The sequence below is a fragment of the Lycium ferocissimum genome, chromosome 8 (genome assembly GCF_029784015.1).
Source record: "Lycium ferocissimum isolate CSIRO_LF1 chromosome 8, AGI_CSIRO_Lferr_CH_V1, whole genome shotgun sequence".
Taxonomy (NCBI): Eukaryota; Viridiplantae; Streptophyta; class Magnoliopsida; order Solanales; family Solanaceae; genus Lycium; species Lycium ferocissimum.
Genome location: NC_081349.1, coordinates 2,271,500 through 2,390,189, shown reverse-complemented (window position 1 = coordinate 2,390,189; position 118,690 = coordinate 2,271,500). Strand labels below are relative to the sequence as shown.

At 39.2% G+C, this 118,690-nt stretch overlaps 1 protein-coding gene and 1 long non-coding RNA gene across 5 annotated transcripts; both read left to right on the top strand.

The window, feature by feature from the left end:
- The first annotated feature begins 3,905 nt into the window (after window positions 1–3,905).
- LOC132067126 (mediator of RNA polymerase II transcription subunit 23) lies at window positions 3,906–73,663 on the top strand. 4 transcript variants are annotated; one of them, XM_059460251.1, is made up of 21 exons: window positions 3,909–4,191; window positions 4,667–4,710; window positions 11,742–11,841; window positions 11,963–12,931; window positions 22,567–22,801; window positions 23,408–23,625; window positions 24,141–24,348; window positions 27,476–27,756; window positions 28,033–28,116; window positions 33,304–33,398; window positions 33,678–33,840; window positions 33,927–34,172; window positions 35,370–35,540; window positions 35,683–35,796; window positions 35,910–36,035; window positions 51,364–51,512; window positions 57,979–58,219; window positions 58,312–59,086; window positions 70,513–70,694; window positions 72,882–72,985; window positions 73,115–73,663. In XM_059460251.1, exons 1-21 carry the CDS (start codon window positions 3,988–3,990, stop codon window positions 73,311–73,313), a joined length of 4,908 nt encoding a protein of 1,635 aa, XP_059316234.1. In that variant the 5' UTR covers window positions 3,909–3,987; the 3' UTR covers window positions 73,314–73,663. The 4 variants fall into 4 exon arrangements, 3 of the variants coding, with proteins under 3 accessions (XP_059316235.1, XP_059316234.1, XP_059316236.1); XR_009417051.1 differs by lacking the exons at window positions 72,882–72,985; window positions 73,115–73,663 and adding an exon at window positions 59,346–59,496 and having other exon boundaries at window positions 3,906–4,191; window positions 70,513–70,574; XM_059460252.1 differs by lacking the exon at window positions 70,513–70,694 and having other exon boundaries at window positions 3,907–4,191; window positions 73,115–73,285.
- Window positions 73,664–92,359: 18,696 nt separating this feature from the next.
- On the top strand, window positions 92,360–95,767 carry LOC132067125 (uncharacterized). The gene is made up of 3 exons (XR_009417050.1): window positions 92,360–92,549; window positions 93,075–93,123; window positions 95,537–95,767. It is a non-coding gene; the product is annotated as an uncharacterized LOC132067125 (long non-coding RNA).
- Window positions 95,768–118,690: the final 22,923 nt, after the last annotated feature.

Sequence of the window (118,690 nt, the reverse complement as noted above, 5' to 3'; positions counted from 1 at the left end):
GGTGGGGTTTTTTTTTTTGAGAAAGGATTTTTTACGGAAAAAAAAGGTTTTTTTTCCGCTTGCACGGGAACTAGGACCAAACGGGCCCTATACATTTTTGGGGGACGCTAGTTCCCAATATTCCATTAATCATCATTGGAATTCTCTAAATCATGCTAGTTTCATTAATAACTTAAGGATTAAAAGAGGGTTTTATGGGTTTTTTGTTCTTGACTATAAATTCTTGAATTATTGATTGGGTTAGCTTCATTAAGTATGTAAATGATGATTAGAAACTATTCTTGCATGATTCCTTCCTAATTAATGGCTAATTTATGGAATTGGGAGTTAGGGTTTGTACTCAAAATTGGGGGTTTTGCCTAGAATCCGAATTTGAGTAATTCATGAGTTCTTCTAGCTTATAATTGATGGGAATTGATCACCTAGGACATTAATTTCATATTGAGACCTATAGATTTCTAATTTCATCTTTTTAGTTCATAAACCCCCATAGGTTGGGATTTGGGTCTTGAATAGGAGTAAGGGTTGAATGATGTCTCTTCTTGATTCTAATTTCATAATTTTGATATGATTAGACTTCCATTATCACGAGGCTCAAAGGAAGGGAAAGACAAGGTTTTTCTTGGAGACTTTGTTGTTCGCCTTTTCCAGGTAGGTTACGGTTTACCTTATGGTGAGACTTCGATTAGCGAAGCATATGTTTAGATGATATTGTCGGAGAATGTACAAACCTTCGGGTATGAGTTTTTGGTTGGATATTGCCTTAGATCGTGGGCCTTGTTGAATGATTTGGGGCTAGCCACCCTGTTGCATTGTTGACTTATCTTGTTCTATTTACTTATTGGCTTGTTGCCACGTTGAGACATTAGATATTGGTGATTAGTGATATATCATGATTATGATATTGCGGTACCTTACTTTGATTTGATATTGAGATGAGAATTGTGATTCCATTGTGGCATATTGTGTAGCCTTATTATTGATATTACTTGTGTGCCATGTGTGGTACTGTTTGGGATTGAATTAGTTATTTGATATTACATTGCATTTCATGATACATTGATATTGCCTTGTTATGGTACTAAGGATGGAAAGTGAGAAGGAAATACAGATGCAATCAGACACATTTGATACGAGTCATCTCTGAGCTGTGTGCGGAATGACTGATATGAGGTGTATTGGTTGGATATGGAGTCATCTCTGGGCTATGTCTTGAAGTGACTGGTACATGGACTTCGCGGGCCCCCCCATGGGTTGTGCTGCCGATATGTGATATTCCATCGTCGGAGTACATATGTACGGTGCATATGCATTGCATTCATCATTTATACATTATTGCATTGGATTGTACCTCTTGGTTTTTTGTGATATGGTTGCGATATATTGGTTCGGATTTGTTATACTGAGACTTGGCACAGTTGGGTTTAGATGTTATAACATAGGTGATGACTTGTACCGTGGTTATTGACTGGTATTGACTTGTACCTTGTTGTGTTACGTGTTTATCTTGCTTTGTTGTCTTTATATACGTTAGCTAGTCTTAGTCGGCCTGTTTATAATACCTACGTATTGTTTAGACCGACCTGACACTTGCGTCGCATTCTTTTCATGAATGCGAGTGCACGGTTGGATTCGAACACACCCTCGTGGCTGATAGTTCAAGGTTGCCCGAAGACTCTTCCTACTACTTATGTCTTACTTTTCATTTTGAGACATGATTTGAGACTACTTATGTATTATTATCACTATTCAGACTGGTAGTATTTTGGTTTAGATGCTCTTGTATGACCAGACAGATACTGGGGTTGGATTCTCATTACTTCCGCATTTCTTTATATCATTATTGTGAGACTTAAGTTATTCTTTTTTTTTTTCGCTTTATTATGTTTTATGATTGTTGGGATGAGGGTTCGCTTACCGAGGCGGGAAAGGTAGGTGCCCGCACGACTTAGTGAAAATGGGTCGTGACAGTGGTACATGGACACCATGGGTCCCCTGTAGGTCATGACTATTTGGGCAAACAATACCATTTAACATGTGTGTATGGATGTGATACTAACCCGGGTTGCATTACATTTTACTTACTTATATTCGTGTGATAGAGGTGATACTCGTCTTGGCTGCATTACATTGAATCATTACTCATTCTGGCGATTTCATATTTGATTTTCCTGGTTGTTGAGCTGTTGTGTTTACACGTAATCTCATGGTCTTGTTTGACAAATGAAGGGAGGGTATGTTGAAGTGATCCCACTAGAATGTCTAAGGCTGGAACGTACGGGAGAAATATTATCATCACCTGCATTGCTCGTGCTTACTCTTATTGTTTAATCGATAAATTATTATCGACTGATGTCTATGTTAAATTGTTATCTTTGTTGAGTCTGCCGTCAAACTATGAGTCCGTTAGATCGCTGGAAGAAGGGTAGGGTTTAGTGATTTCGAACGGAATGGGTTAACCTGAGGGGTGTTGCCCTGACTTATTTATTATTGAGGATCAGGTGGTCTAGGAGTCCTTCGAAAGCTGAAACCGATTGTTGCCTGTTAGTCTTTATTTTCTGTTGTTATGTTGATATCGTAAAGTTAAGAGGATACGAGTATGCTTAGGGTAAAGTTGTCATGTGTAGGGGGAGGATTCATAAAGATGTACGATTGTGCTTATCTGTTTATCTTATTAATTTTATATTGTATTGCGTGAACTAATCTTAGTCGGCCTATGATGCTTACCAGTACGTGTGATGTATTGATACTACTTTTGCTACATCCTTATGCGGTGTAGATGTGTTTGAGGTTATTGCTTAAAGGTTTCATAGTTCAGAGTCGCGAACATCTTCCTCATCAGCTTCGCGCATCTCGTTCTTGCGTAAATCGTGTCATTTTATTTTAAGTTTATTCCTCTGTATTGTAGAAGCTCTTGTGCATGTCTAGACTAAGTCCCGGGAAATTGTAAACTCTAATTTTATAAAGAGTGTCATTCCTGTTTTTCTCACTTAATGTTTATGATAATTAAGTATTGAATGGAAAAATGAGTGTTAATTATGGGTTGGTTGGTGAGGGTCCGCCTATTAGGAGGTAATCAGGTAGGTGCCCTCACGATCCATAATTTGGGTCGTGACATTATATATACATGGAGCCTATATGTGCAGGTTTTCTGTGTAAACAACTATACTAATATTAAAACAACTAGAAGGTTATTTAAACAACCTAAAATTGTTTAAATAACTACTAAGTTGTTTATACATAAAACCGACATGTGCAAGTTCTTTGTGTAAAGAACTTTGTAGTTGTTTAAATACCTTACTTTAAACTACCACAGTAGAGAAACATATAGATGAGTTCTACTTATCTAAAATCACTAGAATGGACATAATACCTTTTTCGAAGTAATATCCACACTGAATTAACAAAAAAATTCAAGAACCAAGCAATAAAGATAAATCTACATTTGTTCTAAGAATTTCTCCACTAATTCAAATGCAAATGGAGAAGGTGGGATTGAATTTTGATTGAGAACTGAGATTGAAGAAGCAGAAGAAGAATAACAAGAAGAAGAAAAAGAATGCCCAAGTTGTGGAGAGGAGGAAGAAGAAAAAGCGTACGGGGTTTTGTTTATTTTGGTAAAAAAAAAATGCTTTTATATTTGAGCCTTTGTGTAAATTAAAAGACATAGGGGTATATAAAAACTCCCTAAAAACTCAGCTTTTAAATGAGCTTTATCCTCACTAAGATAGAGTCCGTTTTACCCAATTTTTAGAACTTGAGTCTAAATTTTTTAAATAAATAACTCAAAAATCTTTTAATTCCATCAAGAAGATAAATATGGCTAATATATTAAAAATTTAAAAAATAGAGGGGCAATTTGACATTTTCCCTATTTTTCCTTAAAATTTGGGTCTTTTGAAACTCCTTCAAATAGAAGTCTGAAAAAGTCCATTGCTGTAATTCAATGCCCGGAAGGAAGAAGGGCCTCCACTAGAGAAGAAAAGGATGCTGCGAGTTCCGACTCCAAGCAGTCGTCAAGACACACCAGAAATGGAGCATAACACACAGGCACAGACACAGCCACAGCCACAGCCACAGCCACAGACACAGCCACAGCCTCAATCTCAGCCACTGTTAAGACCCCACAACCACCAGTTTCATCCCTCTCGACCTGCCATCCTTGATCTCTTCAATCTCTACTTAGGACTGGTAACGCTACCCTTTATTTATTTCTTTCTTATTCACCCAATTACTTACCTTCTTCAATTTATCCACTCTATGAAATTCACTGTTTCAAATTTTCTTATTTCATTCAAAGTTCTTTTTTTTTTATATTCGTGGTGTCTGGACCAGCTTGTGCGCACCTCGAGTAATTCCACGTGATACTGACCACCTCCCACTAGCAATAAGTATCAAGTAACTCTGTCAACTAAGGTTTAGATAGAGGAAAGAAATCACTTAATGTTTTTGTCTTTGATTGAATTTAAACCTGATACCCTGTAACCCTCAATCCACTTTATTGACTACTAGGCCACACCCTTGGGTGCTGAAAGTTTACTTCTTTTTTGTTTTTCGTTTGGCAGCAAAGTCCCCCCCAAAGGTCACTGTTTTATCATTATTCTCTTCTTCAAGTTTTTGTTTGGTTGCAAAGTTTTCATTTTGTCTATTGTATGTTCTTTCGCAGAAAAATTCAGGACAAAAATCAGATGATTCTATCAGAGAACCTCCGTAAGTCTACTCTTTTCAATCTAAAATGTATAATTAGTTTCAAGCACTATTTTTGCACTTGAATCACATAATTTGTTTTGTTTATCGAGTTTTAAAAGCTTCACAGCTTAACTATAAATTATCTGTCTCCAAATTATTTTATACAAATGCAAAGGGGGAAATTCTAATTACCAAGCTCTTCAAATGAAAAAAAAAAATGTTAGTTTACTTGATTCAGGTTATATAGTATGCTCATAATTTTAGGAATTGGGGCTCCCTAGACTGCCACAATTGAAAGAACCTTTAAGATAATTTGATAAAAAGCTATGACGTGTTGTTGGTGCTGCATGGCGAACAAAGTGGAGATGTGGATTGCTATTCATTGGATTAAAAGCAGAGGAAATTGTAGCTGGAATTATTGCAAACTAAGATGACTTCATACAGAAGGAGACCTTTCTCAGCCATTTTGTTTTATTGGTTTTTGTTCTCGTGGAATGGTATTTTGGGTATATTGGACTTGGCCCTCCGTATATTGGCGTAAATGCACCAAATTTTTTATTTATTATCTTTGGATCATATTTCGCATTACCAATTCATGAACATGAGCAAAGAGAAATCGGAGGTGGGACTGAAGACATGGCAACATTATGGTTTACCTTACGAAGTTGCACAAGGACTTACTAATTATCAGAATAAGATAGGTTTATTATACCTGCAATCAACATCATTCCTTGCTTCATCTTAAGAAGAGGACAAAAATTAAATTGAGAGTTTTGGTTTTTACACATCTATGTTGCTTGCACGGTTCTCCAGGAAAAAGTAAACAAAACGAGTTCTAAAGATATTATCATATTACAGTTTAGGAGCACTTTTGTAATTTGAAAATTCCAGTAAACTCTTTTTGTTCCTTTTACTTTGGTGGGGGGTGAATGCCATACTGATCTTATTTGGCAACCATTCTGTTCTCATGGCAAGAGAAAGCAACAATCTTTTTATTTTCAGATGGTAAAGCTTAGAACCACCTTTTTTTTATATCTAAATTTTAAAATGCTCCCAGGCACATTCCCCAAGACTTTTCTCTCTCCTACTTCCTAGGAGGGGGAAACTCACTTTTCCGGTGTCTTTCTGCTGGAGAAATCCATTTTATTTCCTTTCCTATTAAGCTATTACCTTCTGTGATAGTTATTTTCTTTTTCTTTTTTGTCTTTCAGCCTGGTTATCTCTCTTCACTAGGATGGGAGAGAACATGATCTACTTTAATGCTGGGTTCAAGTCCTTTGATGTTACCAGATGGTTTTCTGTAGGCATAGTGTGGCATGAATGGGTAGAAAGGAAGTCGGAAGATGATAAGGTCATCCATGAGCAGCAAGATCATGGAATGCATATGTTTCACTCTAAAAGAAGCATCAAGAGACAATAAGTTGGTGGTTAGGAGATGGAAAACCATAGAAGGTGACACAGAACACGTTTGTACAGTAAACATAATGAACATGGGAGATATATGAGCATTATATCATTAAAAGATGGTGGAACACTTATCATCCATGAACTAGCTCTGAATGGAGGTTGGTGTGACTTAGGCTGCATTTGTTTTCATTAAGATTAAGACGTCTGAATCTGAATGCACATCTGAATGATTAAGATGTTACCTCTACATCTGAATATTACATAATTAAGACTGTTTGTTTTTAACATCTGAATGAATATAATTTCATTTTATTTCCAAATTATTACTATCTTCGTCCCAATTTATGTGGTACAGTTTGAATTTCGACAGTCAAATTTCTTAATTTTGACTGCAAATTCGGACACAGAATCTCTAAATTTTTAAAATAAAATTTACATATTTAAAAATTATGTAAGAAGTACTATACGTTACAATGATTAACAATTCAAAATATTTAAAAGACATATAAAATATTTGCAGTCCAAACCAAACTTGGTTTGACTCTTAAAATCCGAAAGACGCAGGAGATAAAGCTCCAGGACCATATGGTTTTTTTATGGCATTTTTCAGTCAATGCTGGGAAATTATCAAAGATGACCTAGTGGCAGGAACACAAAATTTCTATGAGGAAGGAATATTTGAGAGAAGCATAAATGCTCCTTTTGTAGCTTTGATCCCCAAGAAGACAGGAGCTGTGGAACTTAATGACTTTAGACCCATCAGCCTGATAGGAGGGGCATACAAGATCATTGCAAAGTTGTTGGCAGAGAGACTGAAAAAAGTGATACACAAGTTAGTGGACAGACAGCAGATGGCATTCATCAAAGGCAGACAAATTATGGATGCAATCATGATAGCTAATGAGTGTGTAGACTCCAGATAAAGAAGTAAGCAACCAGGTATTCTATGCAAGCTGGATATTCAGAAGGCATATGATCACCAAAACTGGGACTTCTTAATTCATATGTTACAGAGGATGGGCTTTGGAGTTAAATCGATTAGATGGATAAAGCAATGCATAAGTACAGTCAAGTTCTCAGTTTTAATCAACAGATGTCCAAATGGCTTTTTTCGCTTCACAAAGGGGATTGAGGCAGAGGGACCCATTATCCCCTTTCCTCTTCATTCTAGCTATGGAAGGAATGAGCAATTTGATTCACACAGCAAGGGGAAATGGATGGATAAGGGGGTTTCAAGTGGGAAACAGCGCAGGAAACAACCTAGAGATAACTCATTTACAATTTGCACATGACACTCTTGTATTTTGTGAAGAAGTGGAATAACACATCTTGATTTTGAGAGTCATTTTCATCCATTTTGAAGCAGTATCAGGTTTACATATCAATTGGGGAAAGGGCTTTATATATCCAATCAATGAAGTAGCAGAGGTGGAAGTTTTAGCAGGGAAGTTGGAGGAAAAGTGGGGGAATTACCCACAATTTATTTGGGTATGGCCCCGGGGGCAAAAAGCAAATCTAAGGAAATATGGAATGGGGTGATTGAGAAGTGTGAAAAAAAACATCTTTGTTTTTGGGGTTTTTTTTGGGGCGCGGGGGGGGCGACTGACCATTGTGAACAGTGTACTAGATGCACTGCCATCCTATTTGATGTCTGTGTTTCCAGTTCCTGTGAATGTGATAAAAAGGATAGATAAATTGAGAAGGGACTTTTCCTTGCAAGGAAATGAGGACAAGAAGAAGTTTCACCTAGTCAACTGGGAGGAAATGACAATCAGTAAGAAAGAAGGAGGGGTAGGCATCAGAGATTTGGCTAAGCAGCACAAGAGCCTATTGATGAAATGGCTATGGAGGTTTGCAACAAATGAAAACTTACTGTGGAAGGAGGTGATCATTGCAAAATATGGGATGATAAGTGGATGACAGAGGTGGTGAATACTTCATATGGATGCAGTATATGGAGATCCATTAGAAATCTCTGGCCATTGGTTTTGACCAGATCAAACTTTAAAATTGGGAATGGACTGAAGGTGTCCTTTTGGAATGACAGTGTTGTGGTCAAGAATATCTGAAGCAGCTCTATTGAGATCTCTACATCTTAAGCCAAGCTCAACAGGCAACAGTGGCTGAAATGTGGACATGTCAGGGTTGGAATTTACAATTTAGAAGATACTTGAATGACTTGGAAATGCCGAGGATAGCAGACTTCTACAACACAGTTGCTCACTTTAACAACTTAACAGAGGAGAGTGATACTTTGGTATGGGAACTTGACAGCAAAGGGTGCTTCACTGTCAAATCTGCATACAGAGACTTGAACTCAACAAATACTCAGATGGAAGGGTGGCCTTGGAGGATGATTTGGAGAACAAAAGTACCTTACAAGGTAAACTGTTTCTCCTGGCTATTAGCAAAGGAGGCAGTCCTGACTCATGAGAATTTGAACAAGAGAGGCTTCCAACTATGTTCTAGGTGTTACCTATGTGGAAAATGAGGAGAGACAGTCAACCATCTTTTTTGACATTGCAAGTGGACAGACCAGCTTTGACAGATCTTTGTCAAGATGAGGAAAATTAAATGGCTGAAACTAGGTAACATAAAAGAGGTGATGAAGTGTTGGAACAGAGATGGAAATGCAGCAAAGACGGAGGAGAGATGGAAGATTGTCCCAGCAAATGTATGGTGGACTGTTTGGAAGGAGAGCAATCAGAGATGCTTTGATGACAAACAGAGTAGCATGCAGAGATTGAAGTTAAATTGCCTAGGATTATACTACTTTTGGTGTAAACAGGAAATGATAGATCATACAGTAGATATTTATACAGCTTTAGATTGGTTACGATATAATGTAATAGTCAGGGCAATGTAAGTTGTAACACTTTTGGAGGGGGACTACACTTTTGGATGTGGCACACCTGTGGTTATATAGACTGGCTGTTACCATCTAAAAAAAAAAAAAAAAAAAAAAAATTGTTTGTAGCTGATAAAGCCACCTGGTCCAGATGGTTTTACCATGAGCTTTTTCATTAAATGCTGGGGGTGGTGAAGCAGGATATCATGAATGCATTTCATAACTTCTATGAACAGGAAGTCTTTGAAAGAAGCCTCAATGCTACATTCATAGCCCTTATCCCCAAAAAGAAGGGTGCCAAAGAACTAAGGGATCTCAGGCCTATTAGCTTAATAGGCAGCATGTACAAGTTATTCTCTAAAGTGCTGACAGAGAGGTTGAAAGGAGTAATGGCACGGTTGGTTGATTCTCAACAGATGGCCTTTATAAAAGGAAGGCAAATCATAGATGCTGTCCTTGTTGCAAATGAAGCAGTGGACTCAAGACTAAAGCAAATGAAACTTGGAATTCTGTGCAAATTAGATATTGATAAAGCATATGATCATGTAAACTGTAGATACTTCTTGTCTATATTGGAGAGGATGGGTTTTGGGAAGAAATGGATTAATTGGATCACATTTTGCATCTCAACTGTGAGTTTCTCAGCACTTATCAGTGGCTCACCAGCAGGTTTCTTCATAGCACAAAGGGGTCTCAGGCAAGGTGATCCTTTGTCACCTTTTCTGTTTTTGGTAGTTATGGAAGGACTCAACAACATGGTTAAAACTGCAAACTTGAATGGATGGTTAAAAGGTTCTGATGTGGCTAGAACTGGCAGGTGACTCATCTACAATACGCAGATGATACACTCATATTCTGTGATGCTGAAGAAGAGCAACTTAGATTTCTGAGGGTGATTCTAGTATTGTTTGAAGGGTTATCTGGCCTGCATATCAATTGGAGAAAAAGCTTTTTGTAGCCCATTAATGAAGTCACAAACATGGGCTGCAATCTTAGGTGGTGAAGTTGGTTTCCTTCCAACTATCTACCTAGGAATGCCCTTGGGAGCTAGCTCCAATTCCACAGAAATTTGGAATAATGTGATTGAGAAGTGTGAGAAGAAATTGGCCAGGTGGAAGACTCAATATCTGTCATTAGTCCTTGATGCTCTCCCAACATACATGATGTCCTTGTTTCCTATTCCAACAGTGATCATCAATAGGTTGGACATCATTAGGAGGAACTTTTTGTGGCATGGGAATAAAGAAAGGAAAGGATACCACTTGGTTAAATGAAAAAAAGTGGTAGCTGGAAAGAGATATGGGGGATTGGGAATTAAGAACCTGAAGATACAGAGCAGGGCTCTCAGAATGAAATGGCTATGGAAGTTCACTAATGACAATCAGGTATTGTGGAGTAAAGTCAGCAAAATATGAAGAGGAAGACAAGTGGACGACTAAAGAGGTTACTACACCTCATGGAGTGAGCCTGTGGAGGTCCATCAGAAACTTATGGAGTGATTTCAAAACCAATACGAAGATGAGAGTGCTAAATGGGGAAAAAACTATCTTCTGGAAGGATGATTGGCATGAAGTTGGCAAACTGGAAATTCTCTTCCCAGACATATACAATCTTGTGCTTCACTAGCATAGATCTATTGCATAATTGTGGACAATCCAAGGGTGGAACTTTACCTTCAAAAGACATTTGAATGATTGGGAAATAGAAAGAGTGGCTCAATGTTTTTGCACAATTGAACAGTTTAGTGGGCTTCCCAGGTGAAGATGTTTTAAGGTGGCTGGGTAGTAGTAGTGGTTCCTTCAAGGTCAGTACAGCTTACAGAATGATGAATCACCCCAATCAACAAATAATCTGCTGGCCTTGGAAACTCATTTGGAAAACTAAAATACCACACAGAGTAGCTTGTTTTGTGTGGCATTTGGCTAAGGAAGCAGTCATTGCTCAGGATAATTTGATGAAGAGAGGGATCCCATTATGTTCCAGATGCTTCTTTTGTGGAGAAAAAACAGAATCATCTATTTAGACAGAATCAGTTAATCATCTATTTCTACATTGTAAGATTACAGGACAACTCTGGTGAATATTCTTAAAGCAGTAAGGCATATCTTGGACTATGCCTGGTAAGGTTTCAGAAGCACTAAAGAGTTGGGAGGAAGCAGGTTTGAAGGCAAAAGACAGAAGTAGATGGAGAATTGTCCCTGCTTGTATCTGGTGGACAATATGGAAGGAGAGGAACTCTAGATGTTTTGAGAATGTAGAGAATGGCATATAGAAGGTCAAGCTGAATTGTATTTTTTGTTATGTTTTTTGTGTGATCAGATATACTCAAATGATACTGTCTCTATCATTGATGTTTTAGGTTCAATATAGTCATAGGACAGTAGATTTTTGGAGTTCTCTTGTATATATGGTTTCAGTACAACCCGTGTACTGTTTTGCTCATAATTAAATATAGTTACAGTTACCAGTTTCAAAAAAAAAAAAAAAAAAAAAAAACGCTTAGAAGCACGTACTGTCTGATTAGGAGAGATTTGTTACAGCTGTACAATAGCTTTAAAACATTATGTATTTCTGTAAGTAGCTGAAATATTTTTTCCATGTTTATCCTCGAAAGATCAGACCTGTTAGATGCTTTACTTAAATTCTTCACTTCTACTTTCATTTCAAACTTGTGCATATTTGCTTTATGATGCCAAAAGTCTTATGATTGATTGCACTGACTCAAAAAAAAAAAAAAAAAAAAAAAAAAGGAAAAAGAAAAGAGAAGGAAGTCTTATGATTGGTTAGAGATTTACAGGAACAAGACACAGAAGCGAGTAACTGCTCTTAACAGAGAACTTCCTCCACGAAATGAGCAATTTCTCTTAGATTTTGGCCAGCTGCAGAGCCAGTTTACTGTAAGTTTTTCACTTGAAGAACAATCGCTCTGTTAGATCTTTGCTTTCTTTTATCTTCTGTGTTACATCTGATAAATCTAATGGACACATGCTTGTTCTTGTGTCTGACATGTTACTCCAGGACCAGGAACAGTTGCGTGCAGTGGCAGAATCTGTTCTTATTTCTCTGGTTATTCATTGCAGTAGTCACGCACCTCGTGCAGAATTTCTTCTCTTTGCCATATGCTGTTTGTCTAGTATAGGATGCATAAACTGGGATACTTTCTTGCCTTCTCTTCTCTCCTCAGTTTCATCAACTGAGATATCCGCTAGTCAGGGTAATCAACCATCTGGTGCTAATTTAACATCTGGATTGCTGCCGTCTTCCACCACAGTAGCGACTACCTCTAATTTTCAGTCATCAAATCCTGCATCTCCTTTGCCCACTGTCCATTGTATTGGGTCCCCTGCTCAATCAGCAGCTGAACCCTCATCTTCTGCTGCTTTGTCTCCATTGAAGTCTTCTGATGTTAATGGTACTAGCCAGCAGTCTATTGCAAAAGTGAATTTGTTGACAAGGGATAATGCTACAAGCAGTCTGCGTCAGTTATGTTGCAAAATTATTTTAACCGGTCTAGATTCTAATCTTAAGCCAGTAACACATGCCGAAGTTTTCCACCATATGTTGAATTGGTTGATTAATTGGGACCAAAAGTTACATGGTGTTGATGAATTCGACAGTGCGAAATATTGGAAACCAGATAAGGCCCTAATTGAGTGGCTACACAGTTGTTTAGACGTTATTTGGTTGCTGGTTGAGAATGATAAATGCCGCATACCGTTTTATGAACTTCTCCGGAGTGGGTTGCAGTTTTTAGAAAATATACCAGATGATGAAGCTCTGTTTACTCTTATTTTGGAGATCCATCGGAGGCGAGATATGATGGCTATGCATATGCAAATGTTGGATCAACACCTTCACTGCCCTACATTTGGGACCCCTCGACTTCTGCCTCAAGCCACGGGTAATTCGTCCGGTGAAGCAGTAGCTAACATGAGATATTCACCAATTACATATTCTAGTGTGCTTGGGGAACCATTGCATGGAGAGGTATGTATATGTGATCTTATTAGAAACATGTTAAAATGTCATTTAGAAGCATACTGATTAAATATGAAAATAGGAATCTGTTTGCTTGAGAACAAAGGAGAAGGTGAGACATCTTCCAGACTGAAAGAACATTTTAGCATCAAATTTGGCATTCCTCTTAGTCTTCACATTTTAGCATCAAATTTGGCATTCCTCTTAGACTTCTTGACATCAACAATAATATTATATGTTCGATCTGTGATTCAAAATTCATGTATAACTTTTGTTTGTGCCCCACTTTAGTCTAAGGAGGATAGTGCCCCAATAAATGTACTTCAATTATTCTTGACTAAATGGTTTTGGTCCTGTATTATACTTATCCAAAAAGAAGAAAGATCTAGAACATCACTTTCGTGCTTATTTGCTGAAGCTTATTAAAAACACCGACTTGATACACCTCCAACGCCAACGTTTGGTTGAATTAGTCAAGGCCTGTTACTTATCAAACATAAAAAATAAAAACTAATAGAGCTGTTATTTAGGAATGCAGAAGCGTGGCAACATTCATTGTTTTTCAATCAACTACTATAGATTTTAATGGCTTTTGCCAGTAAGAGTTGGGCAGTTTCGAAGATTAGGATATGATTTCTAGTGACTAGTAGTATGTTAGGAATTTTTTTGCTAGTGTTGCTGTTAGAAAATATTGCGGGATTCTGATTCTAAATTGTATCTTTCTTGCTGCTCGGAACATATGGAGAATTATGGTATAGCGGTGTTTCGCCTAAACCAATGGATTGGGGCAGTTATTACTTTAAGTTTGATTTTTTGCTTGTGATGTGTAGACACTTGCTTACAATTCTTAAATTTTGAGTTCAAAGTGCTCTGGTGTCCTAAAATTGGATGTAAGTTGGGTATTGGCGGTAAAAAGCAGGGATAGTCTTGGTTTTGATTGTGGGATCTTGGATTATAGAAATGGCTTTGCTGGTCGTTTGTGGAGGTTAGGCTGGCGTATCTGATCTGTTCTATAGTGATTAGAGCCTATGTCTAATGCCTTTTTATGTGGTCGGCTATGAGTGAGATAGATGTTTCCACATGCTCTGGCCATTTCTGATTCTTAGTTGATTGGGTTGGGTCCTTCCTTATCTAGTTCTCTTTAGTTGATTGGTGTACCTCTTCCAGTAAAATCCATGAATCTTTGGGACTCTTGTACTTCACCACAGTGATCTCTTTACCCTATGGGCAAAAACATTTCCTGGATTCTCCAATGCTTCTTCTTCTCCGGAACCTCCACTGCCTTCTTCCGATGAAAGTTCAAATCTGATTTTGCTCTCCACCCAGATTGGGATATGATAGGTTATTACATTTAAATGGACACCTCCCTCGGCAAGCTTCTACCGTCGTTCGAGACGAGAATTCTAGCCCATTTCATATGATTTTTAAGTTCAGTCTCCTCTTTTGTGGCCACCCAACCCCCACAATTCCTATCTCTTGAAATACTTTCTGCGACCAGAGATGAAGAGGAACTCCAACTGCTTTAATCCAAGTTTCCTTAACCTTGATGGAATTTAAAACACTCCCCACTGTTGGACTCCACCATTCAAGATGAAGAGACAGTTTCTTCCATCTCCATTGACCTTGAAGGATCAGGATCAACTCAGCCATATGTCTATTCGGGAACTCGAACAGGAACATTTAACCATACATCTCATAGATGTTCACGCCGAATGCATTCTTCTGGTTAGAAGTTAGACCATCCCCTTATATCAGCAAGAGTAGGTCTTTCTTTGACATCCTCTCCAAAGTATCTAACTAAACATCTTCTCAGCAGCCCATTATCCTGTGAAACTAGTGGTTCAGCAACCACAATGTTTCCTTCCTTGCTTTTAGCCTCAGCCACATGAAGTGTTCTTGATTGCCATTTACTTTCTTTAACAGCCTTTGCATATGGGTAGTTAGCACTAGTAACTTTGGGGGTGGGGGAGGGGGGTGGGGAGTGCAGCAGCTCTGGTTTTGTGTAGCATTTAATGAACCTCTTTAATCTTAAATGCTAAGGCCTCATTTGTTTGCACTTAATAGAGGTCTGAATCTGAATATTTCAGATCTCAGTCCATTAACTGCATTTGTTTTTGTTAAGTATCTAGCCACGTAATACCTCTTAACAGGTCAGATCCTAAACAGAGTCTGAAAATCATTCAGACCTATGCTTGCTCTTTTATTTTTTAATGTTAAATTTTACTATTAAACTTTTTCTTCTTCTCTAATTTTATCTCCCCGTAGAAACCCAAATCATTCATGCTTAAGGATTTCTAACCCTGCCTCTTAATTCATCTCATCTCTCTTATCTATTGTCAGACTAATGGAAATAATAAACTATAATTCAACCTCTAAAACAAAGGAAGCAAGAAACAATCTCCATTGTTGACCATGCTTCTTCCCAATCATCACTCCTCTACTGGCCTAAGATAATATAATTGAAATTCATTGCTAGAAAAATTACCAATGACATATAACCATATATCAATACATGGAAAACAACCATGAACAAGATCTAGAAAACCCACCCACCACCATCATGATAGTGGTGATCTTTTATTCAGTTATGCGGCAAAAATGGTGGGTCTCTTAGTGAGAGTAGGTGGTTGGATGAATATTGGGAATTGAGAAAATAAACAAAATTAGAAATTGTGTTAATTTCTTCTTTTTTGTCTTTGAACTTTGAGTTTAGAGAAGGATTTTGAAGATAGTTCAAAGCTCTTTTTTTTATTATGTTAATTATTACTCCCCCCTCCCAAATTATGTGTGGGAATCATGTGACTTGCACATAAGAGGGGAATCATGTGACTTGCACATGCAATTCTTAAATGAACTACTTTATTGATAGTTGGTGGCTCAAATAAGAGGGGAATCATGTGACTTGCACATGCAATTCTTAAATGAACTTTCGGTCCTGGGCCTCACACACAAGACCCATATCACGGGTCTCTTCAAAAAAGAAAATTGGGCCTGATTTTGCAGGCGAAATCATCTTGAATGACTAACAAGGCCCAAACCTCTCTATTTCCACTTGGCAACATAACAACTGTTTCATAGAATCCCTGGAACTTGCAGTTTAGAGTTCTACGCATGCAAACCCAAGAGATACATAAGAAATAAACACTTACGTAGAGATGGTGATGAATTCTAGTAAGCTGGTGATCGGGGAGACTTTGAAGAAGACAGTGGGGGCAGAAACTTAAGTCGAGGAAGGGGGTCCCGAAGGGGGGGACAGTGGAAGAGGGGTTGATTGAGTTAGTAAGTCAAAATTGATCAACCCTATCGAGAATTGGGAGGTAGAAGAGTCTAACCACTTCTTATTCTTCAGTAACAAGCTATCATGGATAAAGAAAGAGAGACTTCAATCTGGGCACAACAAAATATGATCAAACTGAGCAAAATTTTCGGGATAGACTTCAAGGGTCATGAATAGGAGGCCCTGGAGTTATTATTGCAAATTGACAGGTGCAGACAAGCTAGAAAATGGAGCCTGATTCTGAATGCAAAAAGTGGTTTAAAGGTGTACAAGAATTAAAAGGTCTTGTAACATTTGATGTAAAGTTCAAGAGCAATGGGAACAGGAATAGGGGGAGGATTATGATCTCTATTGTCTAATGCAATTCAAATTAATTTCACGGAATGTGAGGGGTCTTATCAACAGTAACAAAAAAAGTTTGGTGAAAAGTCTAGTGGTTGACTGGAATACAGACATCATCTGCTTCCAGGAGACTAAACTAGAGGGGGACATCACATAATTGGTGAGGCAGATTTTGGCATGTTTGGGAGCTAGTGGAACAAGAGGAAGTTTTTTTTTTTTTTTTTTTGGGGGGGGGGGGGGGGTGGGGGTGGAGAGGGGGGATAAAGATGATGTGGGATGATAGAGTTTGGAAAGGGGAGGTTCTCGAAATTGCTGCCTATACTCTGACTTGTAAGTTTGAGGCACTGCTCCAGAATTTCTCATGCCATATTACAGAAGTTTATGCTCCTAACTAATTGCTATATGGAAAGGACTGTTTGGGAAAAAATTGGATCTGTGAGGGGTTTGATGGATGGGCCTTGGGCTGTTTGTGGTGACTTTAATGTTGCCAGGTTCATATCAGAAAAGAGAAACTGTATTAGAAGAACAAGAGGTATGAGGGAGTTTTCTGATTTCATTGAAGACATGAATCTCATTGATCTTCAACTGGAGGATGCCACTTTCACTTGGTTTAAAGGGGACAATCAAATAATAGTCTCTAGGATTGACTGGATTTTGATCTCTGAAGAGTGGGATGATTGTTTCAGTAATTTAAAACAAATTCCTCTTCAGAGGCTCTATTTAGATCATATCCCACTAGCTCTACAGGGTGGTTCTTGGAACAGGAACAAGAATTATTTCAAATTTAAAAATTGGTGGCTAGGGTCTAAAGGTTTCGCTTATAGAATTAGAGAGTGGTGGAACTTATTCAACTTCTCTGGAAGGCCTGACTTCATATTGACTCGCAAGTTAAAAGCTCTGAAAACTAAACTTAAGGATTGGAGTAGGAGTGAACTAGGAAATTTGGGCTCTCAAAGGAAGAAACTATTAGAAAAGTTGGCAGTATTTGATGCAGTTTTTGAAGATAGAATCGTAACAGAAGTGGAGACAGTTAGAAAGGCAACAGTTACCATGGAATATGAGCAATTAGTTAAAAAATGAAGAAATTTCCTGGAGGCAAAAATCAAGGTCACTGTGGTTAAAAGAAGTTGATAGGAATACTAAGTTCTTTCACAAGATGGAAAATGCAATAAGAGATACAACAATATTGATGAGTTGCTAATACAGGGTGAATTGACTCAGTTTCCAGCCAAAATTGAAGGAGAAATAGTTGAATTTTACCAAAAGTTATATTTGGAAACTGGACAATGGAGACCTAATTGCCAATTTACAAGCTGCCCAGTATTATCAGAAGAAGAAAAGGAGTCTCTGCAGGGTAGTTTTGAAGAAATAAGTCTTGAGGTGTTTAAAAGACAGAATCCTTTTCTCTCAAGAAAGGGACACCAATTTCAGAAAGATCAAGCAGTCTATTCTTCATAGAGTAACATCTGATCATTCACCTCTGATCTTACAATGTGGAGACTGGGAAGCTTCAAAATCATATTTCAAGTTTGAAAATTGGGGGTTGCAGACAGAAGAATGAAAGAGTGAAAAGCTGGTGCGATTCTTCAATTATGGGGAAAACCTGATTTCATTCTGGTGACAAAATTGAAAGCATTAAAAGGGAAGTTGAAGGAATGGAGCAGGACTGCTCAAGGAAATTTGGGATTACAGAAACAAAATGTGTTGAAGCAATTAGCTGAGCTTGAGGAGTTGCAAGAAAACAGAATAGTGGAAGAAGGTGAGATAGCCTCAAGGATAGCACTTACTATGGAGTTTGAGGACATAGCCAACAAGGAAGAAATTGCATGGAGACAAAGATCCAGAGCACTGTGGCTGAAACAAGGAGATAGAAACACTAGCTTCTTCCATAGAACAGCCAATGCTAACAGGAGATTCAACACAATTGATAAACTGAAAGTAAATGGAGAAGTAACCACTGAACCAACAGAGATACAAGAAGAGATTGTAGCTTATTATGAAAAACTATACACTGAGACAGAAGATTGGAGACCTCAATTAGAAATGAGGAATTGCCCAAGAATTGAAGCAGAAGATAATACAATGGCACCTTTTGAACCACATGAAATACTGGAGAGCATCAAAGCTTGTGCTTTCGTTACCTAGTCTAATGGTTCTTTTTAGAACTTCCTGTGATTACATCCCTGAGTTTATTAAATCTAAACCTTACCATGTAGGTCATACTCCTATTAAACCTGATAAATGGCCCTGACCTAGCAAACCGAGGAGATCTAATCATCCTATCTTCAGCTCATGGATGCCTTAATTTATGTTCCCATATTTTTTATATTTCTTTTACGAATTTTCAGACTTTCTTCAATTTGTTAAGTGTTTTCTGTGCTGAAATTTAACATGACTAGTTTTTTTTTTTTTAATCAGTAAAATAAGAAGTATTATTGATATAAAAAAAAGCATAAAGAGAATGCTGTTACATGTTACATCCAAAAAAAAAAAAATGAGTAAGGACTTCACAAAAAGTGTAGTGAATTAATGAAATCAATCATGGCGTCCAGCTCTAACACATATGCTGACCCCATATTGCACCAAAAACTAGCAAGGATATACAATTAGAGTTTTAGCTTAACTACACCGTCCTTGTCTTTGAAAACTCGTGCATTTCTTTCCTTCCAGAGAACCCGCCAAAATCTGCTGGGATTGAGTTCCATGTCTTCGAATAGGACTTGGTCAACCTATTTTTGACCAAGCTAGGAGAAAATCTCGTGTGGTTCCTGGCATGCACCACTGGATCTTCAAGATATCAAAGAAGAAGCTCGATATGTTGGAAGAGAACTCTCTTCCTCGAGGAATAAATTTACATCTTCTCCCTCATTCTTGCAAAGAGAGTATCAGTTGCATAATAAATATTTTGATTTCCAGCCAAAGAGAAGCATTTAGCTTGTTCTTTCGCATTGTTTTTAGGCCAAGGGTCACAACCCTTCGGAGTTCCAATATATTCAACGGAGCTATTCTAGATAGATTGGCTAGTTGTTTGTAGTAGTCATGGCCTCCCAATTGCCAACTCAAGAACTCTAAGGTGAATTCCTTGTTCGGTAGCTGTTTATATCTTGTTGAAAGTTTGAGAAGCTTTTAGTTGATTACAAAGTATTTTCTCTACACTTAGGGCCTTATTTGATTGATTCAGTGTTTTTTTTTTTTTTTTTTTTTAAATTATATGGATTTAAATAATAATTCTTTGGGTAATCCTTGTTTTGGTACCTCAGGCATCATGTTGTTGCATGTATCTGGAAGTACTTAGATGATAAGGTTTTTTAAAATTAGGGGCCTTATTTTGTTAGTTGCTTTCGTTTGTCTAGCTCAAGTTATTTGCTACTTACCCTTGTTCGAGTTCAGAAGAGTAGCTCGCATCATTTTTCTTTTGTGAAGGTTGCAGTTGTATATATCCAACTTAATCAGTACATAGGTTGTACTGAAAACCATAGCAGAAAGGAAGAAACTGGTCCAAAGTTCTAAAAGTCTAACAAGAACCTAGAATCTCTATTATGGAAGTACATAAATACGGTTGCTTCTAAACAAAAAAGTCTAATGCGACGCGGTTTGATCTTATGGACTTCCTTTGGATCTTGAAAATCGGAATTCCTCTCTTTCCATATTGTGTTTTTGCCGGGACAATCCATCAATCTCGAAGCTCCTATTCTTGCCTCTCCCGGTATAAAGTTGAATAATCATTCCTGCCAACTTCGCTAAGGTTAACATATACCACGGACTGTTATCCACATTCAGAAATAGATGACTAACGTCTCAACCTCTTCAACTCATAGATAGCCGGAACAAAGAGAGTTCTCTTTTAAGGGTTTCTTTAGGACTTCCCAACAACCAAGTGAAACAAGGACTTTGAATGGTATCTTCACTTTCCATATGTGTTTCAATCACGTGTATTCATCGCTTATCTTTGGATTGAAAATTTTAGGTAGATACCTTTAAATATGCCACTGTATTCTCTACAACTTTTTACGTCTTTAAACTCTTCCACTAGTCTTTAGAACACCAGATTGTATCGATTTCTCGAATCATAACTCCAATGTTGATACCATGATGGGTCACGTTCATTCTTTTGTTGTTGCCGCATATGAATGTCAGGAAAGAGTTCCTTTAGGCTGCTAGTACCCAACCATTTGTCCTCCCAGAATGAGGTGTTGTCGACCGATAGTGAGTAAGAGATGAAGTATGTAAAGACTGGCCAATTCCGTATGATGTACGCATATCCTCGGTCATCCATTTGTTGTCTTCACCATCTTTTGTTTTGATGATGCTTCCCCGCAGGGATGATGTTAGTATAAAAGAAGGCATTTATCATATATGATGCGTCGATGCGAGTTTATCGTGACTCTTAGCCTAATGATAAATTTTTGATTTCCACATAGCTTCTTGATGGATGGATTGATCACGACAATATTCAAAGACTTTGATTTGGACTATTCTATCAGGGCCCAACGGAATGCTCGAGTATAGATTCCCTATGCTTGTATAAACGGGCAGCTTATTGGGTCCTGGTTAAATTATATAGATTTGATTGGTTTAGGCCAAAGACTCGCGGCGGCCAAAGTTAACTATTGCTAGCGGGTGTTTGGAGGGTTGGAAATAGACGTTAGAAGTCTAAAGGATATCGGTACCTTTAAGTTGAGTAGGACGATCACCTAGTGTTTTTGGTCTGGAGGTCAATCATGAGCTCTATAGTTTTCATTGGCGTCCAAACCCACGTGGGTTCCGGGTCGATTATCCGTGGAAGAGAGGTTGGTACCAAGTCAGATCAATCATACCGTATTCAATTATCTTTAGGAAGGGATGTTTCAAGTATCTTCCGGGTACACTTTTTTTATACAAGGGAATGGGGATATCGACAATGATGTTACACATCGTATTGGTGCGGGGGGTTGGATGAAATGTAAGGCTCGCCCGCGTTGACAAGAAAGTGCCACCAAAACTTAAAGGCATAGATACACAAAGTGGTAACATATGATGATCGTGCAAGCTTTGTTGGATGACAAATCAAGGTGGGTGCCTGCATATGTTGTTCGTTAGTCTTCGGAGACTCGGAGTTAAAAGTCTAGGTTCGGAAGATGAAAGTCGTTGAAGGACGAGAATGTTGCGGTGGATGTGTGAGGCTTGGCGAGCCTCCAGAAGGGAGAGATAGGATTAGGGAATGAAGATATCGACAATGATGTTACACAAGGTGGGAGTGGAATCGGTAGAGGACAATGCCACCAAAACTTAAAGGCAAGAAGTGGTGGCGAGGACTTTGTTGTGAGATGGTTTGATCAAAAACTCTACGTTCGTGAAGATGAAGAGGCACGGACGAGAATGTTGCGGCGGAGGTGTGAGAGGATTAGGAATGGACGGTTTCGGGACAGGAGGGAGTGGAATCGGTAGAGACAAGAGAAGTGGTTTGGGCATGTGAAGAGGTGATTACGGACGGGCGGAGGTGTGAGAGGTTGGCTATGGCTTGCGAGAGGATATGACCTTAGATGGGGAGTGATTGTGGAGGATGACCTAGATAGGATGTAGGGAGAAGGCTAGTAGGTAGTCTCGCTTATTCCTTCATACTAGTAGTTGTATTTTTGCTCATTCGTTTAGTGTCCTTTGACTTCTGCTTATATTTGTTGGGCCTTGTACTTCGATTATCTCATTTGTCTATGGTAGCTACTGCTTCATTTCTTTCTAGACTATTCTATCATGATCTTCTCATTTTTGTTATTTCTCATTTTCATATTGCTTTGTTATGCCTGTCCTTATCTGACCTCGTTGTCTTGTTTTCTCTTGAGCCGAGGGTCTTTCGGAAACAGCCTCCCTACCATTCAAGGTGGGGGTAAGGTCTGCGTACACTCTACCCTCCCCAAATCCCACATTGTGGGATTCCACTGGGTATGTTGTTGTTGTTGTTGTTGCAAAAGCTGATCTATAATGCCTCTGTTGTTTAGTTAAAGAATCCTTTTGTTGTTTAAATTTACTTGCATTTATTTGGAAACAGGATCTTGCAGCATCCATTCAAAAAGGAAGTCTGGATTGGGAGCGAGCTTTGCGTTGTCTAAAGCATGCTCTTCGGAACACTCCATCACCAGACTGGTGGAGACGTGTGCTTCTCGTGGCTCCCTGTCACAGGCTTCATGCCCAGGCTCCAACTGTGGGTGCTGTTTTTACGTCGGAAATGGTTTGCGAGGCAGTTATTGAAAGAATTGTTGAATTATTGAAGTTGACTAATTCAGGCAATATTCTCAGACTTCAAACTCTGCTTGAGATTGTATTAGGACTTGCCAGTTTGTACATTTCTCAATTTTCCCCTTCTCTTTCTTATAATGTTATTATCAATATTACTATTCACATAGAGTATCTCCTGCATAGTGCTTCCCTTTCATATCCTGGCTATGAGAATTCAATCTTCATTGTCGTGTGAAAGTAAAAATTATGTTAATCTGATAGAAAACAAAACAAAAAAAAGAATGGTTTCTTAGTTGATTCAGAAAGCTCCATCCAAGGGCATGGCATAAAGGAAAATGTCGATGCTTTGAAAGAAAGTAAAAGAAGACACGAGAGTATTTTTCTGAATTGTTGTGCTATATGACCTTAACTTGTCTAACTTGACAATAAAGTGTAATACGGGTGTTTGCTGTGGGTGAGAACCGTGCACCAGGATGTGTGCTTCTTTGAGAAAGGTCGCTTGCATTCTTGGGTCACATAATATGTTTACTCTCAGACAATCTGTCCATTTAATTAGTTTATTGTTGATATTAATGATTTACTCTGTTTGCTAGTAAGTTGCTCTCCCCCTTTGTGATTGACTTAGTTTGATAGCTTTACTGTACTCTCTGCAGAAATTAATTGCTGGCAGGAGTGGCTTATATTCTCAGATATATTCTTTTTTCTCGTGAAAAGTGGATGCGTTGATTTTGTGGAGTTTGTGGACAAGTTAGTATTGCGAATTCAAGAGGGTGATCAACAAATACTTAGGACAAACCATGTTACGTGGTTACTTGCACAAATTATTCGGGTTGAACTAGTGATGAATGCTTTAAATACAGACTCAAGAAAGGTTATCCATCTTGGCTATAAGCTGATTACTTTTTTATAGATAAGAAAAATATATACTGATTGAACTTTAATACAATCATTTTGGCAGTGACCTTGCTGTTTTAGGTGCTAGGTGATTGCATTGCTTTCATGTTTATCTGTCTCGATTTTTGAGAATTATTGGGGAAAGATTCCGGAGGGAGAAGGGCCCTCCACCATTGGGTGGTTCGAGTCACCAAGGGGCAAGTGGGAAAAAGCCACTGTTGGCTCCTTGGAAGGGGAGGGGTGGGGATAGATTTGGGGGTGGTTGAGGTTTGTTAGAAGAAAATTCCCGATTCAGGTGCTGAACCAGAAATGCGTCATTGCCAGTTTTTATTCATGTTTAAAGCTTTTAGTAGCTCAATCTTCTTGTAGCATTTTTACTTTTTATTTTGTTTTTCCTGCTTGTCATGTTGATATAAGTTATAATTAGATTATGCTTTTGATGTTTTAGCCGCTCGTGGAATGTTTTTTGTGATTTTCACAATTTGCTGTTAGGTGGAGACAACCAGAAAGATTCTTTCGTTCCATAAAGAGGAGAAAAGCTCTGATCCCAATAATCCTCAAAGTATCCTACTTGATTTCATTAGCAGTTGTCAGAACTTGCGCATTTGGACACTAAATACAGCAACAAGAGAATATCTGAATAACGAGCAGCTACAAAAGGGAAAGCAAATTGATGAATGGTGGAGACAAGTTAACAAAGGTAGTCATTTCATTAAACTATACGAATTTAAAACAAGTTCCTTCATTTTGCGTAACTGGTAAAGTTGCTGCCATGTGACCAGGAGGTCACAGGTTCGAGCCGTGGAAACATCTTGTAGAAATGCAGGGTTCGTCCCTTCCCCGGACCCCGTTCATAGCGGGAGCTTAGTGTGCCGGGCTACCCTTCCTTCATTTTGCGATATATTTTTGGTTTCACAAATAAGGTGTTGGCCATCGACATATCTATTACCTCCCTCCTCTGTATTGCCTTTTTTTTTGTTTTTTTGTTTTTGTTTTTGTGGTTAAGGTCTTTATTTCCTGTCTATCGGTCATTAGAAATATCATGGTTTGTAACTAACTTTGCAATTCCACTAAAACAACGGAAATGGAAATGCTGTCCAAGTTACCGTTTTCACCAATTAAGGTTTCAGACTTTTGGAGTTAGTCTGGCGGAAATCATGTTGCTGATGGGGTTATGTCTGTACAAAATATTGATAAAGCTGCTGCTGCATATACGGGGATTGGGAACCAGTAGTATCAGCAAAGAGTGATGATGTAATTTAAGTTCAACCATTGAAAGAAGCTATTACAGTTTCTTTGAATCCATAATGGAAGAAAAAGATGTATAAGGCGATATCAATTAGTTGGAATTAAGGCTTAGGCATGTTCGTAACTTGTAAGCTTACATTAGGTCCAATGTTTTTGTAGGAGTGTCCTTAGTCTTATAAAATTTGTATGTCAGTGGAAAGTAGAATAAATAGAGAAATTCTAGTCTTGAAGGACCTAATTGTTGAATATTTGAATGAAATGGGGTCAGTGAGTGAGGATTCATGTAGCCAACCCCAATTAGCTTGGGATTAAGGTGTAGTATTGTTATCTTAACAATGTGATATGCCAAGACCTTTCTAAATTGTATCGGAAATCATACATCAAATGGAGTTGGGGTGATGTCTGGGAAATTTTGATATGCGTGCATGGTTCTAATGCTGGTGTTGGAGGTCTGAGTTGATACTACTTGGCCTAAATTTTCATGAGGGTGGTAACATGATGTACAGAGTCTGGCACCTGCATGGTGTTGGAAGGCTGGAAGGAGAAGTGTTATAAGCTTTGAATGGAAACCCCCGTAAAGGGCGGCAATAACTCTAATGTTCCTAAGGTTGCGAAATCATTGTCGCGCTGTCCACCATCAAACAATGATATGATGATTTCTTAGTCTGGAACTAGACATTTGGAAACTGATCAGAAGTGTTAGACAAATGGTACGTTAACTCACTGCAACACTCATTTGGAGGGAGCTCGCATACTTGTATCCCCTGTTTTCATATGTTGCACTTTCTTGGCGCTTCTTTTGTTATATTTAAAACTATGGAACTCTTTGTGAAAAAATATATATTTTTTTTAAAGAAAGTTATTGAATGTTAAAAAAAAAATCATGGTCGAATAACTGACGTTTGAGACATTCGTCATAGGAAATTTTTAGGCGGTCCTTTTGCTTGATAGTAATACAATGGGTTCTTCCCTAATGTGGTTTGACCTTCCCTAGCCCATGCAGATAGCGGGGGCTTAGTACACCGACTACCTATTATATTAATCAAACTTCCTTTCCAACTGTCCTTTGATGTTTTCTTCGCTTCTATTTATATCTTTGAAAGTGTGAGATCATTCCAGTTGGTGAGGTGAAGAATATTGAGGTCTTAGCACATGTGCTGAATTTCAAGATTAGGGTTCTTTCTCCTACTTATCTTGGTTTACCTCTAGGAGCAGCTAAGAAGGACCGGCAGCTTGGAATCCGGTGATAAAAAGGCTAGGAAATAGGCTTGCAAGTTGGCAAAAGAGATATTTATCTAAAGGGGGGTGGGTTTTTTTTTGGGGGGGGGGGGGGGGGGGGAGTGTTAATTAAGAGTATGCAGTCGAGCATTCCCACATACTTCATGTCTTTGTTACACGCCCAGTAAGTGTTGCAGGGAAGTTAGAAAACTTCAGAGGGATTTTTTATGGGATAGCTCAAGCGCGGAAAGAAAGTTTCACTTGGTAAATTGGGCGATTTTCACTACACCAAAGTGTTGGCTTGGGGATAAAGATCATAGGGTATTTAACAAGGTGCTATTGAGAAAGTGGCTATGGAGGTTTGGGGTAGAGGTGAATGCTTTTTGAAGAAGGGTGATTGCAGAGAGGTATGGGGTTTTGGAAGGGGTGTAGAGGGCTAGAAATGTTTCACTTTCATATGGGCGTGGTTTATGGTGGAATATTTCAAAGGAGTGGGAAGAGTTCAATGGGAATATAGGGTGAGTTTCTGGGAACATAGGTGGTGGGGGAACAACATTTTGAGAATCACATTTCCTAACATATATAGAATTTCTTGACAAAAAAGATGTCAATTCAAGGGTTATGGAGTATACAAGGGGGAGAAGTGCATTACAATTTGAGGTTTAGGAGAAATTTGCAAGACTGGAGTTTGAAGATTTTCAAAACTTGATTGTTATTTGTAGAAAACCATGTCTTCTTGTAAGGGTTTCTATTTTCTTTGCTATACTTCTTGTATACGGGCAAGCTTTTGCCCTTTCTTTAATGAAACTCATTACTTTATAAAAAATAAATAATATAAGCTCAACTATTTATTAAACTCATTGTATAGTCAAGTGACCTCACGTAGAGGAGACTGAGCGTAATTTGTTTCTCGTGCGATGTTGGAGTACCTTTTTTTCTAGGGCAAGCAGCAATGAAGCTGCTGAACCTAAACAGAAGATACTTTAAATATCTAGTGGAGCTCAGGGTAGCTTTAGCTTGGTAATAAATAAGGAATTGAGCAGAATCACCTGGGTTCAATTGGTATGCAGCCGTCTTAATATGTCCAAGTCTCTGTGGAGTGGATGTTGAGCTCTTGTTAAATTTTGTTGCTCAACCTTTTCCTGTCTATGTGAGTCAGACAGGGGTCTTCTCTTCTCTGTTGCGCTTTCATGCAGCCAATTCTATTGAACGCAGATAGGTCGTTATGTTTAAACTTGGTTTGGCTGGAACAGGGTATTCTTCAGTTTCTAGCTACTGAGGATTACTTTGCCTCCCCAAGCCCTTCTCTTTTGAGATTTCTTTTGATTAGCATTATTGGTTTTTGTTTTGCATATGCTCAGGGGAACGCATGATGGATTATATGAATTTGGATGATAGATCAATTGGGATGTTTTGGGTTGTGTCCTACACCATGGCTCAGCCTGCTTGTGAAACTATCATGCACTGGTTAACCTCCGCGGGGGTTACTGAGCTTTTACCTGGACCAAATTTGCAGTCCAATGAGAGATTAATGGTGATGCGTGAAGTTAGCCCGCTGCCAATATCATTGTTATCGGGATTGTCCATAAATTTATGCTTGAAACTGGCTTATCAGATGGAAGAATCAATGTTTTCTGGACAGGTACTTATTATACCTTCTCTATGTATAAAAAGTTCAGTTCTCATGAGCGACACTACGAGATTTTGTGAAAAGATTTGAACGTCTCTCTTGTTCCACTCTTTCTTGCGGTTTTATTTGCTTGGATCCTGTTGTTTTGTAGGATTGTTATACAGCTTTATGATCATACTAACTCCACTCTGACCGGAGCTAGCCAGTAGTTTCCACCCTCCTATTTTCTTTTGATGCTTCATTGCACCAGTTATTAATGCATAATATCATTCTATCATTTCATTGCAGGCCGTGCCTAGTATTGCTCTGGTTGAAACCTACTGTAGGATGATGCTCATTAATCCCCATTCGTTGTTTCGTTCACTCTTAACTGTAACTTCTCTTCTCCTCTTCTAATATTCCTTTTTTGATATATAATTCTCTGGCATGTCACTGCATTTTCTCTGGAATTACATTCATTGCGTCAAGCTTCAGTGCAAAAGAAACCTCCCAAGAATGTCACATGTGGTTGAGTTATGTACCAGATTTGCTGTAATATGATAATCTCTGTATAAGTTACTTTAATCATGGCTCGGTACTATGTTGCGCCCTAACAGGATCTTAAAATGGATGTCAAAGGCAATAAATGTTGAGTTATTCCACCAAATATGGGAACTGGATAGAGTCCTCTTATCTCAAACATCTCTGTCTAGTTTGAGAACAAGAAGTTATGAAGAATCTGCTGCTTCCTCCTCTGAGTGTCTCCACTACAAAATCCTCTGATAAGTAGCATGACCTGTATTTTAGGGCCTTCAACTAGTTGGAAAATTTAAATTCATCAAGGCAGAAAAATAACTATGATTGGATAGGCACAAAGTCAGCGTAGATGGTCTTTTACCATTATGAAAGGAGATAGCTACTCGGTTTGTATCTTCCAGTGATTTTCTTATTTTGGAAATATTATCTGAAAACTTAAGCTTATCTTTCGTTGAAGCACTTTACTGAACGAGATGGTCTTTTACAGTCTATAAGCACCTTACAGTTGGCGCTAGTATAAGACTTGCAGAAAATAAAGATAAGGCTATTTCCGTGATGATAGTTTACAGAAGATCTTAATTGTGTTTGCATCTTCTGACATAACAACCATTCGCTATCTTGTAAATATAAGAATAGCTTATTAGGCTATAATGCCATGAATGGTTTCAGTTTGCATATATTGCAACGTAAATTTTGCATGTGTGGCACTTGCTTATAAAGACAAGTAGCAGAACTTTTGTCCCGCTATGAGATGCCAGCAACTTATTTTTTGTTTGTTTGTTAAGAAGTAACTTATCTGACTTGTTAGTCTCTTTTGTTAATCATTATGATAAAATCCGAACTATTTATTGTTACTGTAAAAAGGTAAAATACTTGATTAATTTCATTGATATGTTTCCCATAAATCTGGGGTTATACAGAAACATATATATTGTATACGAGGAGAAAAAAAATCTGAAATATGATATTCTAGATTACAACAATTATCGTAAAATCGTAGAGGATCAGATCCTGATATGGAGAATATTCCTGGATGCTCTATAATCCAACACTTCCCCTCAAGCCGTTGAATGGATATCTTCCATTCCTAAGATTGCTTTCTAGATGTTGAAACACATTGTTTGGCATTCCTTTTGTTAAAACATCAGCCACTTGATATTTTGTAGATACAAATGGGTACAAATGATTCCGCTATCTAATTTTTCCTTTATGAAGTGTCTATCTACCTCAATATGCTTAGTGTGATCTGCTGTCCAAGATTATGAGCTATACTTATTGCTGATTTATTGTCATAATATAGACTCATAGGTCGATGCCATCTTATCTTCAAATCACCAAAGATTACTTTAATCATAACAGCTCATAAACTCCTGTAGCGATAGATGTAAACTCGGATTCTGCACTTGACCTGGCTACAACATTTTTTTTTTTTTTTTTGTACTTCTGCAAGTCACCAGATTTTCTCCTAAGGAAGTGCAATATCCAGAACTTGACCTTTGATCCGCTAATGAACCAGCATAATTCTGTATAATTTGAGAAGAAGAAAAAGCTTCGTTGGAGTTGAAGAAACCCTTCGGAGGCAAAAGTTCAAGTTTTTTATGGCTCAAAACGGCGGATAAATACAAAATTCTTTCATAAGATCACGAATGCAGATAGAAGGTACGACATGATTGATAAGTTAAAAGTGAATGGGGGATTGGAGGAGGATCAGGAAGTAATGAAGAGGGAAACAATAAGCTACTACAACAATTTGCACAATGAAAATGAGGTCTGCTTATAATTCAGATTGTCGTAGAATTACAGTGGCTGATAAGAAATGCCTACAAAGGCCAGCATAATAGGTCGAGACAACCATTAGAAGTTGCGAAAGTAAAAAGGCTCTATATCCAAATAGGCCCAACATGGCTTTTGCACTGTTGGACAGTGATTAAGGAGGACACTATGGGTGCTGTAAACTTGTTTTTCAGATTGGAAGGTTCTAAAGAAGCTTTAATGCTTCTTTTATTGCTCTTATTCCTAAAAGGTCCGATGCAGAGGAAATTAAAGATTTCAGTTAAATAAGTATAATGGGGAGTTTCGCCCCCACTGTTTAGCTTAAGTGACAAAGCTTTAAAGATTTGTGACTTAGGTCATAGGTTCAAGCCCCGCGTCCATGCAAAATAAGCCTATAGTATTTAAGTGGAGAAGGGTAGAGGAGCGAGCCCATTGTTCCCGATTTCGAAGGCTGCAGTTGGTCCTAAGAATTGACCCTGACGGATTTCTCGGTCACTAAAAACATGTTTGATAAGGGGTTTCTACAAGATCATGAGGGTGTTTGGACTGGCTAAATGCTAGTCAAATCAGCTTAAAAGCTCTTTTTGGTTTGTTTTGTTTTGGTGTTTGACAAATATCAAAAGTGCTTTTAAGCCAAAACAATCCAAACCATGCCAAAAGCTATAAGTTGGAGTTTCCCAACTTCTGATTTTTTAGCTTAAAAGCTAATTGGGTTTGACCAAGTGATTTACTATTATATCCATATTTTTATGATCTCCAAAGTAACCTCTCTCACTAAAAGCCCTAACTTCATTTTCTTTCTTTTTTCTCCATCCCTCGATGAATGCATTTTTTTTTTTTTGTTTGTTTGTTTATTCAAATGTTTATCAATGATTTCTTCCAACGACTGTCAGTCGATCCAATTACTTTTTTGTTGATTTATGTGAAGATTTCTAAAAGAACGAATCAATATTTACTTAAAGAAAATATAGAGCCCGTTTGGATTGGCTTATAGCTTAAAGTTGTTTGCAGCTTATAAGCTGAAAAAAATAAGTTGGGGTAGTCCAACTTATTTTTTTTGGCTTATAAGCTGTTTTCAGCTTATAAGCTGCTTTAGATAAACTAAGTTAAATGGGTCCAATTATTTTTTTGAGCTTATTTTAAGCACAAAATAACTTTAAGCTGGCCAGCCAAACACTCAAAAAAGCTGAAAACAGCTTATAAGCCAACTTATAAGCCAATCCAAACGGGCTCATAAATAGTAAACTTGAATTCTTTCATTACTCATAAAGTCAAAACATCCATTTCCAAAATGAATAGAACAATAAGTACAGGAAAACTCCAGTAAACTCTTAAAATTTGACTTTTGATATAACCTATGAGATTCCTTTTAAAGCTTACTGTAATTTCTATAAATTTTTTGCATTGTATGTAATTTACTTACAAACATTTATGAAATTATTAATTAGTATGTATATGTTCTTTAATTAAATACTTTATATCTATGAAAAATAATTTTATTTAATTTTTTAAACTCATTTCTAATGCCAAAAACTTTAAGGACATTTTAGTAATTTTAACAAAAAAAGTTCTTATAAGCACTTTTTCACCAGACGTATCAACTGCTTCTTTTCGGTTTCGGCTCTTCTATCTAAACGCATAACTACTTAATCATGAATTCAGTTCCAATACTTAACAAATGCTTTTCAGCCCTTGGTGCTTAAAAGCTACTTAAATTCAGCTCTATATCGAAGATGTTGGCAAAAAGAGTTAAGAAAGTAATGAATGTCTTGGTAGCACACTCAGATGGCTTTTATCTAAGGATAAGGAAGACAAGTTACATATGCAATTCTTTTTTTTTTTTTTGTTTTTGAAATTAGTTACATATGCAATTCTTATTGCAAACGAATGCCTTGACAGTAGAAGGAGACAAGGTTAAACTGGGGACTATTTTTGAGGTCGAAGACACTAGCAGGGTCAACGAAAATGCTCTGGAATATGAAGAACCTGAAGCTAAGGTTAGCAGAGAAAGGGTAAAATGGGTGGAAAGTCATTGCTCCTAAAAGTGAGTTCATTGACAATACAGTTAGAAAATAAACTAGTGAAAAGGGAAAGCAAGAAGGCGTGGGAGGATGAAAGGAACTGGGAGAAATGAGAGTGAGAAGGGTGGGTGGATAGAGGGGTCGACAGGGAATAGGGGGACTTTTGTGCACTCGAAGAAAATGTGTCTGGAGCAGCTGGTTTACCATGAAATTAATCACTTACGAAGATCGAGAGCCCACTTTTTGCACGAGGAGGGATTTTCCAATATTTCTAGGAAAAATGGCACAAGCAAAAATGTCTGATGTAGTTCAGGAAGTAGTTGCTCAACTTTTGAGAAGGTAGGTGGATGTCGGGGGTTTTCACAGTTCAACAGAAGGGACTAACATGTCATTGGTGAAGCAGGCAACCTTTTACATATTGAAGGGCAACAACAATGTCATAACGCTGCTGGAACTAGTCAAGAGGAGGAGGAGACTTTGGGAGATACAAGAACAAACAGAGGAAGACTGTAAGTATGGAATCAACTGATAGAGGTACGAGGGAGTTGTGGACGGGATGAGGGAGGCCAATTTTGTAGTGTGGGAAGAAAAAGGAGATTCACAAATATAGACATATGTGTAACTGGTATTATTGCCTAGCCTACATGCAACACCAGCATTACTTGATGCAGGTGCTTTCCTTTTGTATGATAGTTAATTAGCTTCATTATGCAGGCTTACATCAGATATGAAAGGATACTCTGAATCATACCCCTCGGGCTTTGTCCCTTACCTGTAGGCAGCGACTTCCCCGCAGCGAATTCCCTTCACTGTCGCTCTGCAAACTACGTAGTAGTCAATTTTAGTGCCAGAATGTCGACGGTATGGTTGGCTTTCAATTGCTTTCTTGATGAACTCGCATGAAGGGCAGTGATTTAGCTATGAGAGAAAGTTCTAATGATCTTGAGGTAACTCAAAAGTACAGGCATTTTTACGTGTCTGTAGAAGCACTTAAGTTCTGTATTCTGTTGGTCAGCAGGTTGTTGATTTTTTATGGTGAATCAGTGCAACATATTAGTGATCATTTCCTTTTGTCTCTTGCTAATTCGGATGAATTGTGGCTTCCCTGTATGTAGTGCTGCTAGAATTTCTGTCTAAGTGGTTTTATTTTCTTGGTAGGAGAATTGGATAGTCTAACTCGTGTATTTGTTTGCACACTTTTCTACTGGAGTTGATTTCGTTTTGCTCTTGATGCAAACTTCTATTTCAGCATCTGACATCGAGGAATCCCACCACATTGACCAAGCCAGGAAACACGATCTTGGTGTTTGAAATTCTTAACTATCGTTTCCTTTCGCTCTACAGGTGAGTGAAGTTACTCATCTTCGGAATTCTTCAGTTTCTTCTCTATTATCTGTCTTCTCTACTCGTGTTTGTGAATGATGTTCAATTTGGCCTCTACTAAAGAAAAGTACATTCACATTTCTACTTTTAGAGCGAGAACATCTGTGATCCGCTTGATGTCTCTAGTGCTCATAGCATGACCATCTTTTTAAATCTCCTTAATTATTAGGATTCTGTAACTTGATTGTCTAAATAACGGATAATAAGTAAAGTGGTCAATAAACTTCTGCTCTTTCCTAGGTACCAAGGCAAGAGCAAGACATTGATGTATGATGTCACCAAAATGATTTCTACACTGAAGGGGAAACGTGGAGATCACCGCATTTTCAGATTGGCTGAAAATTTATGTATGAATCTGATTTTGTCGTTGAGAGATTTTTTCTTTGTGAAGAGGGAAGGGAAGGTGGGATATTTCCTCCAGCTGAACTTTTGTAGATGCACTGTACCTCAAATTATAACTTTTTCTTAACTATTCAATGCATATTACAGGGTCCAAGTGAGTTTACTGAGACTTTAAATAGGATAGCGATCGTCACTCTTGCAATCATAATTAAAACTCGTGGAATTGGGGAGTTTGAACAGTTACTGTATCTTCAAACAATGCTGGAACAAATTCTTGCAACTAGCCAGCATACCTGGTCTGAGAAAACTTTGCGCTATTTTCCTTCAATTTTACGTGATGCCTTGAGTGGGCGAATGGATAAAAGGGGCTTGGCAATCCAAGCATGGCAGCAGGTACATGAAATAGTTCCTCTTCGTACAAATTATCTGAAGCTGTAAACCTTCTTGTAAGTTATCTCTTAGGTCCATGTCTTTCTGTGCTTTATGAGTTTGCTTAATCTTTAAAGCTTTCCCCATGTCACTTTGATAGATAAGGTCATGACGGATGTTGAGTTCATGACATGGAAGGAAAACTAGAGTCAAGAAAAGTTTGCATTGAAGTAGAAAAAAGAAGAGAAGGGTGCTAAACTGCATCTCGATAGTCTTAAAAACACTAGTAGAAAATATGGCCCAAAAAGACGAAACAACTCTTCATAGCTCCATAATTTGTCTTCTATAAGTCGATATAGAATGAAAAACCTCATTCTTTACATTAGCTAGTTTGCTTATTACTTATTTTGCTTAAGTTTATCAAAATTTATTTCCATCAGAAATTACCTGTGCATCTCATGAAGGTGTCAAATTTAAATGTCAACTGTTTGCTTAAACTTTACATATTTATTTAATGCCCTGAAGAGTCTGTCTGATAATTTTTATCAGGACTTAAGGCTGAACAAATTAACCAATTAGATTTTGGATGTGTGACTATGTAAAATGGAAATCACTTACCACATTAGGTGCCACTTAAAATCTTTCCAGACTGAAAACTGTCCATAACTAAAAACTTAATATGAGCAACCATTTAATCGTTTATTATGGGAATTGAAGTATGGTTGCGTATTAATCATAGAGAATAGCTCAAATTAGCATTTCGTGATATAATTTAGAAATCAGGACTTCTGTTTTCTGCACTCAACATTCAAAGCTTTAAATTGTTTAGTCAACACATGTTTCAGACTTGGCTTGTTTGTATCAGTTATCAAACAGCTCCGAAGCTGTAATCTTAGTGATTGCATCTGTTCCACAGCTGCTTTGTGAGGAGGAATTGCTATTTGATGAGTGATCTCCGGAAGTGAAAAAGAATAAAGAAATGAAAAGAGTATGATGTATTTTGATGAATGATCTCCAGAAGTAAAAAAAGAACAAAGGAAAAGAGTGTGATTTAAGATGATAGGTTTGCATCATTAAACGGTTTGGATTCAGCAAAAAACAAGAGATAAAATGTTCATCAATTGAGGCTTTGCAAACAACTGACAAGATGTTTCCAATTCATGTTTGCTCATGCTATTATTTGGGGAGCTCACAATTGACTTCTAGATGTTCAATTTGCAGGCAGAAACAACTGTTATCAATCAATGCACACAGCTTCTTTCGCCATCAGCTGATCCCACATATGTTGTGACTTATATGAACCACAGTTTTCCTCAGCACCGCCAGTATCTTTGTGCTGGTGCATGGATACTAATGCATGGGCATCCAGAGAATATTAACTGCACAAACCTTGTAAGACTCGACTTCCTTTTCCCTTAAGTTATCAGAAGCTTTTGTGTGCTGATCAACTCATCAAATTCTTTGTCATATGGAGACATCCCCAACCAAAAATTCATCTTTCTCGTGATGACATTCCTGCTAATATTGGATACAGGGACGTGTCTTGAGAGAACTTTCTTCGGAAGAGGTGACTGCAAATATTTATACAATGGTAGATGTCCTGCTTCATCATATTCACTTGGAACTACAGCGTGGACATCCCTTGCAGGTTTAATCATACTCCTTTCTCACTCATTCTCTGGACCTATCAAACCTGCATGGAGTATCAATTCTCCTTGCCCTGCTTTTGCCTAATGTCATCCCACACTTTCTATTCCTCAGGATCTTATGCTAAAAGCCTGTGGAAACCTTTCAGTTTTCATCTGGAACCATGAGCTTCTGCCTCCAGATATCCTACTACTGGCACTTATTGATCGTGATGATGATCCACATGCTTTGCGCATTGTAGTATGTTCTGTATGATCTTCCTCAATTAGTTTTCTCGTCTTTATTCATCTTTGTCAGGTGTGAACTGCGGTGAAAGCATATCATCCTTAATTTTTATATTGATGGTTTAACATTATTTGCTTATTCTATTCTTTTGATGATTTCTCTGCTCTCAATTCTAATGATGTCTTAACGGGAAATAATATTTTACGTCATGGTTTTGCCTTATATTCAAGCATCGGATTGGGTTTCATTCCTTTTTAATATACTTTCATTCTTAAGCTATAGTCTTATGAGGACAAATTGGTAATACTAGCTTGCTTGAAGAAAGCATTATCTTCTCTTTGTCTATGATTTCTTATTATCTTGTCCAGCTGATCAAACTTTAACATGTCTTGCGGAGTTACTAAATTCCAATCAGTTTATTTTTGGGCTACGGAAGCTATCTTCCACAATTAAAAAGTGCAGAGAAGAACTAATGGGTCTGAATGTCAATGAAACAAAAGTATATTCATTTACTAAAAGTAAATAATTTCAGAAGAATTTATTAGTATGAGATGCCAAGCATCCGAGTCAGGAATCTCATTTCTCTGTATCATCCTTGATAATGCATAAAACCAGGCCTGTGTTAAGGTCCCTAATTCTGGATCGAGTCGCTGGACGACTAACTGGAAAGTCAGGCCCAACACGCAGGTCTAAGCCCTTGTTCTTGTTCCTTGACTTGTCTATGATTGCTGAATTTTGCAATTCATTCAGGGAATTGCAGACCTGGGAACTTGTTTGAGAAAGTTCCAACACTCTGTAACTTGATAAAATCCAATCTATTTTATTAATAACGTCAACTCTGTTAAATAGAGGGTTACAGTAGCAAGAGTCCTAACAACTTAGAATAGCAAAAGTCCTATAAAACTGAAATAACAAGAATCCTAACCCACGCAGGGAAGTTTTATTTGACTAACAAATAATTCAGAAAACATTAATCATTATCTGTCCTATTAATTCTCTCGTCTGGAATATTGTTTCCCCACAAACGCATCAATAAAATTACTCCCTTCCTGGAGAAAAAGCTTGTCCTCAAGCTTGAAGTCTGGAAAGGCAGATTTGAAATGATGCACTGTCTCCCAAGTGGAGTCCTCAACAGATAGGCCGCACCACTGAACCTGAATTTCCCAATTACCACAATTCAGACGCGATCGGAGCACAGAGCATGGGGTGGGAACAACACGTGCTTCTTGAACTGGTGGAAGAGTAGGTGGAGTTGCAGGTGCCTCACCCTTGAATGGCTTAAGAAGTGACACATGAAACACATCATGAAGTTTGCAACCTGCAGGTAGATCAAGTTGATAAGCAACAGATCCAATGCGCTTCAAGACCGCAAAAGGACCATAATATTTTGGTGCAAGCTTGTGATAGACACGACTAGCCAGAGTTTTTTGGCGATAGGGATGTAGACGTAACCAGACATGAGATCCTAGAGAAAATTCCACATCACGATGTCCCTTATCATAAACAGTTTTCATCTTGTGTTGCGCCTGTTAGAGCTTAACTCGAATATCTTGTAAGGCAACATCTCGGTCTATTAATGCTCGGTCTACCGCATCAACTCGAGATGAACCAGCCATGTAGGATTGCAACCGGGGAGGCTCGCGTCCATAAACAACTTGAAATGGAGATGCGTGAAGTGCTGAATGGTAAGAAGTGTTGTAGCAAAATTCAGCCCAGGGAATCCAATCTGCCCATTTCGTAGGACGATTACCCGCCAAGCATCGCAAATACATCTCGATCGTGCGATTCACAACCTCAGTTTGATCTTTCGATTGTGGATGATAAGCAGATGAAAAGTTTAATTTAGTCCCACTTAAACGAAACAATTCTTTCCAGAACTTACTAGTGAAGAGGGCATCTCGATCACTGACAATTGATTCTGGTATACCATGCAAACGAACAATATTTTCAAAGGAAAGCCTTGCTATGGAAGATGCGTTATATGGATGAGCAAGAGAAATAAAATGTGCCACAACCACCAATAACACTGTTTTACCTCCTGATTTTGGCAGGCCATCAATAAAATCCATTGAGATATCTGACCAGATTTGATTAGGCAGTTGTAAAGGTTGTAACAGTCCTGCTGGACTCAAATTATCAGCCTTATTAAGTTGGCAAACTGAACAAGCAGCAACGTAATCCTTGATAGTTGTCTTCATAGCTGGCCAATAGAAATCCTTGCGAATACGTTGCGTGGTGTTCTGCACACCTTCATGTGTGCTATCATGAATCCCGGACAAGACAGAAGTTACCAATGGTGAGTTTGGCAAGAGATAGACCCTGTCTTTAAAGAACAACAACCCATCTCGAAACACCCAATCAGCATCCATCTCTCCCCGTGCAATTTTAGCTTGAAGTTCCTGAAGAATGGGTGACTGCTTGACTTCTTCCCGAACTTCCTCAAATATCAAAACTTCCGGCTGAGAAATAGCAAATAACATATCTTCTGCCTCTTCTCGCCGCGATAGTGCATCTGCAGCAGTATTCAATCGCCCAGCCTTGTATTCCACCCGAAAATCAAACCCCATCAACTTTGTTAAGCCGATGTTGTTGAGGAGAAGTAGTAAGACGTTGATCTAGCAAGTATTTAAGGCTGTAGTGATCCGTCCGAATTAGAAAGGCTCGACCCCATAGATAAGGCCTCCAATGTTGAACTGCCTTTGTCAAGCCTATCAATTCCCGTTCATAAGCTGGAAGTTTCAAGTTTCAGTCAGCTAGCTTACGACTGAAAAAAGCAATTGGATGTCCTTGCTGTTGAAGGATTGCTCCTATTCCAACACTCGAAGCATCACACTCAACAACAAATTCTTCTTTAAAGTTTGGCAACTGTAACGCCGGGGCAGAAACTAATGCCTTTTTAAGAGCTTCAAAAGAAGCAAGGGCATCATCGTTCCACTTAAAAGAATGCCGCTGAAGCATACTTGTTAAGGGGGCAGCAATCAAACCGTAATTCTAAATGAATTTACGGTAATATCCTGTCAATCCTAAGAAACCACGCAACGCTGTTGTTGATTGTGGTTGAGGTCAATCCACCACGGCCTCGATTTTGCTAGCATCAGCAGACACACCTATGTTTGAGACTACGTGGCCCAGATAAGCTACTTGTTTTTCGCCAAAGGAACATTTGGATTTTTTTAAATAAAGGCGATGAGCTTGGAGCAACTCAAAGATGATTCGCATGTGTGACAAATGATCCTTCCAAGTCTTGCTATACACAAGTATGTCATCAAAAAATACAAGCACAAATTGACGTAGGTACTCCCGGAATACCTCATTCATCAAAGCTTGAAAGGTAGAAGGAGCATTCGTCAATCCGAATGGCATGACAAGGAACTCGAAATGTCCATGATGTGTTCTGAAAGCTGTCTTCTCAACATCCATAGAATCCATGCGGACTTGATGATAACCAGAGTGAAGATCAAGCTTGGTGAAAAAGTGTGTCCCGTGCAATTCTTCAAGTAACTCCTCCACTATTGGAATAGGGAATTTGTCTTTTACTGTTTAGCATTTAGCTCCATATAATCCACACAAAAGCGCCATGTTCCATCATGTTTCTGGACTAGCAATACAAGTGATAAGAATGGAGAACGACTTGGTCGAATAATGCCTTGCTAAAGCATTTGCTCACATTGTTTCTCAATCTCATCTTTCTGAAAGTGAGGGTAGCGATAGGGCCGTAAGGCAAAATCCCACAGAATAGGGCCTAGTGTTTGTAGCCATTTGATACCTAGGACAACATCAAAAGCATCCAAAGGAATCACATATAAATCAACACTGAAGGAATGGATAGTTACATACAATTGCCTTTCTTTGTGCAAATGCCCAAAGGAAATCTTCTCGCCATTTGCCACTGATACATAGAGATTTCCTCGAAGTTGGATAGGCAAATCTAAGCGCTGGGCTGCCGTTGAGCTAATAAAGTTGTGTGTACTTTGCCCGAATCCACTAAGCTAAGCAACAACTTCTTATCAATTAAAACTTGCAACTGCATAGTATTTGCATGTTGTTTGCCTGTGATAGCATGGAGTGAGATGTCAGGTTCTCCGCTATCCGTTGTTACGTCATCAGATTCCCCATCCTCTATTTCCAGCCAGAATAACTTTTTGCACTGATGGCCTGTAACATAAAGATCATCACAGTTGTAGCATAACCCCTTTGTACGTTGGGCAGCCATCTCAGCGCGAGTCAACATTTTAACAAAAGGATTAGAAGCAGTTACTGTAGCACTCGGAGTCATTGTTGTAGCGGCCGCTTTTACACTAACGTTTGAGGTTGAACCATAGCCCCTTTGTGTGCTAGAAGAAATTTGTATCTTCCTCTCAAATGCTCTCGTGAGACTCATTGCTTGTACTGAGTTAGATGGGTTGTGCAATTCAACATCAAGACGAATCAAATCAACTGAACCAGTTGTAAACATATCCACTTGCTGGTCTATACGTACAGATGATGCACGAGCCAACATTTTTTTGAAGTTCCTTTGATAATTTTCAACAGAACTAGTTTGTTTCAAGTTGATCAATTCCCCTGACGGATTACTTTTCATTGGTGGACCAAAACGGAGAGTACAATACTCTTTGAAGGCACCCCAAGTTAAATTGGGTTCCTCCTGTTCCAGTTGATAAACCCACAATTGCGCCTCCCCTACCATGTGAAAAGCGGCTAAACCTACTTTTTCTTGGTTGATTGTACGTAGTTGGGGAAGAACTTCTCACAACGGTGAAGCCAAATAAGAGGATCTTCACTTCCATCAGAAGTAGGAAAGTCTAATTTAGTGTATCTGGGAACTATACCTCTTCCTCCGATGTTGTCATCAGTACCATAGTTACTGTTGTTGTTTCTTCCTCCGAGACGCACATCTAGCTGTTCACCTACATTATTGGTTCGCTGGACAGGCAGCACTGTTGTCTCCAACTTCAACTCCCTTTGCACGCGCCGTGGTGCGGATTAAGGCTTCAATCTGTTGCGATAGTTGCTGGAACTTCGCGTCCATCTTTGCTTCTGAAGCTGCTACTTTTGCTTCGGTTTGAGTTTGGGCTTCCTGTAAAAGACTTCACAGCTTTGCTTCTACGGTATTTTCGTCCATAGTTACAAGCCCTGATACCAAATTGTTAAGGTCCCTAATTCTGGATTGAGTCGCTGGACGACTAACTTGAAAGTCAGGCCCAACATGCAGGTCTAAGCCCTTGTTCTTGTTCCTTGACTTGCCTATGATTGCTGAATTTTGCAATTCATTTAGGGAATTGCAGACTTGGGAACTTGTTTGAGAAAGTTCCAACTCTCTGTAACTTGATAAAATCCAATCTATTTTATTAATAACGTCAACTCTCTTAAATAGAGGGTTACAGTAGCAAGAGTCCTAACAACTTAGAATAGCAAAAGTCCTATAAAACTGAAATAACAAGAATCATAATCCACGCAGGGAAGTTTTATTTGACTAACAAAAAAATTCAGAAAACATTAATCATTATCTGTCCTATTACTTCTCTCATCTGGAATATTGTTTCCCCACAAACGCATCAATAACAGCCTGTCTGGTTTAATGGCTCAAGATGTACAACGTTTTGATCTCAAGGTGTCCCATGCTATTCTGGAATGGTTCTTGATGCTGTTGACATAAACAGCTTTTGAGCTTTCTGCTCCGCTAGCATCATACATGTTTTCTAGCCATGTTTAAGGAAGGACGGTAGTGATTTTGCTAATTATTTCATGTCACACCATTCTTTCTCCTAATGATTGGCAGGTGTCTTTCCTTTTATAGAAAGGGAAAAACTAATATTCCTTTTATAGAAAGGGAAAAACTAATATAGTTGTATGGTTCATGCTACAGTGGTTGAGTTTGAAGCAACTACAAACTATCATTTGACATATTGAAACAAGTTATGTTCCATCTTCTCCGTTCCGAGTATGATAGAAAGAATGATATCATGGTACGTGAACAAAAGTAATGGAGTTTCAGTATCCAGAGAATGACATTGTACTTCTGAGGAGAATTCTTTGTCTCAATATCCGCTTCTCCTTCATTATGCCGAGAATAATAGAGAAAATCACTTGAGTTATGACCCAAAAAATGAAAAAGGAAAAGCAAAAATTCACGAGTGTTATAGAGTGAAGAATTGTCAAGAATGGATCTTGGGTCTAACTCAACTCCAAAAGCTAGCTCCTGAGGGGATGATTGACCAAGTCCATATAAAGAGATCGCCCATCCCTTTTTCATCCGATGTGGGACTCTTCAACACCCCACCTCACTCCCAGGGCTGGACATCTGGTGCGTGGACAATTTAATATGGAGTACCATCATCGATGTACAATAATTGGATGGATCTTGCTCTGATACCATGAAGATTTGAAGAAGAGAGAGCTTCTTTATATTTCTTGATGAATATAGAACACATGAGAATGGGTACTTATACAATGAGTCCTAAGACTAAATAAGGAAAGACGATATTACACAATCAATTCCTAATTAAGTACATTTAATACAATAGCATTCTAAGTTCTCTTTCCTGACTCTGCATTTTCTCTCTCCTCTTTTTTTACAACGGTAATTAGCTCCCTCCCCTCCTCCCCACCGACCGGCCAAACCCAACCCGGCGGACCGGCGACCACCGCCACTGGTTTCCGGCCGGCCAGATCTCTCTCTCTCTCCTCTGTTCTCTCTCTCTCTCTCTCTCCTTCTTCCTTTCCTTTTTTCTCTTTTTTCTCTTTTACACTGTGACCGGAAACCCTCCACCAGTAGGTTTCCGGGCAGTTTCTACCTGAGTGTCGAGCTTTCCGGCAGTTCTGGCCAGTGAACAGTGATTCCGGCTGGTGAACGATGATTCGTGACTTGTAGATATTTCGACGGCAAACGAGAGATTTCTCGGTGGTGAACGATTTTTACTTGGAGTTGGTACCTCGATAGCCCGTTTCTGTCGTTAGCCTTATAAATTTTGCTGCTCCGCCTAATTGAATACTATTCCTCGCTTATAGACTATTACTAACTTGTGCTCTATTGATCCTTCGTGTGTCTAGATTATCCTTTCACTAGCGTATACTTGCTTTACTTGGCTTTGGTGAGGGATGGTAGACTAGGGTCATGTTCTCGGTTGGGATCGGGGGACTAGGGTTGGGGGGCTAAGGGGGGGGGGGGGGGGGGGGGGTTGAGGAGCCCTCTAGATTGAGAGTAGGGTTTTGGAATATTGGGACTTTATCGGGAAAGTCCATAGAGTTAGATAGATTCTTTAAAAAAGGAGGATTAATATAGCTTGTGTCGAGAGACTAAATGGGTAGGACCTAAGCGAAGGATGTGGACGGGTACAAGCTGCGGATTCTCGGGCAAATCGAGGTATAGGAATGGGGTAGGGATCTTAGTAGATAGTGAGCTTAGAGATCGGGTGGTAGAAGTTAGGAGGATCGACGACGGGATGATGGCGATTAAGTTAGTCGTTGGAGGGTTCGCCTTGAACATTATTAGTGCCTACGCGCCACGAGTGGGTTTAGACGAGGAGGTAAAAGGCGCTTTTGGGAGGACTTGGATGAAGTGGTGGCAAGTATGCGCTTCTTTGAGAAGCTATTCATAGGAGGAGATTTGATGGGCACGTTGATTACGTTTCGAGGGAAATTTATGACGAGGTGCGTGGAGGATTTGGCTTCGGGGACGGGAATGGTGGAGAGTCTCGCTCCTGGTTTCGCATGGCTTTGGATTGGTGGTAGCCAACTCGTGTTTTCCGAAGAAGGAGGAGCACTTGGTAACCTTTCGTAGCTCGGTCGTACGTATGGAAATAGACTTAACTTGCTCGCTAGAAAAGATGATAAAGGCCCTGTAAGGGCTAACGAGGTCACATCACGAGTGAGAATCTTACGACCCGACATAAACTATTGGTGATGGATTTGGAGATAAGAAGGAAGAAGAAGAAGGTTGTGGATGACCGAGCGAGGATTAGGTGGGGGAGTTTGACTCGTCCCTAGTGCCCTAGAGATGGGAGAGAGATTGATGGCTATGGGAGCGTGGGATAGTAAGGGGGATGCGGCGTGTGTGGGATAGGACGGCCGGTGTTTAACGTTCGGGAGCGGCTAGAGAGAGGTATTGGGGGTCTCGCAGGCCGCCGTGGTGGGCAGCGGGGATTGGTGGTGGAATGGAGAAGTCGAGGGAAGGTAGAAGCAAAAAGTAGGCATATATGAAGGCTGGTAGATAGTAAGGATGATGAAGAGAAAGCGGACGAACGGGGAAAAGTATAAGATGGCGAGAAAGGGCGAAGTTAGCGAGTGTCGGCGGCTAAAACGGCGGCCTTTGAACGCCTTTATGCGGGAACTAGAGGACGGAGGTGGGGATAAGATTATTTAAGCTCGCCGAGGCGAGAGAGAGGAAGGCACGCGACTTGGATCATGTGAAGTGCGTCAAGGACGAGGATGGCCAAGTGTTGGTACGAAGCCCGCGTTAGACGAGATGGCGGTCATACTTTCATGAACTCTTGAACGAAGGAGCGGACGAGACATTGTGTTGGGAGACTTGGAGCACTGCGATGGCGTCGCGACTTTGGTTATTGTAGGAGTATAAAGGTTGAGGAGGTTAAGGGGAAATTGTTCGTAGGATGCGCGGGGAAGAGCGACCGGACGGCCAGATTCTGGAGAATTTTGGAAGAATGTAGGCGAGGGTAGGCTTGGAGTGGGTTGGATTGTTTAATGTCATTTTCAAAACGGCGAAGATGCGGAAGAATGGAGATGGAGTACAATGATTCCGTGTACAAGAACAAGGGAGACATTGAAAGGCTGTGACAACTATAGAGGTATCGAGTTGCTAAGTCACTCATGAAAGTGTGGGAAAGGGTGGTGGAAATGAGGGTGAGGAGAGGTGTGTCTATTTCGAGAGAACCGAGTTTGGATTCGTGTCGGGGCGCTCGACTACGAAGTCATCCGTATTGTAAGGAGATTGGTGGAGCGATATAGGGAGCGGAAGAGGGACTTGCGCATGGTATTCATAGACCTAGAAAAGGCTGCGACAAGGTGCCGAAGAGGTCATGGAGATGCTTGGAGGCTAAAGGTGTACCTATGGTGTACATTAGAGCGATAAAGGACATGTATGATGGAGCTAAGACCGAGGGTAAGGACGGTAGGAGGAGACTCGGACCCTTGCGATTCGATGGGGTTGCGTCGGGGATCGGCTCTTGTCGTTTCTATTCGCCTTGGTGATGGATGAATTGACGCGACAAATACAAGGTGAGGTGCCTTGGTGTATGTTGTTCGCAGATGACATAGTCTGATTGACGAGACTACGACGGAGTTAACGATAGTGGAGGAGGAGACGACGTTGGAGTCTAAAGGATTTAAATTGAGTAGGACCAAGACGAATACGTGGAGTGCGGGTTCGGTGGCCTACCGCGTGAGGTTGATGAGGAAGTGAGGCTTGGTACCCGAGCCGTTTCAAAGAAAAGGAAGTTTCAAGTATCTTGGGTCTATTATACGGGGAGATGGGGATATCGACGACGATGTTTCACGTCGTATTGGTGCGAGGTGGATGAAATGGAGACTCGCCTCGGAGTCTTTGTGTGATAAGAAAGTTCCTCAACCCAAAGAGCAAGTTCTACAAAGTGGTGGTTAGACCGACTTTATTGTACGGAGCGAGTGTTGGCCGGTCGAAATGTCACGTTCGGAAGATGAAAGTCGCGGAAATGCGAATCTTGCGGTGGATGTGTGGACACACTAGGAGGGATAGAATTAGGAATGAAGATATCGAGACAAAGGTGGGAGTGGCATCGGTGGAGGACAAGATGCGGGAAGCGGGCCGAGATGGTTTGGGCATGTGAAGAGGAGAGACGCGAGATGCTCCCGGTGCGGAGGTGTGAGAGGTTGGCTATGAATGGTTTCGGGAGAGGTAAAGGGAGGAAGAAGAATTGGGGAGAGGTGATTAGGCGGGATGGCACGAGTTTATTCCACCGAGGACATGACCTTAGATAGGAGGTTGTGGAGGACTCAGATTAGGATAGAAGGCTAGGTGGCGTACCCTTTCACCATAGTAGTTGCAGTTTTGCTCACTTGTCTATTGCCTTTTGGTTTATGCATTTGATTGCTGATTATATTTGTTGGGACGTTGAACTTTGATTATTTTATTTTTTTTTTTTTTTTTTTTTTTTATTTATCTATTTTTTTTTTTTTTGAAGCGGTAACTTTTCTTTGATTATTTTATTTATCTTTAGTATTGATGATCTTACTTTTACTGGATGGTTCTACCAGCGACTTTCCTTTTGGTATTCGTGTTATCATATTGCTTTCGATATGCTTGGCCTATCCGACCTTTTGTCTTGTTCTCCTCTTGTCTTCCTCTCTTCTCCTCTCCCGAGCCGAGGTCTCTCGGAATACGGCCGCCCTACCTTCGGGCGGGGGTTAGGTCTGCGTACACTCTACCCTCCCCAGACCCCCACATGGTGGGACTATACTGGGCTTGTTGTTGTTGTTGTTGTTGTTGTAATACAATAGCATTCTACTCCTATAATTAAGCTATCAATATCAATCAAATATCAATTAACACATATCCATAACCCAACGACAATATTGTACCCTCAATGATAAGTAATTTATCCAAGTGTCTCAAGACTTACTTTTTCAACCAACAAAGCAAGTAAGCTAGTAAAGTAGCAACAAAATCAATATGACAACAAGTTTAAAGTAAGGTGATATTTCACCAAACCTCAAGCTACTCACAGTATCTCAACAAAATAAGTTGTAAGGAAAATTTAAGTTTATGTGCAAACCTTGGAGCTTTAGTGCTTGGAAAGCTCAAAGAAACATCAAGGAATTAAAGATCTTCTAAGCCAAGAAACGAGCGATTCTCCTAATGTGTTCTCCTTAGCTTGAATAAATGTCCTTTTCACCTTAAAACACATAATCAAATACTTGTTAAGGTCTGAAATTTAAGGATATTCAACATAAATCAAGATGAGGAACAAAAGATAGCCTAATTTGTCAAAGCACTTCCTAATTTTAAAAAAAGAATAATCTGGGCAGCACTCAGGTCCTGCATTGTGCCCCATTCTTGATACAGTAAACAGAGGATCTAGGATTTTTGTAAAACATGAAAGTTGTGGGTAAATCTCTTATCTTTCTACTTCCTTTGAATCCACCTCAATCTGAGTTATAGGTAAAACGTTATGCTAGAAATTCTAACCGCTGTGCAACAAAAACGAAATTTCAAATCTTACCACAAATGAGAGCAATGACTTGTGAATCCTACAAAACAAAGCTTATATTCTTGATTTAAATGGAAGTATGAAGTATTCAACAAAGTACATTTGACTTTTCATGAGAAAGATGTAGAGCTAGGGTTTGATCTTTAATGGAGGAGAAGATGGAGTTTGGAGAATGATATTGTCCAATGTGAGGGCTTCTCTATTTTTTTTGGTCAACAGTAAAATTTTCGTTTAACCAAGTGGAATAATTACACCAGCTAGGATCCTGTATAAAATTTTCACTTACATTGTGTAAAATTTCTCTCACCGTGATCCTATCTAATTATACCATTGACCATTGTGTACAATTAAAAGTAAACCAGTAAACTAGACAGGAAATGAATTTAAACTATCAAGAATGCTACTCCATTTGGGCTGCTGTGGCCCTCTGATGTGCAGCTGTGATGCAATCTCTTTGGCTCGCTGTTGGTATGTCAATCTCTGTGCCATCGATGAGCATTTCTTTCAATCCATATATGGTAAACTGTTGCTGTGAATATCCAGCCGTCTCTGCTTGTGTCCTGCTCTGCGTGTTCTGTTGGAGACCCAAACAACCTCCCAGGTGGTAATTTGCCTGTGAATCTGCATCCATGGCAACAAAGTACCCACAACTGTTTAGAGTAAGGACAGTCAAAGTATAGATGGGAGAAGTCAGAAGAGTTCATCCATCCCATCAGGACATAGCACACAATTTCTGTCCACCAGAATAACCCATTTGTCTAATCTCTCAACTGTGGCTAGCTTTTGGTGTAGTGCCAGCTAGAGGATGAACTAATGCTTAGGTACCACATGATGCCCCAAGACAAGATTCTTCCATTGAACTTTGGAAATTGAGGCAAGAAAGCATTGTAAGCCTTCTTAATGCTGAATTTCCCACAGGTTGTCCATTGTTTAAGCTCTGTTATAGTATCAGGATGGCCCAATCAGCTTCTACCTTCAAATATTTTCCTCACAAGCCAATAACCTTGCTTTGGCATTGTTGTATCCTCTCAAGATTTGCCTCTTATGTAAAAGCTGTGAATCCACTTCACCCTGAGGTTATCTGTCATTGAAGCAATAGCCCAGGAAAGCTTGCAGATGGCAGCTTTATTCCAAACATGGTAGTCAATCAAATAAAGGCCCCCTGATCAATGTGAGGGCTTCTCAAAAAGGGAAAAATTCATCTGAGGATAGAATTACATCTCAAAGATCCAATAGCTAGGATATAAGGACTATTTCCTTCAAATTGCACATAACACCTCCCTTTTTTTAAACAATGTAGACAATAACCTTTGGCCACTCAAATTGTATAATAGGCTCCACAAGATACTATTCACTTTCCCATTGGACCCCATAGTGTACTACTAATTTGCTAACCAATATCAGTGTATAATACAAAAATCTTTCTTTACACAAAAAGGGGTTTTCTTACAAATAAATGTCAAAACTCAAATTTCAAGAAAGGTGAAAAATATTCACAAGAAAAAATGTGATCAATTATAATGCATTTAATAAATCTATATGGGGTGTTACAGGAACCATGATTGTAAGAGCTTTTCATTCACATTAAAAATGGTTTTAGAATCTCGTAGATATTCTAAGATTTCGTAATTATAGTATAGCTTGATTTACTCCTGTAATTATGTCTTTGACTCTATTTCCTTTCTTAGTATATATATACTTAGCTATTTAAACCCCAATGGCTTGAGGGAATAATCAAGCTTTGTTCTCTCAATTTCTCTTTCCTTCTCACGCGTATTGGAGCTAGGGTGAGAAGAGTAGTTGCTACGCAGTGTACAAACAACATTCAAGAGAGGCGTTGGTCGCCTTGCAAGTTTTCCGACGGTTGTCACCGTTTAAGCCTTTAAGGTGTTTGTCAACTTCTGTCATCGTGCACAAACCAGTAGCATTGCCAAAATCTCAGTTGTGCGACCCATCCGAAGAAAACCCACCACCGAAAAGACCTCCAATGCTTCCACGTGCCACCAAAACAGTCTGTCCTCCGGCTTCACGCGTTAGATCTATATCACTTAGACATTTCTAAGGTGATACCGGTTCCATCTTTTGGAGATTAAGTCACTATTTCTCCTTCATCTTCCTCTACATCTCCAGTTTCATCACCTGCAACTCCATCTCCATCACCTACAGCTCCACAAGGACCACAACTTACAACTCCAGTTCAACCTTCTATAGCTCCACCACGCTTGACTTATTATCGCCTTCCACGTCCAACATCATGTCCAAATGATCCACCTCATGTACCAGATCCTTCCCCTACTGAGGACTTGCCTCCTCCGAGTCCACTGATCGCACTCGGAGAGGTAATCTATACACTCGTAATCCCAATCCCTTATACTTAAACCGAGTTATCATCATTTGTCATCACCCTATTATGCCTTTGTGTCATATGTGTCCTCTATTTCTATCCCTAAGTGTAGAGGTGAAGTGCTAGCTCATCTCAACGAGATGTCTGCCAGTGTTATCAAAAGCGAAAAGCGCAAAAAAGCTCTAAGGTCAGCTGGGGCTTTAAGCGCAAAAGCGCAAATAAAGCGTGAGCTTTAATGAAAAAAGGCGCAATGGTGCGAACATACAAAAATATATATGTATAGTCCAAGACTAATAACAATAAGCATGACTAACAAATATATGGACAAAGTAATTGTAAAAACATTACGATTAAGTGAAATATCAATGATCTGGTGTCACCTCATCAAGAGTGGCTCGTTGGCAAGGAAAAATATGTCTTAGAGCCTTGATGATGACACTGATGCGCATATAAAGCGAGGCGAAGCACTCAACATGTTTTGAGCTTCGCTTCAGGGCTTAAGCGCGCCTTTGACAACACTATTGTCTGCTTTATATGCTAGTGGTACTTGTTCCTCTACCCCAGGTAAATCTACCGTCAATTGTCGGTGGGTGTATTTTGTCAAATGGTCAAATTGATCAATTAAAACCCGTTGTTGCCAAAGCTGATACTCATATATTTTGGTTTGATTATAGTGATACTTATTCGTCGTGGCTAAAATAGCATTTGTCAGTCCTTTTCTATCCAGGATTGTTGTTTGCCATTGGCCTCTTTATTAGTTGGACATTATGAATTGGACATCAAGAATGCTTTGTGTGGTGATCTTAAGGATGAAGTATACATGGAGCTACCACCTAATTTTGTTTGTTAGGGGAACTCCAATGGTCTTTTATGCCGGATTGTTGGCTGCGTTCGTCCCTATATGATTTGAAAGTCTCCTTGAGCATGGTTTGGTAAGTTCAGCACGGTCATTCAGGAGTTTGGTATGACTTGCAATGAGGGTGATCATTCCGTATTCACTCAATATACACATAGGTTGATTGGGCAGGATCACCTTCTGATAGGCGGTCTCTGTCTGGATATTGTGTTCTGGTAGGAGACAATTTGGTGTCTTAGAAAAGTAAGAAACAAAATGTGGTTGCTCGATCTAGTACATAAGCTGAATACCGAGAAAAGGCTATGGCAACTTGCAAGCTTATTTTGATTAAACAATTTCTCAGAGAATTGAAGTTGAGAAATCACTCAAATGGAACTTGTGTGCGATAACCAAGCTGCTCTTCATATTGCATCAAATCCAGTGTTTCATGAGAAAACTAAACACATTGAGATCAGCTTTCATTTCATCAGAGAAAATAAATACTCTCAGGAGACATTGATAGAAAATTCATGAAGTCAAATGATCAGCTTGTGAATATTCTCACAAAGTCCCTCACTGGTTCTCATATCAGCTGCATTTGTAACAAGCTTGGTACACATGATTTATGTGCACCAGCTTGAGGGGGAGTGTTAGAATCTCATAGATATTTTAGGATATTCTAGAATTTTGTAAATACAGTATAACTTGTTACTCCATTAAATATGTATTTTGATTCTCTTTCCTTTCTTTGATTATGTACACTTAGCTATTTAAATCCCAATGGCTAGAGGGAATATTCAAGCTTTGTTCTCTCTCAATTTCTCTTTCCTTCTCACAGTGGTCACTTTCCAGTAAAATAGTTATGTTGCAATTTATCGAAATAGTGACTTATTTGGTACATCAATATTTCTCTTTTTGGTTTGCTCTCATTTTTTGATACTTTTTTGTTAAAATTCCAAACAGATTAACTTACTTGACAGTAAGGAGCTCCAACAAAGAGTGAAACTTTATCTCATGAATCGTGGCCCACCTGAGCATTGGCTTTTTTCTGGACCTTTCAAGCGTGCGGAATTGCAGAAAGCTCTTGGAAATTATCTGTCATGGAAGGAAAGGTAACAAGCTGAACATTTTTTTTCCGATACGTGGGTAATATCTTGGCCATTATTATATGCAATAAAAAGTTCCTTGTAATTGATTAAGGTTTAGATTTTAACTATAAGATCAAGTATGATACAATGTTGAAATGCGGAAACAAGAAATTAAGAACAATAAAGTAAAAGGAAAGAAGGTAGACACAAGAGATGGAATCAAAAGCAACCCAAAGCTATTTTAAAGCTAAAGATCTCAATTGAATTAACCAAAACAAGCACCTAATCTATGAGATAGACCTTTAAGGGAATTGTAGCAATCCCTTGCAACCCACCTTTCCAAACAAGCAATCAACAAAAGCTTCACCAAGCTTCTCTCAAGTCTCTCTCTAGAGAACAACATTAATATTCATATTCTCAAAATCTAAGCTAAGGAATGAAATGATATAGTGTAGTATTTATACTAAGCTAGGCTAAGACTAAAGACCAAGGCTTATTACAAAAATACCCTTAATGAAATAAAGGCCTTCTTAAGTCATGATTTAGGGGATGATGGTTTGTATTTATGGAATAGCCTCTTTGCATCCATAGCCATCTTCTCCCTAATTCTTCCAAGTGGAGTCTTGTACTTCCACTTTAGCACATTCTTGAGCCTCAAGCCTTCATTCCAAGCATCCTCAAAGACTCCAAAGTTGTGATCCCTAGCTCGGCTTGGTGTGCATGTTCTTGATGAAGCTCGGCTTGCATCAATGTGTGTCTTTGGTGGCTAGCTAAGTACACATATCTCTATATCCAGTGTTTATTCAGATCTTCTATAACCATTGTTATACTTGTTAGTTAACATTTATTTTATCTAAAAGGAGTAAGATATACATCCATGTTTGACTTGGTACAATTTTAATTGAATCGAGATGATCTTTTAGATTACATTCAGTTATCCAATGTGTTATCTTCAGGATAGCAGTTTTACATTTACTTGTCCAAATGTATTTCTGATACTGGTTCAGATAGATTTGTATGATTCTCCTGATCGAATTAAAAATGTGTTGAGATTCAACTTCTTCTGTTTGATGTATTAGAACTGCATTTAGATATCCAAGAGAATAACCTACACATGTAACTGGAGATAGTGCTTTCTTACTTCTCTATGTATAAAAGGTGCTGAAATTTTTTTAGCGACACCTTTTAGTGTCATCCTTGGCAGTTTCCTGACGCTCTGGCTAACTTGGTTGACAAGTACAACTAAACCCATTTGGCATTTAGTTTGGAGAATCAATCCAATTCAACATTATTTGCTGCAACGTACGTCTTTTGAGCGCTGAGCATTGGAAAATGCATGAAATATACTCCATTTATGTTTATCACCCAATTTATAAGACCATAACCAGTACTCAATGAGTTTACTCCCCTTAAGAGAACCACTTTTTAATACTTAAACTCAATTGAAATGAAGTAAATTCAATTGAAATCTACAGAGGAACTTAAATATTTGCTAAATTGATAGCCTCAGTACATGCTACCATAATCTATATATAAGTATTGTGAGAACAACTTTAGCAGGGGAAACCCCCTCTCGCATTATGCAAGGTCAGGTTGTTTACAATAGACTTTATGTGGTTAGGCCTTTCCCCGGAGGCCCGGACCCTGCACGTAGCGGAAGCTTAGCGCACTCAGATGCCCCTTTTGTTTAGACCCGGTTCCGCCAAAGATCCTGTCATGCATGTTTGTAACCTTGAACGCGTTCTTTGTATCATTTGAAACTTATCCATTATGCAGGGTATAACACGTTCTCTGTCGATCCATTAAACATTGAAAATTTTAGTAGTACATTGAGGCATGCCATCTATCACATATATTGGACACACATGGGACACATGAGAACTCTGATTGTCCGTATCCTTATGTATTTGCCTCCCTTTGAGCATTTAATAAGATGCTGAAAGACTTCTTGAAAAGCTACTTCTCAGGATATCCATTCTTCCACTGATTCTAATTCAATGAGAAGAACAATTGATAAAGCTTCTAGTTTTTGTCGTACAGTAATTTCAGCTATCCTCCCTTGAGATTTTCGCAAATAAGGTTTGCCTCGAACGCTTCTGTACACACCAAAGTCACATCCTTTAGGAAGCTTTACTTTTTCAGATATGCTTCCAAGGGAAAACTGGACACATCTCTTATTGGAAAGATTTTATCTTACGGGTACCTCAGTTTGAAATTATCATAAAACTACAATCCGCTTATGATTTTATTTACGAGCGACCATAGTCCTGAATTCAAACTTCACTCAGTTACAAGGTCTTCTGTATTTGTCAAGCTAATCTTCGAGGAGCTTGAAGGATAAACTGGGTTAAAGTGGGTGCTCAGGGAACCCTGGTTTTCAAAATAATCCAAGATACATGAATGTTTTTGTCATTAATAATTATCTGACTTATTTATCTCTTATTGGTCTTCTGTATTTTCTCACGACCCACATAGCCTCTTGGTTATGGACTTAGAGATTAAGAGCAAGAGGAGAAAGAGGGTTGTGTATGATCAACCGAAGATTAAGTGGGGCGAATTGACTAAGGACAACGCGAAGGAGTTGGGTGAGGAATTGCGGGCAATGGGGGCCTGGAGGAGTAGCGGGGACGCGAGTAGTATGTGGGCCACGACGGCACCTAACATTTTTTTTTTTAAACTGGTAACTGTATTGTATTCCATATGAGCAAAACAGTACATAGGTTGTACTGAAACCATATCTACAAAAGTACTCCAAGACTCTACTATTCTAATCCTATATTGAATCTAATACATCATAACATTAGGGAAGCAGTTAGGGAGGTGCTAGGGGTTTTGAAGGGTTACTTTGGCGAACACAAAGGGGACTGGTGGTGGAACAATGAGGTGCAAGGTAAAGTGGAAGCCAAGAAAGCGGCGTATTCCTAGCCAGTGGAAAGCAAAGATGAGGTAAAGAAGAGGACGAATAGGGAGCAATGTAAGAAGCGAGGAAGGAGGCGAAGCTAGTGGTAACAGCGGCTAAGACGGCGGCGTTTGGACGTTTGTACGAAGAACTTGGGGAAAAAGGCGGGGACAAAAAGCTGTACAGGCTAGCCAAGGCGAGGGTGATGAAGGCCCGTGACCTGGACTAAGTGTATGAAAGACGAGAAAGGCGAAGTATTGGTGGGAGATGCACATATTAGACGAAGATGGCGGGTATACTTCTATAAACTCTCGAGTGAAGAGGGGGACAGGAACATTGTACTGGGTGGCATGGAGCACATCGAGTGTCACCGCGATTTTGGGTATTGTAGGCGCGTTAAGGTTGAGGAAGTGGAGCGGGTTGTGCGTAAGATGAGTTGGGGATGAGCGGCCGAGCCAGACGAAATCCTGGTAGAATTTTAGAAGAATGCAGGCAAGGCAGGGTTGGAGTGGCTTACTCGGTTGTTTAATGTCATTTTAGACGTCACATGCGTTGAGAAGATGCTAAGTGCCGGAGTACAATGATCCGTTGTACAAGAACAAGGAACAACTATAAGGGTATCAAGCTTCTGAGCCATACGACAGAAGCTTGAGAGAGAGTGGTGGAAGCAAGGATGAGGAGGAAAGTGTCTATTTCAGAGAATCAGTTCTTAGTTCTTATTCATGCCGGGGTAACTGACCACAGAAGCCATTCACCTTGTGAGAGGGTTGGTGGAGCAGTACTGGGAGAGGAAGAGAGTCTTGCATATGCTGTTCATTAACTTAGAAAAGGCATACGACAAAGTGCCGAGGGAGGTTCTATGGAGATGTCTAGAAGGAAGGTGTTCCTGTAGCATACATTAGAGTGATTAAGGACATGTATGATGGAGCCAAGACTCGGGTAAGGACAGTGAGGGGTGACTCGGAACATTTCCCAGTCATAATGGGTCTATATCAGGGATCCACTCTTAGCTCCTTTTTGTTTGCATTGGCGATGAACGCACTGACGCGTCACATTAAAGGGGAGGTGCCATGGTGCATGTTATTTGCAGATGATATTGTACGGATTGACGAGACGCGAACCTGGAGGTTTGGAGACCGACCCTGGAGTCTAAAGGTTTCAAGTTGGGTAGGACTAAGACAGAATATTTGGAGTGCAAATTCAGTGACGTGATTCATGTAGCGGATGAGGACGCGATGCTTGCTACTCAAGTTATCCCCAAGAAAGGAAGTTTCAAGTATCTGGGCTCAATTATCCAAGGCAGTGGAGAGATTGACAATGATATCACACATCATATTGGAGCGGGATGGATGAAATGGCGGCTCACATTCGGTGTTTTTATGCGATAATAATATGCCGTTTAGACTTTAGGGCAAGTTCTACAGAGTGGTGGTTAGACCGACTATGCTGTATGGGGCGGAGTGTTGGCCAGTTAAGAAAGCTCGTGTCAAGAAGATGAAGGTAGCACAAAATAGGATGCTGAGATGGATGTATGGGCATACCATGAGTGATAAGATTAAGAATGAAGTGATTGGTGATAAGGTGGGAGTGGCCCCCGTGGTGGAGAAGATGCGAGAAGGTAGGTTGAGATGGTTCAGTCATGTGCAGAGGAGATGCGCAGATGCTCCAGTAAGGAGGTATGAGAGGTTAGCAGTGGTGGGTCTGAAGAGAGGGAGGGGTAGGCCGAAGAAGTCTTCGGGAGAGGTGATGAAACAGGATATGGCGCAGCTTCAGCTTACCGGGGACATGACCCTTGATAGGAGGGTGTGGAGGTCGAGCATCAGGATAGAGGGATAGTAGGTTGCCTCGCGAATTTCTTTTCCGTACCAGGAGTATTAGTATCTTTTTACGTTGCCTATTCTTAGATCTCTAGCACAACCTCTTATTATCTTGTTTATCTTACTATCTTGCTGCTGTTACTGCCTATTATTACTGCTGCCTTTTCATCTTTTCTTGAGCCGAGGGTCTATTGGAAATAGCCCCCTTACCTTCACAAGGTAGGGGTAAGGTCTGCATACACTCTACCTTCCCCAGACCCCACTTGATGGGATTATACTGGGTCTGTTGTTGTTGTTGGTCTTCTGTATTTAGCAGTCCACTTTGGAGGAGGCAAAAGGATAAAAGGATTTAAACATAGATTCTGAAGGAACTCCCCGATTTTCAAAATAATCATAGATGAGGGTTATCTTTCGCATCAATATTATTTGATGAGTGAAATGAGGCGTTCAACAGTAGTGGTTACATTTTCTATTTTAGGAAAATAGAGATAACAATTGTACTTGGTGCTCAAACTGTAAAAGCAACATGTTATAACTCCATCTTATACTTGATTTGGCTATGTTCTTTTTTTGATTCCCCAGTTATTTCATACATTAAATGAGTAAATTTTAGTAATTGAAAGATAAATGGGGAACCGAATAGAAAAGATTACTAGTTCGACCAAAAAAAAAGATTTTTTCAAGTGATTGGTGTGATAAATTTTCTTTCTTCTCAATCATTCAAGATACTATGTGAATTAATATATTACTGAATCTAAAAAATAAAATAAAAATGGATTCAAGTAGAGTTTATCGAATGGCTCAATTAGCTAGACCCATGCTGTGAGTTGTTTCATGCCATTAATAAATTCGGACATCAAGAAATCTGTTGGACAGGTAGATATTTTCTCATAGCAGTAATCTAATACTTTAATTATTATTAAATCAAAGAGGCCAAAAGCAAGTATCCAATAACTGTTTTCCTAATAAAATATTGTAGTCAACCGTTGAAAAACATTGTATCTACCTGGAAAATTAACCTATCAGGGAACTGCTAGGTTTTTGTTCTGTAGAACTCATTCATTTTTTCGTCAATGGAAATTTAGAAATTTATGCCATTATATAAATGCAAGAGTTTCTAGCAAAACGGTGGCAATTTGATTGACATCTGAAACATGGTGGAATGAATGAAGAGTGGAAATGCTCCTGGGCCTTGTCAAGTGGTAAGAGCGCATGATGTGGGTTGGGCGCATGTCACGGGTTCTAACCTGCCATAAACAAAACCTTGATGTTTAAGTGAAGGTAGACGGACAGGCCCACTATCAATCGAGTTTCAAATTTTGCGCCACTGACCCTTGCGGATTTCTCCGTTATCAAAAAGAAAAAAAAAAAAAATGAAGAGTGGGAGATACTCTACCTCAGAGTGGAGTTTCTACTCTTCATTTTTGTGACCCTTCCCCTCCCCCCTCCCTCTCAGGGTTTCATTAGCCAAGGGGTTAGCAACGAGTGAAGTGTGAGTTATTCCTTATTGAGATATTTAGGTGGTAAGTTGTGTGTGAAATTTCATTAAGAAACTACTTAAGTCATGAAGGTTCTCATTTATTTATGTTCCACTTGTTGAAATTTACTAGTGATGCTGTCTCAGTGTTAATTTTAACAATTATTGTGCTGATCCTATATATGTATCAGCTCTTGTTTCTTGTGCTCCTAGGTAGAAATTTATTTTGCCATTCTCAAATTTTACATTTCGAGGATACACCTGTCAACCTTTCTTGCTTGTTCATTGTGGTTTCAGGTATCCAACTTTTTTTGATGATATTGCTGCACGCCTGCTTCCAATCATCCCCTTAATCATATATAGACTCATTGAAAATGACGCTATGGATGCGGCTGATAGAGTTCTTCAAGTTTATTCGACCTTCCTTCATTACTATCCTCTGAACTTCACGTTTGTTCGTGATATACTTGCTTATTTCTACGGTCATCTTCCTGGAAAGCTAATACTTCGTATATTGAATATCTTAGATATTAAAAAGGTGATGATGGTTGATGGTCTGTAACTTGCTAGTTGTTTTTGCCCTTCTCTTTAGTAGTTATTGAATCATTCTCTTTTCTTTTTCCTTTTCAGATACCATTTTCTGAGTCATTCCCGCAACATATCAACTCATCAAATGCAGCCATGTGCCCACCATTCGATTACTTTGCTACTCTTTTGTTAGGAGTGGTGAATCATGTTATTCCTGCTTTAAATAACAGCTCCAAATGTGCAGCAATGGGAGATTTTGCAAATAATTCTACCCGTGCTCCCCATGGAAAGATCCAAGCAACATCACAACCTGGGCCAACTAATTCCTCTGAAGGGCAGAAACCATATTATCAGATGCAAGATCCTGGCACATTCACCCAGCTGACTCTTGAAACAGCTGTGATAGAGTTACTTTCTCTTCCTGTTTCGCCGTCACAGATTGTCTCATCTCTTGTTCAAATTGTTGTTCACATACAACCAACCCTTGTCCAATCCAGCAATGGGCTGCATGGAGCTCCTGCTAGTTCTGGACAAGGCTCTATTTTGCCTACTTCTCCTTCGGGGGGAAGCACTGATTCTTTGGGTGCAACTAGGATGACTCCATCGGTTTCAGGAATGAATACTTCTAATTTTGTTTCACGTAGTGGTTATACTTGCCAGCAGCTGTCTTGCTTGTTGATCCAAGCATGTGGTCTTCTTTTGGCACAACTTCCTCCAGAGTTTCATGTGCAGCTATATGTTGAAGCTGCACGCGTAATAAAAGAAAGTTGGTGGCTTACTGATGCTAAAAGGTCAGTGGGCGAACTAGAATCTGCTGTTAGCTATGCTCTACTAGACCCCACCTGGGCTGCACAGGATAATACCTCAACAGCCATTGGTACGCTTTTTTAACCAATCTGGAATAGCTTTACCTGTTTGTTTCCCCCTTTGTCTCTATCGATTGACCTCTATCAGTCTATCGGCTGGTATGGTGATCATGAGAATCCAAAAAAAAAAAAAAATTGTGAAAAAAGTTAAGTGAAAATAATGATTTTGGTCTTTGAAGGAATGCGTTATTCTGGTTTTAGTTCCATATTATTTTAACTACACATATTTAGCCTTTAATTGAGCAATACAAACACTTTTACTACTTGAAGTTAACAGAAAGTCGGAAACCTGCGGAAAATAGAAGTAAAAGAAAAGGAGTAGGAGAACTTGATGATGATGCCACTTCCTCCTCCAACTTTGCCATCCTCTCCGACCTCCTGTTCATCCTCCTACTGCTTTCACCAGAGAACACATGTTCAAGTTAGTCAAAATTAACCATTCACTTACTATTAGATTGTTAGGAAACAAAGGTAATCATCATCTCCTTTGCCCATTTGTAAATAATCCAATAGCTTTATCTATCAAGATTGCACGTGATACTGAAAAAGTTGAGCGAAGAGAATTGTGGTGTAGTAAGAAAAATTTAGAGGTAAACCAATTAGGTTGCTATTGTCACGCCCCGAACCATGGCTTATGCATAACATGACGCTCGGTGCCTGACTCCATGTGACCGGGCGAATCACATGGCTGGTGAACCAACATGGGACATATACTGAATGCATAATATAATATATAAACATGCTGAGCTGCTGAAATGTCTAACTGAATAATCATAAATGCAAAATAAGTCTGAAGTATAGAAACGTAGCCAACATGGCTAACATAAAAGCCTGCTAAACATTGGCTGACTGCAACTTTAGTCTATGAAGCCTCTATAGAATACTGAAGTGCTGACTGATTGCTGGAACAAGGCCCCCGGCATACCTGACAATTATGCCCAACAATTCGAGCCATCCAATTTGCTGTGAACTGAGCATCACGATCTGAAACGATAAACACAGGGGTCCCTTGCAGTCTGATGATTTGTTGAATATACTGATTGGCGTAACCTTCTGCTGGATCAGTGGTTTTCATAGACAGAAAGTGCGTTGACTTGGTAAGTCGGTCTACAATCACCCAAATCAAATCATATTTCCGAAATGAATGAGGTAAACCTGTTATGAAGTCCATATTTATCATCTCCTATTTCCAAATGGGAATATCTATGTTCTGAGCCAACCCACCAGACCTTTGGTGCTCGGCTTTCACTTGCTGGCAATTCAAACACTTGCCCACAAAATCTGCAACGTTCTTTTTCATGTCGTTTCACCAATAAATTTCCTTAAGGTCATGATACATCTTTGTGGAAACTGGGTGAATAGAGTACCTGGAATTGTGGGCTTCTGACATGATCCTCTCTCAAAAGTCCATCTGCATCTGGAACACATAATTTGCCTTGGTACCTCAAGGTACCGTCATCTCCCCCTTGTTCAAAAGCCATGGATTTATGCTTGTGAATCCCTTCCTTTAGTTGTAATAGATAGGGATCATGAAACTGATTTTCTCTTTTGCTCAACTACTGAGAAGGATTTGACTCTGTTCTGTACAACAACTCTACTATTTTCAGGGTCCAAAAGTTGAACTCCTAGGTTTGCTAACAATGAGCTTCTCTCATCATGATTCTCTTGTCGGCCTCAACATGAGCTAAACTACCCATACTTGATTTCTTTCTGAGATACTTCTTTGAAATACTCATTGTATTGTTATGCGCCAAATCTTTGACCAACACCCTGAAGATCAAAGTCTCGTGCAATAGCACTACCCTTGTGACCATTGTTTTGGACGCGGTGACAAAAGGCGACAAGGGCTTGCCTCGCCTTAAGGTGCCTTTTTGAAGTCTTGGCGCCAATAAATACCAAAAAATTAAAATATTTAATTGCATATATAAATAATCAATATCTCACTAGCAATAACATATTAGCAAATATTTCAATTCAAAAATTAAAAGTAGATAGTAGATACTAAAAGTCTAGAACTTGAATGACTCAATAATTCATAAGTGATAAGACAAGCAATATTAAAATTCAAGCAATAGTGCAATACTAAAAGTCTATTCAAATTCAAGATCTTCAAGATTTCCAAGTTCTTGATATCCAAGATTCTCAGCAGTATATTGCTCCTCCTCGGGCTCGGAGTTTTTCATCAATTAAGCACCGAGACCGACTTGAACCTGTAGTAGTAGATAGTTTTTTGCCCTTGTTATGTGACCTTGAACTTGAAGAAACCCCCCCCCCTCCCCCCCCTCCCCCCAAACCCCAAAAGACCATAGATATTCTCCTCAATTCCAGACGCCCTAGAAACAACACCCCAATCAAGATCACATCCCTCATATACTAGTTCCTCTTCTTCATTTTCGGGGCATCTAATTAACCATTCATTTGCTTCATTAATATTATCCCACTGAATTGGATCAATGGTATCGCCAACATCGTAACGACGCTTCAATGTTCTATTGTACTTAATGTACACTAGATTATTGAGACGCGATAGTTCAAGCCTATTCCTCTTTTTGGTATGAATCTGCGCATAAGTTGTAGAGACTGATTAGTAGATACTAATAATAATGTATATAGAAATTAGAATATAATAAATCTTCTTCTCACATGTTCAAACACGCTCCAATTTCTCTCGCATCCAGATGCGCTACAACTCAAACTCAATACTCTTATGGCAAACTTTTGCAAGTTTGGAGTACGATTACCAAATACCGACCATCATTCAGCTATAAAAAAAAAATTTAAAGGTTAATAATTATAAATAAGTCAAATAACTTAAATAAAGCTATAAAAACAACTAAATCAACCCACTTACCAGGGGACCTTTTGTCTCTGTTTCTTATAGCCTGAGGCTTACCAAAACTCCCAATTGCATGTTTGTATATATGAAGCTCTTTGACTAGTGCATCTTGTGTTTTTACATCAGGGACCATCTTAGCAACACAATCAAGGTAATCGTCCTACACTTGTCCCACACTTCTCCTAATAAAGTCTAAACATTCCCGAGTTCAAAACATGCCCTGCTGCATGCAAAGGTCTATGAAGTTGGTCCGACCACCTCCGATCAATGATTTCGAAAATTTTCTCATATTGCTTCCCATTAAAACCCTTTTCAATAGCTTCTTTGGCTCTATCCATTGCTTCATAAATATAGCCCATTGATGGTTTTTTTTCTCCATCCACCAAGCGAAGCGCCACTATCAAAGGAGAACCAACTTTAAGTGCCCTAACAACATCATTCCAAAAAGATGTAGAAGTAAGATGTCTAACAACTTCTTTCCCCAAAAGTTCCTTTGCAAATCTACTTTCTGTACATTCGGTTGAGAAGATCATAGTTCTCAAGTTTGCATGTAAAGAGCTTGCAAAGTTAAGAAGTCCGTTGCAAATCTTGTCTTAGCCGGTTTCACCAAATTTTTTTGGTTCGTATATCTTCTCATCATGTTTAACAACAATGGCCTCTGAGCAATGTAAGAATGTATCTTAACGGCCTTCTGAAAAACTGTAAAAGGAATATTTTAGTAGCTAATAAGTAATAAGCATATAGTATAAGCTATAAAGAAAGTTAGAGCTATTTTTTTCACCTGAAGCATACGGGTTTATTTTGAAGATGTCACCAAACATCAAATTGATACAATGGGCAGCACATCGAGTCCAATAAATGTGCGGGTACACACCCATCATCATGTCACCCGCTTTAACATTCTCGCTAGCGTTATCAGTAACAACTTGAATAACATTTTCCGGTCCAATTTGCTCAATAGTCTTCTCAAACAAGTTGAACATTTTGGTGGAATTCGTAGATTCATCGCTAGCATCGACTGATCCAAGAAACACACTACCTATTGGAGAATTGACCAAAATATTGATGATCATTTTTCCATTTCGTGCTGTCCACTTGTCCATCATAATTGAACACCCCAACTCTGTCCATTTCAATCTATGTTTCCTGAATAATCCCATCTATCTTCTCCACCTCTTTTTTCAGATGAGTAACTCTAACTTCGTGATAGGTAGGATGTTTCATTCCTACGCCATATTGTCCTATGGCCTATGTATTTATCAAAACTTTTGTAATTCACACAATTAAAAGGGAGCCCTGCATCATATACCCATAATGCAAAAGCACTTACAGCGCGATCTCTCAGCAACTTCTTGGATGAATCAGACATTCCCGTGCTACTGCTTCCCTTTCCCTTTGCCTGTGATGTTTGCGGGTAATAAAGATTGAGGGGACCTTTCACATTGGCGGTCCGTGCCATGGATGATGCAGTGGATGACATTTTTTGAGTTTTTGTGGGAGGAGGCATCATTTCAGCAGCTTCATTCATTTCATCATCTTCATCAGAGAGATGAACCAAGATGCTTGGTGCAACATTTGAGTTTTTATCAACTGTTTACTCTCAACATACTTTTTTACTTCTTCCCTAATTTCAGGCGGACAAACTGTACATTTTTTTTACATTTTTGTAACCACCAATCAAATGTTGTTTGTGACGAGCAATTCCACCCTTGAAAGTGCCTTGACAAAAGTTACATATAACTTGATCTTTTGTTGAGCCTTTAGTACCATAATTCCAACCTATGTCTTTTTTTGCTAGTGTCTGACGATGCCATTGAATTTGAACCTACTGTTTATAACTGTATAACAAAAGTTAACAATTATTGAACAGAAAAAACAGGAGCAAAACAGTCACTGCCTCACTGGTGCAGTTGAGGGGAAAAAAAAAAAAAAAAACAGAGGAGAAAATAGAAAAAGTAAAAAACAGAGGAGAAAGTCTAGTCCTCTTGCGTACAGAAAAAGAAGAAGAAAATAGGAGGAGGAAAAAAAATGCAGAAGTCGCCGGAAAAAAAGAAGAAGAAGAAAGAAGATTAGAAGACGAACTGAAGAAGAATTAAATAACTTTTTCTTTTGCTTTTCTCAAAGAGAAAATTGGGTTTAGTTAAAAAAAATTTAATGTCTTATTCTCTCTCAGGCACTTTTTTCGAGGTCTGTCAGTTCAGTCCTTTTTTGAAGTATTAACGTTTTCAGGGGAAATTATCCGGCAGCTCTGGCCGGAATTTCAATTGAGGCTTGGGGCGAGTTCTATCTCCTTCTAGGTCATTTTTCGTGTTTGGGGAAGTTGGGGAAATAAACCCCAACACTGAATATATAATAAAAACGCAAAACTGAAAAATCCCGACATGTGCGGCACCTGTGCGTCGCATGGGTGCCGCACAAGGCCAAAAAAAGTTCAGAAAGGGCTCCCACGTGTCGCACCCATGCGACGAACAGGTGCCACTCTTGGCTCTGCACAGCCCTTTCGTAAATCGCACATAACTTCTTGTACCGATGTCCGTTTCGCCTCCACCTTGTATGGATGGAAAGATATTTGAAAGATCTACGACTTTCATTGAGGAACCTTCTCCAAATTCTCAACGGAAGGCAGAGCTACCGTAAACTTAGTCGATTTTATCGAATCTTATGCACCTCGCTATTCGTCTTGATTCCGAAACAACTATTTCCACCCAAACTCATCCCAATGGGACTTCATATGGCTAAAATATCACGTTAATACTCATTTAACACATTCAAACCTAGCCCGGATTTACGGAGTGTTACAGCTATAAGCCTATACTTCTAAAAAGCTTGTGCCAGCACTATATCAGAAAGTTTGAGATAAAATCATCTTGGGTGAAGAAACATTCGGAGGAGTTGAGTTTAGGCAGAGAAATGGGGATATAAGGAGCACAAAAGCCAGCATATGACCACGACGCCCTGCCCCCTTCCTTGCCACACTCCTTTTTTCTGGTCCACCAAAATTCATCTCACTTCACGACCCTATGCTCTTGCCCAGAAAGCTAGCCAATTTTATCCATTAATAGGTATTATGTTCCAGAGGACCAGGGTGAGAGTAATCAAGTTCTGTTACTGTTTGATTTTTTATGTTCTCTCTTTGATTTTTGATATTTTAAATAAGAATTTTGTTAACTATTTAGAGTCCGTTAGGTGTTAGCTTTGGTCAACTTCAGATATTAGGAGTGCATGTTTGTGAATTGAAGGTCAAATGTCTTTAGTTGAATAATATTGACACAGTTTTGAAAAGAAGCAGGAACTGAAAATGGAATTAAGCTAAAGGAAGAAGAAAGCTAAGAGATACTTCATTTGATAGTTCACCAAAAATGGCATTACAGAGCTATTATAGGAAATAAGAAAGGACTAATGCATAAATAAAGAAAGTAATAATAGAAAGATAGGGGGCCTCTTCTGCAATCCAGCTAAAATCTAATATAACAAACTCAACAAACAATGTACTCCTCTGGAAGCCCCACGTACACCCCTTCACAGCTTCTATGGACAAAGACAATCAAAATCGTATCAGTACTTCCCCCTTCAAAACTTCCTTGACCTCAAGGAAGGAACTTTTACAACAAGAGCATAAGTGCCAACGATCACCTGGATCAAATGGAAATTCTGCATCACCAAATATAGGTCTTTTTCTTCGAATCAATCTGGCCTGCAGCAAACAAGAGCATTTTCGAAATGAATCTTGCGTCCTTCTTGATGTCAATACCCTTCTCTAACAACTCTGACATCATTCTATTAGACCCGCGAACTTCACTCTTACTGATGTAACCCCGTACAACATTCTGCCCAACTCCTACAAAGTCAAGCAACATGTCCTGAGGAAGAAAACCACAACACCTCTCAATCAATAATATTGCACTCTTGGTGCCTGTTAATAACAAATCAAGTTGTGAGTTTTCCATTTCCAGAATTATTGGCTTCATAATGAACTTGTCACCAATAAGACCAATTTGAATTCCTGTTATCACTTTTGAGTATGATGACAAAGCCATAGCAATTCCCGCAGCCGCAAGCATACTTGAAGCAAGAACATGGAACCTAGTGTCCTATGGTTCATGTAGGAACAAACTTTGAACTCCAATATTTCGTGGTTTAATTTCAAAAAAATTCCTCATGGATTCATAGACAAGCCTACATATTCTAAGAGCTCTATATGCACCACCAGCTTCTACATCCAAACTAATCAAATAGCTCTCAAGTTCATGAAATATGCTCTTGCAATCTCCCACAGTTCCACCTTTCTTGCATATATTAGCAAGTGCAATCTCAATAATTATATTACTCATAATGTAAGCTTTTAGTCCAAGGCTATGAATGGATCTTCCCAACTTAAGTACTGTCAGCACTACACAATTTGTAAGCATACCAGAAATAATGTATCCAATAGGCTCAAAACTTCCTTTGAGATAAATGAAGTTGGATCCCCTCCTAACAGCAGTGCATGTTATGAAAATCTTTTGTTTGTAATTCATGATCATTAGAGTAATAAATTCAGTTGAAAATGCAACAAGAACAACTGAGTAAATGGCATCAATACGAGCACAAGCAAGCTTCGCAACTGGAACCACTGCATCACCCTCAGAAACTCCAAATGTTAGCAGATCATCACTATTATCTACAACATAGTTTAAATAAACAGTACCATACGTCCTTACCCTTTGAAGGGAAAGCTCATCCCCCATTGGAAAAACTCCAAGACCCATCATATCCTTATCAAATAAGAATAACTGACAGTGTACGTCATTTGCCAATAAATCACAGCAACAGTTTAGTGAAAACGAGAAACTGTCGCTTGACATTGGAAACTCAATCCTCTTTTGTAAGGAACCGCCCCTAAGCAAGCACTCCTGAGACATAAAAGGTTTCCCCACGGAGTTACCAATCAGGATTTCTGAAAACGAGCAACCTCTATATGTCATAAAATGCTTCTTGAAAGCATCTGATAATTCCCCTGTACTAGGGACATCAAATCTAATGAATAAACCTGGTGAAAATTTCAGACCAACATGGAATTCGGCACTCTCTCCTTCTGCAAGGGTTGCAACTATTTTGCCTTTTTCCCTTGATGAAATCAGCACTAGTAACAAAAACTCCAGGCTGAGCAAGAACCAAGCTAAGTGCTTCACCAGAATGATTCTTCTGTGAAGAACTTATGAGAAGAGGAGCTCCTCCACCAATGTATCTCCGAGCTTGGACTTCCCCGATTGAAGATGTAATAGAATCTCCACCCTCGATGCAATTTAACACATCATTGACCTTCGGCTTGCCATCATAGGTAACTAGTAATACAACTGCAGCATACAATTCAGTGCTCAAACTCATGTCGAAAGGAAAAGAAAAGTCAGTCGAATTATATTGCTCTCCACTCTTACCATATTCTCTCTATGATTCATCAGCGGTAGGTGGGTTCATTACGGACTCCAACAACATCTCGAGATCAGTACTCGCTTCCCCTTTTAGAGGTTCGACGTCCTCCAATCTCTCCTCCTCCTGTGAGGCTTCTATATCAACAACCTTTGATTGTGGTTCAGCATATGTCCTCGTCTTCTCCAGTTGGCCAGTTTCTATCAAATTCTCAGAGATAGTAACACAACTGTGAAAAGAACTAAATACCACTTCAGTTGGCATTTCATCGCCCTTCATTTCTAAGTCCATCTTCAGTTCTTCAATCTTGTTATCTAGTTCATCTATTTTCTGATCTTTATTTTCAAGATTCTTCCGATATTCTTCTACTATCCCTTCAATCTTCATTTCTGCTAATTTGAGACTTTCCTTGTACTCTTGCAGTTTCCTTCAAGTTGTGTTTGATGTTCACCCAATTTTCCAAAAGCTTCCTCATACTTTTTCAGCTTTATATCCCGATCCACAATCTTTTGCGATAATTTTGTATGCTGATTCCTTGCTTGTTCCAAAGCTTGAGCGGACTCTTGTTTACCTCTTTCAATTACACATTCCAGCTGGTCTTTCTCAGTCTGCAGTAGTTCTATCCGCTTCTTGGACTTGTTAGCTTCCTCTATCAAGGCAACTATTTGAGTAGAAGTATCATTTTGCACATCCTTTAATTCGATTGGCAAAGCCCAATGCTCCTCCACTTTCTCAGCTAATGCATCCTCCAGTTCCGATATTCTGAGCAGGAGACTAACATTTTCGTCCTTCAGCAAATTGTTCTCATTGTTTGTATTGCTTATATTTTCTCCCAATGTACTCTTCCATTCACAAAGAGACTTTAGGAGTTAATATGTCCAAAGAGCCAGCTATCTCTCTAATCGGCTTTTCATCAAACATCTTGTGCTCAAGAGAGGAGTGCTTTTCCACTTCCGATTGTAAATGACCAGCTACCTCTCTACCTGGCATTTCATCGAACGTCTTGTGCTCAAGAGAGTTATGCCTTTCCTCTTTCAATTGCTCCAATTCCCCCAACATATCTCCCTTAAGTGAAGCTTCAGGAATCGCAACATCCATGAAATTGCTTAGTCTCTCATCTGTATAAATTGAGGTGCTTTCATTAGATGTGGAAAACAAAGCAGTTGATATTGAATTAGTAGTTAGATCATTCAGCTGTGTGTCATTCACGTTGCTGGTGCTACTATTGACAGCAGTCGAAATCTTCTCATTGATAGGACAGTCACTCAGAAGAAACCCATCAACGACAGAGTTACTATCTGCCCACTGATTGCAATTTCGTTGATACTGTGAATCTACAGGAGCAACGGCAGAGCAGTAAGCAACATTAGGATATGGACTGTAATCTGTAAATGGATGCGGACTGTAGTCATCGTGTTTCTTCATGCTGGTATAACCTCAAGATGACTGAAAATTAGAGAACCCAGTGGAGAATTCCGATGGTTGGTATGCATACTGCGGATATGTCGGATTGAGTTGCTGATTATACCCGCGATAATAACCCCCATATCCTGTATTGTTATACCCATAAGGATATGTTCCATAACTACCGAATGGTAAAGCATTAGAACTTGGAAGTGGGTTGGAAGTGAAATTAGAAGCATACATAGGATTTTGGAACGCCATTAACGAATGCCCACAGAGCGGAGGATGATTGCTCTGATACCACTGATACAGTTTTGAAAAGAAACAGGAACTAAAAATGGAATTAAGCTAAAGGAAGAAGAAAGCTAAGAGAAAACTAAGAGATACTTCATTTGATAGTTCACCAAAAATGGCATTACAGAGCTATTATACTAGGAAATAAGAAAGGACTAATGCATAAATAAAGAAAGTAATAATAGAAAGATAGGGGGCCTCTTCTGCAATCCAGCTAAAATCTAATATAACAAACTCAACAAACAATGTACTCCTCTGGAAGCCCTACGTACACCCCCTTCACAGCTTCTATGGACTAAGACAATCAAAATCATATCAAATATGGGGACTAAAATTACAAACTAACAAAATAGTTAGTTAGTTTGACCGAATTCAGACTGAACATTAGTTAGTTAACCCGAATCATGACGATCTTTTTGGGACGTAGGGAGTACTACGGTTGTCAGATCTTAGCTTGAAAGCAGGGTATTGAAGAATTCCAGTAGACAGGTCTCACTAAAGTCAACATGGTGCAGTAGTGGCCATGTCTTCATACTGCTAAAATGCTCCATCTTGTTATCAAATGAGTTTACTATTATGTTTCTCAGAAACGGGTGTGGGCACCTAACAGGGGTGCGGATGTTGAAGTCAGATTCGTCATCACCTAAATCTTAGGATTCAGGGATACAAATAGGACCATAGGTATGGGTGTTAAAATACAACTAATAAATGTATATTACGACATATTTAAGTATATATATAACAAGTAATTGAAGTTAGTAAATTAAAGTTAGTATAATTAAATTCTTTGTATCATATTTTATTCATAAATCTAGTATAATAGCAAAGTGCTGTAGTACTTTATGTGAATATATATATGATATAAGTCCAAGATCAAACTATATTTCTTGGTCAGAAGTGTGGTCAAAGCATCCAAGTTAGGTTTAACCATATCGAGTGTGGATCCCATACCCACACCCAAATCATGTCGTTTTGACACGGGCGTCGCAAGGATTATGATAGATCTAAACATCATATGTTTTTATTTGTTTTGGAATTAACTGATACTCCTTCAATCCAGTACTAAGCATCCTTCTAGGGTCCTCCTTAATTTAGTCTCTCCCTAATTTTCATTATATATTACCCCTAAAGGCTGTTCAATTTGTCATTCCTTGAACAATCTTCTTAATTAAAAATAAGAAATGCTCGAACAAAATTACTGCTTCTTGCCTCAAGTGACATGCATTTGTGCGCAAAATGTGAGCACATCACTGGACCCACATCATGTCGACATGCTGAAGCGCATTAACCCTCACCTCACTTCAGTCACTTTAAGTAAGAAGTGATCTCTTTTAATAATACTGCATTTGAGGTACTTATATTATTGCATCGTGTTTTTCTTTCAAACAGTGTTCTTTTTCTTCTTCTAGGTATAATTTAGCTGCTATTTGCCTTTCTCAACATTGTCTTCTGCTACATGGAATTCTAGTACTGATGTAATCATTGGTCTTCTAGGTAATATTGTCGCATTGCTACATGCTTTCTTCTGTAACCTCCCACAAGAATGGCTCGAGGGAACACATCTTATCATTAAGCACCTTAGGCCTGTGGCATCTGTTGCGGTATTAAGAATAGCATTTCGTATTATGGGTCCTTTGCTTCCAAGGCTGGCCAATGCTCACACCCTTTTTAGTAAGGTACAAATTCTTTCGAGTTAATGTTCATTTTTCTCTTAATGTGGGACCAGTAAAGGGTAACTTTGGCGATTTGAATCTGATTTACAATATTCAGGGTAACCTAGCTTATTTTCTTATCTTTTCTTAAATTTGATAGGCTGATATTATATGCTCAGGTTTGACCATTCTCCTGCATAATAGTCCATGTTTTGCCATATAAAAAGAAAACATGAAAGAACTAGATTAATTACTAAGTATGCAGTATAAAACAAAGTTCCACAATCCCTTACCTAATCCCATCCATGTCTTCACCCGGATAATGACCATTTAAGCACCTCTGGAAGCGAACAGAAAGAGATGGTAGAGTCCGCCACGTCATTGTACGACTTACAGGTGCTGATGCTGTCTTCCATTTCACCTCATACTCACATGGGTTTATATAAGCTTAGCTTACATTCTGACGTCTCGAACTGACCGAGTTATGCCCATTTCAAGCACCATGAAGTTGCTGAGTGGTGCGACCAAAATGGCTCTAGAAGGCAATAGGGTATAAGAAATGAAGTGATGGATAGTGTCAGCGCTAAGAGAATTGAAAAAAAATTAAAAAATAGGAAATTATTAATGTGGAAAGACCCCATACCATGTATACATAGAAAAGGTAGAGTCCTTATAGTGAGTCATTAGAAATAGGAATTACTTTCCTTTCCTTTTTAGGATTACTTGTAAACACTTATTAAACTCAACATGCTTGAAGGAATAATCAAGCAATTCATTGCCAGCATCTCTTCTTTTCTAATTGTTTTACATGGAATTAGAGCCTCTAAGATCTTGGTAGACACACAAATAGCTTTCGCTACCGACAGGCGGTGCCGACCAATGTGTGTCGTCGTGTCGCCGCTCCTGGCAACAATTTTCTTCTTACAGCTTGCGCTTGCAATCCGAACTGACGACGGGTTTTGGAGTTAGCTCGCCCTAGCAGCGGAGTTGAATCAAAAAGCAAGGAAGAACTTCTGTTGAATCAACAACTATTGATATTAGCTATGGGACTGCGGTGTCTTAACTCTTAAGCAGAAGAAGAGATTTCTTTGTTTTCTGGCTGCTATGCTGCTTTCTTATTCTTTTTTTGTGTCTCCTCTCCTTCCTTTCGGTATCTAGTACAACTCCTCTCTCCAACAATAGATGCACCTCTCACCTTTCAAACATCATTCATCTCTATGGCGACCTTTGTGGTGCCACTCTCTCTTCGGTGACCAACAACATACCCAGTGTAATTCCACATGTGGAGTCTGGTGACGGTAGAGTGTATGCAGACCTTACCTCATGGAGGTATGGAGGCTGTTTCCGAAAGACCCTCAACTCAAGTAACACCATCTCTTCGGCGACCCGCGCTGCTATTTCTGTACGCGACTGGTGCCCTCCTCTCATCTTGATTTCTATCAGAGGCAAAGATTTGAGTCCCTACTCTGAATCTTTTCCTCTACTCTAAAATTTCTTTTACTAGAGCCAAGAGTTTAAGTCCCTGCTCTGAAATCAGAGCCAAGGGTTTGAATCCCTACTCCGAAAGTTCTTTCTCTTTAATCCGAAAATTCTGTCTCTCTCCTATTCTAATACTTCACTTTTCTTATGCTAACTGAACTTGTGGTGCATATATTCAGTCTTACTTCTACCTACCCTAAAACCCTGATTCTCTAGTGTTTATCCATAGTTCTAGTTTCTGATTTACACCCTCGTTGGTTTAGTCAATAGCACAAAATATTCAACATATACTATAAACTTTGGGACCTATTCTATGGTGTTGGTTAGCCCATCCATAATGAGTAAACAAGTAATGGCTCAATGTTGATCTCTGGTGTAAATCCATAGTGTGGATGTAATGCGTGCTTAGGTGAGCACGTACAAATGATATCTGCATTGTGAGGATTCATCATGAATTAGCTTTAAGGTAGCTACCAACCTACTAAAACGATATCTGCATTTTGATTGTGGATCCCATCAGACTCCAGATTTTTATCTCTTATTTTGTACATTCTCATAGATACTTTCTCATGGACCGGAAGTATGAATATCTCTATGTATGCAAAGATGTTCATCATTTATTTTCAATTTATTATTTTTGAAATTGGTTGAAGTTAGGAAAGATGGCACATTGTTAAAGTCGTTTCTGTTTCCATCTTGTTCCCTTTCATATGTTGCAAAACCATCTGGCAGACACTGTCGCTGCTTTTGAATATTTTGGTGGATGTCTTTGGGAGGAACTCACAGCTGCCAGTATCTGTTGAAGCAACCGAAATCTCTGATCTTATCGACTTCCTGTAAGAAACTTTTTCTGTTTTCTGTGTTTTCGTGGCTTTCTTTGATGTATTTGTTTTTACATTCTTAATTTATTCTGCAGCAGTTATGGCTCCCTTTTGCCTCACTGATTAAACAATTAATTTCCTCAGGCATCATGTTATTCATTACGAGGGGCAGGGAGGGGCAGTGCAAGCATCTAGTAAACCCAGATCAGAAATTTTGGTTCTTTTTGGAAGAGCAGCAGAAAATTTGCGTCCAGATGTTCAACATCTTCTTTCCCACCTCAACACTGATGCAAACAGTTCTATTTATGCTGCAACTCACCCAAAAATTGTCCAGAATCCTTAATAATCCTTGTATCATGCCTTCTTTGTGAAGATGTGGTTGAAAAGTATATCTTAAAGGAAGACTTTGTGATTGCAGGAACTATTTGACGGCGTTAAGTTGCTTTTGCAGCTATATGTCACCCTCCAGTGATATGAGATGAAACATAGAAATGTGTACCAAATTTTCCTTTGGGATAAAAAAGTTGTTAGAAGTCATCCCTTCAATGAGAAGGGAAGGTATATATGCTGTTAGGTGGTTGCTTTAAATTTTGTATCAAAAATTCAGTACGACATGCAAAGGAGACTGTTAAAACCTTCCCCTTTCCCGTCTTTGTTTAATAAAAAAAAACTCATGACGAAGTCTTCTCACAAGTTGATATTTCTTTTCCTAAATTTTTAATTTTTTTTAATTATACAAAAATCTTAGTCGTATTTGAATCTATTGTCAAGCACCGGCCTATGGTGAATGTAAACGTGTTATTGTGTTCCTGAAACAATTGTTCCACTTGTTACGTTCTTCCAAGTGTCATATTTGCTTCACAAAACATTCCATATCAGATTTTGTAGGATATTTATTTCTAGACATAATCAGAGGAGGGGAAAAATTCGCCGCCTAGCTAAACCTAACCCCTAGCCGAAACCCTAGTAACAACCTTTCCTTTTCCGGCAACAATGGCCGTCACAGCCAAGGAGGGTGCCCAGTCATCTTTGACACCATTGATTCATCCTACACAACACCTACCATCACAAACATACGCAACAACTCTTCAACCACCATTAAACACCACTCTGTTTCCTCGTCTCTCTCAAAATTTGTTACTTATTCTCAAAAATTTGTTATGTATCTACATGGAGAACCTAGGGTTTTATAGGATGAAAAAGAGAGAGCATATAATATTGCGAGAGAATCTATAGGACACAGTCATCAGAAAGTTTTCTTATGGCTGGCCTGACATCAAGGAACTCCGCAAACTTATTCCCAAACAATGTGAACTGAAAGGTGAATGTAGTATCGGTCTATTTAGGAATAGGTCTGTTTTGTCACGTCCAACTTTGCTAGAAGATTACGTTAATATATTATCAAAGCTTGCTTTCAACATTAATCAATTTGAATTGGTGGTATCCAATGCGTATGTTGAAGTGAGTTCCAAGGTTTGATCCTGATGAAGAAACTACTATCCCGATTGCACGGATCTCTTTTCTATATTTACCTCCAAACTTTTTCGTTAGGCGCCTCAACTGTAGGAAAACCCTTACAAGTGGGTATGGCAACTTGAAATCAAACCAGGCCAAGTTGTTCAAGGGTTAAAGTTGAAATAGACTTGCTAAGTGAGTTTCCTCAAAGGGTAAATATTGGTATGAAGAATACGAGCACTGGTGAAATTGTGGATAAATGGATACAAATCAACGATGATCACATGCCTAAGTATTGCAAACTGCAAGGTCACAATGAAAAAGAGTGATTTATAATTCACCTTGAATTGTACCCTAAGAAGAAGGAAGAGGATTAGGAGAAAGTTCAAGAGCCTGTAGGTATGGAGGAACAACCTAAAGTTCTTACCAGTGGGGAAATAGTTGGGAATGTGGAGCAAAATGGAGATAAAATTGTTACACCTGATACAGGAGAGAACAAAGGCAAGAAAGACGATAATGATGGCTAGTATGCTAGAAAGGGAAGATATAAGGGTGGCTATATGTCACGACCCGAACTACGGGCCGCGACGGGTATTCGGGGCTAACCACCGAACACCGCTCACTTTACTGCTTATCTGCTATCGCTCATACTGTATGCTCGTAATCATATAAAACCGTAATTTTTTGAAATACATTTGCTTCTATAATCATGAGCCCTTCGGCTATCAAAATAATATATACAAGCATATACGGGAAAGTCACGGGACCATGCTACCCACACTCGCGTATCTACGAGCCTCTACTAGAGTCTTAGACATCCGGACGCCACAGACCCCGTCATGCCCAAAATAGGAATATACAAACATATGTACCAAAAGAGTAATCGTAGCGCTCCGGATAACGGAGTGCTCTCAAATCGGCCCGCTAGCTCCTATGGATCCGGATCACCTCCCCGTCTACCCGCGGGCATGAACACGGCGTCCGAAGAAAGGACGCGCACGAATATTGTACCGAGTATGTAAAGCATGAGCAGAAATGATGGAGAAACATAACGGTAATATATGAAATAACATAAGACGGGAGACATTAACATTCTCTTCGTAGTACTTACCTCGCTTTCCGTAGGACGTTCCATGTTCTATTTCGTGTTCGTATGGATGTCATATACTTATTTCATTCGTACTTACGTGGACGTGATGCACATGGCATAATCATACATATAACATAGTCGTACTATCGAAAATATCATACACGTATCATAATCGTATTCATATAGGTCGGTATCATGAACTTAACATAACTAGTCACCATTCTCGCATTCATCATAACACACGCATATACCTGTCATCATGTCGCATTTACTCACACACATTTGATCATTATCCGTATTCGCCTCGTAGGCTCGACAAGACATCGTATTCGGCCACGAGGGCTCGACAAAGATATCGTATTCGGCCACGAGGGCTCGACAAGATATCGTATTCGGCCACGAGGGCTCGACAAAGATATCGTATTCGGCCACGAGGGCTCGACAAAGATATCGTATTCGGCCACGAGGGCTCGACAAAGATATCACATATATCTCATATCGTCATAACACATATATTTGTGCATACATACCACATACTCATTATCGGCCGTCTTGTAGATTTATGATTATGAATCGTCTTATAAGCATATCATGGTTCTATCGTACTTAACATCACTATCATTCATTTCATGGGCGTATCGTGTCTTAACATAGTGCTATCATATCTTATCATATATACATAACTTCATATACTTATCACAACGCATGCACAGGACTCTTAGATATCATACTCTATCGGGGGGGGGGGGGCGTAAGGTCGTGGACCCCCGATGTCATTATGGAGCATCCATGCGTATTCAGCCTCACCTTGAAGGAACAAGTATAAGGTGAGTGGGAATAGGAATCAATACCATTTGATTTCATATATATAGCATCACTAGCTTCTGTTACATCCCGTATTTTGAACGACGGGACGATTCGGGTTAACTATGATAAGTTAAGGTCAGGACCATTCCGGGGTGCGAAGTCGGGACGTGTGACCTTCGATTTTGTCGTAAGACCTAAGTGTGTATGATGTTATTGGTATGGAAACATCAAAGAAACTTCGGGACCAAAGATGGAATTATGAGAAGTTGCTAATTATTGAAAGAAAGAGAGGGAGTAACACGGGCTGTGGCCGGCCACCTTTGGAGTGGGCCATGGCCACATGGTTGGCCATTATTTGAAATAAAAGATGATTAAGGGCTCATTTTATCATCATCTTCATCACCTAGAAAAATCAAGAACCTTAGAGAGCAAAAAGACCAACCATTCGGCCATAGCTTCCAAAAATCAAGACCAAGATTAAGCCATCCCAAAATTATTTCTCCTAAGCAAATCTACTAATTGGAGGGTGCTTGATAACGTGGAGTTGTCGTTTCAAGCGTTGGATTACTCGTTTTCATCCTTGGCCAACTTTAGACAAGTTGAGGAGTTGTGAAGAAAGGTAAATTCTAATCTTGTTTTATGAGTTATGGAAGGTTTATGTGTGTTGTTGTATGTTGATATGGATGAAATTCATGAGATATAGCATGATGAAGTTGAGCCGTGTACCATGGTGTTTGGCCGTGTGTATGTGTGTTGTGTGTCTAGGTGATGAACTAAGTTTTATGTAGCATGTTTGGTTATTGTAGAGTGTTGAAATGAATGAAAATCATGAGGTATGTATGTAAGTGTGTTGGCCGAATATGGCCTCTTATGGGTGTCAAGAAATGAATTAGTTTTCTTGAAATTTTGGTTGTTGTTGTTAGGTGGATTTTGTGTTGGAAATGAGAGTTGAATGACTCAAATTGGTATGGTAAGTGTTATGGGTCGATTTGGAAGATTTTGTGTATTTGGTGTAATTTTTATGTTTATGGAAATGGCATGGTTAGAGTGTGGATTGTTGAGTAAATCATGATTTGAAATCGAGGAATGTGTTAGAGCCGAGGTTCTCGGGTTTGGGGATCATTTCGGTGGAATGGAGTGTTTGTTGGATTGTTGGAAATATTGTATGAATTATTTAAAGAGTTCTTGAATATTGTTTGAATGGTTTTGGATTGATAATTGAATGTGCGTTAGTTTGATTACATGTTGGTTTGTATGTATGTAGTTGTAGTGAGCATAATTGGAATATTGTTGGAATGTGTGGAGAAGGATTATTAATGTTCGAATGTGTTTCCAATTGATTGTGGATATTGTTGGAATGATTGTTGGTGTTGTTGTGTTGTTGAATTTGGCCGAGTTGAATTCTCGGGGTTGGTCCATTTATAAAGGAAGTGCTGCCCAAATTTCCGTAGGATTATGTGTTAGTTGGAAATGAACTTTTAAATGCTTGGTTGACGTTGGTATTTATTAATGTTATGTAGATGCGTAATTCGAGATATAAGTTTGATTTGGATTAGCGTTGTGTGCGAGCGAGGTATGTAAAGCTTAACTCTTCTTTCTTTTGGCATGTCTTAGTTGTACATAGGCTACGATACGAGCCTCGAGGAAATTCTATTCCCACAATCCGAGCATGTCTATGATTCGCGTTTGTCTCTTGGTATTTGTATGTTGATGTGAGAAAATATTGGCTTTGATGTTGTTGGAATAATTGAGTTTTAAAGTTGCATAAAAACTTGGTTTTCAAAAGAGTTTTTGTCACGACCCAGCCCCGTGGGCCGTGACTGGTGTCCTAACTGGACACCCACACGTACCTACCTGTCAGACTAGGCGAACCAGCCGGCTAATTCCATTTAAACATACATAAATTCGTACAGATATACGATACTTCGCACAAACATACATATGCATATATACATACTGAAACCTGTACAGAAGCCGTTAGGGCTATCATAGCATACGCAGTCGCAACTCGAGCATACGTACTCGACCAGGACAACCCACAAACCCACGTACATGTCTATGTGCCTCTAACATACACAACAGTAATCGAAGACGGACGTGGCCCCGCCGTACCCAAATGACCATATATACGAACATACAAACAACAGAAGATATATACCAAAAGTACGCTCCGATCAAAGGAGCTCTTCGTACAAACGAACCGATGTCCTACCCCGGCGGCGTATCACGCCGCGCGTCCGTACCTCGGCGGCATGTAGCGCAGCCCCCCGAAGAACGGGGTCGCACGGAAGTGTACCGAGTATGTAAAGCGGAAACAAAATATACATAGTCATAATCAGAGTCAGATATGTAAAATCACAATGCATTAATCGGATTCGTACGCGGGAGTCGTACTTACGAGTGTGCGTACGTAATCGTAATATGTCGTATTTAGGGAATGTAGCGACGTAGTGTCAATACGACCGTAATGCAAATCGTAGTCGAAGGTGTCCTCGTACGTAATCCGGTAACTCGTAAGCATGACGTACGTCGGAATCCGAATCGACGTACGTAAACGTGACGTACGAATCGAGTTCGAATCGATTGTAATGTGATGTGTAGTCATGATCCAAATCGGCATATACGTAACCGCAAACGTACGTAATCATGCATGCGCAGTCATAATACGTGCGTACATACATATCATAAATCGATCCCGCCCTTTAATAAGGGACGCGTACAACCCGCCCTCGTAGCACGGGACGCGGTGGACGTACGAATCGATCAAATGCCATCTCGGCCGCCATCCCCATAATATCACATAATCGCATCATAATCGATCATAATCGATACGCACGCATCCCGCCCGCACATCCGAGGGACGCGGTGAATAATGCGGTGAAGTGCACGAATCACGCGAACCCGGCCCGGCGCGGGAAGGAAGCATTGAGACATCCACGACCGTATCCATGAGAAACCATATACATACGACCGACATACGTACTTAATGAAACCGAAATAGTTCGTAAGGTAGGTCGTATCAAAGTAGTCGGATTATGTCGAACGAGTGTGCGTAATCGTCCCGATGTCGATCGATATCAAGATTCGTAAGATAATCATAATACGTATTAGTTAGCGGACGAAAATATAATTAAGAAGTACCCATGAAGAACGAATGTAAATAAATCGATTTGAGCCATACAGGGAGTATCAGGGTTTTGTGGGCCCACCTGACCCGACCACGATGATATACATAAATAATAGATAATAATCCTAGGGAGTCGTCCAATAATCATTATAGGGTGTTCCAACTCCATTTATGGAAGTTACATACATATAGTTTGTTTCGTCGACAGAAGGTAAAGGAATAGTTCAATCTTACTGAATGATCTCCAGCTATTTTCAATCTCGGAATGCGAGAAGCAGAAGTGCGTTCGAGGCTCGTTTTCAAGCCTATCATACTCAGAACATGCCAAAGAATAAAGGGCAAGACTTTACATACCTTTGTTACACCTTACGCTCGTCCAATTTCAATTCCCGTTTCGTCAAAAATCTGCAAATGGTCACTCTTACCAGTTACTATTCATGAAAGTTAACATTTTAGTCTTGGGGTTATACTTGGCTACCGAAATTTCGGCAGCACTTCCCCTATACATACTACACCCCCGAGACTTTAGCTCGGCCACTATATCAACAACAACAACCCAACAACAACATCAATAACAACAACAAGTATCACAAAACACATAATATGGCTTAACTAGCCATCTTCCCGGCATAACATAACATCTTTCATTCCGACCTTACACTTCCAAACCAACCTTACCATTTTCTCATTCATCACTTATCAAGATCACTACAACATAATTCGGAGGCATATCATATCGTTTTCACCAAACATACACAAGGTATACACAATATACAAATTTCCTACCAAAGACATAATTCACCCACAACTTCCAATCTTTTAACAATCATGTTCATGACTTATTTCTATCTTCCAACTTCATCAATGACAATCATAATTTTGCATCTTACCACTTTCATTCCACATTTACATAGGTTACAATAAACTTGCATGTTTTCCTACAATTACTTTTTAACAACCAAATTTTTCCATAACAAGAACCATTATTCTTCCATTCATTTCACAATAACACAATTAACATACTAATGGGATTTAATTCACATTCCATCATCAACATGAAACCACACGGCCACACACTATAATTTCCAACTTCCATGAATTTCATAACTTTCACTTCCAATACAATTTCTACCATAACCACAACTAGTTTATAACATAAATTCAAGTCATCATAAACATGCAATATATACATACACACGGCCTCCTTCCTATAACACACCCACTTTGCAATTTTCCATATTTTCATGAGTTCTTCTCATTTCTACACACTACATCATAAACCAAACTTCATAACATAAGAAAATGAATTAATTCTTACCTTTTCTCAACTCTTCCACTTGCCACAAGATACACTTCCTTGCCAAGATAATTATACCAACTTGAAGAGCACCATGAACTTAGTAAGAATTCAAGAATAACCAAACTTTTGAATCAAGGGCCAAGCTCCAAGAATTTTTCTTCTTTTCTTTTCTTTTTTTCTCTCTTATGGCCGAAGGCCTCTTCTCCCTTTTTCTTGATTTTTCTTTTGTTCTCTTGAAATTTCTAGAGAGGAACACTTATATATAATTGTCCCCTTAATTAAACACATGCTTGGCACATGGAAAATTTTATTAAAACCCACGGGTTGGGCCTAGGCCATATGGCCGGCCACCCTCTCTCTTTGGGCCTTAATTTCATATTTTTTTTGGCCCAATTCTTCATGAATCATATTTTGAAATTCGAAATAAATTTCCAAAATTCCAATTTTGCCCTTAGGCCTTCTCCAGTTGTTTCCACATTCAAACTTCCATAACCGGCATACCAACATCAAGAAAAATCCAAACATAACCTTATTCCTTGTAAGTCAAGGTTACTTCCAAACTTTCGAATACGCAAAAATGCCGGATGTAACAGTTTTATTCTTAAACGATGTTGAAACTACGAACGTTCATAACTTTCGACTAAGGGCTCGGATTGCCTCGATATCGTTGTGGGAGGTTGTATGACGTGTGATGAGTATGTTTTCCATGGCGGGCTCGGCTCGGTTGACACTCGTCCGTGGGTCCCGCGACCTTCCTTGTACTTTTTCGATGACGTTTGAAAGAGTTTGGTATGACGATTTTCCCGATTCCCAAGTATGGTCACTTTATTTACTTTTTGAACTTATGATAACGATTTTATGCATATGGTTACTCACGACTCTGCTCGTGCGTGTTGTTGGTACATCTTTCACCGGTTCCCGAGGTTATGTTGCCGCGCGCGCACTATGATATATTCCGGTGTTATCTTGTGTTACGGTTCCGAGACCTCGCATACAGGCTTCGGTTCCGTTTATGGAGTTATCTTCGTGATATGGCTTATGATGTGTTGTGATGATGTGTTACGTTCGGGGTTGTACGGAGATTTGAAACCTTTCGGTGTTATCCGTGTTATGGCGCCGATGCGCGGGCGACCATATTTTTACGTACCACTTCGCATGCTTTCTATTTTGAAAATAAACATTTGGCATTTTGGAAATGTACTTACTTTCGGACTTGCTTTCGAGTGTGATTCGTATTTGTCTCTCGTATTTTCTCGGCTTTGTATACTCCGCACATATTTCGATCGACCCCCTTTTCTTCGGGGTCGCGCGTTTCATGCCGCAGTACGTACGCCCGGCTTGGCGATCCGCAGGTTTAGGAGACCTATCTCTTCGTGTTGGAGTGCTCCTTTATCCCGAGCCTATATCTTGGTATATACTCGTTCGTTGTATATGCGTGTGTGTGTTCGGTACGGCGGGGCCCCGTCCCGTCATATGATTCCGTTGGTTTGTTTAGAGAGCCTCGTAGACGTATATATGTGGGTTATGTGCCTACTCTATACGAGCGTGTTCGTATGTTATATGTTTCGGGCGAACCTATTCGCCGTGGCGCCCCTTGTCGGCTCGCATGTATATATTTTGGGCCGTTGTGCCATTGATAGCCTCGCGGCTTTTATGTATGTGTATGGTTGTGTTCGAGACGTCGTTTGATATTCATACGTGCATGCTTGCCCGCGTGTGTGATTCGGGTTGGATGAATGCGTTTGGGTGCCCAACTCCAACTTCCGTGCACCAGTCAGCGCCCACGGGGTTGGGTCGTGACGAACTTCAGGAGTATCATATCATAGGCTATAGCATTTCTAGACTTTAGCTTACTATTATCATCATCGTATCCATCTCGTAGCTCTTATCTCGTATAGCTATTCATGAGCGAGGATCTTCGACTTTCGGGAAATAGGAATCTCATAGGAGAAGAGAGAAAATGCACACAGGATTCATGCCTTAGAAGGAAAGGGTTAGCCTTACATACCTTTGTCGTTGAGCTAAGCTATCACTCACTTGTTCTCCTTCAATGTCACGTTGCTACCTTCACAAGAGAATTCGCATTAACGTTAGTTAATCGACTATAAGAACGTATCGTTATTTCTAGGGAAAATTGGGCAGCATTTCCTTTGTTTATACTACTCTCCGCCATATTCCATATCAATTCCCAACATTCATTTTAATCATCGCCATATCGTTAACAACAATCGCCATTCATTCATCTTATTGTATTTCATAATCTTACTTCAATTTCCCCTAATCATGACTAAAATCCATCGTCGTATTCTTTCGTATCCAATGCTCATTTCATGTTCTATAGGTCATTTACAACATATTTATATCATCAACGTATTCATTTCCATGATTCAATCCACTACTAATCACTAATGACACTAATCATCCATTTAATGACCCATTTGTTGTACTCTTCTACAATCCATGAATCTTAACTCAATCATACTTCAAATAGCATGTAAAGTTCATGAGACTTACCTTAGATGATGAAGGAATAGGCCTTGGATGACAATTCACCTTTTCCACCAAAACCCTACTTTCTCTCTCTTGGGATTTTCTTGATTTGTATGACTTTGATGGAGTTTCTTTACTTGGTTCTCTTGATTTGTTGTTGTTGATCCTTGATTTCTCTTGTTTTCTTGTGATTGAAGTGTAGGAGATGTTCTAGAGTGTTTGCAGGGGTGAGAGTTGGGAAATGAAAATGAAAAGGAAAGGATCCTTTATATAAAATCGTGTTCGGCTTCGATTGAAATATACGGACCAACATACGGTTCGTATAATTTATACTAGCCGTATGTTGGACCGTACATTTGGTCCGCTGGCTTAAGTCATTCGCTAATTCGGCCGGACATACGCGCATGCCCGTCGTATGTTTGCCCGGGTTTCCGAAAGTTGTTTCGTCGACTCGTTTGATCTCCGATCCTTGTGGAACCTTCTTAACACTTGTTCATCACTTCTTAATACCATTCTAAGGGGACGTTATAACTCTCCCCTTGGGGCATCATTCATACACCATTAACTCAACGCTCGTACTCCTTATCCGATACTCTCAACTTACAACTCGCTTTCTTAACAACTTCCTTTTCTTAACTCGGATGTCTTTGGAAATCTTAATTAGGTCGATCAATTACTATCTCTCGCTCATCTAAACCTCATGTTCATCATGTCCCTAATGAGTCTATTCACTTTTACGTTAAGGGGAAATTTTCGAGGTGTAACACTATAACAAGCTAGTGCAAAACTGGAAACCAAAGGAAGATTAGACGCAATAAGATAAGGAAAACAAGGGGGAGAAAATCAAAAGGCAGACCAATGGCAAGGAACCAAATCAGGAGGTCACTGCTGCTAACATGTTTGTTGCACTTCAAAATGTTGTAGAGGAAGTGGAGGTAGTGAAATCACATACGAAATCAGCAGAGAAAGCATCATAGCAGAAGGTAGAAGTAGATTTAGTTGGTGATTCAACTAGCAAAGAGAAATAATTCCAACAATAGTAAGGAATGTCAGTTGTTGAATGAAAAAGCAAATGACTTGGGAAAGGAATCTGCAAAAGCATGGGTGGAGGCTTCTTTTGGTAAGCAAGTGAATGTCAAAGAGTTAGCTAATCATCAAGAAAAGGAGGGGAAGGAAAAGGAGAAGCAACTTCAGGAAAGTAAGAAGAACGATATTCGGGAGCAAATCAATACTGGTGGAGGAAATTAGGTTGAACTAATGAGAAACTATGAGATTTTGATGTGACAAGAACCAATGGGCAAGAATGGAAATGCGGGAAAGCACGCGGTTAGCCGTACCTCGAGCAATCTACCTTAATTATCTGTGACGATTCTGTGCTACTAATTTGGCTCCTGATAAACCTTTAGCTATCATTGATGGTTTAGAAGTGGGAGGCATGTTGGACAATACTGGACGGGTGAAGGAAACCATTGATGCTCGTGTTTGGCCATAACTGTCACTAAGGAAACAAGAAACACTCAGCTACAGTTAGTGTTTCCGGCATGGGGCTTTGATGAAGATATTTCTCTAAACCACAGAGCAATGAGGATACTTAGCAGGAGGAGACTTTGGATCAAAATATAAATCAGGCTGCAAGAGATGGAGATTTTCTCCTAAACAGATTAACAACCTAAAGAGTAGTGGAAAGAAAGCAAGGCAACATAATATGATACCACTTGTGTAACAACAAGGAATAGTAAAGTTAAACCTATCAATAATAATCAATGATTGATAAGGTCCTATTTTGGAATATAAGAGTTAATACTCAAAAATATTTTGAGAGATTGACTAAACTTAATAGGAGACATTATTATTCACTCACAACACTTATGGAACCTTTGCAAGAGCCTTAGGAGATTGAAACTTAAGACGAATGTTAGGGATCCATAACTCAATGGTTAATACTTCAAAACAGGTTTGAATTTTCTGGAAACAAAAGTGGCAAAGTCAGGTGATGCTGTGCAGCATGTTACTCTTAAATTGACTCATACAACTTTGCAGCAAGTGGTGTTTGTCATAGTAGTGTATGCTAAATGTACAACAATTGAAAGATTAGATGTGTGGGATTCTGTTGGCCAAGCAACTCTAAACTTTCAAGTCCAATGGATTGTTGGGAGAGACTTTAATGTGAATCTTAGACCAGAAGAACAATTAGGAGGTCTCCAGTACATCATTCCAAAACTGCTGAATTTGTTCATTTCATTAACAACTGTGGTCTTTTGAAATTGAAGTTCTATAGCAACAAGTATACATGGTGGAATGGCAGAAATGAAGAGGAGTGCATTTTCAAAAGGCTTGACAGAGTTTTTGGTAATCAGAAGTTCATGGATTTATTCCCATCAAGTGAAGTGTCACATTTTATAAGGTATGGATCTGACCATGCACCCCTCCATGTTGTGTGTGACAGTCAAGAGGAGCCAGTAATTAAACCTTTTAAATTCTTGAACATCTGGACTAAACATCCTAAGTTCTTGGAAGTGGTGCAAGACAACTGGTGCTTAGATTTTGCAACTAATCCTTTCATCGAGTTTCAGGCTAAAATGAAAAAGGTTAAACAAACTTTGGCTAAGCGGAGTAAGGACAATTCTGGAAATATCCTCCAGCAAATATCCACTGTAGAAGATGTTATCAAAGTGAATGAGTTGCAGCTTGAACTTAACCCATAATGAAAAAGGTTAAATAGGCTTTGGCTAAGTGGAGTAAGGATAATTATGGAAACATCCTCCAGCAAATATCCACTCTAGAAGATGTTATCGGGGTGAAGGAGTTGCAGCTTGAACTTAACCTATCCATGATGAACAGAGAAGCTCTACATAGCATTTAGATGAGGAATAATGGAAGCAAAAAGCTGGTATGAGGTGGTTTAAAGATTGGGATAGAATCACTAAGTTTTTTCACTCCTATGTCAAAGGAGGAAGGAAAAACTGACTCTCCGAAGGATTCAGAATAGCCAAGGAGACTGGATCACTTCTAACAATGATATTGGAAATGAAGTAGTTAACTTTTTTCAAGAGCAATTCAAGGAGCAGGTTAGGACTTCCAACTTTGATATGTTGCAGAACCTCCCCTCTTTGATAACTCAAGAGCAAAATGAATCATTAATTGCTCTCCCTAGCGATAAAGAGGTGAAGCTGCCAGTTTAGAGGCTTTATGAAGATAACACCAGTGGTCCAGATGGATTTTCTGGACATTTTTTCTAAATCTACTGGAATATTATAGGTGATGATGTTACTAGAATGGTGAGGGTCTTCTTTTGTGGACAGTAACTTCCTAGATTCATAACAGACATAAACCTTGTCCTAATTCCAAAGAAGGAAGTGATCAACAACTTTACTGATTTGAGACCAATTAGCCTTAGCACCTTTTCTAACAAAATCGTTTCTAAAGTTGCATAAAAGAATAGTGATTGTTCTGCCTTATATTATTTCAAACACTCAAGTTGATTTTGTTAAAGGTGAAAGTATTGTTAAGAATTTTTTGTTAGCACAAGAGATCATCAGAGACATCAACAAGAGAAACAAACTGCACAATTTAGTGGTGAAGCTTGATTGGCAAAAGCCTATAATAGAGTTTTCTGGATTTATCTGACTAAAGTATTAAGACAACTTGATTTTTCAGAGGTGGTTTATTGACATGGTATGGAGGCTTGTCTCTAACAACTGGTATTCATTTTTGATTAATGGTCAATCACATGATTTTTTTTCACTCTTCAAGAGGCTTGAAGCAAGGTGATCCATTATCACTAACATTATTCATAATTGCAACAAGAACCATGGCTAGGGGGATGAATAAATTACATGATGATATTACATTTAAGGGATATGGTATGCCAAAGTGGATTCAAAGAGTAAACCACCTCTCATATGCAAATGACACCATACTTTTTTGCTCCTTTGGTCAATCTCCTTGAAGAAAATGATGAAGATATTGAGCGAATATGAGAAAACATCAGGTCAGTTGGTGAATAACTTTAAGGGTTCGTTCTATGTCCATGAAAAGGTGCCTGCAGCTATTATAGGAAGAATAAGGAGGAAAAATGGAATGAAGAAGGGTCATTCCCTTATGCATACTTGGGGTATCTAGTTTTCTATGAAAGAAGAAAGATTGCTTATTATGAATACTTGATCAGAAAGGTGATGAAAAGAGTTATGTCTTGAAAAAATAGATTTTTATTATTTGGTGGAAGATACATTCTCACAACACATGTACTACAAACCATGCTAGTTTATCTACTATCTGCTATGAATCCACTTAAAGGGGTTATAGAATAATTGCATAAGATTTTTGCCAAGTTTTTCTAGAGCAATACTGTAGGAGTGAAAGGGAAGCATTCAGTGGCTTGGGCCAAGATGTGTTTACCCAAAAGTGAAGGTGGCCTAGGCTTCAGATCACTATATGATATGTCAAAGGATTCTTTAGCTAAATTTTGGTGGAATTTCGGGACATCAATATGATTATTGAGCTCATACATGGGGAACAATATTGCAACAAGTTACATCCTGTCGTAGCACAATAAAGAGGAGCTTCACATGCATCGAACAAGATGGTCACAGTCAGAGAAGAAGCAGAGCATCATATATGGTGGCAACTCAAAGAAGGTAATTCCAACTTCTGGTTTGATAACTGGACAAAGCAAAGGGCTCTTTACTTTGTTGGCAATGAAATCGCTATTGATGAGGAGTTAGACGTAAAGGAGTTTATAATTGGAGGCTCATAAAACATTCAAAACTGCAGGAAATTTTATTAGAAGATGTAGTAAAACATATTAAGGATAACATTAGTACTAAACTCTTGGATTTAGATAATTACAAAGCATGGTGGATGGGAGAAACTAATGGAGGTTTACGGTCAAAAGTTCTTGGAAGTAAACTAACAAAAAATTGGAAGCCATCTGAGGCATATAGGATTAATTTGGTTAAAGGAATTACTAATCAAAATCATTTTTTTTTCCTATGGAGGGCCTGGAAGAGGAATATAGCTACTAATGATTATCTGAAAAGAATGAAAATCTATATAGTCTCTAGATGTTGATGTTGCAAAGATTACAGACATAAAATAATGACCCATGTTTTTCTAACATCTCCAATAGCTTTTAAGCTTTGGAAACAGTTTGCTTCTTGTGCAGGTTTGAACGTTGAAGGGCTGCAATTGTAGCAAGTAATCATAAGGTGGTGGAAAGCAGCTGCATCTCCCAAATATCAAGAAATTTATCAAGAAGTACTAGCCATTATAATGTGGGAGCTGTCAAAAAGAAGGAACTCAATCAAGCATGGAGGAAACGCAGCCTACAACACGATGATATACCGGGTTCAATAGACAATCAATCAATTGATCAGAGTTAAGTACTCTTGGCTCACAAGAATTTCTGCAGACAAGCCATCAGTGATAGATTTCTTGAGCAGATATAGACCAAAACTTCACTGTTATATTGTCAAATGGAGGATACCACAACAAGAAATTAAATGTAACGCAAATGGAGCATGTCAAGGCAATCCACGCATCAGTTCATATGGATTTTGTCTAAGAGATGATAGAGGGGACCTTATATATGCACAAGCTCAGCAATTAGGCATCACAATAAATATGATAGAAGAAACAGTTGCAGCCCAGGAAACAATGTAGTACTGTTTGAGGAACAACCTGCAGAATGTAGCATTGAAACAAACTCTTTAGTTCGTAAACACATTTTGCAGGATGTATGAAAAATTCCATGGGAAATTGTTAACATAGTGGAACAGATTCAGCACATAATAGAACAACTACACATTCGATGACACACTTCCAGAGAAGGAAACAAGTTGTAGATTTTATTGGCAATACAACACTTGCAGAAGGAGAGCAACTACAATATCACAACTTTCATTCCATGGGCAGAAAGATTTTGAATATGGATAAAGTTTAAGTACCATCTTTAAGGATCAAGGCAAGGAAGATACTGCAGGCATGAAAGATAGAATCAAAGAGAAACGCAAAGGAAACACATTGCAATTGACACAGGATATGATCACAAATATGTTACTTTTATTTCTGTGCGAAAATGTAAATCATCTCTGAGTATTCTTTCTCTTAGAGGTTAGCGAGATTTTTATTTTTATATGTTCTTTCCTGTCTTTATTTTTTGTTGAACGTGAGTTTATTCAATAAAACATCAGAAGGCATGCCTTCTGATATAATTTGCTAAAAGAAGGATATTTATTTATGTTTACTATAACTTCTGTTCATCCATTATTCCTATAGAAATTAAGTGGAATAAAATTTATTGCTGAATGATGAACAATGATTATTTAGTATACTTACCAATATAGATTAAGAAACTTATCTGCAGAATAATCGGCTCCACTGGATTATGGCTTAACCCAAAGACATGAATATTATTAACTGTTGAGTATTTGTAGTGGTCCTTGTCTATGTTGACACCTAATTTTTTACCTCCCATAATTTATTTTAATTACCCAGAGTCGTTGGATATTAAATAGAGTGAAATAGGTATGTTTAAAAGTCAAAATGATTTTATAAAATTATTTAGAAAATACTTTACCATTCTTATTTGGTAAAATAATTTCTATGGTGTCATAAATCATTTAGAAATTAATTTGCTAAATTTAACCAAGAGAAGACAATTCACAACAATTATTTAATTGTTTAAATTATCAAAGAAATCAATTAGTAAGTATTTTATTCCGTTTAATTCAAGGAATTTGATTAATTAAATAAATTAATCATTTTACCCCTCAACTTTTAATTTCCCCATTTTTATTAGAATTTTACCATAATTAATTAAATGCTTAATTGTGGTTGATTCCCTAAAAATTGTTTACTACAAAATTGATTGTGGTTACAATTGAAATGGTCAATTTTGACCTTAATTGAAAGCCAATCATTGTTTGACCTAATTGAGGCCATTGTTGCAAAAATAGCCTGTAAATTGCTTGTGAAATTTAATTGTGACCTTGTATGAAAAGGTCAAATACATTGGCCTGATTAATTAAGGACATATTTGAAAAAATTAGCCTTTACTTGTTTGAATAGTTTTCATCTAATTAGGATAAAGGGTCTAAATTAATGTCTAAATTAATTAGTCTTTTCTTAATTATGATTATATATTAAAATGAGTATCAAAATCCGGTACATATACGCATGTATACATGGATATACATGTAGTATACATGTACGATGTTATTTAATATAAACCATGCCCAAATTAAGTAGGGTTGTATTTAATAAGCTTCATAATATTTTTTGTAGGAGGGGGAAAATCAATTTGAAGGGTTTAGAAAATGTCGGGCCCATAAAAGGCGGAGCCTATTAAAGAAAAAACCGAGTCCAGCCCAAATGGGCAAGACCCGACCCAGACCGCCGCAACGGTACCGCCATAGCGGTCCGAAGGAGTAACACCCGAAAATCGTGTACTTGGTCTTTTCTCTCCTTTTTCAAACATAAAATTTGGGTTCTCTAAAGAAAACACACCCAAGAAAGTAAAAACCCTCTCTCCCTTCCTTCCACCTATCCCTACGAAAGATACCCCTTCTCTCTAGGTTCAATTCATGGAGAATCAAATATCTGTTAACCAAAGAGATAGGTTATGGTTTACTTTAGTTAGAATTTGATTAGCTAATCATATATACATTAGAGTTGATAGGAGAATGCATGCTTAGGTCTCTCTCCACGATTAAAATAGGGTATAATCAGGGCTATGATAATAAAGATTTAGCTTAATAAGAAGTGATGTGGTCGCTATGGAGATACCTTGTAATTACTTAATGCTACCCTAGGAGGGGGGAGTAAATTCTCGTGGGTATATCTTATTGTTGATGGCTTATATGGTTATTTCCTTGAAATTAGGAGGTTGTATTAATTGAATTCTATAAAGTTGTTTTGCATTGCGCCCATCACGGGCTGGGATTATGATTGACTTGTCAGGTAGTTTTGTGCATTATACTTGCCGTGTTTTGATCTGTAAATAGGCCATGAGTTTCGTATGGTGTTATCCGGCCTTGCGATCGTGGGATCGAGTAACTGGATTACATATGTGTATACCAATAATGTGGCCCGCGTCCGAGGTTCTTTTCGGAGTGGAGGTTTGTGCTCGGGTTCGAGGAGTATTCCGGAACGAGTGGTACATGGACACCATGGGTCGTTCATGGTTACCGAGCAAAGAACCACGCGTGTGTACGGCGTGTATGCATTATAGCATTGCATTGCATTCTCATGATTTATTGTCGTACTCGGGTGTATTACTTTCTTTAACATTATCCATTAAACCGTGTGTGTGTTGAGAGCCTAGTGGGAAAGGGGTTATACAGGGTAAGTGTAGTGTTGGTCGTTAGATAGTGATTTAATTCCCTAGATGCATCATAGCATAGTAGTAAGGCGAGTAGGTGGACTCTTTGAACAATAAGTGCAAAAATTCAGTATACGACAATTGTGAACTCGAGAGTTACTAGGTTGGAATTTAGTAGAACACCTTATGGTTGGGAAATAAAATAAGTGAGCAACGGAGTAATTTCAACGGACTTTATCTAGAATCTCGAGGTTCATCGACTTATCCGCTTATCTTATTAACTTCATTTGTATTACGTGAACTAATCTTAGTCGACCTATGATGCTTCAAAACGTGTTTAATTTCTTGCTACGCTTTTGGGGTGTAGATGTTTGGTTTTTCAAAGTGTCGCACAAGTGGTCTCATGGATATTCTCCAATTGCCTATCTCTTGCTCCGGGTCATTGATCTTGTCTTCTTGTATTGTAGGAGCACTTGTACTCGTCTAGACTAGATCCCGGGGTTTTATTTCGAATTTATTTATATTGAAACAAGCCTATAATAAATGTTTACGGTTAATTTTATTAAATTTTAAGGGTGATTTGTTACATGCTTTTAAGTGTTGGGTTTATATTGGTAAGGGTTCGACTCTTTTAGGCCGCGCACGACCCGTGGGTTGGGTCGTGACAATAAATGTATATCATGTGTATATATGTGTATAATGGAATAGCCCATCAGCCTATTTAAAAGAAAATGGACCGAGTATAGCCCAAACGGGCAAGACCCGGCCCAGCTCCGTGTTAAAGGGGGTAACACCCCATACTTCCTTTCATTCTTCTCTCCACGCCAAACACACCTACTCCCTCTCTCTTCCCTCTCCTTCACCGAACCCTAGCCGCCACCCCCCTCCGTTCTCTCTCCTCTGAGCTGGATTGCAAAAAATGGCGAAAACACAGACTCCACAGGCTTTTCTCAGTACGTGCATAGCCGAATCAAGCCGCATTTATTGCGAGTAAGTCTCTCTCCACTCCTTCTCACCAAATAAAACCTAAGAGAGGTAATTCTCACCCTTCTCTCTCTTATTTTCCATTTTTTCCGTCTGAATCAAGTACTCAATGCATTAATGACATTTGTTTTGAACTGCTTCAATCCTCGAATCTCATTGGTTCTTCATGAACCAACCGGATTGAGGGAATAAGCTTAGAAATCATGCGTTCATTTCAATTTTGGGACGATCTGAGTCGTTCATTGTGAGAACCAAGTGTATTTTTTAGAAATTTCACTTGTCCCACATAAATTGGGGAATTAGGGTTTGGGTGTTTTGGGGTTCTATAAATAGAACCCCCATTTCATTGAATCTAAAAAAAAAAATTAGTTTGGAACACAGGGATACAACACCAAAAACCTGAGTTTTGAGCTTTCATACTCAAAATTGGGGTTCGTAGTCTAAAAGTTTCAACTTAGCCTCTTAGGTTGAGTTTTAAGTTCAAAATTTTAATTTACTTTGCTTTTGTGTGGCTGAATTTGATTTTGGAAGCACAAAGAAGGCTCCAAGTCCATTCTTGCTCCGATTGCACTCATAAAAGGTAATTCTCTTAACATGCCTTTTACATTTTTATGCTTTCATGTTTATTTTGCTTAGTTTTTTAGTAATGTCAATTAGTATTAATGCTAATTTAGTTGTTTTTGTTGTTAATATAGGCCTGTTAGTATAGAATTATGTTGGTTTGCATTTGTTTGCTTGGTTATTAGCTCAGAAGAGATTGATATGGACCTATTGAATGATATAAACATGCCTAATCATACCTAGAAATGCTCATATATGCCTGGATACTCTTAACTGTACTTGAACAGGATTGAATAGGTTTTAAAAAAATGCTTAAATGAATCTAAGCATGTCTGCTTAAGCCTTAAACATGTCTAAGATAATCCAGAAGTGCTCAGCTAGGCCTGGATATGTCTAGTTGAACCTAAAATATGCAAACATACCTGCATAGGCTTAAGTTTCGTTCAAAATTATTCAAATGTACTTAAGGTGGTTTTGTGAGTAAAGGTATACATGAATCTGCCTAGACTTTTGTATGAAACTGTGTTCACAAACTAAGTATGAAAGGATTCCAAACCTAGTTAGAATTAATGGTAAAACATTGTTGGCTTTATCTTTAAGTGTTGAAACAGGTTTGCTACTTGATTTTATCCTAACTTGCTTAAGGTTTCAACTTGTGATAATCAAATTGGGCAAAGGTCTAGATGAGGCTCACAGTGTAGGCTTATCATGTTTCTACTTTGTCTTGATCATTGAACAGTCCTGTCTGACTATAATAACTTTAGGCATGAATCAGTTATGCACCTCCCCTTAATAGATATATATCAGTGTTGGCTCAGGGCTTAGTTTGGTTCGATGATGAGTTGACAGGACTACAAGTGTGTATATGATCCATGTAAATCACTTGACAACAGGGAGTCTTTTTAAAGGTGTCTTAAAGAGAGGTTGAGAGGGACCAAGTTCAACTTGGGTCCTTAACATCTCTCCTCCAAATAAAACCCTATGAGTCTGTGGGATAAATGTGATCATATGTATGTTATTAGTCCTTCATCCTTATCATTGAATCCAAGGTTGCCATAAAATAAACTCACTAAGTGTCTTAATGATTTGTCAAAAGTAAGAACTGTCCATTTGATGATGCTAATCTCTTGGGGGAAAAACAGACCAAATAGGAGCCTTAGTGTAATCTAAATTAAAATGTTAATCACACAAGACACTTAAGCTGTTTGAAATTCTGATGCCATTTCTTTCTTAAGACCTTGTCAAAACTACAAAGATAGTTTTTTTCCTGTTCAACCAAACTATGCATATGAAGGCCTATGTTGTTTGTACACATATTATGTTCTTTATCCTATTTACAAGTACTGGAATGAACATTGGCCAGCTCTGTGGCACCTTCTATGCATTTGGACCTGTTCAGCCCTGTCCCCTTTCCCTTTGCCTCTGATTGCTCAAACTAGAAGGATGCTATACTACCTGTTTCTCTTTCTGTTTCTGTCTGATTCTCAAACCTACTTAAGATAATGAGTGTGATATGCTTGATTTTCTTTAGCTCACATTACCTTGTTATGATTGGCACTGTTGACATCATGAACTGGGAACATATGTGGTTTGAAGTAATTTGTTGTAAGGATTGTTGGTTAGTTAAGGTAATGTGTAGGGTTGCTGAGAGGATATACATCTCTGATGGTGGTCTCCTAACTTGAATAGAACTGCTACTTGTGTGAAGTTGTGCATGCAATGAAGTGTGGATTGTCTGCCTAGTGCTGGTTTGGTTAGTTTGAGTCTGAGTCGGCCTTAGTGTAGGTTAGACATCATTGCTTGCAAATTTGGAAAGATGATTAGGCGATTGCTTGCAAATTTGGAAAGATGATTAAGCGATTGATTGAGTCATAGGTTCAAGGTCATGTTTTAAGGCTAGATATATATAAATATACACTACGTTAATAAGAAAGAGAAGAGATATACATATGATATACACTTGGTATACATATCCTATGAGTATATCATTGGAATATTAGATGTATATGGGAGTAAGGTAGTCATATAAGATGAGTACCAAGGGGATAGAATTCATGTAAGCCTCAATCTCAATCCAATTCAGTCTTAGCATAGATGTGGGCCTGGCCCATTTTAATAGAAGCAGTCCTTACTTCAAACTTAGACAAAATGGGGAAACAACAGGGGTTCGGGCAGAATTAATAAGATGTGTGGATGGGTCTTTTGGGCCCAATCTTCAGAAACTGAGTGTGTGTATATATGTATTTCACTGTATGTATATATATATATATATATATATATATATATATATATACATATACATATACATACATGCTTTCTTATATATTTGGTAAGATCAGTAGTATTTTTTTTTATCCAGGTTCCTTTTTCTCCTTCCTTCTTTTCACTGCATGCCACTTGGGCTGGTCCAAACCAAACCTGTTGGGCTACAGCCCAACAATGTCGATTCTTTCAGAACATGAATGAGTCCAATGGAGAGAAAGGGAAGCAAATATTGAAGATACGTAGAAGGCCCAACCATGGGTAAAAATGGTTAACTAGGGGCTTGGTACGCCCCTAGCCTAACTTATCTTTTATTTACATATTTATATTTTGATATTGTATTGTATTTGTGTGTTTGTAAAACATTTTTATTTATTGGAATCCTTTACGGTTATGAACTAGTCGTCTTAGGCCAACGTTGCTTATGCCATTTAGAAGACTTTAAGTCCCCGAACGATGTAAAAAAAAACCCAGATTTAGTATAATGATTTTTAAAACCTGAATGAATAACAAATAAAACAACTTTTGATACAAGATCAAAACTGACACAAAGATGTTTCAAAAACCACAAACATTATATCATTCCCCTAAGAAAACCATATCAGTTTTGCAACAAAACAATTCATTTTGGAAAGTTAAAATCAGTTTTGGATAGAAAGCTAGATTAGAACAGGCTGATTTTGGGCCAACCCCAACCCAAAAAACTAATGTTTTGGGGCCTAATCCCATCTGAGTTTGAACCAGAAAACAAAAGGAAAGAATGATTTTTGGGCTCAAGCCCATCTAAAAGACAAAACAATCATTTCATATGAATCACGGATTCTTAATAATAAACCATGTCCTTTTATAAAATTGGATTTATTCAAGCGAGTGAAATACGTTCGTGAATACAAAGTTTAAGATTAGACGTTCTAACATATCATACGGATTGAATCGAGACGAAGTGTGTGATTAAAACATAAATATATATATACTTTTACAAAACAAAATACACTATCCTTATACATAAAAGGAGCCTATTATTACCCGGATATTATAAATCTAAATCTAAAGTACCCTATATATAAAGGGAATATATTCGAATCTTTTCAAAGCAAATGATATGCAAGCAAATGACAGTATTTCTATCATGTGGAAAATAAATACTAAATAAGAAGTAAAAGCAAATAATCATACACCTAATTCGAAGGTCAAGATAAGATCGATCCTCAATACGAAAGGTTTTAACACCTTTTCCTTTGCGTGATCACCGTAACCCTAACCTAACTTTGGATTACGAAGGTTTTATCATTTTATTTGAATAAACCCTTCACCTTGGTTTTTCTAATTTCTAAAAAATTAGAATTTTTTCAAAACAAAGTCCTAAAAGCACAAACAAGTTCGAAGTAGTTTTCTGAGTGCTAACCCCGCCCACAAAATGCGAACCGTAACAGTCTAAACACCCTTGACTAATTGATTAGCATGTAAAATAACAATCTGATTTGGGTATCCATAAATAACTAATTTTGTTCCCTGAATTACTGGGGCGTTCCTCCCTTTGAATCCTGACTTTTTTTTTTGTTCTTTTGTTTTAGTATTCCTTCTAATGGCAAGTTCACAAACAGGCATTTTGGGACCCTTTTTTTTTTCGAGTCCATTTTAGGACCCTTAATTAAAGAATAGTAGAAATTTATAAAGTTTTGGCGCCTTAGAATCAACTTTAGACATGTGGGTCTGGAGCTGAATTTTTTTTAACAATAAATGTGAAATATTTTCATACCAACAAAAATAGAAAATACACATAAAGAACACCCTATTCCATGACCATCTTCCAAGAAGGGTATCAAGAGATATAAGGCCTCTAAACAAAAGAAAGACTAATTACATGATTAGTTGTATAACCAGTCTACTGCTCCTATACCTCTTTGAGCTTTTGAACAAATCCATTCTCTCCTTATTTTTCATTTGCATTTTCTGTACCACTACCTCTTTATTTACAAATTGTTACCTAAATATAGTTTTCATTTGAATTGGTTGTACCACTACCTCTTTATTTACAGATTGTTACCTAAATATTTTCCAGTTCCTAGCTTCCCAAGTGTGGTAAATATTTATTTGCTTAATGTGCTTGGACTACTGGATTATGGGATGTAATAACTGATTGGATTGGTCAAAAGATTCGACTAACTACCCCAAGGATGACTTTGAGACTGATCAACAGGATGCAATGGAGGAAGATGAAGAAGAAGATCATGGCTGCTGCATTGGAAGCATTGATTTGAAATTACGGATTTGAATATCTGAAGCTTTTAGCTTCATATTTGTCATACTAACCTCAGACCTGAAAGTTTGATGTTCATGAAGTAATGTCAACAAAAGTTGGTTGCCTTAGACAGAGTAGAACATTTTACTCAGAATAAAAGTCAGATCTTTCAAATTTCCTTAATTAAGATTGGGTTATCAAATGCGTTGTGAACGAGGAAAAAGCGCAGGAGTAGGTATTTGCTAAAAGTTTATCTATTACGATCTGATTCCTTACTAGTCATGATCAGCATCTGGTATCTTAACTCGATAGAACACACTTTCTAGTATATTCTTTCTATCCTAAAAGTTAAATTATCAAATAAGATGAAAAACCCTTCTTTATTATTAGAAAGCATATTTTGAAAACATTCTGTATAGCTTAATCTTTTTTAAATAGAACATCTGCGAGTAAACCAGTTAAGTCATAAAAACATCTAAAGTTTAACACTTGACTCTACTAGGTCTATGGAGCCTCGAAAGTATACTGAATGGATTGCTCGGTACATAGACTTGTCGCTAATCTTCAACTAGAAATCAATGAATAATAATCTGAAATCTCAAATCAATGAACTTGATGGACAAGAATGGAGCTTTACTAAAATTAAGTAAGTGATTATCTCCTAGATTGTACCTTGCTTGCCTGTAAAACCTGTGCCTACATTGCTATAGGTCAATGTGGGTTCCCACAAAAAGGATGTCAGTACACCAAGATGTTACTTAGTGAGTCTGAGAAATACGAGACAATCCATGTCATTTATATAAGCTTTTCATGTTCTTAATGCATGTTTTATATAGTTTTCTAATGTTATTTCCATTTTGTAGGTATTTTGAGTTGGAGCACAAAAAATAAAGCAGAAGTGTCAGAAATCAACTAAGGGCAGAAATGTGATCAGATTGGACCGTAAAATCAGACTATGGACCGTAGAATTGGTCAAACCAACTCTGAAAATTCCAGATATATCAGGAAGACCCCAATATGTAGACCAAAATACGGGCTGCAAACCTAGCATGCAGTCCACATTTCAATCTGCGACCAGGAATCAAGAAACTCCAGAACTGATTGGAGAAGCACTAACTCCCATGTGCGGAGTGCAATCCAGTTCTATGGAGGATATTTGAAGATACAAGAATCTAGATTCGAAGACAAAGGCCCATTCTGCGATCCCTAGGCCTAGTTTGTGGACCGCAGACCAGTTCTGCGATCTCATTTACAATCGCAGAATAGGATACGCTGACCTTTTAATAAATTTCGATATACATTTTTGGGGCTTTATAACGTCAATTATCTAGGATGTCTGCAACCACCATTGAATATTCTCACATTTCAAATTTTTGTCTTGTCTTGTCAAGCTTTGAAGTGATACTTGGAGAATTTTGAAGTATCACAAAAAAACTATGCTTGGTGATTTGAAATTATGAAGAGCCTAATTGGCGGTATCAACCTATGTCATGGGTATTAGGAAGAGTTAGAGTGCTAGCTTGAGTGATGATTGTAAGTTTATATTGTAGAAAATTGCTTGAGGACAAGCAAAGGTTCATATGTGGGATTGTGATCGACGGCTAGAAGTATATGTTTTCAGCTACATGCAGCCTCATATTTTTCTATCTTTTCTTGTGTTTAAGTTCATTTCTTTCATTTTGTCCTTAATATTTGTGTTTTTCTATGTAGGAGATGATTTGATGAAAACATGATGAATCACTGTAAAAAATGATGAAAAAATGGCTTTGAAGTCTGTGAATAAGTCAATATCAAAGATGGGATCAAGTCGAGGACCCAAAGGCCAAGTACACACGAAAAGAAGATGAAAAATATTAGAAGTTGAAGAAAGTACAATGGAGGACCGCACCAATGCAAAAATCAGAAAACTTGTAGAAAATTAAGTCTCTGAATAAATGACTTGGTGTGGTGCATGGCTTGCCAAGTGGTATGATGCCCTATTTCCGGATAGGCATGATTGAAAGGGGGAAAATTTTGGACTGGAGGTGGTATTTCGGCCCAAGGTCATTCCAACACAGTATATCTTAAACACGTTTTTAACAGACTTTAGACATAAGAAGATCACCATGGAGGCTAGATCACCATGGAGCAAAGATTCACACGTTTCACTTTTTCTTTCTTCTATTTTTATAGTTGAATGAATAATTTGCATGAATGTTTTATCCACAAGCATGAGTGGCTAACTTCCTTTATTCTAGGGTTGCAGGGTTATTCATGAATATTGTACTTTGAAACTTTATGTTAGCGTTATGATTATCACTATTGGTTCACTTATTTTATACGGTGTTTAATTATTTGATTGCATGATCACCAATTGAATACTATCTACGAATCTAGGGTTGAACTTGAGAAAGGAAACCATAGGTTGCATATACGAGAAAATAAAGCTTGTTTTTGAACCTTGGCATTGGGAACAGATTCACATTTAGAATAGATATATACAATAGTTTCTTTACTTAGTCAAATACAGGAGATACAAATATATTTTTATGACTGATAATTTCATACAGATATAGGCGTTGGAGTAATTTGAATAGGCAAGTGGCGATTGGGAGGGTCCCTGAGCAATATCGACCTTGTGATTATTAAACCGGATAATTAAAATAGCTAACTAAGTGGATACTCAAAAGGATTGAAGATTTTATTTGTACCCTTGAAATATCTCCTTCGTCTAATAAATTCAAAAGCATATTAGTTAGTTTACACTTTTTATTTTTAGATAATAAACTGTTACACCTTGAAAATTTTCACGTCTTTTGCATCGTGAGTGAACTAACATAAGCTCGGAGAGGTCATGGAACCCTTATAAGGTTAAGGAATATTCTTAGCAAGTGTTAAGCAAGTGTCTAAGGGTTCTGGGATCAAGCAAATTGAAGAAAATAAGTTTTTCGAAAATTTGGAAAAATATTTGGTAGAATTTTGGGTCAACTTCAGAGAGGTATATCACCTGGTATATCAGGAGTTTTGAGGTGTTTCAAGATCCTAAAATGAAGTTCGTTGAGCGTAGTTTCCAACGTAACAAACCGATCGTCAATACGACATCGGAGTAGGGAGTTATGGGCGTTTTAAAAAGGACTGCCAGAAGCCTGCGAACCTACGCGAAAATTCTAGAAACTACTTAAAAAGCCCACAAATTTTGGCCCATCAGCCCAAACCGAATTGGACTACTACATATACCCTCTTAAGTCATCTAAATCACCTCATTTTTCACCGTTTCTCTTCTCCACACTTCTCTAGAAGCTCCCACAACATTCATCCAATATTCTTACACCAAGATATAACAAATTTAGGGGTTCCTACACCAAATTAAGCTCGGGTTTGTAAGATTAACAACGAATCTCAACTAATCAAAGAAGGGCCACGAATTTGAGGCTCATATTTTCACCAAAACTGAACCTTCTAGACCCTATGAGCTCTCTCTGACACTCCAAAACATTCCAAATCAAATCAAGCGAAGATCAAGCCATAAAATCCTTAACTAGTTCGTGGGAGGAGCTTGTTCGTACTTCTAATTGAAGTTGTGGTGGATAAGCTTTAGGGTGAATTGTGTGAGGTGAAGTTCTTCAAGATATGAGGTATGTTTTTCATCTTGAGTTTCATATTTAGTCGTTTCTTTTGAGGATTTTAGTGGTTTAAAGTAAGGGAAAACATGGCATAAAGGTCGTAGATAGATATGTTGATGTTGTTGGCTTATGGACTGATTTTCGAAGGAAGTTTCGGACGGATTTGTATACGTTTGTCATGTAATATCTTGATTACGTTATGGTTGATGTTTTTAATGATGTTTGGAAGTTTTTTTGGAATTTAGAGGAAGTAGATAATACAGGGTAGATGCTATCCGAATTTCGGCAGATTCTAAAGGGGTTTAATTTGAAGGCTTAAGATAAGCATATGACGATAAGCCTAACAATAATATGAATTATCTTGAATGTAGATTTACGAGCTTGGGTGGATAAGCATTAAGTAGTTAAGGAGACCAAAAAGGTATGTTAAGGCTGTTCATTCTTTTCTTGGCATGATCCCATATATGGTAGGAGCGTAAAGAACCTTACGACTATTGTCAAAGTAGAGCTTGTCATATTATGGCATAGTTTCCAAGTGTTATGTTATTCTTTTTGAGGGGCTATATTCCCTCTCCATGTCCTTGAGTTTATAGAGAGACATAAGAGGCATGTTACAGTATCAGTATTTTCAGCATCTGCATGATATATATATATTTTCTTTAGCCTGACCTACGGGTCAGTGAGACAGATATGCCTGACCTAGACCTATGGGTCAGTAAGACAGATATTTCTGACCTGTGAGTCAGTGAGACAGATATGCTTGGCCTACGGGTCAGTGAGATAGATATGCCTGGCCTACGGATCAGTGAGACAGATTGCCTGGCCTACGGGTCAGTGAGACAGATTGCCTGGCCGACGGGTCAGTGCGACATATTGCCTGGCTACTTGGCCAGTGAGATTTTACAGTTGCCTAGCCACTTGGTCAGTGAGATATATATTAGTAATATATTGAATTTCATATGTGACAGGTCAGTTGAGATATTATGGGAATTCTTTGGCCTCCAGATTGTATCGATTTCAGTTCAGCTTTAGTTATCATTTGCCTTACATACTCGGTACATTGTTTCGTACTGACGTCCCTTTTGCATGGGGGTGCTGCGTTCATGCCCGCAGGTTCAGGTAGCCAGATAGGCGATCCAGCTCAGTAGGTCTTCCACTCAACTGCAAACAGTGGGCTCCAATCGTATCGGAGCTGCAGTCCCTTTTGGTATGCTATTTTGACATGTAGATATGCATATGACGGGGCCTTATCCTGTCCTTTCTACTGCTTGTGTTCCATAGAGGTCTGTAGATAGTTGTATGTAGTGGGGATGTTATGTAGCCTTGTCGGCTCTCATTTTTGTGGTACATCATATGTAGCGGCCTAGTCGGCTTGCACTACTATCCATAGAACGTATGTATATGTATATGTATATATATATATATATATATATATATATATATATATATATATATATATATATATATATATAGATAGTATAGCTCGGTTGATAAGTTATTTATGGGCCACCATGTTGCTCAGTGAGATTCAGGTACGGATTTAGGGGTGCTTGGTCAATAGAGGTCGGGCACTCGTCACGACTCATTGGATTGGGTCATGACATAAGCTCTCAATCTTGTGAAACTCCTGGATAGATTGTTAAGACTGATTAATCTAATTCGAAAGGTTAATCGAAAAAGTCATGAAAATGATAGTTTTCTTATCACTTTATTACTTGTCGACCACATATACTTGCGTGTGCAGTGAACCCGACAAATACCCGGTCGAAGAGGTACTTAGAGTCCAAAGATGTTCCTTGCCACTACTACCAGAAGAGGTACATAGGGACTCAATATCCCCGGTCGAACCATCCAGAAGACAACTAGAAGGCCTTTATCAGCCAGAAGCTGGAGATACAAGGCCTTAAACATCTCTCACATGACCTGCAAACCCGTTCCCTCCGGATATTAAGACACAACTACAAGAATTTTTCTTCTTCTTTAAATTAACACACATATTTACACCGCCCGACCAACAAAAAAAGGCGGTACATAATAAGATCAATCAGTAGCTACTAGAAAAATGATAAAGGCACTGTGAAGACAAGGCTGGCAAAGCGCTCTATTTATAGCAAAAGGAAGAAGATCAGATAAAGTAGAACAGACTAATTATCACCTCAAAAAAACTGAAAGAATGGGGGTGGTTTGACTAATCCTCTCTAAGAAAGCACTTGAGATTTATGAGAAACCTCATTGGAATGGCTAAAATCATTTGTTTCTTTAGAATTGACTGCGCATGACAACCGAAGGAACTGTTTTATCAAAGCCCGACCATGATGATCCACGGTGACAAAGTGGTCACAATCAACCTGTTGCAGCACCTATCTCTTACTAGTGGAAGACACATATCCACATATTTCAAACGTAAAGCACATTTTTTATTTTTGGCGGTTTCCATTTTCCAATGAAATATGATGCGGCCTTAGCAAGTAAGGGACTAACTTGCAGTGGTACAAAATTATACACACCTGCAGCATGACCCAGACACACAGTCCCCGAACCTAATTCGAAGATGGGCACAATGCTAAATCCAGAAGACCCCCTAGACAACAATCTTGCCTATAACTTCACTTGCCTCCGATTGAATCCAGGCTTATGACCTCGAGCTACACGACATAAGGGTCAAGGCCTCCCATACCAGGCTCACACGCGCTATACTTCCACCTTGCCAGCCACGTCAACAGAGCTCTCCAACTCCCTTTGGTCTAGTCTTAAGGGATCGAACGCACGTATATAAATTTCCTCAATAGCCTATGCGAAGATCAGGGAAAGACTATCGGCCCCAACAGACAGAACTGTTCAACAGACTAATGGAAGACCTGTAAGCTAGTTGTGGACTCCAAGCACCTGACTATTATATATAGCAGGCGAGAAATGGACAAACTTCAAGGACATTCAACTTCCTGTAAGTCTACTCAACATTTAGTCTCCTCTACTATTTTCTTGCTTAAACACACTTGTAGACGCAGAAAATGACACTGTACTTTCCCTTGCGGTAGCTCCCCTTAGAGGAGATAACTTGTACCCCTTTACATGAACTTGTAGATACTGTTTCACTTCGCCCTACTCTCCCTAGAGTTGTATTGTTTTGCAGACTAGGAGGATATCAATAAGAACATTCTTCCCTTTTTCTTTTACTTTCGTACATCGTTTTAGGCAGTGTTCTTCAAATGATCGTAGAGAAGAGCACTGCCTCCACAAAACATACGTTTGAACGTCTAATGGGTCCCTCATTTTATTCCACTCATGATCACTTATGGTACCTTATTTATTTTTTTCCATTTCGCCTCAAAATTACTTTATTCATCAATTTTGTTTCACGCATAGTACGGTACGGGTACCACATTCATTTCAAGTACCTCAATTTAATTTATTCCTTTTCATTTAGAAATAAGCCTAAATTGAATATAAATTTATGGCAGTGTTTTAAAAGGCGTTTTCGGGGCGAACCCCGGGGCGAGCCCTGGGGCGGGGCGTACCAAAAATGCCTCGGGGCGATGGGTCGAGGCGAAAGTCTCCAAAGGCGTACGCCCAGCAATTCGGGGCGTACGCCCGGGCGTTTGGGGCGAGTTTTTTTTGTTGGGGCGTAAGCCCAGAAAACTTCTTCAAACTAAAACGAAATTTGTTAAATAAGTCCTTAATATAATGCCCAAATTCTCAAAAGTCAACATGTAATTACTCAAATGTTTTAAAAAGGAACTGAAACATTAAATTTAAAAGTCAAGACCTTTTTTTATGCTAGAATGCCTAATATATATTCTTTTCCAATTATTTATCTTGTCTTCTACTATCTCAAAAAAGTACCGAGCAGTCACTTGTACTTGTAAGTAGCATATAATAGATTGTTCTAATTAATTTTTTTATGGGGGTGGACCATATATATATATATATATCACTTATTTATAGTTTTCTTCAATTTTTTTACGCTATTTCACCTATTTAAAAATATTTATTATAATTATATCATTTTATAAAATACTAAAAATTAAAACCCCATGGGCCCGTGCCTCGGGGCTTACACCTCACTGAGGCAGATGTAAAACGCCTCGCCTTATGCCCTTGCCTTTTAAAACACTGATTTATGGTGATCTATAACAAAATAACCACTTCTACCTAATCATCCGACTTCTTTCCTTAATCCCAGTAAGGAGTATTGATTTCGAGTAACCGCTTTCTCCCGATCAAATTTACCTACATAAAAGATTAAGGGTGAAAAACATTATTGTATACGGGTAAAACCGAGGACACAAGCATGCTCGATTTCCCGTCGTCATGGTTATGCTCGGGTGCAACACGACCATCTCACCGGGAACGGGGTGTCGAGCTCGGGCCAGTACGAGGCGATAAAGGAAGGGCGATTGACTGCCATCAATAGGAGACCGAAATATCCGCCCTCACCCGGATATTCTGGCGTTGATCTCGGCGATGCAGCTGTCACCAGATTTACTTGCTTTATTTAGAGTTGTACTAGGTTTGAAACTCCTCTACTATATAAAGAGGAGGTCTTCATTCATGAAAGGGATTGGCAATAATAAGGAGAGAAATAGTTTATATCAACAATCATAAGAATTTATTGAATCAGTTCCCATCTGTTCTTGAGTTTCATTTTATTTGTACCTCGTGATAGCTTGTAACGAAATGATATCGACCTCGGTTTCCTAGCCCGAAGTCATACGTATCCAGCACTTGGTTTGATTCGATTCTCTGTCTGTTTTTTCTCGTACATCTCATTATTTAAATCCTTAATTGAATTTAGTCACATATCTTTGGCATCTCATATAAATTTAACTGTTCTACGTTTTAAGGTTAAACAGTTTGGCGCCCACCGTGGGGCCTTAGATAGTAGTGGCGGTTCAAGATAACATTTTGATCACACTCGATATTTTACACTTGTTCTTTAGGGTTTGATTTCAGGTATACCGGAAATGTCAGACTCACATTCTGTCAACTTTCGAGTGGAACCGAGCCATCACGAGCATGACGACGGGGACGTACCAAACAATAACGCGCCCCCTGTTAATCCAGCTCAAGTCGGGTTATCGGTGGGCAACGTACCGGTCGGTGAGAACAACAGCCCATGCCGGCGGCTCCAGAATCCGGGTTAGACATGGCCATGGCTCGATTCTTGCCGCCCAAAGCAGAGAGATCATAGTGCAATTGCAAAATCGGGGTCAGGCACCTGATGTTACCCCATCGGAACCAACCCAGGATACGGAGGAAAGATATGTCTCATGGGGTAACGAGGGATTCCCGCACAAAATACCGAATTGAAAAGAATGCTCGAAGAATTGACCAAACGAGTCGAATCCGGTGAAAAGAAGATAGAGGCGAACGATAAGAAGGTGGAGAACTACAACTCGAGGGTCGATTAAATCCCGGGGGCTCCGCCAGTGTTGAAAGGTCCGGATTCAAAAAAGTTCGTTCAAATGTCGTTTCCGCCAAGTGCGGCGCCGATGAAAATCCCTAAGAGACTTCGCATGCCCGATATCCCGAAGTACAACGGGACGACAGACCCAAATGAGCATGTGACTGCATATACGTGCGCTATCAAGGGCAACGACCTCGCCGACGACGAACGGGAATCGTTGCTACTTAAGAAATTCGGGGAAACCCTGTCGAAGGGAGCTATGATTTGGTATCATAACTTGCCCGAGCACTCGATTGATTCATTTTCCATGCTCACTGATGCTTTTGTTAAGGCCCATGCCGGGGCCATCAAGGTCGAAACCCGAAAGTCGAATTTATTCAATGTCAAGCAACGAGATGACGAGACCCTCCACGAGTTCGTGGCTCGATTTCAAATGGAGCGCATGGACTTATCTCCAGTTACTGAAGATTGGGCCGTTCAGGCTTTCACCCAAGGGCTCAATTCGAGGAGCTCAATCACATCTATGGCTCGAAACAAACTTGATAGAATACCTAGCAATCTCCGGGGCTGATGCACAATGGATATCGGCCGAAAATAGTGGTCGAAGACGATAAGATTCTCGAGGGCCGCTTCGGTGTCATCGGCCTTCGGTAAAGGAAGTGATCGCACAAGGAGAGTGATGGTGTCACGACCCAACCCCGTAGGCCGTGACTAGTGCCCGAACTGGGCACCCGAACACACATTTTCATTGGAATCACAACAATTGATCTATTCATATACCAATATCAAAGTAGTATTAAATTATTGCAAACACAAGCACAATTATATCAGAAATTCAAACTTATTTTATTTCCAGAAAAATTTCGGCAGAGTTTCCTTTGTTTTACGGACTATCCAAAATAACCCTGCGCACAGAAAATACCAACAAAGGCCACACAGGGCCAACAAAACAACATATATACATATGTGGGCCGACAAGGCTGCCACGGCGAATGGAATCGCCCAAACACAACATATACAAACACAACTGCATGTAAGTAGGCACAATCCCACAAACATGTCCACGTACCTCTAAACGCGGACGTACGTACATAGAATCACATGACGGGACAGGGCCCCGCCGTACCCCCGAACAAATATGTACAATGCAACAAACGAATATATACCAAAAGTAGGCTCCGACCGAGGGGAGCACTTCAAAGCGTGTAAGAGGGTGTCCTAAACCGTGGATCCTCAAGCGCGCGTCTGTACCTGCGGGCATGAAACGCAGCCCCCCGAAGAAAGGGGGTCAGTACGGAATATGTACCGAGCATGTAAAGTAGGAAATACAATAGGCAGAGTCGTACTTTAAATAAGGAGTAGGAGCCATGGATACAAGAGAACTTAAAACCACAAAACTTACCTTCGTAACATAATTCATACATGTTCATATCATATACCAATCGACAATCATTCGCACATGCGTATACATATAGCGTGTCCCGCCCTCTAGCGAGAGACTCGGTAAGTAAGATCATATCATCATCCCATATATACATACATATAGCGTGTCCCGCCCCTAGCGAGGACTCGGTGTATAGCGTGTCCCGCCCTCTAGTGAGGGTCTCGGTGTATAGAATCATGTCATCATCATATCATCATATACATAGCGTGTCCCGCCCCTCTAGTGAGGGTCTCGGTGTATAGAATCATCATGTTCCTATTATCACATATCATATCGTACTGAACCCATGGTTACGTACCAAAATCATATGCATAGAAATCTTCATGTCAAACTCGACAACGCTTAAGTAATCATGCTCGGGGGTTGAAATCATAGCCACATGAAGTTCTTTAAAAAAAATAGGTCGTTGGAATCAAACATAGAAAAGTCGCGGAACCCACGGACGAGCGTCAACCCAATCCGGGCCCGCCCGTGAAATCTAAGGTCATCATATGTTATCGAATCATTATTATAAACTCAAAAGACAAGTAACTGACCGTACTTGAAATCGGGATAATAGTCACATCAAGTTTTCCTCCGAACGTCACTCGGGAACAGATCAAATAGAACTTTTTTTGAAATCATAGTTACGTATAAAAATCATATGCATAAAATCATTGTCATAATCCAAAAGATAAGTAAAATAGTCATATTGGAAATCGAAACAATAATTACAACATTTTCTTTCAAAAGTTATCGATATTACATAAAAAGGCGTCGCGGGACCCACGGACGAGTATAGACCCGAACTGAGCCCGCCTATGAAAAACATACTCATTCTATATCATACAATCTCCTACGAAAATTTCAAAGCAATCCGAGCTTTTCCGAGAAAGTTATGGCGTTTGTAGTTTTGGAATCGTTAAAGAATAAACTTTAAAAAAAAATCAGCTTTCACATAATCTTTACAACTTATGAATTCCAAGGATATAAGGATCAATGTTATGGCATATGATCACAAGAATACCAAGGAAACAAATGCGAATCATAGACAAGCTCGGATTGCGAGAATAGAGTTTCCTAGAGGCTCTTATCATAGCCTATTTTAACTAAGGCTTGCCAAAAAGAAAAGGTTACTTTACATACCTCAAACGCTCTCCAAAATGATCCAAACTCAAGCTAAATCCCACCTATGATTCGGGCTGCCCACGATCTATAAACAAACCATAAAATGCCAAACATTAGCTAAAGACTTTTTGGGCATTAAATTCCAATTTCGCCCTTAATTCTACAGAAATTTGGGCAGCATTTCCCCTGTAAATAGGCTACCCCGAGAATTTAACTCGGCCAAAACAATCAACAACAACAACAATAACCAACCTAGCAACATCAACAACCAATCCGGAAAACAATACAACAATAATAGCTTTCTTTTCCATTATTCAACAACTTTCATAAATTCATTCGACGACTTGCATTCAAGCCAACGTCGACGCTTATACATTCACATACTAACCCGAACCCATACCAACAATATTTAAAGACATCCTAAGCAATTCATACAACATTTCCAACAATCCAAATTTTTCTCCAACTTGGCCGAATTCAGCCCCAAAACCGAGAACCCCACTTTTCACATTCCTCATTCTCAAATCATGATTTGTATCCACAATTCACATTCTAACAAGGCTATTATCATCAATATATAATTTACATTAAATGTACAAAAATCTCCAAATCAGTCCGCAACAATCACAATATCATTTTGAGTCATTAAACATTCATTTCCAACATAGAATTCATAGCGACGACGACTAAAACATTAAGCGATATTCATTCGTTCATTGTCATATAATGTGACCCATTTCGACCAACACTACACATATACATATATGGATGATTCTCAATCGTTCTTCACCTTACAATGATCATAATAAACTAACTAGGCATTAATTCATAAGTTCAACACAACACAACACACACATTTACACGGCTGACAACACACACACACAACTCACTTCCAACATTCCATTTTTCATGATTTTCATCCAATTTAACATACTACAACAAGCATACAACCTTACAATACACAAAACATAATGAATTTTTACCTTTCTTCTTCAACTTTCCAATAGCCTAGGGTTTCCAAAAGATGAAAATAATGGATTGATCGCTCCAACGACACCTCCACGCTACTTAGGGACCTCAATATAGTAGGTTTACACCAAGGAATTAATTTTAGAAGAGCTTGAAATGGAAGTTGGTTTATTTTTTTTTCTCTTCTTTGGCCGAGAGCACCCTCAAGGGTGTTCTTCCACTTCTTTTTTTTTCCAAGTGTTGAAATGAAGTGAAAGATGACTTAAAAGTCATCTTTTAAACTTCCACATAAATTGCCCAGTGTCTTGGCCCACACAATGTGTTGGACCAATTAAAATTGACACAAAAAATTGTGTGGGACCAATTCAAGACACATGGCTAACATGGCCAATTTTCATGATTTTTTACTTCCAATAATTATCACTTTTGGTCCCAAATTCTCCTAATTATTCCATACCAACAAATTCATGAACAACTTATATCTCAAAATAAAATCGAAGGTCAAAAATCCCGACTTTGTATCCCGAATAGTTTTGTCCTTAACTTGTCATAATTAATCCGGATTGTTCCAATGTACAAAAATACGGGTTCTAACATCCTCCCTCCTTAAGAACATTCGTCCTCGAATGTTCAACTAGTCTTATAACAAAGGATCTCGGGGGAGGTTCCTTTTATTAACTATCACAACCGTATCTACCAATTCATTTCTTCTTTCTTTATCAAACAACTTCTCAAATCATCTCTTTATCTTAATTCGAACTCTTTTATTGCTCCTTTGCCTAGATCTCGCCTTTCAACTTTCCGGTCACACATTATATTGAATCTTATTCTTACACTTGCATTCCTCGCATCCCCCTTCCCCCCTTTAGGGGTGTGCTTATATCATTACCCGATTATTTGCCTTAGTCCACATTTCCCATTCCAAGTAAACGGTACTTTGATCCTGACGTTCCGATCCCTGACCTTCCATCTACTCACTTTCTTCCCTTTTCCACATATCATTGCATTCGAATTGCCCAAACTTAACTTGTAATAACCACAACATTAGCTTGCCTTATAATATTTGTGCCATCTATACAATGTTGCCCACTTGAGCTTCGTCACTCTGTCCAATTATTGTCTTCCCTATACCGCCACGTTGGTTGCCGGAATACACATATCCGCTAATAAAATCAGGTATGAGACATTACACACACACACAGACATACAGTCGCTATCGTCTCACTTACAAAATATCTCCAAACACTGTTCGAACTCACCCCAATTCCAAAATCGTGTTACATCTTCTTCCTCTTTACCGGTCTAATCTGCCTCGTTCTACGTGACCACTTAAGGTTCCGACCCACTCCGCACACTCTAACTTCCTTTGGATTATTCTAGCTTCTCATTGCCTCTTTCGTTTGAATTTGTGAGATTTTCAGAAAACTTCCCAGGGGGTCACCCATCCCAATATTTCTCTCACTCTAGCACGCTTAACCTCGGAATTTCGATGAAATACGGTGCTTTAATATTAGTCCGATAGCGTTCAGTCACCGCATGACCTTCAAACACACCATCCGGAGTAAATTGAAGTCTTAACGAGCTTTTCAAAACGTTCTCACAATACAATTACCGTTTTACCCTTCTCGATCCCCCGCGTTCACTTTTCACTTACGAATACGATTACCTTCCGTCCTCGACTTCCAGATTCACTATAATAGTAAACATAACTTAATCGCCTTAATTTATGAATACTCGATTATCGGTCCTTAAATTTCTACTTACGGCTATTAAATATCAACCATACAGCAATATACATACATAACAACATACATCTTAATAAGGATTCATATACTTGTAGCCGCATCTGGTGACGCTCCTTGCTCCTGTCTATTGGCCAACGCATATAGGCGGTTCGAAGGACCGCTAAAACTGGAGGCTCCGCCACGGCCTCTACCACGACCGTCGGTGCCGCATACCCCGCGCCCGTAGGCGCACGGTCGGCAGAAGAGGATGAACCAAGAACCGACCCGGCAGGGCCGAGCCGCACCACCCGAGTTACCCAAAGACGGACACTCCCTCATGATATGGCCTTGACGGCCGCAAGCAAAACAAGCACCCGTAGCGTAACGCACTCCCCCGGATGGCGCCGCCGCACTGAGGACACTGAGGCATAGACGGCCTCGTCTGGCTCGAGCCTCCGTCCGACTGCAAACTCGTAGCCCTAGAGCTCTGACCAGCTCCTGAATAACCTGCACTCCCCGGCCTCCTATCAGCGAACGCGGAGGTGTGCTCCGCGCTGGCTGGGGAGGATATCGCCCGCCGCCGCCGAGGTCGCTCGCCTCGAAAATCCCCCCGAATACCCAAATGATCCGGCCCTCTTGGCCGACCCCCGTCATCAACCCGTCGGCGCCCTCTCGCGTTCGTCCTCCATGCCCCGGGCGCGTGGGCTCGTATACGGCAATATCCATACCGACCGAGCTGCTAACACCAAGCGCCTATCAACGAAATACCGATTCAGCCCCACTATATATCCGTGCATCCGACCGCCTCATACTAGCTACATATGCGGGCGCACATCTGGCGTTGAATCAAACTCTAAGTCGTACTCCCGAATCGGCCTCGCCCCGTCGCTTCAACATGCAGAAATCGTCTTCCCCGGCTCGCCCTCACCTCCGAGTGCGTAAAATGGGCCAGAAAAGCCTCGTAAACTCGCCCCATACGGCCGGAGGGGCACCCTCACCTCTCGGACAAAGCATCCACGACTCATACCGCTAGGTCGCTACATCGTGCAACCGGTATGACGCCATCTCAACCGACTCGTCTCCGATGCACTAATCAAACGTGTGGTCCGCCGCATCCGTCGGATAAACTCATAGGGTCCCTCGGCGGCTTGGACCCGAAAACTCGTGGGCCACAGTCGAAAATCACGGCCCCTCGAACCGTCGCGCCCGTCCGCACGATCATCATGTCTTTGTCCGGGCCTCGCCCCGCTACCAATCGTGTCAACAACTGAACTGCCTCTCGCAGGTCCCATCATCCGCCCCTGGCTGGGGAACTGGAGGTACAGGTACTGGTGCCGCGGGAGCTGGCGGTGGAGCCGCCCCCGGTGCTGCAGCTGTGGCTGCTCCAAATCCCTCCGATACTGGCGGCGTAGCAGAACTAGCCGTCGGAGGCACAATATCCGGCTCAATCTGGGCACGAGCCCTAGTAGTCACCCGGCTCGGGCCGGGGTCTCGCCAAAGACCGTAGACTTGCCCTTTCCGGGCAGCCGTGGCCTTTCTCGGAGGCATCGCTGAAAACAGAACATTTCGTCAGAAAAAGAGTCATCCTGCTAACACAGCTCTAACGCACGATCTAAGATCGAAGAAAGATAACATCCTAAATGCCCTGTAGCCTCCCGTTTATAGATGTGGTGCACAACACACCGATAAACAAGACTCTACTAGACACGATCCGTGGACACTCCGAGGACAAACCGCTCGATACCACTTCGTCACGACCCAACCCCGTAGGCCGTGACTAGTGCCCGATCCGGGCACCCAACACACATCATAATCACAACAATTGATCTATATATACCAATATCAAAGTAGTATTAAATTATATCAAACACAAGCAGTATATAACAAAAGCCGACAAGGTAAGTTTCAAATTTATATAATTTCGGGGAAAAATTTTGGCAGAGTTTCCTTTGTTTTACGGACTATCCAAAATAACCCCGCGTTACGTAAAATACCAACAAAGGCCACAGGGCCAACAAAACAACATATATACATATGCGGGCCGACAAGGCTGCCGCGGCGAATGGAATCGCCCAAACACAACATATACAAACACAACCGTACAGAAGTAGGCACAACCCACAAACATGTCCACAGACCTCTAAACAGACAGACAGAATCATATGACGGGACAGGGCCCCGCCGTACCCCTGAACAAATATGTACAATGCAACGAACGAATATATACCAAAAGTAGGCTCCGGAATAAGGGGAGCACTTCAAATAGCAGAAGAGGGTGTCCTAAACCGGTGGATCCTCAAGCTGTGCGTCTGTACCTGCGGGCATGAAACGCAGCCCCCCGAAGAAAGGGGGTCAGTACGGAATATGTACTGAGCATGTAAAGCAGGAAATACAATAGGCAGAATCGTACTTTAAATAAGGAGTAGGAGCCATGGATACAGTAACCAGAAACCACAAAACTTACCTTGAGAACATAATTCATACATGTTCATATCATATACCAATCGACAATCATTCTGCACATGCGTATACATATAGCGTGTCCCGGCCCTCTAGCGAGAGACTCGGTAAGTAAGATCATATCATCATCTCATATATACATACATATAGCGTGTCCCGCCCTACAGTGAGGGACTCGGTGTATAGCGTGTCCCGGCCCTCTAGTGAGGGTCTCGGTGTATAGAATCATGTCATCATCATATCATCATATACATAGCGTGTCCCGGCCCTCTAGTGAGGGTCTCGGTGTATAGAATCATCATATCATCCTATTATCACATATCATATCAGACTTCGGAACCCATGGTTACGTACCAAAATCATATGCATAGAAATATTCATTTCAAACTCGACAACGCTTAAGTAATCATGCTCGGGGGTTGAAATCATAGCCACATGAAGTTCTTTAAAAAAATAGGTCGTTGGAATCAAACATAGAAAAGTCGCGGGACCCACGGACGAGCGTCAACCCAATCCGGGCCCGCCCGTGAAATCTAAGGTCATCATATGTTATCGAATCATTATTATAAACTCAAAAGACAAGTAACTGACCGTACTTGAAATCGGGATAATAGTCACATCAAGTTTTCCTCCGAACGTCACTCGGGAACAGATCAAATAGAACTTTTTTTTGAAATCATAGTTACGTATAAAAATCATATGCATAAAATCATTGTCATAATCCAAAAGATAAGTAAAATAGTCATATTTGAAATCGGAATAATAATTACAACATTTTCTTTCAAAAGTTATCGATATTACATAAAAGGGTGTCGCGGGACCCACGGACGGTATAGACCCGAACCTGGGCCCGCCTATGAAAAACATACTCATTCTATATCATACAAACTCCTACAAAAATTTCAAAGCAATCCGAGCTTTTTCGAGAAAGTTATGGGCGTTTGTAGTTTTTGAATCGTTAAAGAATACATTCTTTCAAAAAAATCAACTTTCACATAACCTTTACAACTTATGAATTCCAAGGATATAAGGATCAATGTTATGGCATATTAGCATAAGAATACCAAGGAAACAAATGCGAATCATAGACAAGCTCGGATTGCGAGAATAGAGTTTCTAGAGGCTCGTATCATAGCCTATTTTAACTAAGGCATGCCAAAAGAAAAGGTTACTTTACATACCTCAAACGCTCTCCAAAATGATCCAAACTCAAGCTAAATACCACCTATGATTCGGGCTGCCCACGATCTATAAACAAACCATAAAATGCCAAACATTAGCTAAAGACTTTTTGGGCATTAAATTCCAAATTTGCCCTTAATTCTACAGAAATTTGGGCAGCATTTCCCCTATAAATAGGCTACCCCGAGAATTCAACTCGGCCAAAACAATCAACAACAACAGCAATAACCAACCTAGCAACATCAACAACCAATCCGGAAAACAATACAACAACAATAGCTTTCTTTTCCATTATTCAACAACTTACATAAATTCATTCGACGACTTGCATTCAAGCCAACGTCGACACTTATACATTCACATACTAACCCGAACCCATACCAATAATATTTAAAGACATTCTAAGCAATTCATACAACATTTCCAACAATCCAAATTTTTCTCCAACTTGGCCGAATTCAGCCCCAAACCCGAGAGCCTCACTTTTCACATTCCTCATTCTCAAATCATGATTTGTATCCACAATTCACATTCTAACAAGGCCATTATCATCAATATATAATTTACATTAAATGTACAAAAATCTCCAAATCAGTCCGCAACAACTACAACATCAATTTAAGTCATTAGACATTCATTTCCAACATAGAATTCATAGCGACGACGACTAAAACATTAAGCGACATTCATTCGTTCATTGACATATAATGTGACCCATTTCGACCAACACTACACATATACATATATGGATGATTCTCAATCGTTCTTCACCTTACAATGATCATAATAAACTAACTAGGCATTAATTCATAATTTCAACACAACCTAGCAAACACCCATTTGCACGGATGACACCCCTTACACACCACTCATATCCAACATAATATTTTTCATGATATTCATCCAATTTAACATACTACAACAAGCACACAACCTTCACAATACATAAACATAATGATTCTTACCTTTCTCTTCAACTTTCCAATAGCCTAGGGTTTCCAAAAGATGAAAATAATGGATTGATCGCTCCAACGATGCTTCCACGCTACTTAGGGACCTCAATATAGTGGGTTTACACCAAGGAATTAATTTTAGAAGAGCTTGAATGGAAGTTGTTTTTTTTTTTTTTTTTCTTCCTCTCTTCTTGGCCGGCAGGAGGAGGTGTTCTTCCACTTCTATTTTTTTTCCAAGTGTTGAAATGAAGAAAGATGACTTAAAAGTAATCTTTTAAACTTAAATAAATTGCCCAATGTCCATGGCCCACATTAATGTGTTGGACCAATTAAAATTGACACAAAAAGTGTGTGGACCAATTCAAGACACATGGCTAACATGGCCAATTTTCATGAATTTCATACTTCCAATAATTCCACTTTTGGTCCCAAATTCTCCTAATTATTCCATACCAACAAATTCATGCACAACTTATATCTCAAAATAAAATCGAAGGTCAAAAGTCCCGACCTTGTATCCCGGGAATGCTTTGTCCTTAACTTGTCATAATTACTCCGGATTGTTCAATGTACAAAAATACGGGTTCTACGGCATGGATCGAGATTCCGCATCATCATATGACGTATGACATCACCGCACTGCCGATCGAAAGGGAAATGGGTATAACAATGAATCAGGCAAGAATGATAGGAGAAGCGATCGAAGGAATGATCGAGGTCCAAACAACCGTGGGTTGGTAAATAGAAATCTTGTCGATAGAGTTTCGGGAAACAGAGAGACTCCAAGGTTATCCGAGTACAACTTTTGCATCGATGTAGTAACTTTAGCGGCAGCCGTTAGCCGAAACAAAGAAACAAGACATCCGAGGCCAATCCAATCTGACTCGGAGAAGCGGGACAAAAGCCTTATTTGTAAGTATCATCATATTCACGCTCATTGGATCGAGGATTACTGACAGTTGAGGGAGGAGGTGGCCCATCTGTTCAATTTAGGGCATCTTCGAGAATTCTTAAGTGAACGACCAAAAACCCATTTTAAAAACTTGGATGCCAGCAAGGTGATAGGCGGAAGAGCCCCATCGGGTGATACACATGATCATGGGAGAGAACCACGTTCCCATGGGACCGGTTATGAAGCGCACGAAGATTTCCATCGCGAGGGAAAAGCGTATCCGAAACGATGATCCCGATGGCCCCATCACGTTCGATGACGAGGATATGGAAGGCATCGCCCAGCCGCATAATGACGCACTGGTAATATCTGTCCTTGTCAATAATTTTAGAATTAAGCGTGTGTTGATTGATCCAGATAGCTCGGCTAATATCATCCGATGGAGAGTCATCGAACAAAGCCGGGACTACTAGATCGCATCGTGCCTGGCCATACGAGTCCTCAATGGATTCGACGCATGCTAAAACGACTAAAGCGAGATCACTATACCGATCGCATAATGTAAACTACGTAGGCATCTAAATTTTATGTACGAATTAAGGGGATATGGGATATAATGCTTCTTAAAAACCCGGACAAGGTACCGGATTCACCTCGTAAGAGCGGTTCCTCGACTATGCATCGTGTTGAAATTCCCGACTCCATAAGGTATCAAAATCGTCTGGTGTGTGAACAGCAGCGCAAAAGAAATGTTCGCGGTTGAAGAATCTGCTAAGACCATAAAAGCGCCAGATCAAGGTGAAGGGAAGAATGCCAAATAGCAATCACAGACCCCGATCCCGGAATCTTCGGAAGATCGGAACGTGGACATGCTAGACGAGGAATCAAAATTCGGAGTACCGAGAACCTTTGTGGTGCCCGATGATTCTGACGCCACCAAGTTCACCGTTGAAGAACTCGAACAAGTAACATTGTTTGCCCCATCCGCGAAAGAAGTATACCCAGGCACGGGGTTAACACCGAGCTGAGAAAGAATTTACTCAGTTTCTTAAAATTAACTCAGGCGTTTTTTGCTTGGTCTCATTTAGACATGATGTATCCCACCGGATGGACGACACATAAGCTCGAGCTTGGATCCGAGTTTTTTCCCGGTCAACAAAAGCGAAGGCCACAACCTCGAGGTAAAGCATGCATTCGTCAAAGACGAGGTAACCAAGCTCCTTAATATGTGGTCCACAATGCAGAGGTAAAATATCCGGGATTGGTTAGCTAACGTTGTGGCAAAGTGCCTAAAAAGAGGAATAAGTTTAGAATATGCATGATTATAAAGATCTAAACAAAG

Excerpts from the sequence above, each read along its gene's own strand:
- LOC132067126 (XM_059460251.1), top strand. The coding sequence starts at position 3,988 with ATGCTGCGAGTTCCGACTCCAAGCAGTCGTCAAGACACACCAGAAATG. Across the intron at positions 11,842-11,962 it reads AGCTGCAGAGCCAGTTTACT|GACCAGGAACAGTTGCGTGC; the intron begins GTAAGTTTTTCA and ends ATGTTACTCCAG. Across the intron at positions 27,757-28,032 it reads AATCAATGTTTTCTGGACAG|GCCGTGCCTAGTATTGCTCT; the intron begins GTACTTATTATA and ends ATTTCATTGCAG.